The sequence below is a fragment of the Ixodes scapularis genome, unplaced genomic scaffold (genome assembly GCF_016920785.2).
Source record: "Ixodes scapularis isolate PalLabHiFi unplaced genomic scaffold, ASM1692078v2 PGA_scaffold11__112_contigs__length_91849675, whole genome shotgun sequence".
NCBI lineage: Eukaryota > Metazoa > Arthropoda > Arachnida > Ixodida > Ixodidae > Ixodes > Ixodes scapularis.
In genome coordinates this window covers 36,619,202-36,763,380 of record NW_024609837.1, presented here as the reverse complement: position 1 = coordinate 36,763,380, position 144,179 = coordinate 36,619,202, and the positions used below count along the sequence as shown (strand labels likewise).

Sequence of the window (144,179 nt, the reverse complement as noted above, 5' to 3'; positions counted from 1 at the left end):
ATATTTTGAACGTAAAACAAGCATCTTCGCGCAGAGCAGAAAAGATAAAGCGGTACTTACTTATTTAAAATCGGAATATATTACGTGGCCTTCAATTAATTTTGATCGTACATGCACTGGTATAGTTACTCATCCAGTGTTACTGCGTAGTTGTTGTTTTTTTCGTCTATCTTGGCTTTCCGGATGTCCTTTGTTCGTATGGCACGTACATCCCTCATGCTGAAAAGCGCCGACGTCGTGTTCGCGCTAACAGTGTCCAACAGTGCACATAAATACACGTACGAGGCCGTTAAAGCAATTATTATTGCGACGAATTTGAAAAAAAAAAACAAAAAAAAACGCAGTAACTGACCGATTATTTCGTCGGCCTGACTGGGAAAGGTTCCAAGCTGCCTAGTACGTAGGAATTAATCGGGATATTTGCTCTTATGATCGACCGCAGGGAGAAAATGCACTCACTTTTTCCCATAGGAATGCACTACCGGAAGTCAATTTTCAACTGGTTGCTGTCTGCTTCAATTTGCGTCAGCACACTGGCGCCACTTGAACCTCTAGCGTACATTATAATAACTCTATGGGTTAAACAAACCGGTCGGAGACGCGCGTTTCAGGCACCATACACTCGAGTCACAATAGTCACCAACAGCCGAAGGAAGGCAGGGTGCGGAAAATTATGTTCACGCTCCTAGTTCTGTGATTGGTTGTTTCACGTTCATATCGGCTAATGCAACAATCTCATTGGCTGCGGAGCAATAATGGGGTGCTGGGGACTCGCCACTGTTTCGCGATGTTCAGTCTCGTTCTGCGGAGCGCCTCGTGAGTATAGCGTTAACTTTCACCCCCCCCCCTCCCCCCCCCCTCCCCTGAGGCACCTGAAACGCGTCCGGCTGGCATGTATACGTTGAAATTAAGTTACCTCAGGGAAACCACAACTCCGTTTTCAATTCAGTGTCTTGGAGTGTGATGTCCTAAATTATTCAATTCACTTCAATGAGAGGGTGCGGCCGAATATACTGTAAAAAAATAATCGTCGATAAAATGAAGTTGTCACGCGGACTCGTGAAATAAAGGTATTTTATAGCCTGAAATGTTTTCTTTTATTTTTCTAATCGAACACTTCTAATGTGTCGTCTTCTTGGGGGGGGGGGGGGGGGGGGGGGGGGGACGCTATTACGCTGGGATCAACGAAGAAGATGCTGGCGAGCTGGAAAACTTTCACTATCTTGAACACACAAAATTGGAAACAAAACGTGGGCAACACACAAAACACTATTCTCAATGTCTCTGTGTTTTCCAATTTTTGTTCCTAGTCTCAAGAGTTCAAGACGTTGAATGCTATTACGCTGAGCCTTTCGATTGTCCCTATCCCCGCTTTCACTTCAACGCAAGTTAAGACGGAGTACAGAGGCATACCCGAGCTGACCCTCTTCACCCGAAGCGATTCGTTTCCTTCCCACGGCGCATTCCGAGCCCTCCCGGGGACAGCCGAACGGAGCCCGAGTTCGGGGATAACGGGAGGGTGCGAAGGCATCGCTTAGAGTTAACCGAGGAAACGACAGTGAAGCGATATACGGGAGATGCGGGGCATCGCTAGCTCTTCCTTCTGAAAGCAAACGCCTTACCACGAACAAGTAGAGACATACGAGAGCAAAAACTAAATAACAGCGCAATATTGTGATCACTTAGCTTCGCCGCTTTGCCCCTTCCCATTCCCCCCGGTTCGTCTTTCGCTTCCCTTCATTCTCCCCATCTTTTTTAGACAGACGCTGCGGGGCGTTTGAAAAGTGATCGATGCACCAAACTAGCCGAATCGACCGGAACCCGCTGGAACGAAGGCATCAGGTTTTTTTACAATGCTTATTTCTAATTTTTTTAACGAAAATATTTGTAAAAGCGTTATTTAATTCGGCATAACGCAGGAAAAAAAAAAGGAAAAAAAAGAATGGAAAACTTTAAAGCCTGCTCATACACCATACAAAACACGCTCTACAAGCACGAGTAACCGCAATATCCGCAGTTCGAATGCCCCGTGCCAAGAGTTCTCCTTGAACTCATTTCCATGTGGCATTCAAAGCACGGAAACTGGACTGGGCAGGAAGAAGAAATGTAGAGGGTGAGAGAGTAGCCGGAAGTCACGTGGTTACACCCGATCCCGTTTTCTTTATTATTATTTTTTTTGCCGTGTTTAGCAGACGATAAACGCGCTCCTCGCACAAAAAAAAAAAACGCAAAAGTCAGACACCTGGTGCTAGACGTTTGCACGTTCTTCAAGCGCTTACCAATTCGTGTTCGTAAGTCGAGCGATGTTTTCAGCCAGGAGAAGGGGCGATGACTCGGCGACGTCTTCGTGCGAATCAGCTTGGTGGTCGGGCGTGTCGTACGGAATAAATCATAATTGTTTCGATTGGTAAACGATTTCTCTTTCGAAGCTGGACAGATTCGCGGGTACCGCGAACAGCAATTCCGTCGGCATCGCTTAGTCCGCTTCATTCAGCCCTCCACCCGCGGATCCCGCGATAAGACGCCATGTTGAGAATTACGCAGAGAATGCACAGAATGCTTCCGCTTCTCTGTGCAACTTTTTTTGTTTGTTCAATAAACACATTTGCAATTTTTTAGAAATCATACTAGATGTGTATCATATATTGTTTTTAATATTGAGTGTGTACCTTCGATGACCCACGAATTTGAATGTTTCAGTTCGAACTGTTATCTCATTGAGAAGTTCAAGGAGGGGTTTATATGCATTTCCAATAATAAAATTATATCCGATGAAACCCACGAATAGATGGGGCTGAATGGCACAAACATACGGAAAACGGTCCCATATTTACATTAAACGTTAAAGAAAATCACTTATGATCACTTTTGAATAAGATAAGCGTTTGCTCCACAATGTAAGCATCTGCTCCGGTGCGCTAGCGCCGAATTTTACGATGTTAACTTTTTTCTTTATAGATACGGTTATATAAAAACAAAAATAAAATGAGCAGCAAGTTAAAAGTTTCTGCTCTCGATTCTAATATACGCCCGTGTACGATTGTGTGGCCCTCCTGGCGGGGCGAGCACCGCTCCGTAGCAAAAACCTCACGTGCCTGTACCAATGAGCGAGACCAACATCAGGGAAAGAAAAACTAAACCCGTTCTCGATTGCAAGCCTTTGCCCGGACGGAATCGTATTTTACGGGAGACTATACTTCGTTTCAGCTTCGGTCCAGACGCAGCCGATGCTACAAGCGCGAGCATGTGACCCAGAACAGTGCAAGCACTGCACGAGCGCGCGTGCTTGGCAGGGATGCTGAAAGCCCGGAGCTCGCGCTTGTAGCTTTGGCTGCGTCTGGACCGAAGCTGAAACGAAGTATAATCCCTCAGACGCGATTGTTTTAGAAATAATAGTGAAAAGGGAACCGGCGCGAGAATCAGGGATATTCATCTTTACCATGTCGGGAACGGAAAATCCCTTTAGTAAGAAACCAATTCACCATTCGGAACTTCATGAGAAGAAAAAAGGGGGCTTCAGTTCATTCAAGCAGGAATTAATATCCCGTACCGCAGGGGACTGATTTCAATCGAGTCTGAAATTGGGAATTCAAAATTCCTCTTTCTTTCTTTTTTTTTTTCTTTCACCTCTCCTTCTTATTGTCAATGTATAGTTTTCTGCCCTCTCAGATGTGTTTTAGAAGGAAATGAGACGATATATTTTGTTTGTGAGACATATTTGTATTTTTGCATTACCTGAAATGATCGTGTATATGAAGGTCGATTAAAACTCATCGGAGAAAACAAGCCAGAGTTTACTCGATTCACACTTTAGAGAGCCCGTTTAATTTTAAGTTAAGCTTATAGGTATACGCAGAGCTTCATCATCCGGAAAACCAAAATGTGTAATCGAAATGTATAAAAAAAAATGTTTTTAGTTTATCATTTTTAGGGAGAGGAGGTAATGGGAACGTGGGTTTCATACTTAGTGTCTATTTATGAGTCTTTGTACTTAGCAGATATTTCGTTTCCGGGGAATTTCGCAAATGCACCAAGGAATAAAACGAACGTGTTTTTTTTTTCGTTTTTTTTTTGATAATTATTATTATTGATTTTTTTTTTAAACTGAGCGAGCCTCCGAATTTAAAACTCCTTTATTCATTTAATAAGGACCTTTTCTTTCGTAAGTAGGCGCATTTATGAATCATGAATCGACCTTACCTTATATTGGCTTCTCTAATGTAAGGTTTCCTTACTAGTGCCATTACAAATCGAACAAAGCGAGGTAGCTACCTTAGATGCTTCCTTTTCGCTTTCAAGATGGCGACGTTCTGTGTCATTGGCGATTTCTCCCACGTCGTTGATTACTGCAATACTGTGGAGGAATAGGGGCAGTAGGGTAAGCGGAGCGCGCGTTTGATGACTGTCAACGCCTGCGGCAAAAAAAAGCGACCGCCTTGCTTGCGTCTAGCGTTCGTCGCGTCCGCTGAGGGTACCGTTGGGCAGAGCAGTTTGGTATCGTGTCAAGTTAGATTTTAATGCGAAAGCATTAACTGCCCCGTGGAGCAAGCCGACGTCATCAGCCGCGCCAAACGGCAGATAAATTCGTGAAGCCGCGATCTGAGGCATCCCAGCTTTGAAGATGCGCAAAAAGTCACACAAAACGGCAAGTAAATGAGGCCGAAGGAGGCCGCCGCGCGTCAGTTTCAATTAACGCCCCCCTACGGCGATGCGTGCCCGCGCCGCCAGCGCGCCAAAAAAAGAAATCGGCTGACGCGCTCGTCCGGAGGCACGTCCGCCCGAGGGTACCAGCCGATTCCTCCAGCCTGTTCCTTGCCGCCGACAGAGCGGCGGCACGGCCGATGTCATCGAGGCCGGGAAACTTCACGAGGACGCGCGCAAGAACGACATTCATGCTTTCGCATTCACAACTCATAAGAAGTGCTTAGGTGTACCTCAAGCTTTTTTTTGCGTAAACCAGTGAAAGTTTGTGCATGAACCTATTTCGCATCAGCGAATTTTAATAAACGTCTGATTTGATGCGAAATTAGAAGAAGTCTGATCCTGAAGTTAGACGGTGCACACCGAATCAACCGCGAGTAATTTCAGAAATGGCAATGTTTTACTTAGACGGTGTCCGGCAAATTTATCGGACGTCCCTGCTATTTAGGCGCCTGTCGTTTTGGAGAAATAAAAAAAAATAAGGGGACTGTTTTTCCAGTAAAAAAAGGTATCATTGTTTACTTCAGATAAACCTGATGTAGACTATGAAAGAGCAGTCGCAAGCGTCGCCACGTTGAGGGAGATCACACGGCGGAACGAGCATTGGACGCTTCCAGACGTCGATAGAGTGAATTTTACGCCGTGTTCCCCAACCGCTCTCACAGCGCGTATAAAGTGAATTGAGAAACGACAGTGTTTTTTTTTCTTCTTTTGTTTTTTTACTGAGTGCAGGCGTTTTGTACTTTGAAGATTCTCGTGCCAGGTAAGCTGGTGACAAACGGGGCGGGGCCAATCGAACCAGATGCAGAATACGCATAGCGCGGCAGCACTCAACGGGGTCTCCTGATGAACAAAAACTCACAATGAGCTTGCAAGGCAAAAAATATTGTAAGTCTCGAGCTGCTTTAAACATTAACTGCGAAGGAATGATAAGAAGTAAGGGAACACTTTGCACAGTTTGCATACATCTAAGAGAGCCTTCTTGATATGGCAATCACCCCCCCCCCCCCCCCAACGACGTAAAAAAGGGCGTAATAAATTTTTAACAAGTATCAAACCATTGTTCTAAAGTTTATCTCTTCAGTGATTTTCTTACTGGTTGGATATCTTGGCTCATCGTGGATTTCTAAACTCGTTTAACCTCCTGCTTGGATTTTTCGGCCAACATTTGAACTCTTGACTCATGTTAAACAAGTAAAGAGGTATAACGGGTCAGGCGATCCAATATTACCTTTTAACTCATCTTCGCCTTTAAAACGCAGCTTATACTGGTTTCACAAATATAATCCAGGACTGGTGTTGACAGAATGCAGTGTTACTATATTGTAGTACAAAGACCCCAATCGAGGACTCGAAACACCGTCTTACAGCAAACCGTTTTTTTAAGGTCTAAAAACAAAAACGAAAAATTTGAGCACATATTAATCTCTGACTACCCTAGTGAAAAAAGTCATTAGTATGAGACATTTTTGAGTCCAACAAACACATATAAATCATACAAGATATATAAGAACATATAAGAACCATAGAAGAACTATACAAGAACTATATAAGATATATAAGAACCATATAAGAAACATCTCAGAAGTTTCTTATAGGGTACTTGCATGTTCTTATATATCTTATATAGTTTTTATATAGTTCTTATACGGTTCTTATAAGTTCGTATATATCTTGTATGATTCACATGTGTTTATTGGACACAGAAATTTCTCATACAAAAGGAGAATTTTCATGTTTCAGGTAAACCAAATTCGCTGTAAAGTTCACTTTTAACTAGCCATATATATCTTCAATAGTTCATCTTTGGAGACGTTATATTCCTTGACTCGTCGAAACTCTCGACTTGTTGGACCTCTTGACTTATATTGAATCCCTTGACGCGTTTGATCTCTTGACTCGTTGAATGTCTTGACTCGTTGGATCTCTTGACCTAATCCGATCCACTGGATACTAGTGATGGACCGAATCTGCCCAATTTCAGATTCTGCGAAGTTCGGCACAAGCCGAACTTTTCAAAGAAAGTTCGGGAAAGATTTGGCAAAACATTTGGCAAACGTCTGCGCACGCGCGAGAACGCGACCGGGCCATAGATTGCAAATGGACACCGTGCGGTATGCGGTTACCATAGTACAGTGTAGTACTACCAGCGGTTACGGCAAGGTGCGGAGTAGGCGGCATGGGATATGTGTATGTGTCAACCTTTGTGAGTGTGGTTCTCTTCATTATTTTCTGCCTCAAGAAGAGAAGATCGACCAGAAATCGATGCAGACCACTTCGCAAGTGACAAATAATGCGGTGCATTCTGGATAACATGATCTTCATTTGATCTTTCCAGTGGTGCAACGAGGTAGTTTCAAAATGGACTGATAATTACTTTAAAGCACTTGTAGCGGTCGCGTGAATCGCCTTTCTCGTGCACCGCCTGTCCTAACAGTTTTGACGGAGAGAAAACGAACAATTGAGATTGTCACCGCCGCAGCAGCACGCGATTACTGCGGCCTCTGCAGAGGAAAAAGAAAAGAGAACCGTTTTTAACAACCCATGAGTCGGACGTACCTTGTCCACGACCTACTCTATACTTACGACTCTTCCATCTAGAAACACTCTAGCACGCACTTCCCGGGGGGCCGAGTTTGAGCGGCACCCCTTGGTGGAGCCTGGAACTTGGTATTTCGTTTCGTCTTTTTCCGCGCTGCACCAGGTTGGGTTGGCGTCTACGGCGTTGGCGGCGCGCGTTCGTAGCCATTACCATCTGGTGTTGGCTACGTAAACTAAAGAAAAGGAAACTAATTAACGAATTGGACTCTTTTAGTATCTTTTACATAGAGAAAACACTTTTACAGCATGAGCTTGATACCAGAAAGTGCTATCAGCTGGCACGCGCCCACGGATAACAGAAGAACCCGACGAGGTAGGAGTTCGGTAGGAGGACCAAGTTTTTGTGCCACCCTCTCACTAGGCGGCGCTAAAACTCGACCCTCAGCCGGGAGCAGGCTCTTCCATAGGGAGCGCTCAGATGGAATGGTCGTAAGTATAAAGTTGGTCGTGGACTTGTCCTTTCAATGTAAAGTATCTTGGGTAGAGTACAAATACTTAGAAATGTAATGCAATTACTTTTGAAGATACTTCCGCATTACGAAATTTGTATCGACGTCAGTGACAGCGACCATTATACAGTTGCACAAGTCTGGTTTACATCATGGTTTATTAGCACGTAACAACACAATACGGAAAAAAAAGCATCGTATGGCTATTTTATGCAGTCCAACTATAAGGAGCAGGATATTGTCACAAATGACAAATGATGAGGCTGCGAATAATTGAAGAAACTAAACGTTTAATGGGGTCCACCTGTGACCAAAACAAGATATAGAAAGGCTAGCGTCGCAGGCGTCGATGTCGGAGAAACAGCAGGATCGAGCGCTGGGACGAGACCACGGGACGAGACTGACTCCGGACCGCCACGCGGAGCACCTTTTGTACCCGCGTGGGTTTCTGGAACATTCGGCGTAGAACGTTCGGTGCGTAGAACATTCGTAACTCGATCACACGACAAGGTTCCCGAAATTACGAGAATGTCAAGTTGAAAGAATAAACAAAAGAGGAGTCTGCTCCCTGGAATCCAACCCGGAGACTCCGCGCGAGAGCCAAGCGCGGTAACATACGGCCACGTCCTCGCTTGGCAACGCGCGCGGCAATATCACTAATACATGTTACAAAACATTTTTTGGGACATAAATAAAGAGGTCGATTGTCCTGCGGCGCACCTTACACGCATCGTTTAACTGCAATCCATATTTCTTATATGGGGAGTTCACTATAAACGAACCTCGGGTACGCATATGAGTGAATAGATAATAAAGAAAGCCCACATAATAGCCACGGCAGAGGTCGCACCTCCTTCAAGTAGGTTGCGTTCAGAAAGGCACTCAACGTTGGGGGGCGCTTTGTTGGGACTTTGAGATGTCATCCAGCTTTTAGTTCGTTTCCTGTCATGTTCTCTGCTTATCAATGTCCGCTTACAGACAGTGTTCGCGAGAGCAATAAGTGACGGACTGACGACAAAAGGAAAATAAACAAAAGAAAACCTCGACGTTTTGCCGTAGCGGGGATAAATCTAAAACAGGCAAAACAAAAATGTCTTCTTTTTTGTGTACTTTTTATTTTCTTTTATTTGTTATTTTCTTGGCACTCAAGTCTGCATTGTTGTCTTAGGTCGTTTCCCGGTCTGCGTTGCGCCCCAGTGTGGCAATCTTTACTTCCGTAAAACCACCCCTTTTGCTTGAGGATCTTTTGGGGGAAACTTTAGGAAACAAAAGGTGCCTTTGGGAAGGCGAGGGGAAAACATTCATTGTACGAACTTTAAACTGAAATATGAGTCACAATCGGAAAAAAGCGATGTTTTTTTCACTAGCTCAATCAAAGTCACCTTAGCTAATCGGAGATAGCAACAAGATTTGCTTGCTAGAAAGAATGTTCACGCTTGCTCGTGCCACGCCCACGCCACTTCATACCAAAAAACTCGGAAAATGGCGGAATGTAAAAAAATGTTTTCGAAATAATGAGTACAAGACGCCCAGAAATGTAATTAAAATAGAGTATCAAATATTCCCCATCAAAGGTATGTCCAAGATACTAGATACTTCGAAAAGTATTTGAAATACAGTGCCTTGAGCAGAGTATTTGAGATAGGCACAAGTCTGCTTTGTATGCAGCTAACTGGACGGGGCCACCGAGGACTCGCCAAGTTGTAGTGAGAGCACCTTGTTGGGGACCGTGGTGAGCGGTGAGAATTGACGGCAAGTGGACTAATTCTCTCTAGGGTTGGTTTTATTTCTGCTGTGGTATTTATCCTTCTAGATTTCCTAATATAATTTTATATGTCTTGCACAAATTTTGTAATTTCGGGGCAATTCCCGATGGTAAACAACCCCCCCTTCCCCCCCTCCCTCGAGCATCGCGGGTGTGAAAAGAAAGGAAGGCTTAGAATGGACTGATTACGGTAGCAATGAGAAATAAAGATGGAATGAAAATTGCCAGTGGGGTCTCAGCAAGGCACTCTAAGACCCGCTGTGATATGACCCTTCCCCATCGCGACTACGTCCGACGCATCTCCCGGTTCCGCGCACGTCCGTCATGTATCTTAAGGCTCCGGGGTCCGAATACGTCTGACGTACCTTTAAAGTGCTCGTTCCGGATACGTCCGACGTACCTTTAGACTTCTTGTTCCGGATACGTCCGACGTATCTTTAGACTCCTCGTTCCGGGTACGTCCGACGTACCTTTAGACACAGCGTTTAAGAAGGACCACGGGGCAAAAGTTGTGTCTCTAAGAAGTCTTGTATTCTGAGGTTCCGTCTCTTGAGACGTCAAAGAGGAACGCCAACGAAACCAAATATAACAAATTCTTCAGTAACGTAAAGGACTCGCACAATCGAAGGTAAGACGAAGACCAGTCAAAATATTGTGATTTTTTAGACCTTCTAATAAATTTAGATCTTCGACGGTCACAACTTTAATGCATCGAATAATTATCGTTTCATCTTTGTTCGACCGTTTCCACACGATTCTGTGCACGAAGCCGTACGATAAATACGCATTTTTAATACTGACAAGTTTTGCACGCAACTAATACTGGCAGAAAGAAACCGGCCACCGAATTCCAACAGGAACAGAACAAGCCGAAGTGACTAAACCTGCAGTCGACCCCGACGGAAACTCCCGCAGGCCAAAACGAAGAAATCGGTCGCGGAGCTATACAGGAAAACGTGCGTGGCAGCATATGGATAACTTTCTTTTTCACGCGCTGAAAGCCCGCAAGCGCGCATAAATTATGTGAAAAAAAAAAAAAGAAAGGTGCCGTGTCCGGAGGCGAAGCACAGCAGAAAGCTTGTGGCCTGGAAAGCAGGAAGCCGACAGCGAGGACGACCGTCGGGGCTACTGGGACCCAACCAGTACGACCTAAAAGGCAAGGCCCGCTCATTGCATCTTCGGTGGATCTCCAACCCACCCCTTGCAGATACAAGCTACGCAGAGCAAGGTGGACCCACTAGTGATGACGTAAGAGGGGAAAAGACGCCAGCCTTACATTCTATGTGGTATATATGGGCCCGACACTTCGCCGTTTTTCCGCTTTCCACGGGTTTGTTTTACTTTGTTCGTCTTCTCAATATGACTGTGCTTGTCGGTGGTTTCGCTGTTGTTCTTTGTTGGCGGCCGTTGCCGACGCTCGCGTCCTTGCGCCGCGGTGCGGACGCCATCATCGCTTTGTTCGCTGCAAAAGCGCATGACGCGAACTTTTTCTTTTTTTTTCGTGGCGATTTGTTATGTTGAATTTTGACGTATACCGTAGTTGGAGGAAAACGGCAACTCATCTTGTTTGGCGATTGGAAGGCGCTAGAATTCAAGGGGCCGCACCAATACTTCTTGTTTTATTTATTTAGCGCAGTAATGCTAAGACTATTTACTTCAGTTTTTGTTGCCTAACCCAACTACGTGCCAACCGCCACAAAAAAAAAAAAAAAACGGTCTATCCGCGATTTTAGGGACGTCTTTTTTCGCTGGCGAAAAAGTGATTGGACGTCGCAGTTGCAAAATACGTTTGGTCGTTTATTACATGCATTAGCATTTTTTTTTTAAATCAATGGTGTTCAATTTTGTTACCAATTAAAGACCGATCGTGTCCCTAGACCGACACCGTCAAAGTACACTCTCAGAAAAATAGGGTGTATCGTTACACCCTTTGTCCCATATAAGACACCCCAAAACTTCAGTTACACGTACAGCGCACTGACATCGATCTGGAGGTACTAACTTTCACGAGGTGCTTGATAGCCGTGTGGTATAACTTATTACAATAGCTAATGTATGTGTTACTGACTACAAAGAAAAAAAGAATCCGGGTTTTCTTGGCTTTTCTGCAAAACCTCAGTGCATTCTTTATGTTGTCTTTGATACGTACTTAATTAAGCTATTTAATAAGTTATATCGCACCGGTATCAAAGCCCTCGTAATATTTGAGGCCGTCTGTTCGACTATAGTGCGCTGTACGTTGAACTGAAGTTTTGGGGTGCATCATATGGGACAAAAGGGAGTAAGGCGTTATCCTTTTTTTTTTTTAGAGTGTACAACAGTCCTACATTCCTCTTGTCTCCACGATTAAACGTAGAAGTCATCATACTCTAGACATCGTAATTAATCTTTGACCAATCGTAAAAGGTATAACCAAAACGACGCTTTTTTTTTTTTTTTTTGTCGGACACGTCGCCAATAAGCGGATGCCCGCTCCGCATAGGGATCGGAGAAAGCTCTTACATGGACAACTCTGCCGGAGTCGTTCGCGGTTCGCACACCACTAGGTCGCGGCTCAAAACCCCGAGGGTTTCGGCTTTCGTTGGTGCCGTCCAATGCACCCCGATCGCCTCCGAGGAGGGAATCACAGCAGTGGACCGGAGGAGCCATTTGAGAATCGGCAGACCTATAAGCGAAACCGCGGAGGCGGCAAAAATCAAATCTGCTATTTCCTGCATTGTGGAGAACACGGCGGATGGGCCTCCGCTGATTGCCTCAAGAAATGATTCCTTCGGCAATCTCTCTCTTTGCTTTCACCCTTCTAGAAAAACTAGAGAGGGAGATAGAGAGAAGTCAGGCGAAATACTGATGGCGGGAAAAGTATGCAAGGTGCTTTAAGATAACTTTAACAAATTCATTTTCGGAGAAGCCGTGAAAGGTACACAATGGCGTCTGAGCAAGCAGGGTTAGTTCTACCGCACGGGGGAAATAATATATGGGACTAATAACCACGATACGTGAAATAACTAAAATTAGTTCGAATTTCCCATCCCATGCATGGGCGGGACGGGACGGCAAATACACCAGTCGAAGATGTGTTCCGGAGAGTGCACCCAGGGCTCTCGAATGGCCGCGGTTTTAGTGGCCAAGAGATGGCCAAAATCGAGGTTCTCGGTCCAAGGGAGCCGATAAGGGAGCCAGCCGAGCGCGTCGTAAGCGGCGGTGTGCCGACGACGGCAACGGGGGCGATCGATGGCGCCGTCGTACAGCCCGCCAGGTGTACACCTGCCTCCGCATCCCTCTCGGGCACCCGGGAAAGTTCCTTCTTTCGCCGGGTGTCGTGTCGACCTGGGAACGACGTCCCGGCCATTTCCGACCGGCTGAGCTACGGGATCCGTTCACGGAAAGGCCCGCGAGATGTCCCTTTCTTGGCATTGTTTATCGACGCAGATATCCGGGGAGAAGGGAACGGAATGATCCAACGCCTGGCTAAAAGCCGTAGATGCTTCGCCTGCAGCACAATCGTTCTGCCTTCAATAACACTTCGTTGAACGGACAGTCAGAGCCCGCTAAAAAACAACCAGTGCGGGCTGGAGGCGGGTTCTTAACTTGTCACCAACTACAGATAACAAAGCCCCAGTGCTGTCGGCGTCACCTAAAGGCCAACGCGTGGCAGTCTGAACAAGAGCGCTAAAACGATATTTCACGAAGTGAACTTAGCAGACATGAAAAGGGAGGCCCGTCGCTTTCCTACGGTGCACAAGATGGGAAGTGCACTTATGCGTTTCTCGCTTTTAAACAACGAAAAAAATCGAACGGTGCAGCGAACCTACAGGTTTTTCGCCTTCCCACAGTGTCCAAGCTATAAGCTGAAGCGCATATGTGGGTTTTTACTGTCGCGCATAGTGCACATAAATAATAATAACTTTTATAATAAAATACAGCGCGACTAAAACAAGGAAGGAGAGACGAGGAAACACAAGGCAAGCGCTGTTTTATTGTTATCTGTATGTTTATATGTTGTGTGTAGGTTTAATGTGTATTATATGATGTATACTGTACAATATATATATAATATATGTAATGCATAAAATGTACATAATACATAATGTATAATAATAATGTATAATGTTGTATGTATGCGTAAACAGCCGGAAGTTAGTCAGCCCCAGTGGGAGCTAGACTGGTGTCTCAAGTAGATGAGTAATTTGGCCAGTGCAGGGTACAACCGCCAGCCTGTGGTCTTTAACCTGTACCACTGTAGTAGTGATACACGACCGCAGGCCGGTACGAGGGTCATTCAGATCGAAACGGGCAGGAGCGGGGATTGAATCCAGGATCGCTGGGTTCTGCAGCGCGAACTTTCGCTCCACGTGCTCCGAGCTGGTGTGCGCTAGTCCACTCGGTCACCGATGCCCCGCGCAGTGCATAATATCATAAAATCAAACGAACTTGTCCGTTTCTCGTTTTTCTGCAAAATATATCGCTGCAGGGAGAAGTCCCCTGGCGAGTCCGTCAGTTTCCCCCTTCTCCAAGGGGTCAAGCCCGTTTACGAGTTCTTAGCTTTTCCCCAAGACACATTGTCTTAGGTACAAAGAAATACAAAGTGCGCACAGCAAAGTAGATCACCAAGTGCGAGGAGACTGGAGCATACCGAGGGAGGAAAGTAGGAGAATGTGTAGACGTGAATCTTGCGTAAATCTGACACACGAACTCTCGTGCGAAGACCAAATGAACCCACGCAATTGTGCAAGTATTTTTGGCGTTGAGTGCTGTAAAAAGAAACGCTAGACTTGACCACGTCGAACATCAGCCTGTATGCTCGACTCACTACATGCTTTTACAACAACATCTAAAATAAAATGGGTTCTCTTGACGTGCTTCGGCTATTCGTCCGTACAAGCTAGTAATACTCCTGAGATGATAATCAGCGATTGTGCTAGCGAGTCAAGTTTAAACTTCTTAAAATTGTCCTTCCAAGAAAATTTTGAAGAATCGACTTCTTTCCCCAACTGCTACGGTCATTTCCCTTCCAGATTCTCTTTGTTGGCACACGTTGCGCTCGAACTCCTTCCGCCCCCTTCACTGCCCGGAATCACAAAATTCTGTTTTTTTTTTTTTTGTTGTTTTTTTTTTTTTTTCTTTTTGTTGTTATTGCTTTTTTTATTCTTTTTAGCAATTTTTTTCCTCGAGAGCTGTAATACGTCACATACATATTTTCTAGATAAACACAACTATGTTTAGGAACAAGTCAGTGTTTTCGCGCACCGGGAGTGGGCATTATGCGTGCGCAGAAACCAGATTCGTGTGGAGTACGAGTCGTCTGCTCATGCGGCGTGCCTACAGCAGCGCCACCGCAACGACGAGACGCCAGAGCTGCCAACAGCCGGTAAGTTGTGTGGGACGGACCCACGCCGTCATAAGCCACTCTATAGACACTGGCGTTAAAGAGCATCTTCATCATCGGCTTTCGGAAGACCCTTCAGAAGTTTCTTCCCGTGGACAACCTGCACAATGGTCTCAAAGCGGTCCCCAAGCCACACCTCCGAGAAGACTCCCTTTTGTTGACCGTCGGAGCAGGAGGCCCCACAATGGCTTCCTTCTATTGCAAGGCTCTCGGAGGACGACACGGTCTGGTGATTTGGAACCTGGAAGGATCGTCCTGGTGGGCGATGCCAACTTCGTTTTGCTTCCAGGCAGGCCGACTAATTACAATGACAAAAACCCGCCGGGGACAAGCCACACCCGGCCGACAAAGGGTTGCTCCGCTAGCGAGCGAAGAAAAAGGTGGCGTAAGACCGCGGTATCCTATACCACGTAGGCACATATCAAACTTCCAGAACACGCGCTATTGTAGCGGTTTTCGGCGGCAGAACTGTAAGAAAGACGAAGTTCGGTCGACCCTGGCGTGGGAGTGGGAATTAAAGAGGCGGTCACGAAAGCACGCCGTAAAACTGTATAAAAAGCTACATGTAAAGAACAAAATGCTATGGGCGAGCCGTTACACGGTGCAGCGACGTGATTCGTCCGGGTAATTTTGGAGCACTTTTGGAGCAGTCAAAAGTCCATTTTTGCGCAGCAAAAAGAACTTTTGGACCATGAGAACACACTTCTTTTTCATTCGTACCACTGTGAATACACTCATAAAAAAAAAATGTATTTTTACACCCTTTGTCCCGCATACTACACCACAAAACATCAGTTGGACGTACAGCACACTGACGTACTAACGTTTACGAGAGGCTTGATAGCCGTTTGGTATAACTTATTAAAATGGCTAATGTACGTGTTACTGACTACAAAGAAAAAATAATCGGTGTTTTCTTGGCCCTACTGCAAGACCTCAGTGCTTTCTTTCTGTGATCTTTGCTACGTACTTTAGCTATTCAATAAATTATATCGCACCGTTATTAAGCCTCTCGTAAAATTTGGGGCCGTCCCTTCGACTTTAGTGCGCTGTACGTCGAATTGAAGTTTTGGGGTGCATTATAGGGGACAAAAGGGTGTAAGGTGATGCCCCTTTTTTTTTTTTTTTTTTTTTGAGTGTATATAAGTTAAGATTCATGTGTGGTTTGTCAAACTGCAATACAATGTCTGTTTGCCTTACCGCTTGTGTGCAACCTTTTGTTAGCATCAATTGCCAGGCAGGCTTGATTCCCCCGAATACGAAACTAGCTGTTTAGTTCCGCTTAGAAGCATCAGACTTGGCAAAAATGGGCTGATTGATGAAGGACAGTATGAACTGCTAAGAATGGATATTTTAGGTACGGAATCAAAAGGTAAACTAAATACTTAGTGCATTCCACTGAAATAATCTTAAAATGGAATAATTTTGAACTCCCAAATTGATGTTTCATTCAAGTCCTAAAAGTTATGATCAAAGTGCCATTCTTGATTCAAATAAAGACCAAGAGTTTGTCATTTGATTATAATCAATAACATATATGTAGGCATTCGCGATGACTGATCAACGACGCATATGTTAAAAAACGATCTAGGCAAATCGCTAAGGGTTGTCACATGCTTCCAACCACTGATCCAGCAATATTAGTCTTAACATTTTGCCGATTCGTTCGTTGGTTTGTACCTCAATTGTTTTCTACACAAGTGCTAGAGCGATCGACTATTTTCAAAGTAGCCTCTAATCAACAATTTCCCCCGCTTCTTTTGCATGCAGTGAAACAATTATTTTCCAATAAGCGAATCTACCGACACCGAAATTTCCCAAGGCATATCATAAAAGAAACGATATTTGTATTTCGAGGGGAAGGGGGTTGAGGGTTGATATTTAGATATCACCATAATCCCCCCCCCCCCCCCCCCCCCCCCCTCCGTTAGGGGCCTCATAAACAATCCAACTCAGGACCCGAAAGTTCCTTTGCCCGGCTATTTGGAGGTATTATCCCATGTAGGAAGAAACCGACCTTCTCACGTCCGCCACTTTAGATCACCGGCGTATCCTCCGACGTCGACATAGTGTAGGAGGTATTCACTGGACGCCATATTTGAGGGCGATGTTTAGAGCGCATGCTCAGAACGAGCTCACATTAAAAGCCTGATAAGACCGGCAACTTTGACGGTGCTAAATGCACACGCCAAAAGGACTGCGGAAGCTCGTCGTCAGCACGCGCTGTGCAGCAGCGCACACGGATATGGCCGCCAGCAGCTGTGCATGGGCGCCGCCATAAGCGACCTTCAGTTTTTGTTTCCCCTTATTCCGTTCGCTTCACGTCGTCATTACCACAGCAGAACAGGTTATTGCGACTTTAGGTGCTCTGCGTCCTTTTCCCCGTCATAGACCTCTTTAGAGGCTCATAAACGCCCGCTTCGGTGGCTAGGCATCTCGGTAAAACAGGAGAAGGTCAGCTATGGCGGCTCAATCTGGCGCGTGTGCAAAGTGTGTATTGGTTTGAACGACAAGCATTCCAACACTTCCCCGATTCGGGATAACAAACCGAGGGCTACGCATGGCGCAAATGTCGTTTGATCTGATTTTGTAATTTATTATTTTCCCCTAAACGGGGACGGGCCACTCTCGGAAGTAGTGCAATACCGGACCAACCCTGGCGTCCTCGAAGCAAGCTCCTTAGAAACACCACTTGCAAAAATAAGTTTAATATCTTGGATCAATTAGATCCGTATCAGATATTAAGCTGATAAGAACAGATACTGTAGATGATCTTAGCCAAAAGGCCGAGAAGCGATACTATTTCATGCAGAAAAGTTAGCCCCACCTACAACAAGCTTCCCGCGGTAGCGAAGTACCTCATAGCTTCATATCATATTTGCCCATTTCTACAAAAGAACCAATAACAATATTCTAGACAGAAAGTTTACTACAAACAAGTTAGTTCTATCCCTAAGTTGCATTCAGTCCCAAAACGAAGCCTTGAGCTATATTCTCGATATCTGTGCGCACCGAAACGTGCAACTTCTTGTTTAAGGAAAAACCTCCCCCCTTCCCCCCAAAAAAAAAAAAATTATTTTGAGGGAGGAAAGTTTCAGGAGTACAAGCGGGAACAGAGTTTGCCGGAGATTAGCTCCCCCGCTGCCTCTGCGCAGGGCCGGGCCCCGCCCCGGCTGACAACGCGGTGGCAACTAGTCGCACTCGGCGGACCAATCAACGCATCCCTTTCATCAGCTGCCCCCCCCCCCCCCCCCCAATCATCCTGCGCGTGGGTACAACACCACCTAGACAGAAGGCCTCTTCACGCGTCATCCCAATCAGATCGATCGAGGCGTGAGATTGGGCACGAGTGCTCTGTCAGTGTTCGGCTGGGGCTCGTGTCCAAACAGCGCGGTTGAAGGTCGGACTCGGGCCGAACAGCCAAGTTAGCGCCATCCGACTCTGATGACGTTTCAGAGAGGGAGAGGAGACCATGCGGAGGCCTTCTGTCTAGGGGATGTTGGTGGGTACACTGATCTCTACTACAGGGGGCTGGATAGCGCTTACCTGCTCTCCGAGCCTGGCGCAAGTGAAGCCACCGGAAGTTCGATGCTTGTCCCGGAAGTCGGGTGTGCGCTGGGCTTCCTAGTGCATTCAGTCGATATTTTGGACCATGCTTTTTTGTGTCTTTGATTGGGTTTTAATACTCCCGTTCTGGATTAAATCCCGAGAATGAGGCGTTTGAACTTGGGACATATTCACAACTTGATCAACTAGAATTTCAAAATGTTTACATTGAATGGCTTCCCATGATACTTCTCGCGTCCGCATGCGCTCTTACTGCACAACAAGCAGGCTCTCTTGAGGGAAGAAGCAAAAATCCAGCGCCCTCGGTGCTTTTCGAACCATCACTCGGAAGGGTTACAAAGCCTGCCAAGCACTCACTTCCGGGACAAGCCGTTCACTTCCGGTTTGCTCAATGCGCCATCCAGCTCCCTCTAGTGGAGATCAGTGGGTGGGTACGGACGGGAGCGTGGTCACGTGGCGATATATAGACACATGATTGGTCCAACGAGCGCGTGGCTTCCACCGCACTGTCAACTTAGGGGGGGGGGGGGGGGGGGGGGGGGGGGGGCAGCGGTTGCGGTAAGGCGCCCGCGCGACTTTTCCGCCTCTTATCTAGCCCCAGCCTTGTACCTGCTCCACGAGTGGTAACTTTAGTGCACTACTACTCATCCCAGGCGTTCAAAGTCTATCTGAAAATGACTGATTTAGTTAAGTACGTAATTAGATTGATTAAGTACTTACTTAATAATTAAGTGCTTACCTACTTAATAATTAATTAAGTAATTTTATTAATTAAGTAATTAGGTGGAAGAGCCTGAGTAGAGTCTTCCTTCTCCTTTCGTCGCCAAATCTTCATTGGTGGAGAAGGAGCCACATGCCCCACATTGGACTACACCACTAGCGGGAAATCGTCCTTGCGGAGCGTCGGGTTTCGGGTGGGGCATATGTTTCGTATCGTTCACGAAATATAGATCCTGCACCGTAATTTGACGAGCGGGAAGCTTCTGCAACCTTCGGACATTATGTGTGCCACTTGAACGTGCGTGATCGCGTTCGTTTTTTTATGACGCAAGGACCGTTTCAAAGCGGCCGACCACAATCAGACGACCACATGACAGACGACGACGCAGCGTGCACAGGCGCTTCCGACAGACCCGGGAGGCGCACGACCGCGCGTGCGCGGGTAAACCGCCGCCTCCTGTCGTCGCGCCTTTTGCGTCTCCTACAAGAGCCAACGTTGGGAACATTCTTCCGACACGTCTACAACATGTCCATGTCACTTGGAAATTGGGATGCTCTTGACGGTGGTATTGAGAGCTGCAGTCACTGACACTTGGTGAAAACGGCAAGGACGAGCAGCAGCATGCTGCGCCGCCAGCGCGAGCTTTCTAGCTTCGACAACGTCTCGGCGGTGTCTCGAGCAGCACCTTGAGCACGAGCGCTCTGCCAAAGAATGACGGAAGGCAGGGGGAGTGTGCGCTAGAGGCCGGGCGTTTGAAAAACACGCCCTGCCGTTCTTATTTTGTCGGTGACTGTAGTCTGTGACGGCTTGAGAAACGCAGCGAGTACATTAATATGTTCACACTACTTGCATCGCCATTTGTCTCTATTCCCTCTTTCGCAACTACGATGCCCTATAGATGGCAGGGCTGTAGTTCAAAGATGGTGAAAGAGACGGGGATAGATTTTCCAGGATTGTGCGTGTGTGCGCCTGCTCGCTGATGCTGCTCAGTCTGTGTAAATTAATATATTTGACAACAAATGCGAAGCGATCGGGGCAGGAGCCTATCACAGGTGACGGAGACGTTGACGTCGTTAGGAAAACGAGTATGTTAATTTTTAAAAGATTCGGAAACCTCAGTTTCACGTTTCATTCTGAAAGTTACGGAGCATTTTATGGGCACCGTCCACGTTATTGTCTGTGAAAAAATTATTCTTAAAGGTGATGAACATATCGTTGTGTTTTCACTGCACCCGGTTACCAGTGCTATAATAAGTGAACCGCACAGGTTGTTCGTAAAGCTCCGGAAAAGAAGCGTTCACATTGATGTGGGAGGCTCGCAGGTCAGTGACTATTGTCGCGGTTTTAGTGCATTGCAACACACTATCGACCCACGCCATGGTTACCAACAGGCCATATATAACATAGCAAGGGTGCAGGCGAGCTGGTGAATGTTTTTGTTCCTTCGACCGATATGTTCATTTCTGCCCCCGTCTCAAGATTATTCAACATGGTCATAACTAACAGGCCGTTTCGCGATAGTGTGAACGTAGGCTACCGTACGGCGCGACATTGCAACCGGCATCCCGAGCTACACCTTTTCAGCGCATGACAGGAGCGTTGTCGTTGTCCACGGTATCCCATGGTAACTGAAGAACTGCCTATTAGTGCCATCAGCAGAATTGTTTTTTTGTTGTTTTTTTTTATTAAAAAATATTGCAATATACTGTATACCGTGTGCCGTTTTATTCGCAGTGTCGCGACCTGCCTCTCCCAAACTGCCCGTTGTAAGTACTCGGCAGTAAGTGCCGCGAGTATTTTTTAAGTGTAGTCTCTCTTTTGGAAGCACGTGGAGCAAACAGTCGTGTTCCTTTCCACGGCCTTTCAGCAAGTAAAACGCCAACCGATTCCCATCGTCAATCGCTCGACAGTCCGATAAACGATGAGCTTTATTCTACTTTAGAAATCGTACGGAAAGCCTTTTTCTACTTTCGTACATCTTACGGGAGAGCTTTTCACCTCTAGAGGGAGCTTTTGTCGCCACGTTGAGCACAGATTGAGCCGGCGACCCCAGGACCCGAAATCCACAGCGTATGCGATCTACAAGAAGACTCCAATTAAATTAGACATCTTCCTTCCCCCTTTGTGCAACCCTCTTACGAAGCGGAACACAACAATTCTAAAAGTGTCGCTCCAAAAATGGTTCGTAAACATCATCGGCTTCGTGTATCAAGCTGTAATTTTACCCAAAGACGTATTTAACAAGTGTTATTAACACACTAAAATTCCAATTATCTACTCCGAATGAAACTAAAATGATAATTCGAAAACTGATTTTTACCAATGCTGGAGCGGCAGCTTGTTAGAGGAGATCGAACGATGGGCCATATTTGCCCAGCTTATTCAGAGATGGCGACACCAAAGCCGGCAACCCGCGTACTGGGCACCGGGTGCCGGATTTCGCAGCTAACTTTAATTCTCTCTTTCAAACGTGTGTTTCAGTTCGTGTTTTCGATATCCGCGAAAACGCAAGCTCGTAATTAAATTCTGAGCTCGCGATTTCAGCACGACGAGCGTCACGAAAGAGATGGTGATAAAGACGATAAATGCTGCTTTAGAAATCAATTATCCTGACTAACAACGGTTTCTTATACTTTCTACATCTGCGTTCACAGTTTGGTTTGCCTCGAGAGAGGCACACCAAACTGTGAACCGCCAGCCCCGGCGCGCGGCAAGAGCCCCCAATGCCAGCGCTCACCTGCGCTTGCAGCACGCCTTTTTTGGAGGTCGATACGGCGCAGTGACGTCCGTGACGTCACTGCCCGAAACGTAAAACCAAGCAAAAATATATATATATTTTTTTAACGTTTCGTGGAGGGCTTGTCAGCCTGTTGCAGGTTGTTGTGTCCATTGTTGGGGCGGGGAGGAGGCGGCGGTCGCGGCGTGGTATTGTTGCAGTGCCATGCGCGAAAGAACAGAGGCCAGAGGCCGGATTCTCAAAGCGAACTTACGACGAAAAAAATGCGTACGACAAATTTGAGAGAAAATCCGTATTCTCGAAACGAAATTGTCATAACTTTTGCGCAGGTTACGACAAAATCCTACGACAGCTCCGAAGCTGTCTTACGCACTTTCTACGATCAAATTAACATGGCCGACAACGTCGCTCAGTTGCTCGGTCGCGACGACCCAACGGACATTTATTTTTCTACCTGCTCTTCTTGCGCGTCCCGACTTCAAGCAGCAAGAAAAAAATGAAGAAGTACTTGAAACCGACCACGACGAACATGAACGCTGGATCCACAGACACCCGGAAAAGGCAACAAAGGCGACGATCCCACCGACCAAGCGAGCTCGGCAGAATATATAGGCCTAGCAGGCACTCCGACCCGTTCCGGCGCAGCATTGCTTAGACGGTCCTTGGCCAAGACCGTCTGCCCACGACCGGCTGGCTTGCTGAATGGAATATGCCCGCGCGACCCTTGTGGACCCTCCCCGTATGAATAGTTTGATAGCTGAACTAAATTTCAGAGGTCAACCGATTCCCCTTATCATCTCGATCACCTTGTTTTCCGAGGCAGCGGTGACGAACGCTGTCGTCGAAAAGGGACTCCTCGATTGTATTACCTTGGTTTGTGTTATATAGAGCTCAAATAAACGCCGTATGGATTACCTTCGCAACACGGTATGTACACTCTGTTATTAGTATGCCATTTTTAACTGTCGAGCTGTATCAGTTTATGGGAGCTACGTGATGCCGGTCCAACCTTTCTTTGCCGAGTGTCACGTCAGTATCGAGTTGCAATCGTAGAAGATCGGTCCCGAAGCGCTTACCGAAACGCAGTCTGAATCCAGCACTTCGATCAAACGCACGCGTCCGCTCCGAGTGTGAACAGGTATTTGCGTGACTCTTGCTGACACTCTCGTAGTTCAAACGTATCTTTTTTTAACGTCGGCTCACTCCTGCATTTCCGAGGCCGCGAGAAACGCCGCGGCGGTTTGTTTCCTTCTACGTCGCTTTGCAAACGACTGGCACGGGGCTTTTACCAACGATGACAGTTGTGTTGACTTCGTAGCGATCGAGTTTGTAGCAGTCAACGAAGCGTTTAAATCGTCTTACCACTGCACGGACACAAACCCCAGACAAGCGGTGGTGGAAAGGTCGCCCGTGTTTATGAGAATCAGCTTGAACACTACACATTTACACACAGACAGGACAGGACATACACAGGGCTGTCTATCAACGAGTGGTTAGCCTGTGTTTGTTATTAAAAATCCACGTGCTCCGAACTATGCCTAGCTCTCTAATTGGTTGTTCGTTTTGCCGAAGACGCCGTTGCCATAACAACAGCACCGGAAGTCATCGTTTCTCCGTAAGAGGTCGTAACTTTCCTCCTCTCACTTAAGAACGCGTTTGTGAATACCGTTCTCGCCTCATCTTACGATGATCGTAACTTTACGAACTTCGTAGCTAAGTTGTCGTAGGTAAGAGGTTTTTTATGAATCTGGCCTCAGATTCACGAAACGATCTTACGCCAAAAATGTACGTCGACAACAGCTCCGGAGCCGTTTTTCTACGATCAAATCAACATGACTGACAACGTCGCTCAGTTACTTGGTCGGGACGACCAACGGACGCTTATTTTTCTACGTGTTCTTCTCGCGGGTCCCGATTTCAAGTAGCAAGAAAGAAGAAGGAAGTACTCGAAACCGGCCACGACGAACACGAACGCTGGATCTACAAACACCCGGGAAAAGCTACAACGGCAGCGATGACACCGACCGAGTGAGCTCGGCAGAATTTAGGCCTAGCAGGCACTCGGACTCGGCGCAGCGTTGCTCCGATCAGCGCCTGCGCTGCTCCGACGGTCCTTGGCCAAGACCATCTGCCCGTGACCGGCTGACTTGCTGAATGAAATACGCGCCCGCGCGACCCTTATGGACCCTTCCCGTATGAATAGTATAATCGCTGACCTCAATGGACCTTTTCCGAGAAGCGTTCTGCGCACGCGCGAGCGCCCGATGCCAAGCGGCGGAAGTCGGAACGAAACATAGAGGAAATTCGGAAGGAGGCTGTATATTGCCGCGCGCCAGGTAGGCAGCGCGGCCGTAGCCTAACGGTTATCGCGCTTGCCTCCCACGCGAAGGGCCAGGGTTCGATTCCTGGCCGCGGCTATGCATTTTTGTTAACACTGTAATGTGATGTTCTGGTGAAATCGAGAACCGTCTAGCTGATTCGAGGTCAGAATTTTCTACGCGTCGAACCTTCTACGTCGAATGCTCCAGAAGCCAACGTGTGTACAAAAGCGGCTCCGCAGGCAAGCCGGAGTCAGTTTCGCTCCAGCGTTCGACTGTGCTGCTAACGCCGACTTCGACGCCCGCGACGCTCTGTTTTATCTTTGTTCTCCCTTATTTTTTTGGCACAAGTTCGCCACATTAAACGTTTATTTCTTCCAGTTTATTTCCTTTTATTTTGGTCACCACCCGTGACATTTTGGTGGAGGTGCTGGGTAGCGCATGCCCGTGCAGCGTTCCCCTCCCAGGGCCCGCAGTGCAAGCCCGATTCCGAGCCCGGTGAGAACACCACTCGACGCGGAACCTGAAACTCGGACCAGTCGCCGCACCCAAGGTCTGCACCCGGAATACGGACTTCTGCCACCCAGGACCAAGCAGCCGACGAAGCCGACGATGGACGGCCAGCAGTCACAGACCCCGGCCGCTCCTGCCTTCATCTACCTGCCAGTCGCACCCCGGACTCCGACGCCATTCCACGGGGACGCCCACGAAGACGTCGAGGACTGGCTTCAACAGTACGAGCGGGTGGCCCAGCACAACCGATGGACGGACGACCAGCGCCTGCAGAACCTTTACTTCGCGCTCGAAGGAACGGCCAGGCACTGGTTCGAGAATCGGGAGACATCATTGATCTCGTGGACCGCCTGCAAGAATGAGTTGAGGCGAACTTTCACAAACCAGTATCGACGGGAGAGGGCCGAGGACCTTCTTCGAATGAGAACCCAGGGCGCAAACGAGACCATCACCAGTTTCGTCGAGGATGTCCTGCGCCTGGTCACTCGCGCCGACCCTCAAGCCACCGACGAAAAGAAGTTGCGGATCCTGATGCGAGGCGTACGAGATGACATTTTCGGAGGCCTCGTCCGCAACCCGCCGACCACCGTCGAAACGTTTGTAGCAGAGGCGACCAACATTGAACGGGCCCTGCAAGCACGAGCCGCTCACTTCCACCGAGCTCCTGCCGTCGCTGCACCCACGCCGTCAAGCTGCGCCCTCAGCACCAATATTCCGGGGATCCGAGAAATAGTCCGGGACATCGTCCGTGAAGAACTGAAGAAGCTGATACCTGCCGCCGAACACCCAGCTTCACTCTCGATCGCCGAGATTGTTCGAGAAGAGGTCCAGCAAGCGCTCCAGCCAGACGTTCTCGCCGACGCCGCACCGAAACCACCAGCTGTGACCTATGCCGCCGTTGTTCGTCGTCCACAGCCTCCTATTGCTCGGCAGTACCCAGCTGCACCCCAACGAGAAGTCTCTTCGCCGCAGTACGCGCCGCGCCAAGAGCAGCGTGGACTTCGAAAGACCGACGTGTGGCGCACGGATGACGGACGCCCGGTGTGCTTCCACTGCGGGGAGGCTGACCACGTTTACCGGAGGTGCCCCTACCGCCAGCTCGGCCTGCGAGGATTCGCTCCAAACGACCGTCGACCTCGTTTTGGAGAACGACCAAGGGACATCGAAGAATACCTCCGTCGCCCTCCGTCACCAGCGCCCACCGCACCACGAGGTTCCCGTTCTCCATCCCCCCGACGTTCCGCGTCGCCTTTCCGTCGGTCGCGCCGTGACAGCCTGTCCCCCCTATCCCCTCGGGAAAACTAAGTGCGGCAACGCCTGGAGGTGCCGTTGCCGAAGACGACCCGAGTAAAGAGCCTCCAAGAACGCCGGAGCGCTCCCACTCTCCCGACGTCACACATCGCTACGACGCCCCTGCAACGGTGTCCAGCAACCTACACTCTCAAGGAAAAAGGGTGTCAAAAGGTGTATCGTTACACCCTTTGTCCCATATAATACACCCCAAAACTTCAATTCGACGTACAGCGCCCTACAGTCGAACAGACGGCCCCACATTTTACGAGGGGCTTGGTAGACGTGTGGTACAACATTTTAAATAGCAAAAGTACGTATCAAAGACCACATAAAGAAAACACTGAGTTTTTACTGTAGGGCCAAGAAAACCCCGACTATTTTTCTTGCTGTCAGTAAAACATACATTAGCTATTTTAATAAGTTGTACCACACGGCTAACAAGCCCCTCGCAAAATTTCGGGCCGTCTGTTTGACTGTAGGGCGCTGTACGTCGAATTGAAGTTTTGGGGTGTATTATATGGGACAAAGGGTGTAAGAATACACCTTTTGACACCCTTTTTTCTTGAGAGTGTAAACGTCGTCATCGACGGCCACGACGTATCGGCACTCGTGGACACCGGAGCAGACTACTCAGTCCTGAGTGGGAGGCTCTCCCGCCGCCTTCGAAAAGTCATGACGCCGTGGGAAGGACCCCAAATACGAACCGCCGGAGGACATCTCATCACACCAGTCGGGAGATGCACTGCTCGCGTCGAGATCCACGGTGAAACGTGCCCTGTCAAGTTCGTCGTTCTGCAAGACTGTTCGAGGGACGTTATCCTCGGAATGGACTTTCTCTGCGAGTATGGCGCCGTCATCGACCTCGGAACAAACCGGCTGACGCTACGAAAACCTGCTCCACCAGCGGAGGAACCCCAAGCGACGTCACCCACGGTCCGAGTCCTCGCAAACCACGTAAACCTACCACCGCGGTCGAGTGTTTTCGTACTTGTCGGGATCGATGAAGCTTCCTCTGGCGAAGTTCTTCTCGAGGGAAGCCTCCAATTGCTCCTGGGAAGAGGCATAGGCGTCGCAAGGGGAGTAGCTGAACTTCCGGATGGGCGGACTGTGGCCCTCGTGACGAACTTCCGAAACGAAACGCAACACCTCACGAAAGATGCAGCCGTGGGCCACGTCGAGAAACTCCGGAACCCCGCCGAAATCACCGCGATTACTGACGAATCCTCGCCGCCCCAGCAAGACAGTACGTCGCCAGCGCAGCTCGACATTGACCCTAAGCTTCCGGACCCTAAACGGCGTCAGCTGGTTAACCTCCTCGCCGAATACCGCGACTGCTTTGCGACGTCGTCGAAGGTGCGCCAGACCGCGGTTGCCAAGCACCGCATCGTTACCGAGGACGACGCGCGCCCAGTGCATCGATCGCCGTACAGAGTCTCCGCTAAGGAAAGGGAGGTGATCCATCAGCAAGTTCAAGAGATGCTGAATGACGACATCATCCAAGCTTCAAGCAGTCCATGGGCCTCTCCAGTCGTGCTGGTTAAGAAGAAGGACGGAACGCTTAGGTTCTGCGTGGACTACCGGCAGCTGAACGCGGTGACGAAGAAAGACGTCTACCCACTTCCCCGCATCGACGACACGTTAGACCGGCTGCGCCACTCTCGATACTTCTCATCGATGGACCTGAAGAGCGGCTACTGGCAGATCGAAGTGGACGAACGGGACCGAGAGAAGACAGCTTTCGTCACGCCGGATGGGCTATACGAGTTCAAGGTGATGCCCTTCGGACTATGCACGGCGCCAGCAACTTTCCAGCGTGTCATGGACACCGTACTGGCAGGACTGAAGTGGCAGAGTTGTCTCGTCTACCTTGACGACGTCGTAGTATTTTCAGCTGACTTCGACGAGCACTTGAGACGACTCCGAGCTGTTCTTCAAGCCATTCAGACCGCCGGACTCACACTCAAGCCGTCAAAGTGCCGGTTCGCCTATGACGAACTGAAGTTCCTTGGCCACGTGGTTAGTAACGAAGGCGTCCGCCCAGACCCCGAGAAGACTCGCGCCGTTGCGGCATTTCCAGCGCCGACAGATAAGAAGGCCGTGCGAAGATTCCTTGGACTTTGTGCCTATTATCGACACTTCGTTCGGGATTTCGCTAAGATTTCCGCACCACTTACGCATCTCACGAAGGACGCCGAGAAGTTCGAATGGGCCGAGGAGCAACAGCAGGCATTCGACGAACTGAAACGACGACTCCAGACTCCTCCTGTGCTTGGACATTTCGACCAGGATGCGGAAACGGAAATTCACACGGACGCAAGTAACGCGGGACTGGGCGCAGTACTAGTCCAAGTGCAAGAAGGCATCGAGCGAGTCATCGCCTACGCAAGTCGGACATTGTCCAAGGCGGAAAAAAATTACTCCACGACTGAGAAAGAATGCCTTGCGGTCGTCTGGGCAATAACGAAGTTTCGTCCGTACTTGTACGGGAGCCCGTTCCGTGTAGTCACGGACCACCACTCGCTCTGCTGGCTTGCGAACCTGAAGGACCCGTCAGGACGCCTCGCTCGATGGAGTCTTCGACTACAAGAGTTCAACATGACAGTGGTCTATAAGTCAGGCCGCAAGCACAGCGACGCCGACTGCCTGTCCAGAGCCCCCGTCGAAACCCCTTCCGGCAGCAGCGACGACAATGACGACGAATGCTTCCTAGGAGCAGTGAACACCGACGATATGGCACGACGTCAACGGGACGATCCTGAGCTGCGCGCATTAATCGAGCACCTGGAAGGGGGCAGGAGTACCGTGCCACGTGTCTTCTCACGAGTACTGCCGACCTTCGCCATCCGACAAGGTGTACTCTACAAAGAGAACTTCGGCGACAACAACACACCGTGGTTGCTGGTAATCCCGAGTGACCTTCGAGAGGAGATCTTCCAAGCCTGCCACGACGACCCGACATCCGGACACCTTGGTTACAGCCGGACACTGGCCCGTATTCGTGAAAAGTATTACTGGCCGAAGCTCCCCAAGACCGTCCACCTATACACACGATCATGCCACGAGTGCCAGCGACGCAAGAAACCGCCGACGAGGCCGGCCGGACTTCTGCAGCCCATTTCTCCTCCAACTACACCCTTCCAGCAGATCGGAATGGATCTACTTGGTCCTTTTCCGCCTTCGACGTCGGGGAACCGCTGGATCATCGTCGCCACAGATTATCTCACGCGGTACGCCGAAACGAAAGCTCTTCCTTCAGGGACTGCTGTGGAAGTCGCCAAGTTTTTCATCGAGTCCATCGTCCTCCGGCACGGCGCACCCGAAGTTCTGATTACAGATCGCGGATCTTCGTTCATGGCCCAGCTGACGCAAGAGATCCTTCGTCTCAGTGGCACCGGCCATCGTCGAACCACTGCATACCACCCGCAGACCAACGGGCTGACCGAGCGACTCAACAAGACAATCGCCGATATGATCTCTATGTACGTCGACGTAGAGCACAAGACGTGGGACGAGGTGTTGCCCTACGTCACGTTTGCCTACAATACGGCGGTTCAGGAGACCACTGGATTCACCCCTTTCCAGCTGGTACATGGTCGGAAAGTAACGACCATGCTGGACGCAATGCTGCCCCATGAGCCATCTGACAATGAGAGCGACGACGCCCAGGCGGTTGCTCAACGTGCCGAAGAAGTCCGCCAGCTCGCCCGACTCATGATTCAAGACCAGCATCGCGTCGACGCGGGCCGCTACAACCTTCGTCGCAGGGACGTTCACTTCCAGCCCGGAGACAGGGTGTGGGTTTGGACGCCCATCCGTCGCCGCGGCCTCAGTGAGAAACTGCTGAAACGGTACTTTGGACCATACAAGGTACTTCGTCGCCTCGGCGAGCTGAACTACGAGGTGATGCCCGACGGAACAAGAACATCATCACGCCGCCCACCACGACCTGAAGTCGTCCACGTCGTGCGCCTGAAGCCGTACTACGCTCGATAGGACTGTGAATCTTATGTGTTTCAAGTGACTCTTTAGTTTACCGTTCTTTTTATGTGCTTTGTTTTGTTTTGAAATGCATCGGGGCGATGCACTTTTTAAGGGGGGAGTAATGCCGCGCTGCCTACCTGGCGCGCGGCAATATCAGCGAGTAGAACACGTAACTGCAGCATATATATAATGGTGTTACACAAAAAAAAGAACGTCGACGGAAAGGAAAACACGACGCTTGGGTGGACGCCACGGATGCCCCTCTTTCAAGTCGCGTGGGGCAGGCGCCGCTGCTCAGAGTGCGAAGAAACTGGTAGCGTAGCTCCCATTATCGATTGGTAGCGCAGGTAGGTCACTTCCTCCATTTTTAGTTCGTGCAGCCACCGCCTGGTGCCGTCGGTATGTGGAAAAGGTCCATTTTAGATTAAGAGGTCAATCTCTTCCTTTTGTCATCTTGTTTTCCGAGGCAGCGGTGACGAACGCTGTCATCGAAAAGGGGCTCTCATCGATTCTATATCCTTGTTTTGTGTGATATGGAGCTTAAATAAACACCGCATGGATTACCTTCGCAACACGGTATGTACAATCAGCACGAAATGAAACCCGAACGCCGGAACGCGTGGCCATCGATACAGGCTGCTCCACTTGGAGGGCCCCTGAGAACTAATGAAAATGCACCTGGGTGCGAGGGTGCGGGTCCTACTAAGATATCCTCAACCCTCGCGCTGGGCGTCTACGACTTTCGCGTTTCGCCGGTGGCGCGCTGTAGCCGCCGTCACTCGGGGTGCTCTTCAGTCGCCGCACTGTCGCCCGGTCGACAGCTATAGCCAGGTTAGGCGGCCGCCTAAGCTGGCTATAGCTGTTTGCGATAGGCCCTGCTCAGACAGGGTAATGAATTTATTCCACTCCGGAATTGATACGCCTGGCATATCGGTGGTTACCGAAGAGAACCTCAGCAAGCAATTTCTCGATTTCTTTAAGAATCGACTGATAACTTCGCACGAAAAAATGCGCATTGCTCATAAAACCGAGGCATCCGCATCGGTCTGTTACAGCATTTTTTTTTTCATAAAGAATATGGGTGTGCGAATAAACGAAATTTATTTCGCGTTTATGATGTTTCACTATTTCTCAGAAACCGCGCGTGGCACGTTGTTTCCGGTGACACGTCATCGAGCACTACGGGTCTTCTGTGCACGAAATGTTTTAACTTTAATTTCGCCCTTGCGATTCACAAAGTGATAATGAATGACAGCGCTGAAGAGATATCGCTGGGAATCCGATACACAAAGCGAGTGACAGTGGCGCTTACAGCGCGCCACCGGCGAAGCGCGGAACTCCCAGACGCGCCGCGCGATGGTCGAGCTCATCTTAGTAGGGCCCGCACTCTCGAACCCCGGTGCATTTCCATTAGTTCTCAGGGGCCCTCCAGGTGGAGCAGCCTGTATTAGCGGCCACTAGGGAGGCTCTAGTGAGGGTGGGCGCAACTCAAAACCTGGAGAGCGTTTGCAATATAATGGCGGCGACTGAGGGAGAGGATTCGAGAAAGGATATGCGCCAGTGTTGCCTGCACGAGAGCAGGCGCCCGCTCTGTTGCAACTCTGTTGCTCCATGCGCCTTTCCTCCTCTCGCCTCCCATTGCAAGCAACGAGCGCCTTGGCGCAGCCTCTCTCGCTTCCTTCTCGCTCCGAGAATTGCAAACGTCGAGCGGAGAAAGCAAAGTTGCCAGACAAGCAGCAACGTCCAAGATGGCGGAATTTACCATTTTTCGCGTTAAAAAAATACTTAACCTATCGCAACAAAACTGGTGGCTATGGAAAAGTAATCATTTATACCTTGTGTAAATTATTCAAGCACCTTAATGGGCTTTTATGACCCGAGTTAGGAAAGAAAACGACCCTTTGCCCCATAGACTCCCAGCAAAATTTAGCAATTAAATGGCGTCCATGTCCCGTGATCGCCGATCTAGCAGTTGCACCCACCCTCACTTGAGCCTCCCTAGCGGCCACGCGTTCCGGCGTTCGGGTTTCATTTCGTGCTGATTGTACACTTTGTTACTAGCATGCCATTTTTATTCTGACGACTATACGTCGCTGTCGAGCTATAACAGTTCGTGGGAGCTACCCAATGCCGGTTTCACCTTTCTTTGCCGAGTGTCACGTCAGTATCGAGTGGTAATCGTAAAAGTCTAAAAGACCGGTCCCGAAGCACTTCGATCAAACGCGCGCATCCGCTCTGAGTGTGCACAGGATTTACGTGGCTCTTGCTGACACCCGTTGCTCTCGTAGTTGAAACGTATCTTTTGTAGCGTAAGCTACACTGGCCGAGGTTGAGCAGTTTCGCGTGGCTCCCGAAGAACCGTGATGCGCAGGTGCGAGGAGCAGTGACGTCACACGGCGCACAGCTGGCGCGCCGGAGCCGCCGACGCCGCGCGCTCCGCCGCCGCCGCGCGCGCCTGGCCGGTCTGCGCATTCCAGAGGAGTGACGGCATAGCCGCGGCAGATGCACTGGCGCCGCCGCGTGCCCAGCTGAGCGCCTCCGTTGCGCAGTAGCCAAGTCTGACGCTGCGCCGGAGCCGCTTGATAGCGCCTCTCATTTTGTGCGCATAAGCTCACGCTACGTATATCCTGGCATAGCCGAGCTAAGCCACCGCAATTTTTTTTAACGTCGGCTCGCTCCTGCATCTCCGAGGCCGCAAAAAACGCCGCGGCGATTTGTTTCCATCTACGTCGCTTTGCAAACGGCATGCACGGGCCGTTTTTTACCAACTATGGCTGCATTTACATGGATGCGACCGTAGCGCATCGAGTCGAGATTTCACGATTTTGATTGGTAGCAGTTGGGTAGAAGAGGAAGAAGTAGGAAGACAGGCTGCGTGTCATTGGTCCCTCCTCGATTCGATGCGCTACAATCGCATTCGTGTAAACGTAGCCAAGGACAGTTTGTTGACTTCGGAGGAACGAGCTGGGAGGCATACTCCGGAGGAGTACGCGAAGTAAAGAGGTGAAGATGTCGAGGTAACAAAATCGGTACAAATTGCTCTATTCTGACGAAAACCGGACATGACGTCACAGACGTCAAACTACTACTCTGCCTCCTCGCCTTGGCCCGTATCAAGGAGGTTAGAAGTACTAGGAGGGGGCACGTTGCAATATTGGTGAAGCCTAGTCATAAAACGTTTAAACGATTTTGTGCCCAGCGTGACCGCAGATCTGCCTGGTGATTGGTGCGCGTGACATGTCACGTGTGAGATGGATGGTTGATTGTAGAAGGAGCCCTTCCAGACTTGCGCGCGCTCCGTCCGGTAGGTTTTATCAGATCGAAGGCTAGAATGTGGTGTATTCTAGTACCCCATAGCAAGACCAATGCTAGCTACGGTCACGTGATGTGGTCACGTTGGCATGGTAAGTGAGGAGAGTAAAGAGGAAAATGAGAAAGAGGCGAGGCGTCGAGGGAGCATGGCTTGTGGAGGCTACGCGGCCGACGTCATGCCCTCTCCTACCCTTCTATTCTCCATGGCCCGTATCGACCTCCGAAAAAGGCGTCCCTGAGCTTGCCGACATGAGTGGCGCCATCTCTGAATAAGCTGGGCAAACGTGGCCGTCGTTCGACGTCCTTCCGACAGCTGCCGCTTCACTGTTGGGAAAACAAATTATTTTTAATTATTATTTTAGTTCTACGTACCATTTTGTGTAATTTCTTTTTTTTAGGGGACACGCTGTAAATGATTTGTATTCTTATGCCTGCTTTAGGCTATGTATGGTTTAAGTTGCTTTATCCTGCGTGTAACAGTTTTACTTTACACTTGAGCGTAATGATTGTCTCAAAATATCCAGCCCATAATCACTCTGTGTTAAAAGGTAATTTATGCACCACAATACAGCATGCGTGTCTTAGCAGCTTCATTCGATTTATATCCTCCTAACTTATAACTGTCCTAAGTTGCAGGTTAAAGGCGGACCAGCAGAAATATTCTTCCGCCTGGCGGAAATTCCTCCTCGCCCTCTTTCTTTCGTGTATTGTAGCACGGCGAGGCGAGGGGAAAGGTCCCCCTTTGCGCCGGCTTCTTCTGAGAGGATAAGCCGAGGAAATCTCCATGCTGAGTGACGGGCGATGGGTGCGGCAGCAGCGACCTCGTGACTTACAGGTAGCTTCAGCTCCTATCGCGTAAACTGCCCCATTTTTCGGCGCTCACCAAGCCTAGCCCCTCGGGTGTAGGTTTTTGCGGAGCTGCGAGGCTGCGCCCGCGCACTAACCGAATTTCAGCTGTCGAAGGTCTTTGGTTTTGCCCGTGGCAAAAGAAACACATATTTGAGAGCTGCGATGCATCCCCGCACCCATTGAAGGAACGTTTCATAGATATTCTCGGTTGATCAAGGAGCTCAAAAGACATGCGCGAGAAGTGGTGACTTGAATATGTAAGGATGACTTACATCTTTACAAAACATTCCATCTTAAAAAAAACGGCTTATCGCGCTCAAAACTGCCTCAAATTAAGATTGATGGAAAAGAAAGCGATGTACCAGGCGCGGGCATCTTTTAGAAGGTCTTTGTTTTCTAGCAACGAGCACAAATATTATGTGCGTAACTTACACAATACGATGGCCAACGAATGTACGTGACATTTATATTTACGCATCCCAGCAACCACATGAGGTGAGAAGACAGCAATGGTGTGTGTCGATACTAAAAAGTTTTAGTGGATCGTCTTTAGCTCTTGGATAACCGCACCCTACGACAATATATAAGCTATAACCTTTCTGTGAGCATTCTTGATCGAGTGCAGCTATCGAAGCGTCTGGTGTTATAGTTCAACGTTGCTTAAATCGGTGCTATAGCACGTGCTGCCACTTTAAAGTATTATTGAGGCATTAAAAATAAAAAATAAATAAATCAAATGTAGCCGATCTTTTTTAACATGATACGCGTTTGTAATTTGTCTTTGCAAACACATTTTAGGTATACTGCCACACAGCACGGACAAACTATTGCCGGTCTTTCTAATTTTGTTTTTTAGAAATAAATTATGTTTAGAAAACTGTCAATGCAACTATCCAACCTAAGTGGCAGAGCTCAGTGCTAGACAATACATGTTGCTGGGCAGAAATAGTAAATAGCGCCGATGTCGCGTTCGGGCTAAAAGTGCCACGTAATGCACGCGTACCGCTATAAGTGCGTCCGTACATTTCATCGAACGCCATTTCATCGAACGCCGTTTCATCAAAGCCGTTTCATCGGAGCCGTTTCGTCGAACACCGTTTCATCGAACGCCGTTTCCTCGAACGCCGTTTCAAAGAAGCCGTTTCCTCGAACGCCTTTTCATCGAACAACGTTACAGTGTGTAATATTTAGGAATTTACTTTAATTTTTATACACAACTTCATCTAATTCTCTCCTTTTTTTTTTCTTTTGTTTCTGTTTTTATATTACTGGGTGCAGTGACGAGATAAGTTCCATCGTGAACATTTCCTGCTTCGAGAAGAAGCCTCCATGAAACAATGACCCCTCTCCATGTCACATAAAACAATTAAAAATTAGGCAAAAACAGAAAGCACGGACACTTAAAAGTGTTCTAAGTGTCTGTCCTATATTTGCAGCGTCGTGGTTTCAGTCATATATGTATATGAGTAAAGATTTTCAGTAAGTCGCATACCCAATTGTTTTTATTTCTTTTTATGCCAATTGCTTTTATCTTTAGTAATTTGACACCACCTTCAAAACAATTTCACAAGTGACTACCTTAGTCTTAACAAATGCAAGGTGAAACATCTATAAAGCACTGTTATGCCCCAAAACTCGGTACAGAGCCATAACAGAGAAATTCGATGAAACGGCCCTTAGCGATTCGATGAAACGGCGTTCGATGAAATGTCCGTTCATTCGATAAAACGACTTTCTATAAAATGGCGAAAAAGTGAGGTTCAGGCTTGGTCGGAGATAGCTACGGTTACACTCGTACGCTTTTTCAGTTCTATCTCGCATATATAAGCTTCTTGCTCAAATAAACATTGGCATCTGACTTTTCGTTCATCTTGGCCTTTAGCGCGACTGTTAACAAGTTCTAAAACAGTCAAAGAAAAAGTGATTTAATTAGCTCAGGATTATAGGTTGAGCGAAATATTTACAAAGTTCGAGGTTCCCTGAGTCGTCTTTTGTATTCAATCCGCCCCTCCCCCCCCCCCCCCCCCCCCCTCACCACCACTTCCTTCCTCTAAATAAACAACGTAGATTATTTTATGAACCACCAGTAATGGAGCGTACTCGCAAAACGTCTATTTGGCGTAAGAAAACGTAAGAAAGGCCTTGTTTAAATGTTCGAGCAATGAACTGGTCTTCTTACTGTGCGTGACACAGCTAGCACGAACACAATTTTGACATTTTTACGCAAGGGCCATGCAGAATTTAGTGTAGAACAAATTGATGCCTCGCAAGTTGGTGCCCAACGGAAGCACTCTTTTTACCGAATTGCTTGTTTAAAAATGACAAATTTTCAACCATAAAAATAAAACAAAATAACACCACTTCTTTGGGGGCCACTAAATTTACTGATTCACTCCGTTAGCATTGATTGTGCAGCGGTATGCGTACATTACGCGACACTGTTAGCGCAAACACGACATCGGCGCTTTTTGATATTTTCCCCAGCAATGTATCGACTCGCACTAAACTCTACCGCTTAGCTGGGATACTCGCATTAACAGTTTCCTAAACATCATTCAGTTCTAACAAGAAAAAAAAAGTGGGAAACACCGGCGATTGTTTATTTGTGCTAACTGCGTGGCGTAGGGCACCTAAAAGTTTTTTACAATGCTAAATACAATTCAGTGTCACGTTAAAAAAAATTGTCTGCTTTTGCTTTAGTTTCTTTGAGACACACAAATACTTCGAAGTGGCGGCCCGTGCTATGGTACCGATACAAGCAACGTTGAACCATAACACGACACGTTGGACTCGCCAAAAAGGGTTTTAATATTGTCTTTTCCGCTCCATAGCCGCACTCGATAAAGAATGTAAAGAGCGAATCTAGCTTACATTTCGTTCTGGGGTACGGACCGTACGGTTATCTAAGTGGCTAAAAGTGACCCACTAAAACTTTCTAAAATTGACATCCACCCTTGATGCCCTCTCACCTCAGGTGGTTGTTGGGAATGTGTAAATATGAATTTCATACATTTTGCTGGCCATCATGTTCCGCGAGTTAGGCACACAGCAGGGCATTTTAGTAAATCGTTTTCAAAGGCCCGCTGCCACTTCAGGCGCGTGCTTCAGAGAATGCATCGAAGTGGCAGCGCGAGCTTCCGCTAAATATATGTGGCCTGAAAACATAGTCTGCTAAAGTTCTCCAATAATTTGTGCTCGCTGCTAGAAAACAGAGAACTTCTAGAAGATTCCCGCGCCTGGTGCATCGTTTTCTTTTCCATCGATCCCAATTTGAGGCAGGTTTGAGCGTGATAAACCGTTTTTTTAAAGATGGAATGTTTTGTGAAGATGTAAGTCATCCTTACATATTCAAGTCACCATGCACTTCTCGCGCATGTCTTTTGAGCTCTTTGATGAACCAAAAATATCCATGAAACGTTCCTTCAATGGGTGCGGTTATGAATCGCAGCTCTCAAGTATGCGTCTACTTTGCCACGGGCTAAACCAAAGACCTTCGACAGCTGAAATTCGGTGATTGCGCGGGCGCAGCCGTGCAGCTTTGTAAAACCTACACCCGAGGGGCTAGGCTTGGTGAGCGCCAAAAAATGGGGCAGATTACGCGATAGGAGCTGAAGCTACCTGTAAGTCACGAGGTCGCTGCTGCCGCACCCATCGCCCGTCGCTCAGAATGGGGATTTTCTCGGCTTATCCTCTCAGAAGAAGCCGGCGCAAAAGGGGACCTTTCCCCTCGCCTCGCCGTGCTACAATACAAGAAAGAAAGAGGGCGAGGAGGACTTTCCGCCAAGCGGAAGAATATTTCAGCTGGTCCGCCTTTAAGAAAAGTTTTCGAAGGAAACGAAGGCTGGAGGAGGAGGAAGCAGACGGAACACTTGAGAGAGGAGGAGGTTTTGTTTTCTCCTCTCCAGCATTCCGTTTGCTTCCTCCTCTCCAGCCCTCCTTTCCCTCGAATACTTTTCTTAATCTGCAACTGACTATAGAGCCCTGCATTTACGCGGATTACCCGCGGATACCCGCAGTAAACTGGCGGATGCGGCTAAAAATGAATCTGTTTTCTAATACATATTTGACAAATACTGTATTATCATGTTTACCTACAAAGTACTATTGGCCGAAGTGTAGTCGTAAACTAAACTGGTCGTCCATGGCGTCAACTGGACCTCTGTGCGGCTGATGGTACGCAAGCATATTCGGTCGGATCCTATTTCTGACCAGTGCGAATATGCCAGAAAGAATTGCTGTGTCAAGTTTCCGAGAATCTGTAAGAGAAGTACCCGTTTTAAAGACCGTCGTAAATGCATTATCATCTTGCTCAGCAGGTTTCTATTTAATGGCTTAATGCAGAAATTCCAATAAAATTTTAGAGTATCTCTCTCTCCGTCTTGTACTTTCCCATTTAGTCGGTCTGATGTGGAAAAACACGGAAATTTTAAAACAGCGATAATAAATTTACTGAGGCATTTAAAACACTATTGGCTGTTTATTTCCTTGTTTGTTAGCACTGCGTATTATTGTAGGATTTTCAAAAAGTGTTCCACGATATTTACAGTAACGCCGCGAACCCACTTTAGGACGCTGTGCAAAATTCGGTTTCTCAACGTATCACGCTGCGATTTGCTACAGAGGCGCGGCTAGGAGGTGGAAGCATGGAGGAAAAATACCAAAAATATACTGGCCCCCCCCCCCCCCCCCCCCCCCCACCCAAAAAAAAAAAAGTTTCGGGCTATTTGCGGCGGCATTCGCAGGCGATGTCATGACCTTGCTTGCCTAATTGTATGTGCGGCCGAAAGATGGCGCAACGGAATTATATCCGTACGAAAAATGGAAAGCAATAAGGGATTTAAAAATCCATCTTCCTATTTTCTTTTTTTTTTTTTTTAGAATTGCACATTAGAGAGACGCGCGTCGGCATAATAAAGACTTTCGGAAGATAGTCTCCTAACTCGGCGCCGGCGCCCAGTGCGCTCTCGACATTTGTCGGCGGCACATACAACTAGGCGAGCACGGTCATGACAGCGTCTGCGAATGCCAGCGCAGATTGACCGAAACAGGTTTTTCTTTTTAAAGCGCTAGCCTTACTTGAGACATTTTGCGGAGATTTCGACCGCGTCCGCTGTCATCGCCGCGCGCGCCGAAGACGGGAAAACCTTTTTTTCTACTCTTGGCGCGAGGCCAGAGAAGTTAAGTACTCCCGTCGGTCGCGTTGCGTCCCGCCAGTAACGACACGACGAAGGGAGTACTCCTGTCGTCTGCTTCAAAGACTTGTTTTCAAACGTTACTCGCGCGAGATCCCACTTTGGCAGTATCCATTTACTACGCGTAATGTTGGACGGTTTGAGAAACTTCCACCGCGCTTACCCATTCACTTCACAGATCACCGAGTATTCGCGGCGGTCGTGAGTGGCATCAACGACGCCAACCACTACAGCTATGAGAATTAACCACGTCACACTTCCATCTTCAGGTACGTGGCGCGTCACCATTCCGCCCGCATTGCGCGACCGTGGAACAGTTATCGCTTTCGTTTCTTCGCACATTGTGAGCGAAAAATACTTCTTTTTTTTCTGTTTTACACGAGGTGGGTTTATCAGTTGATTTCTTTACTCCAAGCTCTCACCATCTGGCAGCACATCCTTCGCAAATCGCAGCGCGATATGTCGAAGACCCAATTTCGGCGAACCATCTGAAATGGGTTCAAAGCGTTTTAAAAGTTTAAAGTTCCTGAACTTTCACTTCGAAGGCTCTTTCGAATATCTGAATTAGAATTAGAACGACCTATGAAGTTTTGTGCTGCAGAAAAATTAGAGTTTGCTTTGTAATGTACAATAGTTTCCATAGGCCCCCCTGGCGTCTTCCTGTATCTAGAACAAATTTCGGCACTCAGAGATACCGCTACCAATTACCGCTATTGTTAAACCTTCTTTTTTCTCATGGAATTGATATATACTCTGTAAACAGTCGTACAATACAAGACATTTTGTAATATAAAAGCCCTATTTACGTTTCAGATAGCTCTAAATATGTGTACTTAGATGTTTTTTTTTTTGCCGTTGTTGTCTTTTTTGTGATTGTTATATATTCTTTTTTTGTATTCATGTCAGTTCCGCTGCTGCTTTGTATTGGGGCGCTGGGACTCGTCAAGCTGCTACGTGCAGCTTTTTTTCCAGCGCCCTTGTCACGAATGTATTTTTTGTGGCAGAAAATAAACTGATTTGATTTGATTTGAAACTATGGTTTGTGTGACAACTTTACATTTGTTCTCACTGTTCCCTAAAGGGGCCCTGCAAGGACTTTTTTTACTGGTTTTTAATTTGCACCCAACCTGAGCGCACTGAACGTAGTAACTTAGTGAAACTTTTCTTTTCTCGAAATTCGTCTTATTTTAAAAGTTATAGTCAAATTAGAATTACAAAAACAAGCGAAAAATAACCTCCCTCAAGGCGTCCTTGGTTGCTTGAGTTGCCGTGAACTAGAGGAGAGGAGGGGTAGTGAGCTCATCAAGCGCTCACGGCTGCCGTGTTCCATGTAGACGGCGCGAGAGGGCGCCACTAAAGCATGTTCTGGATAGGATGTATGCAGCGGGCAGCCAGAGCGGCTCTCATTGCATTTGCTGCGTGATATAACACTAATTCGACATGACACTTCATTGGCCACAAACGACAGCAAACACGGGGTAAAGATCAGTTCACAACTGGAGGCACTTCGCGCTGCCATACCGCGAAACGGCCAAACCACAAGACAAAGTTTCTCGCCGAAGGCCTTCGCAGCGCTCGGAGCCGGTCGGATCCTCCTGTCCATACGACCGCAGCGCCGCCGCGTACATCCGGGACCTTTCCGTGTCGGCGGCTGATCTTACTACTCCTTCCTAGTATGTGTCGCCTTTTCCACCGCTTGGTGGCGGGTATGTTGACGGGTCATTTCTAGTTTCCGTACTTTAAAAACTGCATTCGTTTCTTTTCTGACCTAAAATACTGAACCAAAACTACTTTTATGAATAATTGAAACGGTTCGCGCCACTTATGTTTTGTATTTCGACCAAAAAGAAGCTTTTACAGCTCTGACCAGTAGTAAGCCCAATACCAAATACGTCACATTTTGCGCGCTTTCTGTACTGTGGGTCGCCCTCGTCGGTGGAGGAGGTTTCAGCGTCGTCCGGTTAAAATATGACGCATTGATATTTAGTTACTCTCTCCGTGCCCGCTGGCTAGCCCGGGCCCCAAGAGACGTGGAAACCGCAAAAAAGGTAGTCGCTTAAATATGATTGCAAGGCCCCTTTAACAAGACGTATTGCCCCGACTTGTTAAATTTCTTTTTTTTTTTTTTTTTTGTAAATAAGTAATTTGCTCTTTCTAAGCAACAAATAACATAGGATAATTCTCTAAACTCGTAAGCACTTATTAGTCATAATTTGACTGAACTTGATGTGCAAAATAATCACATTATTTAATACCATATATGCGACAAAAAAAATATTTTATTATCAATCGTTCTCACCTTCCAGGCGTTTGAATATCTCCCTAAACTTTGGGAAAATAGTTCTTTCCGACATTTTCCCGTTTAAAAAAATACCAGAAAAAATACGACTACGAAGATATACACAACGACGGAAACCTCCATTTCTGATTTTTCTTAGAGGCAGAGAATCCAAGATCAAAACGAGCATTGTGTTAAAAAAAAATAACTTATCTTTTTTTTTTACAGTTGTATTTTGAATTTGATCGAGTGGTGGCTTAAATTCAATATTCACTCTTTTTTAGTTATTTTTTTTTTTTCTAGGCTGAGCGAGTCCAGATTGTTACAGATTCAAGAATTCCACAGTCCTTATTTGAGAGCTGTGCCCTTCAGTTGCTGCTTTTGTGCGTTCTGAAATTATCACTGCCTCGATGATAGCATGTGCGGAAAGAATATAAATGAACTTTTGTAACTGCTACAATTTGATCCCCAGCTTTTTGCTCAAAAATATTATTACTTATTAGCGGTGCGTCTGCTTTTCATAACATGGAAGGCTTAATAACAGGACCTCCTACTTCCAGAAAAGCGTCCGCCCCTTTGACCGCCTGCGCATTACCTCGCTAAATTTAGCGGGGACTTCGCACGAAAGTTAGCTATACTTCTCGGAAAGTAACATCACGCAACATTACGGAATCACGTGAGACCGTGACGCCACGTGACATCAATTACCTCGTTATATTTCACATGAAAATTGAATTCACATTCCTACGGTAATATATTTTATTCCCGTATTGTTCAGGGAGCGTGTGATAAGGGAATATCAACGCCCCCTTCCCAAAATTTTTTCAGTCTGTCCGTCCGTGCCTTTTCCGCTAAATTTAGCGGGGAAAGTGGCGTCACGTGATGTAACATGACGTCACGTGACTTATCGACTTAGTGGAAATCGACGGCACGTGGTTAACCTACAAGTCAACTCAGTTTGCCCGCTAAATATAGCGGGAAAGTTGACACCTTGTAGCCAAAACATAACTTTTGTTTCCCCGCTAAATTTAGCGGAAAATCGTCGTCACGTGACCTATACACCAATTCAGCTACCCGCTAAACTTAGCGGGAAAATTCACGTGTTGTGACCTAGACCCCAATCTAGTTTCTTCGCTAAATGTAGCGGGGGAAGTCGATGTCACGTGGCCTATACAGCCATTGTTTCCCCACTAAATTTAGCGGAAAATCGTCGTCACGTGACCTATACACGAATTCAGCTACCCGCTAAACTTAACGGGAAAATTCACGTCTTCTGACCTAGACCCCAATCTAGTTTCTTCGCTAAATTTAGCGGGGGAAGTCGATGTCACGTGGCCTATACAGCCATTGTTTCCCCGCTAAATTTAGCGGAAAATCGTCGTCACGTGACCTATACACCAATTCAGTTACCCGCTAAACTTAGCGGGAAAATTCACGTCTTGTGACCTAGACCCCAATCTAGTTTCTTCGCTAAATTTAGCGGGGGAAATCGACGTCACGTGGCCTATACAGCCATTGTTTCCCCGCTAAATTTAGCGGAAAATCGTCGTCACGTGATTTATACACGAATTCAGTTATCCGCTAAATTTAGCGGGAAAATTCATGTCTTCTGACCTAGACCCCAATCTAGTTTTTTCGCTAAATTTAGCGGGGGAAATCGACGTCACGTGGCCTGTACAGCCATACAGTTTCCCCGCTAAATTTAGCGAGATAATATACGTCACGTGACATGCCAATTCCCTGACCCCATCCCTCTTCCCCAACATTCTTTCTCCCCCTTTTCTGTCTGCATTCTTCCCCCTCCTAGCAACACCTCCTAGGTAATTTTGCTCCCAGGGTGTCCTCCCTATCCATCTCCCCCCCCCCCCTTCCCCTACAACCAATCCTATAATCCTATATAATGCCCTAAAATTCTAAAAACAAAAAAAAAAACATTAAAGTCCTATAATGCATTTTATGCATTATAGGAATTATAAAACTTTGAAAGTAAAGGTAACTGCCAATTTTATACTTTATATATATATATATAAAGTTACTTTATGATGACCACCGAGACAAAGAACGCATAATTATTTCACAGTTCTCTACCAAATCATACAGCTAAGAAGCTAGCCGCTGTAACGACCTAGTAGAGTGGCTGTTGCACAGATAACGTATTCCCTCGCAGAATGATGGTGTATTTACAATTCCGACTTGTTCCCGGATGGGTTCCTACAAAATTGGTGACGTCACCTTTTCTGCAGTTCAAAATTCGCCATGTTCCAGGTGAAAAGCATGCAAATCTAAAGAGCTAGGTCCGCGGACCACAGGAACGTCTCCGGGGACAAGTCTGCAGACCTGTGGAAGGTTGTGTATCTCGTTTGCAAACCCCGTGAAATAGGTCCGCACACCTGTCGTATCACGGTTATCGAGATTTTAAAGCCGTTCCATTATCGCTTTCTCCAAGTCCGGCGAGGACCGTCATGTCTGCGGACTCGGAAGGAACAAATCGCACCAAACTTCTCTTGCAAAAACTAACTGTGTTTAAAGGGGCCCTGCAAAGACTTTATTAGTTTTTTTTTTTTTTTTTTTTTTTTTCATTTGCATTGAACCTGAGCGCACTGAACATTGTAACTTAAAAAAAAAACTTTTCTTGAATTTCGCTTTATTTTAAAAGTTATAGGCAAATTAAAATTACTAAAACAAGCAAAAAATAACCTCCTTCATGACGTCCTTGGTCCTGGCTTGGGTGGCCGTGCACTAGAAGAGGGGTAGTGAGCTCACCGAGCGCTCACGGCTGCCGCACTCCGTGTCGACGGCTCGAGAGGGCGCCACTAAAGCTGAATAGGCTGTATGAAGCGGGCGGCCAGGGCGGCTCGCCTTGCATTTGCAGCGCGACTTGGCATGACACTTCAATGGCCACAAACGACAGCAAACACAGGGTAAAGATCAGTTCAGAATGGGAGCCACTGCACGCTGCCATACCGCCAAACCGCAAGCCAAAGCTGCTCGCCGAAGGCCTTCGGAACGCTCGGAACCAATTGGATCCTCGACTGCAGCGCCACCGTGTACATTCGGGACCTTTCTACACTCGCTGCTCGTCGGTGCCTGATCCCACTATCCCTTCCTAGTATGAGCCGCCTTTTTCACCGCTTGGTGGATGGTATGTTGACGGGTCATTTCTTGTTTCCGCACTTTATTCGTTGCATTTGTTTTCTGATCTAAAATACTCAACAAAAACTACTTTCATAAATATTTGAAACGGTTCGCGCCACTTATAGTTTGTATTTCGACTAAAAAGAGGCTTTTAGCGGCTCTGACCAGTGGTAAGCCCAGGACCAAAGACTTCACATATCGCGCGCTTTCGGCACCGCGGGTCGCCCCCGTAGGTAGAGGAGGTTTCCGCGTTCGTCCGGTTAAAATATAATGCACCGATATTTAGTTACTCTCTCCGTGCCCGCTGGCTTGCCCGACCCCCAAGAGACGTGGAAACCGCAAAAAACGTATTCGCTAAAATGACTGCAGGGCCCCTTTAAGTGGCTATTGTTGGCTATTAGCATCTATATTTCTGGTCAGATTGGCTTCAAATGGCTATTATTTATGGATGAAAATGGCTACAGGTGGGTATGATTGGCTAAGCATTTATTTCTATTATATTGACTTGATATGGCTATTAATGACTAGTGTTGATAGTTATGAGCTATTTTTGTTTACTAATTGGAAGGGCTTTAGATGGCTATTGTTGGCTATAAACATTCGTTACTGACCAGATTGGCTTCAAATGGCTATTACTGAGTATAATTGACAATTCTGTGCTATTCTATTTTATTGGTGAAAATAGCTAGCATTTATTTTTATCAGATTGGCTTGAAATGGCTACAAATGCTTATTAGTGCCGAGCATTGATAGTTATGGGATATTTTTGTGTTTACAAACTGGAATGGCTTTAAGTGGCTAGCAATAGCTATTACAGTTATGTGCTATTTCAGTGCTCATGTATGAGAATGTCTAAGTTGCTATTATTGGCTATAAGCATGTATTTTTATGGGATTGGCAGCTGAAATAACTAGAAATGGGCGTCAGTAACAAGTATTGATCATGAGCACTGATCTCTATGGGGGCTGGATGGCGCGTAGCCGTTCTCCGAGCAGGGCGCAAGTAGAGCCACCGGAAGTTTGATGCTTGTTACGGAAGTCTGGCGTCTGCTGGGCTTCCTAGTGCATTCAGTCGATGTTTTGGTCCGTACTTTCCGGTGTCTTTGAGTGGGTTTTAATGCGAAAGCATTAACTGTCTCATGGAGCAAGCTGACGTCATCAGTTTGAAACGCGAAAACGGCTCCTAGTTTCCGTGATCGCCTTCGGTTCCATTGGCTGGCGCGCGACGACGGGGCGCCCATTGGCCGCTGCGCCATGGCCTGAGAGATCCCGAAGCGCGCGCGCGCTAGTACGCAGCAGATAAGGGGAGCGGACGAGCAGACGATAAGGGAAGCGGACGAGCGGCTTGCATGCTTTTGCATTCACAACTCATAAGAAATGCTTAGGCGTAGCTCGAGCTTCATGAAAATCATGAGAATGAGGCATTTGAACTTGGGACAGGCTCTCTTGAGGAGACAAGCGAAATCCAGCGCCCTCGACGCTTTTCGAACGAGCACTGGGAAGGGTTACAAAGCCTGCCAAGCGTTCACTTCCGGGACAAGCCGCTTACTTCCGGTAACTTCAGTCCCGCGCGCTCGACGCGTCTATGCTGATGCTGGTGCGACGCGCGCGCCCTCTATCAGCTAGAAATTTTCTGCCATTTTCTTGGACTATGAAAATCCGGTCAGCGCGATTCCTTACCTGTTTTTGCGGTTTTGCATTCAACGTTTTCTGGCCCTTCTTCAAACTTTCCACTTAATTTTTCTGATGCATGCTGCGTACCCTTTTGTGTTATCTTCCACTGTGAGAAATATGGCTTGTAAGTGCCTGCCATTCAAGCGTTTCTGCTCGACATTCACGGGAAAGAAAGGAAGGACGTTGAACGGCCCTCGACGCGATTTTGCGAAGAATGACAACTGCTCTCCCCACTCCCATTGATAATCCGCGTGGAGTCCTTCTCAGTCATAGCCAGAAATAGTTCCGGTTGGAGACAGTCGTGCCCGTTCCTTTGCCTCGGTGCTAGTGTGAAAAAAAGGAAGCTCTCCCCAAAATGTGCCCCAAAACGAAATCATCTTGGATTTTGTCCAATCGTAAAGATGTGACTGCCGTCGACTGTGACCAGTGGCATACCAACTTGCTTTTGAGTGGGGGGCAAACCAAAGGCCAAGGGCACTGCCCCTTACCCCTACGGCTGGGGGGCAGTGCCCTTGGTACCCCTTGGGCGCCACCAGCCAGTGTTTGCCCTGCCCAGTGGCGGCTGTTGCGGGGGGGGGGGGGGGGTACATGCCTTGCCCCCCCCCCCCCCTTTCTCCACTCTGAGAACTGTTTAAAAATGTTTAAACAGTTCGCTGTATAAACATTCGTGAAGGACAGAAAAGTGTTTCATAAGCCACAATATGGGCAAGTGTTTTTACTCTGAAGCGTAGCTTTAGTGACACTAGTAGAGATCAGTGATCATGAGCTATTTGTTTACGAAATGGAATGGCTTCAATTGGCCATTAGCATATTTTTACTTAGATTGGCTTCATGCGTACCGCCAGTACCGGCGGTACGTATAAATAAATAAATCTGCTATTTAGTGATGGGACGAATCTTTATGCGAATCGAGATTCGGAGCCGAATCTGAATATTCGGAAGAGTAGCCGAATCTCAAGCGAATCGAAAAAGTTCGGAAAGATTCGGAGTGTTGCCATGGTTGCCAGATCACATTAGTGAGTGTTTCAACTTTTCGTAATATTAAATTTACTAAATTCGACAGTGCACAAAAAATGTTGTAATGTCATAGTAATAAATAAAATTGTCCGCGTTGTTCATACTATTTTGGATGTTTGTCGAGAACAGTATCGCGGAAAAATTGGTTTCGGTTCCGGATTACGACCAAAATAGACATGCTCGGTGCACGTGGAAATACAAAAGGATGTTTTCATCGCCGCGAGATTGATGCCGTGCATGCTGTTCAGTACGGACACATTTCGTGCCCATAATTACGGTCATAGTGGCACACACCACACAAGTGAGTATGTTCGATTCGATTATCTTCAACGCGTGTCCACCGAGGTATTATCGGAACATGGGAAACAATCTGAAACTCCTTGCGCCATACTATTACAGTCTCCTGTACTGCATTTGTACCTTTCTGGTTAAAGGGCAACTCCGCTCAATTCCGAAAAATTTAGGCTTCCATGCGATTCACATTCACAAAGCACTACTAAACAACTCTACGTCTTCGGATTCGCGAAATGTGCAATATTATTTGTGTAATCCTAATTTAAACATCAGCAGATACCGAAACCGAAACTTCGGTTGCGTCAGGCAACATTGGTCTCGGGTCGTCAGAGTCATGGTCACGTTACGTCGAACCACGTGGTCTTGTGACGTTCGGGAGGGAGCGAGAAACAGGACACGCGACGCGGGCAGGTCTTTTTTTTTTTTTTATTGGACGCGGGTAGGTCGCTTCGCATGGCGTGGACAGTGATGGCCCGGGGGAGAGGAGGAAGGGGAGAAGACGAAAGAGGAGAAGGGGAGCGGAAAAAACAGACCGATAAGCGCGCAGAGCAGCGCAAACTATAGACCTTTTCATTTCAGTAGTTGCCTGACCGGCGGGTAGAGGGCGCTGGCGCACTCGGCGCCATTAGGTTGCTTCAATTTGGTCGGTTTCGGTTTCAACGTACACGCGATTGTGATGCTGTTTCATGCCACTTTCGATTAATTTTGCGATATGAATTTCTTTCTAGTAGCACACAGCGAATGAAACAATAGTATTGAGCCACTTGGCAAACCACGAAGTGGTTTCGAGCCTAAATTGCGATCTTTTTTTACGAACACTATATGCGTCTGATTCCGTCCATCATTAATTTCGGTCCGGTTCGGCGGTGAAACAACTGCGCTGACGCACAGGGAAAAGTACCATTGTATACGGCCGTACCTGCGGACACTAATTTCAAGAATAACAAAAAAAAAAAAATAAAGAGCCGGACAAGCTCCTCCTGCAGCCTGCGCTCGTTGCCTGCCGCCGTGCTTTGACTGTGCGTGCACCGAGCTGTACGGAAGTAGATAGCTCGCACTCAAGTCAGATATTGAACTGATCATCTTATATTGCAACAGACTATATTGCATGAGTGCTTAGTGAAAAATCAGGTCGACAACATGATCAACAATCTGCTGAATCACCAAGAACAGATGAACTGACAAGTTTACTGTTCGATGTTTGGTTCCCGTACATTAACCTGTTCTAACTTCGAGACTGAAAACATCTTTTATAATGACTAGAAAAGTTTAATATAATCACGTAGATAATATAAAACAGTGATATTGTCTCAGCCTGTCTTATTTAAAGAAATTAAGCACTCGAGAAATATTTTGATAGACCAGCCTAGGCTGGACTAGAAAATTTCTTTAACTAAAGTACTCATTTACAGCATTTAAAAATATTGGCCTTATGAAATAAACTTTTTGTTATATGGACATTTGCTTACGACGTTCTCAAGGTATGAGAATGGTAAGATAAGTGAATGCCAGGCGTCAAATAAAGTCTGATAGTCATCTTCCGTAAAATTTGCCGAATGAAATTGAAGAGCGCAAAAGGAATCATCTCCGATAAGTTTGGCTGAAGTCGAACGCCAGGCGCCACCCAATGGACCTTTAGAGAAAGCTGTTCACTGATTTGAAACGATGCGCTTTGCACATTTTGACGTCGCCATCTACTGAAAGTAACTTTCTATTCGAAGCCGACAACCGGCTGCACTCGGGTGATTTTCATGCAGAAGAATTCTTTTCGGCGTTACATTTTATGAATCATAGGCACTATCAAGTTGTCTGTGGAAGTTTCTTACTCGCGGAGTTCAAATATTTGTGTTGAAATAAATTACTTGAAACTGCATGGTTATATTAAAAAATGACTTAAGCAACTGAAAGACTATATAGACATGTAACCAAGCAGGATATACAACTCCGTGGAATTCATAAACAAACCGATAAAGCGAATGCTTATATCGCACACGTGATTAAGAACGTAAAACAGATATAGGTGTGATATTGCGAACAAACAAGTTGCCTAATGTTAAGGTGCCATTATTTCTAGCATTAAAAATAATTCAAACTAAATGTTTGTTCCCGCGCCTTGTCCACTAGTTCCCTAGTGTAACCAAAAAAAAAACTGTTTTCGATCTGTTGTAACTACAAAACACCATGTTTTCAAGAAAAACACGTGGCTAATTACGCTGAGTGTTTTTGTTTTCTTCCTTGACACCAATGCGCACTCATATATATATATATATATATATATATATAATAACATTGGGCTTCCTATTGCAAATGGTCCCCCTCGAGGCTCTCTTCAAGTCATATATGTATTCAATGTGCGCAAGTGCTAACGCTGATTCCTGTTCCTATAAAACCTTTTTCACACGTATCAAGCACGCCGACGGTAAAAATATTATAAACGTGTTACAAAATCAACTACAGAAGTTACGCGCATAATGATGCAATGCAATTGCATGGTAAGTATAAGTATCGGACGACACTTTACGGAGTAAGGCAAGAGACGCGGTGAAACGAGACGAAAAACACGAATTCAACGCATCCGCCAAGGCGCGGACGGGAGAGCGGAGCAACAAGTTGAAGCAACCTAATGGCGGCCGCATCACGTGATTCCAAGATGGCAGCGCCCATGCGGCGGAGGGTGAAAAGGTCTATAGTCGGTTACAAGTCAAGAAGGTAGGAGAAGCTCCTCCCACAAGTGTGATGCGCCCGTTTCAAATCTCTCCGCAGTCGAAAGAAGAGTTCACTGGAAACGCTCCTTGTTCCGCTTCAATGGATTCCCACTACTCTCCGATCCCACTTTTTAAGAAAGCGACCTTTGTATTCATCGGAGTTGGAACCGAGCCCCTGAAAGCAGCCTTTGTATCCATCGGGGGGGAAGCTAATCCCCGAAAGTCGTATTTGTTTCCGTCGGTGGGGGGAACTCTAATCTCCTTCTCGTAGCTTCCACAATGCTAAGTCAAAGTCGAAAGATAAAGCAAATATGTACACAAAGGCAAGACCCTCCTCGCGCGTTGGCCGCGACGTCACGGAAACGGTGGGACGCTATTGGATGCGGAGGTGGCGGAGGGATATCCGATTCCCTTTGAGGGGCATTTGCCGCTACCTTCTTAACCTGTAACTGACTATACACGTTTGCAAGTCCGGTCTCAGGGCGCCGCCATCTTCTTCAGTGGGGTGCGCTCTTGGCGCGGCCATAATCCGATTACGACGCCTTAGCAAGGCTTCGTAATTGGATTATGACTCGTCCGAGCGCACCCCAGCCAAGCAAGATGGCAGCGCCCTGAAGCCGGACTTGCAAACGTGTATAGCGCATCCGTGTAATGGTACGTTTACACTTGCAGATCCGCTAGCGAATCCGCCCAGCTTTTGCCGCTGGGGCGAAACGCTGGGCGGAAAACGCGGCGGCAAGCCGTTTTGGTCCAGGATCTATTTCTGCCGCCGAACGAGGCGTTTCGCTGACCGGATATGACATTCCTGCGCGGCGCGACGCTGCCTACGTCACGAGTACGCGTTCTTCCGGGAGCAGCAAAGCCCGGGAGAGAGAGAGCCGAGGCGGGAACTCTTGCGCCTTCTCGTCATATTTGACGAGACGTTGCGGGAACCGCTGCCGCCACTGCTCGAAGGAAACAGATGTAAACGCAACCCTCTCGTCGCCGTCGCCGCCGGGAGCGGATCCGCTCCCGCGGCAGCGGATTTCTTCTCAGGTGTAAACGTACCAAAGCGCAGACCGCATGGCGCGTTTTTCTACAGGCGAAAACGCGCCGCGCTATGAACGCTCGCGCGGAAGCTGACGCGGGGGCACCCGCACGCAGACAAAGCCAAGCACCGCCGGCCGCGCGTTATCAGCGTTGCCAGATAACAGAATTCTCAACACGCGGTGTAAACGTTGACGCAAATACTACAAAATGAGAATTAAATGAACAAATAAGCAAATAAAACGGGTTTGTGTGTCAAAAGAGTTTTTATATGGAAAATAATAATGCTTTTGAACACTTTGAAATGTGCTGAATACGAAAGAGCGTACTGTGCAGGATCACGTGATAGTTCGACCGACCCTCATTGGGCGAGAGCCGCTTCGACGCCTCGGCGCGCGCGTCTTGTTCTGGGTCGGCTAGAAACCAACGCTTTCGCGAAAACGCGCGCCCGCGCGCAGGAAATGACGTCAGTTTGACGCCGACGCGCCTGAATCGCGAGCAAAAACGCGCCATGCGGTCTGCGCCTTACGGTGATCACGTGAACGCCCGGTCAGCCAACACCGGGAGGAGAAACTCATGACGTCATCGTTCGATTTCGCTCTGAGAAGTAAAAACAAGCAAAACGTGAGAATGACGTTCACATGCCTCTGACGTAGTGGTTCAACGTTGGCCGCTCCAACTCCGTGGCATTGACTGCGCTCATGATTGCGCCTCGCGCCGCACGCTAGAGTTGGCAGATTTCGGCGACTTGGCTCGCTTGAAGGTTTGGTCAGTTTATTAAATATATAACCGGAATTAGATCGTAATATTTGACATGAGGTCTTCCTATATGATACTGAAGAGGGCTACATAGTTTTCTAAATATCAAAAATGAAGCGGAGTTGCCCTTTAATGATATCCGATTTAGGTACAGTGTTTGTTTCCGAAGAATAAAGTTGCATTAAACACCCCCTTTTTTTCTTCTTTTTTTTTTTTTTTTGAAATGCAACACATAACGTTTCACGGCTTACTTGCTGCCGAAACAGAGAAACGCCGGTGCCGGTACGCGGTCGAGTCGGGACGAGGCACAGACATACGCAGCTCTAGAGGAGACAAAGCATTTCCTTGCCTGAATATATTTATTGTGGGTTGCACCAAATTATGTATAATACATAGCATTTCGCTACATTTTACCGATCAACGCGAGACCGCACGGAAACCAAAACCGTGCATTGGTTAGGGTTAGGCCTACGTCAACCACACCGATCAGCTCAGCTGGACGTGGTCGCATGTCAGGGTTTAGAATGATAGTACAGTACATACCATACGTGGAAATAAACAAGATGAAATCTCGTTATATTGCCGCGCGCCAAGTAGGCAGCGCGGTCGTAGCCTAACGGTTATCGCGCTTGCCTCCCAAGCGAAGGGCCAGGGTTCGATTCCTGGCCGCGGCTATGCATTTTTGTTGAAACTGTAATATGATGTTCTGGTGAAATCGAGAACCGTCTAGCTGATTCGAGGTCAGAATGTTCTACGCGTCGAACCTTCTACGTCGAATGCTCCAGAAGCCAACGTGTGAACAAAAGCGGCTCCGCGGGCAAGCCGGAGTCAGTCTCGTACGCCTCGCATCAGGATCCGCAACTTCTTTTCGTCGGTGGCTTGAGGGTCGGCGCGAGTGACCAGGCGCAGGGCATCCTCGACGGAACTGGTGATGGTCTCGTTTGCGCCCTGGGTTCTCATTCGAAGAAGGTCCTCGGCCCTCTCCCGTCGATACTGGTTAGTGAAAGTTCGCCTCAACTCATTCTTGCAGGCGGTCCACGAGATCAACGAAGTCTCCCGATTCTCGAACCAGTGCCTGGCCGTTCCTTCGAGCGCGAAGTAAAGGTTCTGCAGGCGCTGGTCGTCCATCCATCGGTTGTGTTGGGCCACCCGCTCGTACTGTTGAAGCCAGTCCTCGACGTCTTCGTGGGCGTCCCCGTGGAATGGCGTCGGAGTACGGGGTGCGACGGGCAGGTAGATGAAGGCAGGAGCGGCCGGGGTCTGCGACTGGTTTCATCTACCTGCCCGTCGCACTCTCCCGACGCCACGCCTCGCTACGACGCCCCTGCAACGGTGTCCAACAACCTAAACGGCGTCAGTTGGTTAACCTCCTCGCCGAATACCGCGACTGCTTTGCGACGTCGTCGAAGGTGCGCCAGACCGCGGTTGCCAAGCACCGCATCGTTACCGAGGACGACGCGCGCCCTGTGCATCGATCGCCGTACAGAGTCTCCGCTAAGGAAAGGGAGGTGATCCATCAGCAAGTTCAAGAGATGCTGAATGACGACATAATCCAACCTTCAAGCAGTCCATGGGCCTCTCCAGTCGTGCTGGTTAAGAAGAAGGACGGAACTCTTCGGTTCTGCGTGGACTACCGGCAGCTCAACACGGTTACGAAGAAAGACGTCTACCCACTCCCCCGCATCGACGACACTCTAGACCGGCTGCGCCACTCTCGATACTTTTCATCGATGGACCTGAAGAGCGGCTACTGGCAAATCGAGGTCGACGAACGGGACCGAGAGAATACAGCCTTCGTCACGTCGGATGGACTGTACGAGTTCAAGGTGATGCCCTTCGGACTATGCACGGCGCCAGCAACTTTCCAGCGTGTCATGGACACCGTACTGGCACGGCTGAAGTGGCAGAGTTGTCTCGTCTACCTTGACGACGTCGTAGTATTTTCAGCTGACTTCGACGAGCACTTGAGACGACGCCGAGCTGTTCTTCAAGCAATTCAGACCGCCGGACTCACACACAAGCCGTCAAAGTGCCGGTTCGCCTATGACGAACTGAAGTTCCTTGGCCACGGGGTTAGTAACGAAGGCGTCCGCCCAGACCCCGAGAAGACTCGCGCCGCCGCGGCATTTCCAGCGCCGACACATAAGAAGGCCGTGCGAAGATTCCTTGGACTTTGTGCCTATTATCGACACTTCGTTCGGGATTTCGCTAAGATTTCCGCACCACTTACGAATCTCACGAAGGACGCCGAGAAGTTTGAATGGGCCGAGGAGCAACAGCAGGCATTCGACGAACTGAAACGACGACTCCAGACTCCTCCTGTGCTTGGACATTTCGACCAGGATGCGGAAACAGAAATTCACACGGACGCAAGTAACGCGGGACTGGGCGCAGTACCAGTCCAAGTACAAGAAGGCATCGAGCGAGTCATTGCCTACGCAAGTCGCGTTGTCCAAGGCGGAGAAATATTACTCCACAAATGAGAATGAATGCCTTGCGGTCGTCTGGGCAATAACGAAGTTTCGTCCGTACTTGTACGGGAGCCCGTTCCGTGTAGTCACGGACCACCACTCGCTCTGCTGGCTTGCGAAGCTGAAGGACCCGTCAGGACGCCTCGCTCGATGGAGTCTTCGACTACAAGAGTTCAACATGACAGTGGTCAATAAGTCAAGCCGCAAGCACAGCGACGCCGACTGCCTGTCCAGAGCCCCCGTCGAAACCCCTTCCGGCTGCAGCGACGAGAATGACGACGAGTGCTTCCTAGGAGCAGTGAACACCGACGATATGGCACGACGTCAACGGGACGATCCTGAGCTGCACGCATTAATCGAGCACCTGGAAGGGGGCAGGAGTACCGTGCCACGTGTCTTCTCACGAGTACTGCCAACCTTCGCCATCCGACAAGGTGTACTCTACAAAGAGAACTTCGGCAACAGCACACCATGGTTGCTGGTAATCCCGAGTGACCTTCGAGAAATCTTCCAAGCCTGCCACGACGACCCGACATCCGGACACCTTGGTTGCAGACGGACACTGGCCCGTATTTGTGAAAAGTATTACTGGCCTAAGCTCCCCAAGACCGTCCACCTATACACACGATCATGCCACGAGTGCCAGCGACGCAAGAAACCGCCGACGAGGCCGGCCGGACTTCTGCAGCCCATTTCTCCTCCAACTACACCCTTCCAGCAGATCGGAATGGATCTACTTGGCCCTTTTCCGCCTTCGACGTCGGGGAACCGCTGGATCATCGTCGCCACAGATTATCTCACGCGGTACGCCGAAACGAAAGCTCTTCCTTCAGGGACTGCTGTGGAAGTCGCCAAGTTTTTCATCGAGTCCATCGTCCTCCGGCACGGCGCTCCCGAAGTTCTGATTACAGATCGCGGATCTTCGTTCATGGCCCAGCTGACGCAAGAGATCCTTCGTCTCAGTGGCACCGGCCATCGTCGAACCACTGCATACCACCCGCAGACCAACGGGCTGACCAAGCGACTCAACAAGACAATCGCCGATATGATCTCTATGTACGTCGACGTAGAGCACAAGACGTGGGACGAGGTGTTGCCCTACGTCACGTTCGCCTACATTACGGCGGTTCAGGAGAATACTGGATTCACCCCTTTCCAGCTGGTACATGGTCGGAAGGTAACGACCATGCTGGACGCAATGCTGCCCCATGAGCCATCTGACAATGAGAGCGACGACGCCCAGGCGGTTGCTCAACGCGCCGAAGTCCGCCAGCTCGCCCGACTCATGATTCAAGACCATCAACGCGTCGACGCGGGCCGCTACAACCTTCGTCGCAGGGACGTTCACTTCCAGCCCGGAGACAGGGTGTGGGTGTGGACGCCCATCCGTCGCCGCGGCCTCAGTGAGAAACTGCTGAAACGGTACTTTGGACCATACAAGGTACTTCGTCGCCTCGGCGAGCTGAACTACGAGGTGATGCCCGACGGAACAAGAACATCATCACGCCGCCCACCACGACCTGAAGTCGTCCACGTCGTGCGCCTGAAGACGTACTACGCTCGATAGGACTGTGGATCTTATGTGTTTCACGTGACTCTTTAGTTTGCCGTTCTTTTTAGGTGCTTCGTTTTGTTTTGGGATGCATCGGGGCGATGCACTTTTTAAGGGGGGAGTAATGCCGCGCGCCAAGTAGGCAGCGCGGCCGTAGCCTAACGGTTATCGCGCTTGCCTCCCACGCGAAGGGCCAGGGTTCGATTCTTGGCCGCGGCTATGCATTTTTGTTGAAACTGTAATGTGATGTTCTGGTGGAATCGAGAACCGTCTAGCTAATTCGAGGTCAGAATGTTCTACGCGTCGAACCTTCTACGTCGAATGCTCCAGAAGCCAACGTGTGTACAAAAGCGGCTCCGCGGACAAGTCGGAGTCAGTCTCGTCCCAGCGTTAGACTCTGCTGTCACGCCGACTTCGACGCCCGCGACGCTGTTATTATTTTCTATTCCCTTTTTTTGTTTTGGCACAAGTTCGCCACATTAAACGTTTATTTCTTCCTGTTTATTTCTTATTTATTGGTCACCACCCGTGACAATATGCAATAACAATACAAAAAAAAAATCTGACTGTTTGGCGAGGTTTACGACAAAATTCACGCTGCCGTCCGCAACCCACAACAAATCTGCCGAATCTCCGAATATTCGTCGCGAGAAGTTTGGAAATTTCCAAATTTGTTCGAATCCGAATCACCGGCAATTCGTCCCATCAGTTGTGCTGGCTTCAAATGGCTATGAGCGTCTATTTTTTTTAATTATATAGGTTTGAAATGACTGTATATGGCTATTAGTTATCACTATTGATAAATATATGCTACTTCTGCTCAGAAATGGAAAGGACTTGAAGTGGCTATTGTTTGCTATTAGCACCTAATTTTTTAAGACATCGGTTTCAAATCACTAGCAATGGCTATTGGTAGGCATTGGTAGCCTATATTGTCAACGATTGCCACTGTCATTTTAGACCGAATTCAGACTCGCAGTCTTCGATCCAGGGTAACTATTGGATTTAGTGCCAGGTCCGCGGACTTGTCCCTAATGACGTCAAGGTCACGTAATATGCACATTTCTCTGGTCCGCAACCCCGGTCTCCTAAATTTGTCCGCCGCGTAAACAAAAGCAGTGAAGCTTGACGCACGCACGCTGGTGCGAAGCAGGGAAGCTTGAAGCCACGGTGTTGGTTTGAACGAGTATTATTGGTAAACAAATCTATTCCCAAATCAATTGAAGTTTTGGGAGCTCGTTCTGTCATCAATGGGCCCACAGCAGTACACTTCCGAAATTCAAAGCTCCCCATCGCAGCAAAATGCCACACAGGCATTTTGCGGCTCTGAGAACAAGTTCGCCACCCAGTTTCTGTTTCGATTGAAAAGCTTCAATTCAGAATATCACGCCGTGACCAAATGCGCTGCTTGCGTTTTCGATTGTCCAACTTCCCACCATTCGCCAACGATAAAGACCGGGGCATTTTTCTTGGTTTCCGGCATGCCGGATATTGTGCTTATGCAAACGTAGTAAGACGTACAACTCATTGCAATAATCCTGTCTAGTACCAGTGAACAATTGAAAGCTGGTCACTATGAACCCTAAATGTATTTTGTTTACAAACCGTTTGCTTCTTGTTACTCCATTAGGCGAAAACATGCTGCATCCTCACAGGATACTCACAGTTGAGCACAGCATTGGCACATGAGCTTTTAGCACTCAAAGCACTCAATTAGCACTCAAAAGTTACTATGAAGTCCTCTGTCATCATATCTCCCACTAAAATTTTATGCCGATTGAAACTTAAGTTTCTGCAAACGCCGAGATTGGCTAGCTATAACGGAGACCCTAACAATCGCCCCCTACACTTCGCTTAGCCTTTTTGGGAGATCCTTTACCGACGCCCAAGATCTGTTTCTGGACGGTGATTCTGAAATTATCTCGGCATACTCAGTCAGGAAAAAAGAAAACAGATAACAAATCGTATGGATATTAGCAACCACCGAATGCGCTCCTTTAGTTAATTTGGCGCACCGCATAGGCGTTCACGGCGTGCACGTGCAGTCCGGCGAGCAGAAAGACATCCTTCTCACACAAGTGCTTGACTGTTGCTTTCTTAGAAACTGTCTGTACGAGTGGATGTGCCCCTTTTATTGCAGGATAGCTTCATGCGATATTGAACTCGTCGAATGAAAGTGGGTAGGGATTTCACTTCGTGCACTGCTGCGGGTCAGTATAGCTATAAAGGGTTAAGAGGTGTTCGATTTTAGCTTTTCAACGGTATCTCCGAGTTTTACATCGAATAATCGGGCGTATTCGTAGTAAGAAAAACAGTAATTGAAAAAGGTAATTTCATCAATGGACGCACAAAACAAGTAACACACTTGCTGACCAGCAACTAAAGGCACGAGCTCGGTGTACGCAAACTTGTGGGTTGTTACAGCGTGTTGACTTGTCGAGATTCCCAGCACTGGCTCGTCCACATACCTCGAAACACAAAAACAGAAAGGCTCGAGTAGAAAAATGAGCCATTTGGGTTAGTTTATTAGAGACCAAAAACAATGCGTTCGGGACGAGGAAACGCGAGATAACGGCTGCTTATAATCCACGCTGTGCATACCTTCTCGACCTGTCGACTGAAACCAAAACCATGCCATTCTCCTCCCTGGCACACTATTTCCCAGGGTGGAGCACAGTGTTGCATGCGGGGATTTATGGAAGTAGTCTTTTGCAGTGACAAACACCAATGTAAAGTGGCCACAATAAATAAACTTGAATCACACTATGCATTTCTAAAAATTGCAATGAATTGGCCAATTTGTCATAATACAGGCTTATGTTACAAATAAATGAAAGATCAGAACTGTGTATTTTAACTTCAGCTGGGTGATTCCACGTCAGTTCATGCAATGATGGTCCGGGTCATAATTTAGATATGTTTTGTTAAAAATATATATGAAAGCCATGTTTTTGGGAGGAACATTCAGCTAGATATGAACGCCGTAACAATTTTTTTTCGCTGAGATATAAAATAGAGAAGCTTGAGGCGTGGAAATTGAGAAGATTTCACAATGCTACTTTGCACAGTCGTCATTTCCTTATCGAACCTTTCACGGCACCATAACTTTTTTAATAAGTTTTACAAAGGTTATACAACACATAAACAAAAAGTTAAAAATATCAACAAAATATTTCTATGCAAACAAAAATATCAAACATGGCATAAAAACGCGTTTTAGAGACATATTCACAATTTTTTTGCAAAAAAAAAAACATCTTTCATAATACTTCACAAAACATATCAAAATATGGGTATTTAAATATTTTTTACGGATATGTAAAAATTATATGCCCACCCTTAATTGTCTTCTTGTTATTAACGCGGAAATGCGGCCGATTTCTCAAAATGTGGCAAGATTGGGCGTCGATATTTAAAAAACTCCATCTTTTATTTTTTTTAACTCCCCGTGGCACTTTACAGTGACTTGAACTAACCTGTGATGGCAAAAGATTGAGTAACATATGACCTCCAAGCGGGAAAAGATACGACAAACCTTCACTCGGAGCGAGCCGACGTCTTCGTCAAGGCGGCTTTGCCGCACAGCACCAAACGTTTTGAGCGTTAGTTATGGCATGTATTTTATATTATTAAAATTCTTTTTTTCATAAGGGCTGAGTATTAGTGACGCGAAAATGGACTTTGGGCTGGAATACCATTAATTAGCTTAGAATTCACAGGAACAAAACGGCCCCACTGTGCGAATTCGCTAACTATGCATAGATAAGCTTAAAACTCTCAGTTATGCGAGTGGCCATGTATACATCCGGCCTCTCGGCATGTGATGACTTCCACAGATAAGAAGCCTGGATTCCTCTCACAGGTTTTATGGTGGTCCACTCTGCTTGCTTTACCGCACGAAACTCTCGAACCCGTTCCACAGACAGGTGGAACATGCAGACATCTGTTACTTTTTTACGTAGCACTTCCACAAAGTCTTTAGCGGTGGCAATCGTTGAGATGAGCGAAGATCTCAACTTGGTGAGCGTTGGTTCTTCCACCTACTTCATCACAAGCGCTTTCTCCGTGTCCAGTGGCTGAAAAGATCCATCTTGCCGAAGAGTGCGGCTTCCGAGACAATTCGTGGAATTGGAAGCGATTCTTGAAATGCGCCGCCGCTCCGTCCGATACAAAAATTATTTCAGAAAAGATTGGGAAATGAACATTAACATACTCGTCTATGGCCTATGTGGCTAGAAGAGCGTGAGCTGTGTCATGTGTCGTGTACCATCGGTGACAACGGCAAAGCTTTGCGTGCCTTGCGTGGACGTAACCACACTTGTGTAGAGAGACACTTGAGATTTTTTTCAATGAAAACTCTGCACTTCGGTTGGAAAGAGTACTGTCCATTTTTCCGCAAAATCGAAGTGGAACATCACTGCCTTGGGTGGTAAGGCGGTTCTTGTGTCATGTATCAGGCTTCGTTCAAGGTCAAGGATGTAATGCCTCATATACTTTTCGCTCTCCTATTGCCGCAGGAAGGCAGAAGCGTCCATAACCTTATTGACGAGTTCGCCAGCGTCCCATAACGCCAAACAGATCTCTACGTCTTCGTCGAGATGAAGCGACTGCAGCGAGATGCTCTGCGTTTTTGGGCACTTTTCGCAACGGCGCAGAAAGCAATCGTTCTGAGGAGCGCAGCAGAGGTAGATGCGCTTGAGATCGTCTTCAGTAAATGTCTTCTTTGGGGCATTTTTTATTGCCGTTAAAAGCAACTGAAAATTGACGCAATATATGCATGCGCACACCACGTGCTCGGGACTTTTTTTTTTTACCCATTTTGGTCGTAGAGAATAAAATTTGGAGATGCCTAGTTCGGGATGGGGATGGTCCTTTCTAAACAGCTGGTAAGCCTCCTTAATAGAGCGGGTCATAAAACCTTTTTACGACTTTGGACATGTCGTTGATCATGGCTTTGACGACGTCCTTTTTGTTGGGGCTTTGAACAGAGCATGCGAGGTCGTCGCGTGTGTAGTACTCAATTGCAACCCTCACGTCTTCGGCATTCGCCTTTTTCCCCATGTAGGGATCAGGGGTTGCTCAAACACCACCTTTGCGCTTCAGTTTTCATGTTTGATCAATCATGTAGGCAGTCGCTTCCGACACCAGACGCAATATTTTTTTCTTCGGGATGATTGGTGGCAGAAGCACGTACAATCGCTTGCGTTCCTGGTGGGAACTACATGCCTTCCGCGTTTCGCAAAACGCGTCAAACCACTCTGCGCAGTGCTCACAACTGTCTTCGAGTTCGAGTTTCGTGCGGTGAAGCAAGCAAAGCGGACCACCGTAAAACCTGTCAAAGGAATCCAGGCAACTCATCTGTAAAAGTCATCATATGCCGAGAAGCCAGATGTATACATGGCCATTCGCGCAACTGAGTTTTAAGCTTATGTATGATGCATAGGTAGCGAATTTGCAGAGTGGGGCCGTTTTATTCCTGTGAATTCTAAGCTAATTAATGGTATTCCAGCTCAAAGTTCCTTTTCACGTCACTAATACTCACCGCTTATAAAAAAAGAATTTTAATAATATAAAATACATGTCATAACTAACGCTCAAAACGTTTGGTGCTGTGCGGCAAAGCCGCTATGACGAAGACGTCGGCTCGCTCCGAGTGAAGGTTTGTCGTAGCTTTTCCCGCTCAAAGGTCATATGTTACTCAATCTTTTGCCATCACAGGTTAGTTCAAGTCACTGCAAAGTGCCAAGGTGAATTTAAAGAAAATAAAAGAATGGAGTTTTTTAAATATCGACGCCCAATCTTGCCACATTTTGAGAAATCAGACGCATTTCCGCGTTGATAACAAAAAGATATTTAAGGGTGGGCATATTGTCTTTATATATTCGTAAAGAATATTTAAATACGCGCATTTTGATGTTTTGTAAAGTATTATGAAAGATGGTTTATTTTCAAAAAAATTGTGAATGTCTCTAAAACGCGTTTTTGTGCCATGTTTGATATTTTTGTTGGCATAGAAATATTTTATGGGTATTTTTAATTGTTTGTGTATGTGTTGTATAACTTTTGTAGAACCTATTAAAAAAGTTATGGTGCCGTGAAAGGTTCGACAAGGAAAAGACGACTGTGCAAAGTAGCATTGTGAAATCTCAATTTCCACGCCTCAAGCTTCTCTATTTTATATCTCAGCGAAAAAAAATTGTTACAGCGTTCAAATCTAGCCGAGTGTTCCTCCCAAGAACATGGCTTTCATATATATTTTTAACAAAAATATCTAAATTATGACCCGGACCATCATTGCATGAACCGACGTGGAATCACCCAGCTGAAAGTGCGCCTTGTCCTGTTTCCCTTCGTCTGTCCCCCTGCATTTTTTAGCACTCTTTGCTTGCTTATGTAATTATTTAAAACAATTTAAATTGATAGAGACGACATTCTTCTATCATTACACTTGCTTACATCTGCTGCAGGCATCAAGCGTCCAGAAGACCCCAAGTTGCAGAAACATTTCGGAAACTGACAATCCTCCGCAAGCTTCTGCTGGGATAATAAAATCCCGCTTCTGAATTCAATGGTTATTCTTACAGAGCAATTTCAGTTCAATGTATATAACACCCCAGCAAGGTTGTTAGGAGCACCAACAGACTTGCGGTGTTTCTAATAGCCATTTTACGGCAACTTTTACCAGTCACAAATGAAAATACCCTCTGCAGTTACTGTTGCCCCTTTCAAAAAGCCAATGTTATAGAACATTTAATAATAAAAAAATCCTTCAGTTTTAAACTGAAGCCTTTAAACATGGAGCAAATTTGTGCCGACAAGAATGAAAACAATGAACAATGCAAGCCTGTAGCAGCTAGTATCTTCTACAAGTTGATTTTTTATTCACAAAGAACTTTGTACATAATGTAGATGGTGAAAGTGTTCAGGCAAACTCCCCCATTGTAAGTGCTCATGGAAGGACCTAACCCAGGCACACATGCCCTACACCAAATAAGGTGGTGTTTGACGGGACAACATTTATGGTCACTGCCCCAATGTGACAGCACACGACCCTCCACAGTTCATATTAGGGTGACCACCCGTCCTGCGACTCGCGGGACTGTCCCGCATTGAAAGCTCACATCCCGCAAAAAATTTTCGAAACCTCAAATTGTTTCGCATTTCATACTGTCATAAAATTCATTCCAACTCGTGGTGCTGCCAAACAACATGGCAAGGCAAAGTGCGGAGGTCGCTAGTAATTGTGTGAATCTCAATGGTACGGCATTTTCCATCCAATTGTGGGAAGCGACCATCGTTCCTGCAGGAGAACCGACGCGCATGCTCTTTTGTGCCTCTCCCCTTGGCGGAAAAATATTGTAAGAAAAATTGCTCGCCAAAAGTTTAAATATAAAAATTTAATCCCTTTCAAATCCTTTTTTTTTTCCAAGACAGCAACACAATGCAAAAAGCCGGCAACTCGGAACGGTTGAAAAAGAACATCACGTTAAAAATTTGTGTAGGATCATGTTGATAAAATTAGGCGTTGATAGGAAACAATAACCCAAAAAAGATTTAGTTTCTTCATTTCATTTAATGCATTGAGTTCTGCTGCTGTTGATTTTTATGCTTTCGGCTTCGACACATTAAAACATAATTGGCATAAAAATATAACATCACTGGGAGTGAAAATTATTTTAGCTTAATTGCTGCAATACAACTTTCAGGTGTATAAGCAGCACAGGATATTAAATGTGCAAACAAAGCCTCGGTTCATGGCGAGTTCATAAATCCCCCCCCCCCCCCCCCTCGTCTCCCGCATTTCGCTAGCAGGAGGGTGGTCACCCTAGTTCACATACGTACATTACTATATAAATATGTAGACAAGATCTCAAAAAAGCTTGGTAGACATTTTAAGCAGATCCCCCAAACCCCAGGGCGTCCTTTTCACCACACCACCAACCACACAATCCATCGGCGTCCCTTGTCTTGATGACGATCCTTCAGCGTCCAGTTCTGTTAAGCATAACATAACCAGGAAGAGATCCAGAGATAAGGCACCCAAAGCTATGAAACTCTCATTTCTATTTCACACGAAGGCAAGCTAGACGAAGCGGCATTTGGAGGCGAGCCTTTTCACACGACTCAAGCTGGCACAATGATCAAACCAAACTGGACGGGAACGTTTCCACATACCCGTCCAAAAAATGTGTACGAGAAACTGCGAAGAGTCAACAATTTACGGTTAAGAACTCCCCAAAGTAAACACCACGAAGGTTCCTCAATAAAATGTCTTCATTCACAATGAAATTTTCAACTGCCATTACCTCTAACAAACACACGAGTGCCACAAGGCAAAGGCATGAACCTACACAAGTATTTATAGTCTCTTAATAACATGTCGGCTGTTGCTGTATAACATGGGCCCAATGACAAACACTACAACACTACCTTAGCACTGGAAGCAGCACTGGCCTGGCACATATTAAAGCGATACAACACTGCATCAGTGGTGAGTTACATTCAAGTCAGCGCAGTACCCAATGGCGATTTAGAGCTAATATGTAGGTGCAAACTGGCCTAAAAAAACAAGTTCTGGTATTTACAAGTCTCATAAACTAACAGCGTCCTCTTTAATTCAAAATTATTACTGCATCAAAGCAAAGAAGTTGCTCTGAAAACAGTCGAGTTCCCTGTACAGCATCACTACACCCAAACCAAATGTTGCCAGTGACCCAGAGTGCTAAAGCTTCCATATCGATCATCTCTCGAAGAACGGCTGATCAGTGCCTACCTCAGAGGGCTCCTCTTGGTCTCTTCCAGTCAACGCTGGTGCTTGACGTGCTAGAAGATTCCAGGGGCCTCTTCAATGCAGGATAGCTTGCTGCTACGCTCCCCCACACAAACCAAGACACCAAACACACCGAGACAACAAACAAATCAAGGCCACCAAAGTAAAAAAAATGTTGAATCAGAACGAGGCATACGAAGGCACAGGTCATTGTGTGATTGAGAATGTTCAAAGACATTGCAAATGTTTTTTTGCACCAGAGATATTTTTGGGGATGTGTGCATGTTTGTGAACGGAGGTTCAGTTTGGATCGGCAGACCACGCAGTGCATGTCCGAAGAGGAAACAAATTATGTTAGTGGAGAAGCCCGGTTCATGAATATGCCGAGGTTCCGTTCGTCCATATTTTTTTTTAGCCGCATCAACGGTCCGTTGGAAAAGTCCCAGTCCGCCGGATGACATGAAGTGCCGTTGATTGAAGGACCGCACACATGAAAGAGAAAGAAATTGAAAAGAAAAAAAGAGAGAAAAAAAAGAGTTAACCACTGAGCTGCATCACAAACTGCATTGAGAGCACTGAATGCAGGAAGACCATTTAGACAACTCAAACTCAACTCATTGTATGTATTTCATTTCATTAACTGTCAAGACCACACACTCCAAATATGGTTCAACTGCACCCAACACACCCCTCAAAACTAGAGATGTCAGACTCATCAAACATACATTACACCGACAGATCTCAATAGAGATAGTGATAGGGTGAAAATGCTACGACTGTGTAGCCTCAGACCGACTGCCCGTCTGCCATGTTCTGTGGCAAAACCTGAGGAAGAAAGTCTGAGCACAATCCACCCCCTCCTCAGCAGACAAGAGAACGTCAGGCACAGACGAAAGGCGGGGCACAAAGCACTTGAAATGAAGGTGTTCGCAACACCTTCAAAAGCTACGACGAAACGGTAACTGCAAAAAGTCAATGCTTTCTTGGCCAGAGCATCTACCCCCAAAACTTCTGAAAGAAAAACAGACACCGCAGCCGTAATTCCTCCTGTACTCTTGTTGCGGGTCGATGAGCTAAACCGTCCGCTCGGAGATGGAGAAAGGGGGTACCTGTAAGCGTATGGCATTAACAACACATCTGCAGCATTTGGCCGGACTAGAATTCACCACCCAGTATAATTATTATTTAAGAAAAAAAAAAAGAAAAACTCGTCCAAATACTTAGATGGGGAAAATTCCAAAACCTCAAGACCTGTTGTGAATGAAACTTGAATTTTAACCATACCCACTCCTGTTTTATCAACCAAATCGCTATAAAATGACTTGAAACAGTTTCATGCCTATGTGGTGCACAAGCTTACCTTTGCTAAGAATGATCAGCACAGCTTCAGCTAATCTTTCAATGCAGTGTACACCAACCATACTTGGCTCAACATCCCCTAACAAAGACAATAGTGTATCTGTCAATTTTTAGCAGTTTGAAAATTACTTCCGGGTTCACAAGAATCTTGCTCCTACACCGCTAAATGGCATTTATACATTTAGTAAAAATTAATATTATTTGGTCTGAGAGGCGTAAGTAAAGGTTCCATCCTAAACTGATCGTATGGTAAAACAACATGTATGGATGTTTCAATCACGGTCATCCAAAATAATGGTGGAAGAGTGCGTCCAGCGGAAAGATCAACATAATTCATACGCCAGGCACTGAGGGTCGAGAATCTGCCGTCCGAGCGGTCACACTCTGTCCGCGCAAAACAGAGTTTGAGTGGCACATCAGTTTCTTACATCTTTTTGCATGATCACAATCAAAACATCACGTGCACAAAATTTTCAACCATAATGAGTAGAGCCCTGCATATCCGCGGATTATCCATGGATATCCGCAGTAAACGAGCGGATGCGGATAAAAATTGGACAAATTTTGGCGGATTGTGGATCGGATGTCAGGGATGCTCATATTCGCGGATCCGGATCTAAATTTTTACCCAGTGGCATTCAGTTCGTCGACTGACGTTTCATCTACAGATTGTTTCGTCGACATGCGACGTTTGATCGAAAGGCTTCTAGTGTTTGTTTCATCGAAAAACCTGAGACGTTTCGTTGCACACAACCCTGCTATTTTCGTAACAAGCGTTTTGTGTCTCGCCTAGATTACAGGGGGGAGGGGGGCGGTTTGGTTAAGCTCACCTTAGTGAATCATGCTTTAACTTTTAGTGGCTTAGTGAAATGCGTTGTCAACAAAACGTCGCAGGGGCATGAGCCCACAAAACGTACAGCGTCGACAAACCGTGTGTCCATGAAATGTATATCCATGAAAAGTTGTCCACGAAACGTATTTCCACAAAACGCGTTTCGAAGAAACAATAGGGATCCTAAGAAAGATCTGATCCTTACTGAAGATCGCTTCACTTAGAGCGTTGCCTCTCGTCAAAAATGCTATCTATAGAAAAAGTAAAGATTGCAGGGCATCAATCGTCCCGGAAAAAGCTAGTACATTGGCAGGGGAAGAGCTGGAACTTTCTCCAAGCAAAGAAAACCTCGAACATACAAGTCACAAGAAAGTAGAAGAAACTTCCCCCTCTCCACAAAGAGTAGTGTTGCAACGGTTCCAAAAACAAAAAAAAGTGCCTCAACATCCTTTTTGTGCACTTCTTCTGGGCAGTGTCGCGGACTCCTAAGACAATCACATAACTCAAATAATTTTTCCTTCGACGCGCAGTGTCTCGGGAGAACTGATCGCTTTTAATATAAATACGATGAAACTGATGATAAAATGACATCCCCTTTGAATGGTGACCCAGATTTCTTTGTACAAAGATAAGCAAACAACTTAAAAAGTGCTATTTGTATTTTTTTTTCTTCATTCTTGCTTGATGTTATAATATACAATGAATGCCGGGATTGTGAGTCGGATCTGGTTCCACATTTTGCGGATGCGGTCCGGATACAATAATGTAAAAAGTTTGCGGATGCGGTTCGGATGCGGATAGAAAGTCTGCGGATGCAGATCGGGTGCGGATAATCAAACTGTTATCCGCGCAGGGCTCTAATAATGAGTTACTACATAACCCTTACGCTCTTATTAGAACTGTTTCTCGCTACCACCGCTAGGGGATTCTTTTCGGCTTATGGCTGACCAAGAGAGCATGCCAAGCCTTCTAACTGCGTCTGGTGCACGCCCAGGCTCTGCCCGCTCCTTCCATTGACCAAACTCTCTCTATACACAGCTCTGCACTAAAAGTGTGAGGGCATAGGTGGCTTTCGCTTAACCACTGAAGAAGGGGGAAAAGAGGAACTCGTGTTTGGACCTTCTTTGGTCTGTCCCGGACATTGCTTTATCACCCCAGAGGCTGTCACTCCGAATTTGTACAAAAGCAGCATTCTACTCTCTCCTGCCTGAGCCTTTGACAGCACTGCACGCACCTAGTGGGTCACGTGTCTCTCCAACATGCTGATTGGCTCGCTCGGACCACAGCCTTTGCAGAGTTACGGTGAAATGGAGTATAGCGGAAATTAGCTTAGCGGATCCAGAGCTTCTCTCCAGTTCCCCAAACAGTGACAACGTCCACAGTGCTAGCTGCTTTAGGGTTTGTTCTGCTCTGTTCCCATTTGAAGGTCATACATGATCTCAAGCAACAAACTGCCAGTGGTAATGACCGATTTTACGTAAAAGACAAAACAAAAACATATTCTTGTGCGTAGCTCTCATCGGAACACCTGCAACAAACATCCGGGTGAAAACTGAGTTCTTAGGTTCAGTGATATCTCAGGGGAGTTTTTGGGACCCTTCTTTTTTAAGCTGGGAGGGTACTTATGTTTATAATAACGAGACAAAAATGTCTGTATTTGCCAGGCACCATGTATAGCCTTCCCAGGGGTCTTAAAACTTTGGCCGTTTAAATCTCCCCAGTAGCAGCTCATCAAACCTTTTATCTGATGACACTAATTTTTGCTCTTTCACAAATAAAAAAAAACTACTAGTTGATCAAAATGAAAATAGGCATCAAAATTTGCCCACTATGGATCTGAAAAAGAACCAAATCAGGGGTGGAACTCGTGAAATGTACTTGGGAGCAGCCACGGGAGCAGCTGAAACAGCTGTTTTGGAGCAGGTTGGGAGCAGCTGAAACTACGTTCTGGAGCAGGCTAGGAGCAGCTCAGATTAGTTTTCATTGCACTTCAGCTTGTGTCTTAGACGAGCATGGGAGCAATTTCAGTCGTACTCAGCAGTACAGATGAACACGAGTGGTTAGGGACCTAGGTAGATGGGAAACGGAGTCATGCGGTTTAGAAAAGCTCGTTTTAGCGAACGCCGTTTTACTGAATCCGGTTTATCGGATGTCTTTATAGAGAAACCAGTTTAGAGAAAATGGCAATGAGCCTCCTTTTAGCGAATTTGGCCACCGCGAAGCGGCATGAACGGGTAAATCAGGCGAGTTAACATTTTTGTAATGAGCCGCCGCAGACTGCCATCACAAAGCGGTGGGAGCGCAGCGGGGGGTTTGGGTTAACACGCGCACCAGTGATACACGCACGAAGTAGAAAACCCTTTTTTAAATAGCATCCCCTTTTCGATAAACAGCATTTCTTTAAACTGAGGCTCTGCTTTTCCTAAACTGTGCTTCGATAAAACGTGCCTATTCTCTAAAACGTGCTTCGACGAAATGGCATTCTATCAACTGTAGTAAACCCGTGCTTCAATGAAACGTGCTCATTCTCTAAAACGTGCTTCGATGAAATGGCATTCGATCAACCGTAGTAACCCCAATTATGCGTGCGGACAACGTGACGTGAGTAAGCAACGGACGTGCAGTAGCACAGGGAACAAATTTTGAGTTTATCCTATTGTGCAACTCTATGTCAAAGCAGCAGATTACGATTAACAATGTTATCGTATTTGAAGCGATAAGCAGGAGCAAGGTTAATGTATGCCGAGTAGATCTACCCCTCATGTAAGAGCTGCTGGCCGGCAAGGTTTTGGATCGGACCGTGTTTCACTTTGATCAAATCACGATTTATCTTTCGAGAATGTGGTTCCAACTTCTAACGATGAAGTACTAAAAAGAATATTTTGCTCATTTGTTTTCAGCTGGCTGACGTCCAGATCCCGGGCCGCAAAGGCTCAGGCAATTTGACGCTTAACGAATCAACCTCACCTCAGCTGACTCGCTTAACCGCTTATGGTTGAAGAATAACAATCCAGTCGCAGGTGGTGTAGCGCTTAGAATTTTCAGTTTTTTTGCGCGCTTCCGACTCGGGATACACAGAGAGAATAAACAGAACAAAGAATTGCAAGGCCGACCAGGCTAAACGCGCTCATTGTTGCCAATCGTTCAATAAAACCAAAACCAAGACAAAATAAAAAGTTTTTTGGCGCACGTTTTGCGATCTGGCGCATAATGACGCGAGGTATTGGCTGTGGCGCAGTTTCAGACACATGGCGCAGGATGGTGAAGACACGCGTCTGACGCAAAATGGCGCAGCCGTTCCACCCTGCAAATAGATGAACCACCAATAAAATTGTCTATAGGGGTACCATAAGAAAGAGAGGAAAATCTGGAAGATGACACAACAGATGCATTCACAAATACCTTCCCCAAAACGTCGAGGTCACTTCACAAATCCACACAGTTAGTGAAGCAAGTTCTCCAGATGCATATCCCCAGAGATTTATGAGTTTGGAATGTCCCCATTACAAAAGCCACACATTGAGAGCTACGACGCAACGACGCGGGAAGCTCCACGCAGCTAGAGAACAACCCTGCTGCAGACTGCCAACTGCAGAACTCGCAACATGACACGAGACTTCTGACGCAGCAGTCTTGCCAGCCATCATCATCAATCAGAACCATCCTCGCCAATAAAACAATACTTGGCACCGTCTACCGAGAATAAACCAATCGTACTCCACCACCCCCTTGCCGCAACTAAATTGACGACTATCCGTCGATGCCATCGATTGAGAAGTTATATATTGGTTCCCAGGACAAAACACAAAGGGGCAGGCTCCCGTCGCGACCCTAGCCAAAATTTCGCATCAGGGAAACGAAACACCCTTGAGTTTGAAACCCCATACTTGAGTGAACAGACAAGTAAAAAAATCGAATCGCACTGAAGACGGTTAAGGCAAAGAGCATCCCACAAATGCACTCGCTTAGAGTGTGGTGCCCGGAAGGAGTCTTCGACCGGTTCGTTTACTGTCCCGTCCGGGCCGGGCGCCGGAAGTGGTCTCGAAGTGGCAACAAACCGCATCACGGGGGCCACCAGTGTGTTGTGCCATTGGACGACGCAATCCTGGCAGTCGGACGCCGGCAAAAGGGCCAAGCAGACGCAAGGGTCGGTGTCGTCGCGGCGTCTTGTCCGGCGTCTGCTCCGGCTTCCGTCGACCGTCCGTCCGGCTGGGGAGGGACCTATGGATGAACGGGCATCCGCGCCAGGACCGGCGGAAATCGAGACCGCTTTTAAGGATGTAGTAAACGCACCAGCCAGAGACACATTCCGGGCACCACACTTCGGAACCCGCCGCGTCCACACGAAGGTAGGCCCACGACCAACGAGAAAAGCGGCGTCCTACCAGCGCTCGTCCCTCCGGCCGACGACGACCGCCGGGCCAGCGGCGGCGGCATCAGGTCCCAGTCCGCCTTCTTGGCGCTGGAGGCGGGCGCTGCAGCGGTGGCAGCACCACTTGTCCCCGCCTCCCTCCGTGAGCCGTAGTCCATCTCCGGAGGCGCCAGCGAGGAAGTCTGGTAGCTGCTCAGGTAGGAGGACTTGGCAAGCGGCCTCAGGCTACGGTAGTAAAGTGGCGCGGTGCCGGCAGAGCCCTGGGCGGCGCCGGACGCTGCCGTGCTCTGCCCGGGCGGCGAAGACGCAGAGGGGGCGGTCGCCGACGGCGGCGGTGTCGACGGCACCTTCGTCAACGGCGGGGGTGGCATGGTGGTTGAGACCGGTGGCGGTGGAACCCGGAACCTGCAGCAAACCGTACTTCGCTTTGGCATCGACGCCGCGCACACTCCCCGACGCGGCCGCGGCCATTGGTAGCTTTGACGGCGTCTACACTATGTAAGGCGGTATCTTCAAGCAACGAGTGCACCCAAAGTTCGAGCATATCGAATTACGGGTCACTGTTACACGCAGGAAGTCGTACGATACATTTCTCAACAGCTCAACAGTAAAACATTGACTAGAAACAAACAAATTTGAATGACAACCCGGATGCAACCCCAGAGTAGCACAATGATCCATATCTTGATCACTTTTCGGGAATGCTCCCTCAAAGAATTGTAAAGAACAATGCGGTGTGTGTGCCTTTTGGCTTTGCTAATTTGGAGGGTCTCCTTTGGGCTTCAAAAAAGGAAGCGGCGCACATTCAAATGTCGGTCGACGCACGCAAGCTTGTGACGAGCCGGCGGATTTGTTTAGACCTCCAACAAGGGCGAGCAAGAGCCTCGTAGATGCATGCACTTCAAGAACATCAAGCAGTTCAGACCAGGAGTGCAAGAACAGGTAACCCACCTCCAATCATCGTTGGTGCCATAGCGCGGAGGCGGTGGCACGGAGGTGTCCGGCGTCACCCTAGGTGGCGGCACTGAGGTATCTGGCGTCGCCGCAGATGTTGCCGCGGCAATGGGAGGTGGCACCGATGTGTCCGGGGGTGCCGTCGCAGCGGCGGCCACCGGTGGTGGCACCGAGGTGTCGGTGGACAGCGGTGCTGGCGTCGCGGTGGCTATGGGAGGTGGCACCGAGGTGTCGGGTGGCACTGGCAGGGGTGGAGGTGGCGTCTCATACTTGCGCTTGTTGTACTGGGCGTACTGGTGGTGCAGGTGAGGGTATGCGGTAGGCGCAGAGAAGGTGGACGGCAGCGGCGGGGGTGGCACCACCTGCAACAAGGTGCCGCTCTGTTCTAAGGCGGGCCCGGAGGAAGCCGCAAGCGTCGTGAAAATCTGACGGAAGTACGAAGATGAGAGCACATCTAGCTTTGAAATGCACGTAGTCTGTGCTGTTGACCTTTAAAACCAGTTTGTTTTTAACATTAATATGTGCACCATGTCCCCAATTGGTTTACTTGAAATGCTCAAATGTGCCCTTGAACAGCATTATCCACTTGCATCCCTGGCTGCATCTTGGTCAGTAGAATCAAAGAAATACAAAAGCTACTACAGAGGAATCTCATTAATTCAAACTCGCGGATAATTCAAACTAACATGCAGGTCCCGTCCTATGAGTTTCTAGGAAGAAAACACCCGGTTAATCAAACTTTGCATTATTCAAACAAGTTCTGGTCCCCCTCAGATTCTATTTAATGAGATTCTACTGTATCAACAAGAACAATGATGACAACCTGCGACGGTACCAAGTCGAGGAAGCAGGCGACAAACAGTCTGATGCCATTTACTTGACCTCATTCAACGTTACTCACCACCGAAGAGTACAGCAAGTAATTATTCGAGTGAACAACTCGCTTCAGGAACGCGAGTTACGCTGTCATCCAGCCAGCGCGAGCAAGTTTCGAAATGCCGTGGTATGAAATTCCTATTCTGGAACGCAGGCCCTTGCACTACACTTCGGAAGCGTCTGTAAATTGCACATTACTATTAGGCATTTTCTTTATAACACACTGCGTTTTAGGGTTCGTTTCTAAGTCTAGAGCATCACAAAAAGTAGCCACAAAGACAAAACGACATGGCCAGGTCAGCGAAGCGGCTTGAATGAACGTCCTTACTGTAGACCCTTTTCGAAATTCAGTGCCATCCAGTGACTCAGCGCAGTTTCACTTTGGCCAAGTTAATGGCGATCACATAACTATTTCAGCAGGCACTCTTCCATGTCAATGGCAGGCAAGAAGTGGTTCTTCAATCACCTGATACGTAATTCTTTCTTCATTTGCTGGAGTTTCAACGGTGCGACCGTAAGAACTGACCAGTACAAAGCAGTGTCCCCCAAGCCCCTCAATTAAATTTTTGCCATCAAAAGGCTTCGGAGCCAAACGTGCGCCGAGAGATTCGTTGGACCACTCTGAAATACAGCCGCCGACCGCCGACAGATTTTTCGGACACCAATAATTCAGACCTGTTGGACATTTCGAACCTAAAGGAGGAACCGTGATCTACCTGATAGAAATAGTGCATATTCACGACCAATGTTTTGGACAGCTCGAGGTTTGAAAGTTAGACTTTTCTAACAAAGTCATCGCGAGCGATCAGCGGGAAACACCGCCGAGAAGCGGCCATTTTGGATTCTATGTTAACTGCACATAGATTGGCTTGGTCTGGCAGTGCTGCTTGAGTACTGCTAAGTCCTACCGCTAGGTGACGCTGTACGGCCTTTTTTTCTCTCTAGCTGCACGTCATTATCATCATCATTGTTGTTACCATTTTGCTTTGTGCCTCGTTCATTCGCCATTGCAGTCGTGGACCTGCGCCTCTCGTCTCAATCTTGTTTCGGTGAATCGTGTTTTCGGACTACACTGGCTTGGACGTCATTGCCCCCTTTGTTCTTCCACCACAGCAATGTGTCGGTAAGAAGAGCAAAAAGTACTCTACCATGACGCTACAAAAGAATGCAGCAATTCTCAAGCTAACAAAAAGTTGCCAAACGCAAATGGAGGCGTAACCTGAAACAAGGCGCGCATTCATAACAACTTGTGCTTTTTTTACCCACTTAGACGTAATGAAGACAAGTTTATTCATCAGCCGATTTTTCGAACTGCTCTTTTATTCGGGTGTTTTTTGCGCCCCGCGAAATCCGAAAAATCAGTCGGCAACTGCAAACACCTGGATCGACAGATGATCTAAGCCGGAGACGTCAGACGACAAAGGGGATGAGGGACAAACGCGCACATTTGTCTCTTGTCACCTTTGTCACCCGTCGTTTCCGGTTAGAACCACTACCGGAGTCATGCCTCTTCTTTTTTTTTTTGTGTGTATGCGCCGGAGAATCTTTCAGAACCCAAATCAGCGCCAGCGTCAAAGAAAGGGCAATATTGTATCTTGTCATAAATAGCGTGGTTGTGCGACGGACGACTGCGATGGGGGCAGTCAAAAGCAGAGCAGCACTATCCCCCTCTCTTCACAATCATGTGGGTTTTTGTGAACGCACACCGCCAGATTTCGCCGGAAAGTGGCATTAACTACCACCACTGTAAAAAAACAACTTATACTAGGTTTCATTCTCGACTGAGGGCATCGCGAGCACCAAAAACGCCTTCACAGACCCCAAAGGGGTCTGCGACCCCCTCATATAAGAACCGGGGCTCTATGACAGTACCACGAACGAAAGCATGATACAATTACCATCAATCATCAGCTCTTGTTTTATAAAAAAAAAAAGAAAGCATAGGTGCACTCTTTTACATCAACTCCTAAGTTTAGCCAGCATATAAAGATAAAGCGCTCAAAAAGAAACACAGTGGCACCACTCACAAGACATCAGTAGCCTGCCAGTCTTCAGAACAAAGTCAGACACGCGAAACACAAAATCTCCATCAAAATACACTGGTGCCACAGAAACTGGCATGACTTGCATCTCCACATCTTGCCCTTTCAATCTAGATAATGCAAATGGAGAGAGAATCATCACTGTGTCGCCGTTCCAATCCAGTCTTGCAAATCTGCAAGCGAGGCCATCCCTTCCGCAGAGCAGCCAAACACGTGTTCGAAATGTGGCCAGTTGTCTCGAAGGAAGGACACCTCTTCAAACGATCGGTAGTGGCATCGGCAATTGGTGCAATGATATCGGAAACTGAGGTTACCCTTGCTGTCTTCGACAAACAGTGTGCCAATCGACGAAGCATATGCTGAGTGCAATGTTGCAGAAATCCATATCAAGAGAACAACAGAAACAACCCAAAGACAAGCAAGAACAATAGCACTACCTTCTCCCATGCTCTTGCGTGAAACTAGATTGTTGAAACTATACATTTCATGCCATGCCCGCCGACGGAATCGAGTAAATGCTGACCAACTGTTTTTCTTGTGTACCAATGTCACCAAGACATCCAAGACAAATCTGAAAGTTCCACTTACTTGTACCCTCTAAAAAAAAAAAAAAAAAAGATACTGAACAACATTTAGATGTTTTTGCTAAATGCAGCTTCTGAAGCTCCAAGCTCGACAATGGAGCGAAGGAGAAGACAGCGCAGCAGCATTCGGACGGCACCATTCCCCCTGTGATTGCAATAACATCATTCCACAACTTTCACACAATCAATGTAAAAGGTTCCAGCGAAGGCAGCTTCAAGAACTCTCTTTGCTTCTACCATTTTACAAAAAATCTCAGCGACGGCACAACATGCTATCTAGAAACGAAGCAGCCCAGTCCAGCGTCGCACGGAAGTCGTCCTCCAGGAGCAGAAAACTCGCGTAAGCAGTGAGTACAGCAAAGCCTAGTCTATTCGCTCTTAACTAAAATGTTTTCCCAATCAATACCTTCAAGAATGTCAGCCCCGTTAGACACCCATAAGGATATAAGTATGAATTTCTTGTTTGTTGTCGTTACGCCCTAAAGCTGCTGTTCGACATGGCCGACATGTTGGGCAACTTTTTCTTTTTTTGCTTTTTCACCTTCCCCTTTGTGCCCCTATGTTGCACTTCACCCCTGTTCTTGCCTGGGCAGGTGGTATTTTCAACTAGGCTTGGAATGAATAGAGGCTTTTTGAAATGGCTCACTCATCATTGCATCTCTTTCTGGCACGCGCATGCCCTTCTGCCATGTTCAGTGGCCTAGTTCACCTGGTTTAGCCGCATTATTTTGTATGGAGTTTAGAGTTCATAACCATGCACAGTGCCACGGTGAACATGTCAAGCTACACCACTTTGTGCCAGCAGCGAGGCAGCCTCTGAAATGGCTCGACTTGTTCAAAAAGATTGGCCCAGCCTTATTGTATAGTATAAATTTATAGGGTTGTGTGAATATTCAAAACTTTCAAATATTGAGACCAATAATGCCATAATCGGTTCAAGGTTCAAATCAAACAAGGCTATTTGGCAACATTGAATATTTTCGAAGTTTGAAGTGGTGCAAAACATACCTTAATTCAGACTAAAATACAAACAAAAACAGTATATAGTCAAAATTAATTCACCAACCAAGGCAACAAAAAGTAGCAATAAAAATAGGAGCAACAAGTCTAGTCTCTTGAATCTATTGCGGATTGAGTTTTTGTGCAACGAGTCTCGGCATTTTGTTTTCCTAAACAAGCTGTCTCTTTTGCGGCCACGCTTCTTGTTCGTTATTTGTGATCTTGGACCTTCATTGACTATTATGGATGATTCCCATTGTAAACAAATAATCAGGGCAACGTAAGTGTCTGTACTAATGAGACATGACTGTATTGAAATAAGAGTAATTGTACAGGCAAGTTGGTGAATGATCATGGTAGAAACCTCTTTAGACCTTGTTTTTTTGGGGGGTTTTCCTTCTTATTAGAAGGGGTTATTTTTATGATTGTATTGATGACCACAAACTATTCGCTTTGCTTTGAAATTGTTAGGTTCCATTCAAAATTATTTTAACAAAGGAACAATTCGCTTCGAAGCAAAAAATCATTATTCGCACATCCCTATAAATTTATCCCATTAATTTTTAGGCCCTACAACATAGTTTCCAAAATGTCACTCTTTCATATGGCAGTCACAAACTCCATATGAGAACACCTTGTTAGAAAAGGACTACTTCATAATGCTACACTCCGATGTTCGCAAAATAATGCACAAAACAAAGACAGCATATGATCTTATGATCCTTCGAGCAGCAATCAAGTCAACACAGCACCACCTTAGTCTTCAAAGACTAATCCTCGCTCGAGAAAACATTGCCATACCTGATACGGCTGCACCCCCGCTGCAAGTTGCTGAGGTTGTTGCTGTTGCTGCTGAAGCTGCTGGCTTTGCGACTGCAACTGCTGAACTTGTTGCTGGACCTGCTGCTGAACCTGCTGCTGCACCTGCTGCTGAATGTGCTGCTGAAGCTGCTGCTGCTGCTGAAGCTGTTGTTGCTGTTGCTGCTGCTGAAGCTGTTGCTGTTGTTGCACATGTTGTTGGACCTGCTGCTGGACTTGCTGCTGAACTTGTTGCTGAATGTGCTGCTGAACCTGCTGCTGCAACTGCTGTTGCTGCAGTTGTTGTTGCTGCAATTGTTGCTGCTGGAGATGGTGCTGCTGTAGTTGCTGCTGCTGCAACTGGTGCTGCTGAAGCTGAATTTGCGGCTGAAGCTGCGCCATTGTGGAAGGGGCAGCGGCCATGACGGTTTGGGTTGGGTAAACGACGGCAGCCTGTGCCTGAGGTAAAGCGGTAACGTAGCTCACGCCTGCAAAAAATGACGGCAACACATCGGCTTAATGTCAGACGCCGACATCTAGTCGGAATGGTTGGCCTTACATGGCTGATCGTCACGGCTGCACGCCCACCAAGCATCTGACGCTGCAAAATACCTCTGTGTTACATACATTCTGAAGTGCCGAGCGCCAGACACTTAACCAGTGAGGGCAAATGCCTTACCAGCCAGTAACAACCTAAGCTTAGACCACTACCATTGCCAGCAGCTGTATTATTTTTCAAAATCAAGAGCCCAATTTTTACCCACACTGAGGGGTAAATTAGTATAGCTCCGAAAGAAAATTAGTTGCAGTAAAACCTCAGCTTATAGTAAAAGAAACACCGGTCCCGACTAAGTTCCCATTTCCTCTATAATTCAAAATTCTGATTTAGCAAACCGTCAGAACTCTAACACCGGTTATAGTAAAACACGGCGGTACCGATGAAGTGTTATATCCTCGCAACAGCATACCTTCTCGGAGAGATTGGTTCCTAGAAACTCTGAAAGTCTGCATTAACTACCGAAGAGCTACAGGCTACTCTGCCACGTTGTACAATGACGGTTTTCTTAGGAAGCGTCAGGTGGTGCTGCGGTCACTCGCAATTGTTTCCATTCTTGGGGGCCCACAATCGTCTGCCACGTCAAAACACTGGGCCTAACGAAACCGAGAAGGTATGGTAAGGTACTTTTTTGGGGTGTTAGGGCCTGAACTGCGCATATACGACTGATCCACATTGCAAGTAACTACGCTCATTCAAAAAGCAAGTAACAACCGGACGAAAAAGCAAATTGCAGATGAATTCAGCGTTCCTGAAGCAACAGTCTTGGCCCAAGTGTAAAATGCGAAGTGTACTGAAGACGTAAAGAATGATGGAAGCAGTGGAAGCTACAAAAAGCTCCAAAATGAGAATGTTGACGCAGCACTGCTTTGACAAGCACGCTCTGCAAACGGCACGTTTGCAGAGCGTGCCTGTAAATGGTAACAAGTCAATGGACTTGTTACGAGAGAAAAAGACTCCGAGGCATGAAACTGGTGGTAAGAACGTTTGAGGGAGGGGAACTGCGTTGGTCTTCATCGGAAGTCAGGCAACAAAGACGCCGTTTCTGACGTGACCATCGGACCGAACAAGTGCTGCCCAGAGGAAGAAACTGAACCCACCCCTACAAGACGTGAACTCTTGTTAGCTTTGGACAATCAGGGAAGCTCTAAATGCAGCAGATGCTAATGGGCAACATCATGTCCACACTACAAGCCTGGGGGCTTCCTCGTAAAATACAAAGCATCTACAAGGCAAACTGACATAACCGAGTTCTTTACTCCAACTAAGTAGTATTCTTATAGTTGTGGTGTTTGTTTCTGAACTAATAAACATTTTCTTAATTTCCACTACCTAAAGCTTCAATAACAGATTTTTTAAGGTGCTCCCGATATAGCAAAACTCCTGATACAGTAAAATTACTGCCTGGTCCCAAAAGGTTGACTACAAAGAGGTTCTACTGTAATGGTGTATTCGCACAAGAAATCTTTATCTCCGGAGAAAACTGAGTATCAAGTTGCGAGAAGGAAAAGACACGAGAAGAAGTAGGCAGTGCAGTAAATTTAAGCGAGCATTCACACGACGGAGCCGCATCTAGTTCAGTCGCCGGAGTCTTTCTTTTACAGCGAATCTGTTATAGGCTAGGGTCTGGGAAAAAATGCATCCTCACATGTCGACAGAAAGCTCCCCATTAATCGTGGCAAGTATGAATAAATTAAAACAAAAAGAGGGGGCAACCAGCATGAGTCAGCCTTTCTTGGCACTATTAAATAGTGAGGTCCTCATTTCTTGTTATCTCTAGGCATCATCCTCGAGGTCGTTCCAGCAGTCGTCCGAGAGGCCGTCCTAGGCATTGTCTTCGAAGACGTCCTTGAGGTCGTCCTAAACACTATCCTTGAGGTCGTCCTAGAAGTCGTCCTCTAGGCGGCGTCCTAGAAGTCTTCCCTGAGGTCGTCCTTGGCGTCGTCCTGGAGGTCGTCCTTGGCGTCGTCCTGGAGGTCGTCCTGGAGGTCGTCCTTGGCGTCGTCCTGGAGGTCGTCCTTGGCGTCGTCCTCGAGGTCGTCCTTGGTGTCGTCCTAGAAGTCGTCCTCGAGGTCGTCCTAGAAGTCGTCTTTGAGGTTGTCCTAGATGCTATCCTCGAGGTCGTCCTTGGTGTCATTCTAGATGCTGTCCTCTAGGTATTGTTCTAAATGTAGTAAAGGTAACAGCTTCGCTGCTCCTCCATCTTCACGTGAAGTGGAAGGGCTCTACAATTTTTGGGGGAACCTGTCAACTACCTTTGGGGACTCGTCAAAAAAAAAAAGGCAGGGAATAAAAAGTTTGGCAGGGACACTTAAAATTGCTTACGTGTAGGAATGCAAAAACATTTTTACATGCAGTGCATTCCTACAAGCAGCCCACCTTGCCTTCCTTTTGCACACGGCGCTCCCCCACTGTGCACGCACAGTGAACCCTGCCGGCTTCACGACTGCTTCAGGGACAAAGCATTGCGTTGCCGTGCTTTTCTTTATGTTTTACTTCTGACGCACGTTTGCTTTGACCTTGAGCGCACACACCGGCTTCCGTGACAAAGCATCTGCATTGCTGTGCTTGTCTTTGTGTTTTATTGGGAATGGGAATTTAGGTGTCTTTTTCTGTTACAGACGGTTACAGACAATGCCGGCTTTGCTCCATGGGACAGTTAATGATTTCACATAAAAAAAAAAGGCACCCCACACTTTAAGGCTGTTGATCACAATCCTTCCCCAAAGCAGGGGGACGAAGAAGGGGGCCTGGTCACTCTGACGGGACGACGAAAATTCTGCAGGCAAGTCACAGATCCCCCCTTGGCTCCCCGTAAGCGCGGGAAATTAGCAAACGTCCGTGATGCGGAGCACGTGACCTCAAAACTCAATGACGTTTAATCCTCTCCTCAGAGAGCAACTCCGTCGTGTGAATACGTCGTAATGGTCCGCGAGAAGCCGGACATTTTTTTACTACCGTTCTTTAGATGAAAACAAGTACAGGGACCTGAGCTTTGTTTTTATTCTGCAGTGGCAGAAATTACAGACAGGTCAGGTCTCTATAGTTGTTTTTGTAGAGGCCGTGTTGGCACAGTCAGATATGGGGCGCCCTCTAGGTTGTAGATAAAAAGGGTTTACATGAATAAACAGGGGCTTTTTCTGCCGAGTAGTCGGAGCGTCAGTGTTTCCTCCGCGGCCCTCAGCTCCGGCGTGCCTCCTCGACCGCCTAGGATCGAACCCGCCCACTATAGTTTTCACCTCAAGAATTGTAGCAAAAAGAGACTGACTCCTCACGAATATTGCTAATTTCCCTTTTTATGTGGGAAACTAAGATATATGTAGGTCTATTCTAAATTAGGTACATGTCACCTCATCGAGACATGTACATATCAAATGCCAAAAGCATTGCTCCTTCCTACAATGACCAAATCTTGGAAGAACTACTTTGCATGATGGCGTACGAACAATGCACAAAACTTCCTCTTTCTTGTCCTGAGGGGAAAACAAGTACACAAGTGTATATTCAAGATTTCTGTTGGCAAAATTTTACACTGCCTGCCAGGTTTCAGACGGTTAGAAAAATGTAAAAAGCAGTGTGGATAACTTTACAATTAGATTAAGATTGGATAGAAGTTTTCACAGCAGTGAGAACTGGATTGTTATGAAATAAAAATATTTCGGTGATAAGAGCAATTAAAAAAGCATGGTACCAAAAAAGTGAAAATAGCTTTGTTTTGTTTTTTGCTTTTTTTTACATACAAATACAAATCTGATTATTGTGTTTGAAATACAGCTGTACAACTCTGACAAAGGCAATTGGATAATTTAATGAAACTCCTGTCACAATCGAAGGAGATATTCACCCCAGCTACTAAGTGGTTTGCTACTGCAGATCCAAGTTGTACTATTTGACCGGGTATGTACAAGAAAGAAATAAAGATTACTAATTGCCACAGACTTCTGAACCTGCCCCTAAAAATTAATCTTCAAAATGCATCAACTTTTATTGTCATAAAAATTTAAAGTCGTTTAGTACCACTCGCAACCTTGGCTACAATATTTGCTACATTCCATAATATTTTTGCGCATTTTTGGCCCAACTATCCCGAGCAGAAACACAAATGTACCGCAACAAGCCATGGCCACAAAGCTCATACTTTATCTCCATTGCTCCCAAACCTACCAATGTGATCGTGCAAAGATAAATGCAAATACCGACGGATTATTTTTGAGAAGCTCGAGATGTCAATCAAACTGACCTACACTCCGTCTCATTCTTAGAGTACAGAACTGCCAAAGCTGCTGGTACGACTCGATCTTGCGCTTCGTTTCCACACGCTCTCACACAGACGAAATGCTAGTTGAAGCTAAGTACTTATGTTTACAGCTTTAACAGTGTTATACAGTCAGTATGAGTACTAAGTATGAACACGGCCTTACACCAACATTAGGCGAACTCCAAACTGACCCCGGGCCAGCCATTAACCATTGTTGAACCCCCCTCTCTGCCAACTGTTAGTCAGTGAACCAATAATTTACACATGGAAGACAGGGACCAATCGTCCGACGCAAAGCCCGGCTTTCTGCCAACATGGGGCTGGCGTAAGTACAGCACCAACTGGAGGGCTCCGGAACATACATGAAACGACCAACTATCGAAGTGCAAGAAAGCAGCGCCGCGTGGAAAAGGCAGGTTCTTGCTTACTGGTTGGCACGGTCGATGCAAGTGACATTGGCAGCATGATGGACGCAGACTGCCCGCCCACCACCCCGGGGCTGACCAGGATCCCTGCAGAGGAAGATGGGCGTCAGCGTCGCAGACAATCGCACGGCAGAAGCGGAAGTCGAGACGACACGCACCTTGAGCTTGCATCTCGGTGGCCGCGGCAACCGGCTGGAACACCTGGCCAAGGCCCGCAATCACCGACGGCGCCAACTCTGCCCACCAGGACGGCGGAAGTAAAAGTAATTAGGTTGGCGTTACGGGTCTACACTCCGCCGGTACAAGACGATGCCGAAAACGTGGCGATTCGGTTTGCGACAACACAGGAAGCTTAATAATTCTACACTCGCTACATTTTAAAATTTATGCAAAAAAAAAAATTTTTTTTTAACAGCCTAGATGGAAAAAAGAAGTCATAAAAAGAATTTACAAAGAAAACAACAAAATTTTTAGAGCTATATTTACGGCGTGAAACAAATTTGTAGTTGGTGCTGGCGGAAGACCATGCAAAAGCGGCAGCTAGCAGTCACGTGACTGGCCACTAGTCACTTGGTACTTGCGCTCTTTCGAGAGCTTCCTATGGGCTCAATCCTTTTTTCTTTTTTTTTGCACTTCTTTTAATAAAGTATTTTGATGTTTGAGAAAAAACAGGTATAAGAAAATCACCACTTTCGTTTTGACCTGTACAATGCCTCGCCATTTTCTGTTCGAAGGGGTACGGTATCATATGTATTCCTTTCTAACATGTCGGTTCCGCCAAAGCGACGCAGCTGCTCGTCGATCACGAAAACTGCAGCCCTTTCTCGGGTAACGGTATCGCTTTGGGGAAACCAAAATATCAGAAACTAAACCATGTGACACCGTACCCCTTCAAACAGAAAATAACTAAATGTTTGTTTCTTATCGTGCGATTCAAAATGGAAGTGACGATTTTCTTATACCTGTTGGTTCTCAAACATCAAAATATTTTGTTAAAAAAATAAGCACAACAAAAAAACAAAGATTAATAAGTAACTTTTAGAGCCCATAGAAAGCTCCCGAAAGAGCGCAACCACCACGTGATTAGCAGCCTGTCACGTGACTGCTAGTTACAAATTTGATATGAATTACAAATTCATATCGCAACGTAAATATAGCCCCGAAAAAAAAAAAAAAAAAAATTGTTTTAAATTTAGTATATGACATTCTTGTTCCAACCAGGCTGTTAAAAAAAAAAAAATTTTGTTTCTTTTGCATATGTTTTTAAGGTCAGTGCAAAAGTGAGCCTCAGAGCTACTGACAGGCCCGACTCAGTGCTGCATTGGCACTATGTCACAGGTCTAAGCAAAAAAAAAAAGGAGTACCTGAATCAAAGCACTGATATAGCTTACGGTCAATGCCCTGTCAATAGTGCTCAGTTAGCACTGCGGAGCATGCGTGAACAGGCATTTACAAGCGCGAATTGTGCAACAACATACCGACGCGGTAGAGCATCGGTAAACGAGAACGCGTTTCGGCACGGCGCGGTCCACGTAATGACGCACAACACGCGAGCACGTCAACGAAACTAAACGTGGACGTTACATCGGCGAGGTAGAAAGCTTCCTACGCCGCCTAGCCACGAATGTCCATCCACGCTTGCAGCCCTCAGATCTCATAATCTTCGCGCACAGCGGCACTTCCTTCCGAGCAAGGCAGCCAGGGGTCCCGGCACCTCCCCCGTCATCCCTCTTACGCCCCGCCCCCCGCACCCCCCGGCTCGGAGGGGGTGCCGGCACGACCCTGCGCCAAGCTTCGAGGACCCCGCTAGCGAAGGCAGTTTGTAATCATCGGGCACAGCGGGAGAACCTGTTCCAAGTACCGTCGGCGAAGCGCGAGGCGAGACTTTGAAACAAAGTGTTCCTAGAGACTGTTGCAGGTTAGGAAAAGCTGAACAAACACCTCTTGCAAAGCTCCCTGCCCACCGCAATCGGTGGTTGCAGCGACTGTAAATGACAACCGTCGCAGTAGTCGGCAGAGAGACGACAAATCGAGCTCGAGCGTGTTGGCTTTCTATGAGCTGGCAACCTAGAAACAGGTTGTGCCTCTTCAGCCTGCTGTATTACAATAAACAGTTTTATAACAAAAGCCTCGCTGGATCGCAACAGTAGTTTTTCCTGCACTCCCTTCTCTCCTATGACCACACTGCTAAAGTGGAGAGAGTGGAAGAATTTGTAGGAGGGCTTGTCCCACTAGTCTTAAAGGTCGCCCCGCAAAATATTTTTCAAACAGGGTGAAACTCCTTGTCGCCAAACTTCCCATTTCCCCCTCGTTTTATTGCTGCATCTTGGGGCTGGATGAGTTGGGATAAGCTCCCGACTTATCCGGCCCCAAGATGCAGTAACAAATGAAGTTATCCCCCCTCACTGCCATCAAAAGAGCAGTGGGAAGAGGAAATGGGGAGGGTGGCATAGAGGATTTTCATCCTGGTTGAAAAGTATTTTGCAGGTCAGTCTTTAACCTGCAACAGACCATAGGTAAGGTGAAGACGCAAAAAGGGAGTCGTGCAGACGCAAAGACCGGCAGGGTACGGAAAACTAGCTCACGCTGGGCGGTGGTCGGTAGTGCCATGGCAGAGTGAAGGGTCAAGCTTGCCAACTGCTGTTGCTGCCACTCTGCCAGGTCGGCATGAGCCTAAAGCGACAAAATAAGACAAAATCGTCACAAAATAGAAAGCCCTAACCACAACCGTGCATCCACTGCGCGGGTCGGAGCAGACAAAATTTTACGGCGCACAAGGAGAGGAAGCGAGAGAAAAGTTTGAGCAGGGCTACTAAAGAATGCTCACTAATTCGACCACTAGCTTATAAAGAAAATGCTAGTTAAGACGCATTCCCACTCGAGACTCAGAACAGTTATGCGACCGGCTAGTCACATACATGCAACTAGTGACCTTCAATGTTCACACCCAAGCGGCCGATTCGCGAGCCACAGCTGTGGAGTCTCTTGTCGAGAACCCTAGTCTATTTCACCTCCCTTGACACCACTGAGATTCACATTTTGCCGCTCTTCACTTTCTGACGACACGCACCTAAGCATTCATCACTTGCAGGAGTGGGCTGCATCCTTTAAAACCGTAAAACGGTAGCACACTCGCTACATTGACGTGCAACGGCTCGAGCTCAAGTCGGACCGCACCTGTTGGTCCGAAAGTAGCACCACGCTTACAGGCACTTTTTCGAAATCTGGGTGCCACTTATTACAAAGAAAAGGACACCATTTAATCGTTTTGGTCAGAGCCCTTACGGAGACTCCCGTGCTACCTAACGTGGAAACATTGGCTCCATCTCCCACAGAACAAAATGCCAAAATACCAGAGGTTAACGACACCACTCTCGAGGCGAAGCCAAACGGATCGACCGCTCGGCAATGGGGGTGAAAAATCTGACAGCGAGCAACTGCAGTAAACTTTAGACGTCTAGAGCCGTCGTGAGCCCCAACTCACCCAGGGGAACACCAATAGCGCAAACAAGGGGGCATCCCAAAAGATTTGCAAACAGCGGGTGGCAGTAGCCGCACTTACCGTCTGAATGAGACTAATCGCCAGGGACTTGGCCGCCTGCAGTCCCTCCAAGTTTGGGTGCCTGGAGGTCACGAGAGAGGTTACGAGCGCATTCCCAAATGACAGTGCTTCGAAAGCGCGGCTGCGTGGCTCCAACGAAAATAAGGCGAGACAATGCCGGTCGACTAAAAAATAAAATAAAATCCCGGTTCGAGGCGAGCGACGAGAGGCGGTCGGGCAACTTCCCACTAAAGCGCTCGAGAACTCCGAGGAAGCTGCATTCACGGGGACCTGACACAGAGCAAACGGTTGCAGTCACTTTATAATGGTAAGTGCCAAAAGCCAGCACTGCGCAGCAGATTTGCAACACGCAAGATGCAAGCACAGTCCCTACAAACACGCTGCCCACTTCATTAACGAAAGCCTTCCGCAAGGGACAACAGACACCTCCATTTTTCTCCAACAGCCGTCACAAACCCACCAAAATTATTTCTTGGCATTTGTCTTTTTCTTATCTAAGAACACAGCGAGGTTGAAGTTCTTCCCTTCCAGGAACCTCGAGGAAGAGGTCGGCACAACCAACCACCGGCACACCCGATAGCAACTTCAACTCGCACTAAAGGCCCATTCACACACTTGCGTTTGCCTTTGATCGAGTTCTTGTAATCTCGTACGATGTGAGAACACTCAGCATGCTGGCGCCGGCTATGAGGTGACCCAAGAACCGCATTTCACTAGAGCGAAGGCGCTGCAGTATTTGCGAAATCAAATGAACATACTATCCAAGTCAAATGGTTGTTTGTAACTATAGTCGGTTACAAGTCAAGAAGGTAGGAGAAGCTCCACCCACAAGCGTGATGCGCCCGTTTCAAATCTCTCCGCAGTCGAAAGAAGAGTTCACTGGAAACACTCCTTGTTCCGCTTCAATGGATTCCAACTTGCCTCCAATCTTACTTTTTAAGGAAGCAACCTTTGTATTTGTCAGAGAGGGAACCGAGCCCCTGAAAGAAGCCTTTGTATCCATCGGGGGGGAAGCTAATCCCCGAAAGTCGTGTTGGTTTCCGTCGGTGGGGGAGAACTCTAATCTCCCTCTCGTGCCTTCCACAATGCTAAGTAAAAGTCGAAAGATAAAGCAAATATGTACAGAAAGGCAAGTTCTTCCTCGCGCGTTGGCCGCGACGTCACGGAAACGGTGGGACGCTATTGGATGCGGAGGTGGCGGAGGGATATCTGATTCCCTTTGAGGGGCATTTGCCGCTACCTTCTTAACCTGTAACTGACTATAGGGTCCCGTGTTTCCGGCAAATACCGATAAATTCCGACAAATAACCCCCAAAGTGGTTTTCTCGGAATCAAGGAAAATCTAAAAACCCCGCTTCGGTGCTGCCCCTAAATAGAGATACAGTCAAACCTCCACGTAACAAAGTCAATAAAATTCTTAATTTACTTTGTTGCATTGAAATTTCACTAAATCAGAACTCGGCTTTTGCATGCAAAAAATATTTCCAAGGCGTTTTACGCGTAGGAAAACTTTCCGAAAGTGAAATTTCTTTGCGGGCAAAGTAGTCTGCGACTTTTGCTCGCGCCTCGGTAGACAGAAGCAGCGGTGTCATACGGCGTTAGAGCGTTCAGAGTGCTTGTGCACAGTATCGTGCAGCCCGTGCAATCCCGTGTACCACCTCAATACGTCAATTGTGTCGAGCACTTCCCGAGTGCTCAGGAACTATATTGAACAACGACAACGACAATATACAATAAAATATTGAAACAATATTTTAAATTACTTTCTATGTATAAATAAGACAAATGTGTTCAGCCAGCCGCACACCACGCTCGGCGTGCAGTGGCAGCACGAGGGTGGTGGAGCTGAATGGCTCCGGCGTGACTTACAGCAGCAGCAGCAGCGCACAGCACAGGCCTACTACGTGACCAGTTCCAGTCACGTGATTGCTGGTAGCCACTTTTCCGCAGGCTGCCACGGACACCTACTACAAATTTGTTTTGCGCCGTAAAATGGCTCTAAAAAGATTAAAAAAAATTTTTGTTGTAAATTTATTTTAATAAAATTTCTTTCCATCCACACTATAAAAAAAATATTGTGCATAAAAAAAAAACTTATTTCTTCTGTAAGTGGTTGCAGGTGTGTGAACTAACCATAATATGATGGGGAGTACAGTGCTACAGTAGTAAGTTGGCCAAGTTAGCGACTGCTAAACGTCATGAAAAGCAGCACACAAACAACTGGACGAAGGGAAGGAACACGCACAAAGGAACACACAGCAAAAAACGGCACCCACTTGTCGCGTACGTCCCCTCAGTTTGTTCGGCCCTTTTTGCGCCGTTTTTCGTCGTGAAACTGTACGGAGGCAAGATGGCTCACGTGATGTGGATGTGAAGCGGTTCGAAGGCCTCCCTGCCCGAGGTGGGCTCCAGGCAGCCGGACCCCTTGCCCCTCAGAGTCACGTTAGCCCCCGTGGTGCCCTTGATATGGTCCAGGTACGAGCCCTGCAGCAAGTATACCTGCTCAAGTACACCTACTCTCAAGTCGGTCCATGCCCCTAGAAAACTTGGCTAGAGACACAAGTTGTTTCCCTTGTTAAGGTGTATCCACACGATGGACCAAATTGCTGTTCTGGTACGCGGGCCGCGCATCACGTGATCTTACGTCACCGGTTTTCGAGGTCCGCCGGTGGCCCGCGGCCCGTGCTTCTGAGAAATGCCAAGCTACTTTTCTCGCCCGGACCTTGGCAGCGGACCGCAACGTTTTTAGTATAATCGAAGCGCTAAGTCTGGCAACAAGCTGACTTTTGTTGTTTGGATTGGAATCCAAATCCAAAGTCGTTTTCTTTTGGCACCAACTGTTGAAGACGAAGAAGACAAACCTTTTGTTGTGCAACGATGCAACTTTTTACTTCATCGCGCTCGTGGAGCAATTCCCCGCTCTGTGGGACAATAGTCGCGACAACTACTCAAATAAACATCTAAAGATGTCGCCATGCCTTTTTCGATTCACTTAAGTCCTCCTCGTCTTCAGTAGTCAACGCCTGGGCCACCGCGGCCAAACGTCTCTTTCGTTCAACCTCCATCTTGGCTCCTTACAAATAGCCTCAAAGCAGCTCGCTGCATGCGTTTGGCGGAGCTGTGAGGTCGAGGGTTAGACCGGCCCGTTCACTCTGTCGTCTGCTCTTTTGGTCCGCCGTGTGGATGCTCATTGCAGCCGGGCGGCTCGCGGGCCGCGCATCACGTGATCAATCGGTCCGCGGCCCGGTCCGTCGTGTGGATACACCTTTAGTAAAAAACACAAAAGGAAAGTGGACAACGAGCATCACAACGAGCAGGACGCAGCCATCTGCTTGTCATCTCAAACTAGCTGGCCCTACGGAACACAATCATCGGCACAACCTGGTTATCTAGCACCTAAAAAAAACTAGGGAAGCCGTTTCCCCAAAACAAACAAGCAAGAAGAGTAGTAACTTGGGCGAGTTTAACCATGTTCAAACAAGCAAGACTGGAGGAACAGGTTCAGTAGAAAGCAGTAAGAAGCCATTTCCCCCACTCGTTGGTGCGATGCAAGAGTAGTCGTGTCATTATTGAATGCACAATACTAACCAGCCAATTTGAAATTTCCAACCTGTTTACGCAGTGAGAATGCACTGGTGGAACTGTGACAAATGGTGAATTGGAGCAGCTCTTGTAGCAGGGAACAACAGGTTTCGGACCAAAGATACCCACTTTTGGGCAGACAATTTCAAGCTTTCAGTCAAATAGCTTTATACAATCTCTTTAAAAGTTAGCCTAAGGAAAAAACTTCAGTTGTTAAAGTGTTGGGAGACTAATTAAGGTATCATACCTACAGGGGACGTCGCCACAACAGATATTTATTTATTAATGCGAGAGCATTAACTGTCCCATGGAGCGAGCCGAATTCATCAGCTTTGAAGCCGCGCCAAATGGCACCTAAACTTCTTTCCCCAAGTGAAGCCGCGATCTGGTGGCTCCCAGCTTTGAAGCCACGCGAAAAGCCTACCCAAAACAGCACCTAGTTTCCCCGATCCCAAAAGAGCGGAGTGAAGCCGAAACATGAAGGATTTTGACTTCGGTCCCATTGGCTGATGCGCGTCATATGTAGTTTCAAGGAATGAGGCTCCCATTGGCCGCTGCACAACACAGTTTCAATGATTGCCACCCCATGGCGCTGCGTGTCCAGCACATCAGTAACATGAAGCGTCTCGCCACCAAGCCAGGCAGCGACTCCGCGCCCAAGGTCAGAGTGGCAACGAGATCGCGCGCTCGCCCATCAACGCAAGTATGCAGCACGCAAAATAAGAAAGCAGAGAAATACCATGCATGCTTTCGCATTCACAACTGATAAGAAGTGCTTAGGTGAACTTCGAGCCTTCCTTATTGGACAATCATACGCTGCTTTTTTTCTCCAGATGTCTCAATTAAATTATTAGGAATACCGATGGCGTCTTCGGTTTATGTTTAACGTAAAAACTTATGTTTTTAGCCTAGTAGGGTTTCTATCACGGTGAGGTAAATGTTGCGAGTTCAACATCAAACGGACACTTTTGTACTGAATGTGTCTCGCACTGCCTTTTGCTCGTATTCAACCAGTTAAAGTCCTTTGAACAGCTAAGCGGAGCACATAGCTACTCTAACTGATCACGAGTAGCGCTACCTATTCATGCAATCAATGTGAGCATCGATCGCACAAAAACCGTTAACTCCTTGCTAGGCATGCGCAAATAATAGATTTTGGGTTTGAAGCGAATTCAAGGTGAATAGTGGTTTCGGCCAAATATTTTTTATTCAAATATTGAATAGTTGCTGCGCCTTTCTTTATGCCTTTCACCACTGTTACACCATGCTTAAACAAAAATTCAGCTGGACTCGCAAAGGTTGTTCCCATGCTTCTAATTGTCCACATGAGCTCAGTAAAAATTTAATCTAGCTATATTTATAGACTATGGCCTCAGACAGTCCAATGCCTACATTAGGAAAGGAAGTAAATGACAGATGTGACATAAAATTAAACCTATAAGGGAGCCCTGCCATACCTAATTGATGTGATTTAAAAATCTTGCTTTATAAAATTTTTTTTTTCAATTCTGAATTAAAACAAGCACAGGTAATAAACAAACGCTGTTAAAACATCGCTGCCTAACATACACTCTTGCATAAAAGCGAGTTAAATTTTAAAGATATTACTGCAATATAAATATCACCAATCACATATCTTTTTTTTTCTTTTTTTTATTACACCAAACGCGCACGTGCGTTATAACACTATAAAGGTGTGTTTTTCACCTGAGTGCGCGGCTGCACTGCGACGAAGCGAGTCGCGAGATCGCTGTGTCAGCATGTACCAGGGTTTTCGTTCTGGTGCAGTTTGGCGCAAAGGGCACAGCCGATCCACCACTGAGAATAGCGAGGGTCAGGGGGAGCAATCTGCCAAGACAAATCTGGAGAACGGGCCGCACTTACCCCGGGACCGAGAATCTTGTCGCGCACGGGGAAGCCGACGGGCGCATGCTCCAGGCCGACGAATATCTTGTCCTGAATGTAGTGGTGCTGCAAAGGTACACAGTAAGGGTTGACCACACACAGAATACAGTTTGGAGTAATGAACAGCTCAGTCGGGAATAATTTATAGCAATATACTAATTAAAAAAATGCAAAAACAAATCCCAGAAAAAAGATGTATGGCAAATTGCTAGGCAATTGGGTTGCACATCCAAAGCATTCTAGCCTCACAAACATTTATGTCATTATTTAACAGCATGTCTAGACTGTTCAGCCAGATGCCTACGTTCACAGCAATTTTCATTGGATAAGTTAACGCGTGGCACGTGTACGCTTGAAATGATAAACCTGGTGATCTTCCAGAACCTACTAACCCACTCCTCTCCCATCTTGCCTACCTCTCCTCACCCCACCCCCGGTAACATGACCTTGACCAATCGGTGTTGAGCCATGCGGCCACTCTTTTATCCATGCTTCACTTATGGGCTGCACAAAATGCCGAATGCTTGGCCAGAGAATGTTTTACTTTAAAAACTTAAACCATGGACACCGTGAACAACAAATGCACAACCTCCACGAATGTCACGACCTCAGATCACAAGATCGGAGGTCGTCCGTGACGGAGTAAAAATGAAGCCTCATTACGTTCACAACCAATGTCCAGGCAGCCCCGCAGACTTGTGTGCATTCATTCACCGCAAGTCTCTCTCTCTCCCTCCCTCCCTCCCTCCCTCCCTCCCTCCCTCCCTCCCTCCCCCTCCCCTCCCCTCCCCCCCCTGCTAACCAAAGTTCCGAGATCGATCAGTTGACAAGCTTTACAAAACAGCATCGTAAGCAAACTACAGTTGAACCTCAATTTTACGAAACCTGATTTTACGAATTTCCCGATTTAACGAACAAATTCGGATTCCCCGCATAGCCTATGCGCGAAATCTCCCTTCCTCGATTTGACGAAGTTCCCGATTTAACGAAATAATTAGTGGGTCTCGGTGACTTCGTTAAACCGAGGTTCAACTGCATATAACTAGGGTGTGTATTTTCCGGTTTTAACCGAAAAACACCGATAAACATCTGTCGGTGACAAAAATACAAAACCGGTTAAAACCGAAAAACACCGGTGGTTGGATATTTTCGCCCTGGTTAAAACCGAAAAACACCGGTCGTTGCACGTTTCCGACCTAGCGAAACCCTTTCCCCGTAGAGGTTCGTCAAACGTGTTATCTCGTGGATCCTGCATTCTTCCAGTGTCTATACATGGCTTGCACGTGGCGTCAGTCCGCCCTCCTTTCTGGGGGTGAAAAGCGTCTAGTTAACGCAGTGAAAGCTAAGCTCTCACACGCCTTTCCCCCATCGTGTCGGCCATGGCCCCCTTTTGTGGAAAAATTAACGCAGCGGAGGGTACGCTCTCACGTGCCTTTTACCCATTGTGTCTGGCCAAGTAATGTCGGTGCAAGCCATGTATTCAGAGGTTGCTGTGGTTCCTGGAAGACACTACCAACATCCGTGTCGTACAGGGCTACTGAGCTTTCAGAACTGAGATGCGTTCCTTGTTATCTGTTTAGTTTCCATGGGCTTTTGGGGAAGCGGAAAAAAAAAGGGTTTTGTTGGCGAGGGAGTTTTTCGCTGTATATAAAAGGACCGTTCTGTAAAAAATATTGTAGACGTGTTTGAGAAGGCGCGTCCGTCCCGCGTCTGCGGGTTTTCTCAACCTGAGACTTGCTTCCCTTCGTCGTCACGCGGAGTAGAAGGCCACCAGGATGGGATGTAAGCGGAAAGCTCGGGATGACTACGCTACAGATTTCATGGATGAATCGTCGTTCTGGTTCCGCGTGCCAATTGTTAATCCGTGCATAAACGTGGAGCTGCCTGAGGGATTTGTGCCTTATGAAAGTATCTATCGGCTGGTCCTCCGAGACGAGAGCTAGCTGAGTGACCTAGAATCAGAGTTTCTTTGTTACCGCCAGTATGCTGTGACTAGCACCGTTGATCCAGTGTTATTTTGGAAACTTCATTTACCTGACTGGCCACTACTATCCCAAGCCTGGCTGGACATTTTGGGATTTCCTGTGTCCAGCGAAAATGTGGAGCGTGTGTTTTCAAAATTGCGGGTTGTGAACCGCAAGGAACGTGCTGCCATGACGGATGCAAGCCTCTCGAAGTATGCTTGCATCCACTATAATAACCAAGTGTGAGAAATATATGCTTCTTCGAGAAGTGTATGAAATGTGCGAATAAAATTAGAACTCTCTGTCTGTGATCAATCGCATTTTTTTCCACCGATAATCACCGATTTTAGCCTCGTCGTGAGACGTTCCACCGAAATACACCGGTGTTTCGAAAATAAATAAACACTGAAAAACATCCGTCGATTTTTCTCACAAATAAACACCGGAAAGTACACAGCCTACATATAACTATCAGCTGACAAGCAGTACGGATAGACGGCGATCTTGGTGCCAACGGCGGCGCCGATTATTTGCAAAACTTTATGTTTGCCGTAAAAACCTCGACGGAATCACTCTCCATCGGAGGCAATGCGCATCTAACACTTTGTCAGTTCCATTGCTTGTCCATATGGGCTGGGCCGATAGCGTAGCAAGTGCCCCCCCGAGCAAATGCGCCACGAAAAGCTCGACAACAGACTTCGATCTAGCAACACTGGCACTACGGTGCCTGGGACGTTTCTCCGACTGCAGTGATGTGATTGGCCTAAACCATTTTGGAGCGCCTTTGGGAGCAGCCAAAACGGTGCTTTGGAGCAGCAAATGTGGCATTTGGAGCAACCAAGACAGTTTATTGGAGCAGCAAAAGTGGACTTTGATGCAGCCGAGACAGTGTTTCGGAGCAGCAAAAGTGACATTTAAAGCAGATATTCTTAGAAAAAATAAACATATTCATTTTAGGTGCTGTACAAACGAAGGGCACTTTGGGTTGTGTTGTGTTCTGATGTGACGTGTTGTGACGGAACTCGCTGGTTGTGTTTTTACTGCTGAGACATCCCACAAGCGTACAGTGCTGAAGGCATTGCCGAGCGATTCCGAAAAACCGCTTGCCGCCATTTTACTGGTTCCCAACAGGTCATATTTTCGTCAAAAGTATGTAAACATGAAACAATGGATCGCAAGCATCCCGGCTGGTGCATCTGTCGTGCGATCACGTTCGCATGCACGTGATGGCAACTTCGGCAGGCTTGCGGTCACGCATGCTTTGTCACGCGAGCGGAGACAACGGCTGTTCGATCGAAGCCGAAACCATGCCACTCTGCCCCGTTGCCGACAGATTCCCAAAATTGTATGCAAAATGTAACTGTCGAGCATATGATAAAAAACATTCCAGCGGCGCATGCTTGACAAAACGGCAAACAAAATATAAACATTAGAAAAAGAAAATAGATTTTGAGCTTATTGATGCAAGACATTGCGAGCCAGGGTCAAAAAGTTCTTAGGGTGCTTTGTGCAACGACTGAACTCAAGACAAACAAGCGCGCTGTACGGGCTCAGTGTGCAGACATAGCCTTCATTACTTTAGCTCACTTCTCTTCACCAACATTCTTTCAGAGGAGATTTTTCACCTACCAGGGTCCCTCTCGAAAGCAAGCCCACCGAGAGAAACCTAGGTAATCAATACGACACAGCAGTCCGAGTAAAAGAGGGATTTTTGTAGTAACGTATGATTTAAAAGGACAATGAAGGCAATTTCGGACAGCTTTTTGGCGACCGAACTGGGTTCCAGGCACGTCTCAGGCCACGTTGCCCAAAATTCAGCCGAAACCGGCGCTTGTGTGCCGCACAAATCAATAAAACAGTCGCAGTAATAATCGCACCGGGATTGACTGGGGCGACGCCCCGAGAGTTGAGGGAGAAGCCAGGAGAAGCGGAGCTCACGTGACCGATGTGAGGCCAAGAAGCGCGACATCACAAGAGACGCCTCAGCGATTGGTCGAAACGAGGCGCGACCTCGGTCACGTTTCGGTTCGCGATTTTTAGTAATACTGTTCTAATTTCCGCTTAAATAACCATGAAAAGTATCAATCGGACCGGAGAGGTTTACTTACCCGTAAATAAAGCAGCATAATTGTTTTTTTCTTTGCTACGCTGGACGCGAAACGGCCAAAGAGCAACTATGGGCACTTCAGCATGCGGGCAGCTCGTTACCGTCGTTACCGGCTGGGCGGTCTCCCTAGGGTGACGGCGGAGGCCGCCACACACGTACTCCCGTTCCGTGTGTGTTGGGTTACTGAACGGAAGCTCAAACTCGCTCGCGAGAGCGGCATTGCCGTCCATATTGACAGATTCGACGAAACGACCGCGCCGCTATAACCCACCGCGGTAACCAGAATCTCGATCTTCTAAATACTACCGATACCGACTATTCACACTTGACGTCACTCCTACGTCACCTCCGTTTTTGGAGGCCCAGAAATGAAAATGGAAATTGTTCAGTTTCGGTTTCTTTACTTCTTTCGTAGGCACAGAAATACGCATCACAAATGGCTACAAAAAATTGGGCAGCATGCTATGTTCCCAAGAAGCATAAAAACACCATTTAAAAAAATTAAACTAAATCGTCTTCATTGTCCCTTTAAACAAGAACAGGAATGTTGATGAACATGCGGCAGTTATTTAAAAAGCACCATATCTGCAGTGAAGTGGGGAGGGCAACACCCCACATCGCGCAGCCACAGTGACTGGAAGGCAGGGACCAAATATAGTTTTCCCACGGCCGTTGCTTTCAGTAGCGAGTGCTTCAGCTCGAAGGAACACTCACCGCGCAAAAACGTGGCTTCGTTTCACAGCATGACGGCATGGCTGGTACCCAGCAAGCTAGCGTCGGACCGTCCGCACACGGATGTATTATTGATGCAGGGTACTTTGTGTCGGGCGGCTGCTTGTGCCACATAATACACGCATGCTCAATTACAGTACTCAGTTTAGTTTCGGTTTTGAAAGGCGAACGAAATCGTTCTTTTGGTGCAGGCTTGGCACAGATTACCCTTATTTTGGTAAAATGTAGCAGGATGTAGCAGGGTTAGCCCCTTGGCGCAACTGGCACAGCAATCCCATCACTGCGACTGGTGTGCTTGCAGCGTCCTAAAAATGAGCAGTCACGCGTCAATTCGTAGTAGTCACGTCGCCGCAACACGTCACGACGAAGTCGTTGGGCGTAGTGACGCACCCACGCCGGACACACCAGTCCGAGATGCATTCCGAGAGGCGACACAAACGAAGGACGGCGTTCGGAAAAAAGCGTGCGATGGCTCACCCCAGTGGCCGCCGCCTGGGCAGTGAGCAGGGAGAGGGCTGCAGCGGCCATGGCGTTGGTCTCGGCCAGCTGCACCTGAACCAGCTCAGTGGTCGTGGGCTCTGACGCCGCAAAGTTAGGGTCGTCTTTCGTGTGCTCCCGGATCACCATGTTGATCCGGGCCATGGCTCCTGCGCAGCACCCGACCCAAAAATGGAGAGGCCGTGTTTCATGTCTCGGCGGAGTAGAACCGAGGTGCTCCGAGTTACTTCCGGAGGACGGCAGATTGAGCGACGCTGGATGCAGCAAGATCGAGCAAATTTTTTGAACGTGGCCGGAGAGGTAGGTGCTCGTCACGCGGGCACGGTCTCCGCTAACCTCGCAATACGCGGGCTCCCTGCAATCGCCCTCGACCTCGGAGGGAACTGCTTCGCCGGGTTGAAGGGATACTGACTGTGAACCGATGTTGGGGCACAATGCAACAACCTGGCCTACACATGCAATGAGACTAGGATTTCTTCCAGCAAACCTTTTGTTTTTCCCCACTAAATAAACTACAACACTAGGAAAGTCGGTGCGCGCGTTTAGCGGCAAGAGGGTGCTTTCTTTCCAGTTCGTTCACCCAGGTTTTTCCAATGCACGAGAAAGATGTCATGGGTTTCTGCTTTTATAAAGAAATCTTCACCGAGAAGTTGACAAACGCCTTGCAACATTCCAACTGCTGCAAAAGCCAAGCTACCAAACTGACAAGTAGCATTCTCTACATAGTGAAAAAGAGCTATGTAGTTGATACAAACGATTTTTAACAAATGCTGAAGCGCAGACACTTTGCACTGAGCTTGGTTGGTTCACAATTTTTCAAATAGAGTTAGAGGTGAATTCTTGTGACTTTTTATACCGTAAATATGTATATCAACTTCGTTTTCGCCGAATATGTAACTAAGTGCCAAAAGACACAAAAACCTCCAACCAGTCCTAGCGTCATGCTAGGACCTTTCGGCCACCAAGCGCATGTTGCTCGTGTGTGCAGCGCATGCAATTGCAAGCTTGCCAGCTATATTCCCCTTACTGACACCAGCCACGACGTCGTTTTCTGACCTTTTTGAAAGCAGCAAGAGTGCGAGTGCATTGCTTTGATAGACGCTGAAGATGCGCACAAGCGGATATTCTGAAACCTCTTAATACGACGTCACACTCCTGCGATACTTTGATAATAATTTCCTACAGCCTCCGTGCACCGAATTAAGAAATAATCTCGATATTCACGATCCTGTCAGCCAAATGAAGACGATCTAAGTGTTTTCTTCTCAAATACAGAACCGCCCCAGTTTACTTTTAAGTGCAAAATTCAGAAAAACAGAAAACCTACATATTTATTGGATAGGAACAAGGCACAAGGATGGACACTTCTAAATAGTGTTGTGTAATTTAGATTATGCACTACTATGCAGTCCTACAGGTACAGACTGCTGAAACTGGCAATATTGCAGCTTCAAACGCATCCTATTTAAACAAATACTCACGTTCAATAGCATCCACAGTAGATGCCTGGATGTGCAGGTACAAAGCCCGGTCCCTAAATATAAAAAAAATATATTTACAAAATGTGGCTAAAATATCAGTGAAGGCTAGCCGACCACACCCTACTCCCACAATAATGAGACCCATCTTATGCCTACTTCACAATGCAGTGATGTGATTGGCCTAAGTCATTTTGGAGCACCTTTCGGAGCAGCCAAAACAGTGTTTTGGATGTGGCCTTTGGAGCAACCAAAACAGTGTTTTGGAGCAGCCAAGACAGTGTTTTGGAGCAGCAAAGGTGGCTTTTGGAGCATATATTCTTAAAAAATTAAAAATATTTGTTATAAGTGCTGTACAAATGAAGGGCACTTTGTGCTGTCTTGCGTTCTGATGTGACGTGTTGCGACGGAACCTGCTGCTAGTGTTTTTACTGCTGAGACATCTCACAAGTGTACAGTGCTGTAGGCATTGCCGAGCAATTCCGAAAAACCGCTTGCCACCGTTTTACTGGTTCCCAACATGCCACATTTTCGTCAAAGGTAAGCGAACGGAAAACAATGAATTGCAAGCGTCCCGACTGGTTTCTCTGTCTTTCAATCATGTTTGCATGCACGTGAGAGAAACTTCGGCAGGCTTGCAATTGCACATGCTTCGTCGCACGAGCTGAGACAACGCCTGTTGGATCAAAACCGAAACCATGCCACTACGCGCCGTCGCCAACCGATTCCCCAAACTGCATGCAAAATGTAACTGTCGATCATACGACAAAAAGCAGTCCCGTGGCGCGGGCTTGCCAGGCCGGCGAACAAGGCACAAACACACGCACACACACACACACAAAAAAAAAAGAAAAAGAGAACCTCAGTGCATCGTCGCAAGACATTGCAAGCCAGGGTCAAAAAGATGTTGGGCGCTTCGTGCAACGACTGAACGCGAGACAAACGAGCGCGCTGTGCGGGCTCAGTGTGCAGAAATTTGCCTTCTTTGGTTTAGCTCACTTCTCTTTACCAACTTTCTTTCGCAGTAGATTTTTCATGTACCGGCGTCCCTCTCGAAAGTAAGCCCACCGAGAAAAACCTAGGTAATCAATACTTTGAAACAGCAGTCTGAGTTAAAAGGGCAGTACAACGGTTTTAATGTTGAAATTGCCAGTTTGCATTTGTTATATTGTTCATACAAGCCCAAGTGACAAAAAACGCGTCAACTTTCCCCGAAAAACGGCTATTCTGTTGAGTAATTGCTAGGCAAAAACGAATTACTTGCCGATCTGCAGCCGCCAGTGGCGGCTACGGGAACTAAAATGATGGCGCCTCTGGCGGATATGCGAAAGTCAACAAACCCTGCCCCCCCCCCCCCCCCCCCCCCCGCTGCTATACTCGCCGTCAGCACCGTGGCAAACCGCCCTTTGTGCCCATCGCTCGCCGCGACCTTCGACGAAGATAATCCTTTGAAAGTCGACAATCGCGGAGGAAGTGGCTGGGGTCTCTGAAGAGAGAGCCCAAGGGGAAATCACGTGAACCCCCAGAGACGTCACTCGAAAGTCGGCGTGGAGAGTTGAGAGGCACTTCGACCTTCGACTTGTTTTCATTTTTATTAAGAACTAGCGCTCGCAAGAAAATGCGGCTTTCGCTTTTTCGTTCCATAGGTGACGCAGATTAATTTCCGCAGTTAATTGGCAAAAGTCTGAAAATCGTTGCACTGCCCCTTTAAGGAGGGAATTCTGTAGTAAAATATGATTTAAACAAGAACAGGAATGTTGATGAACATGCGGCGGTACTTAGTTGCATTTTAGAAAGCGCCATATCTACAGCGACGTTGGGACGGCAACACCTGACGTCGCGCGACCATGGTGACTGGAAGGCAGGAACCAAATATAGTTTTTCCACGCCGTTGCTTTCAGGAGTGAGTGCTTCAGCTCACAAAGTAACTCCCGCCGCGCAAGAACGTGGTCTCCTTTCACAGCACGACCGCGTGGCTGGTACCCCCGCACGCTAGTGTCGGAGCTACCGCACAAACCCGGGTCCATCGTTGAAAATATTTTTAAAAAAGACAAGAGATCTGCAAGACGACGAAAGCGCGAAACGCGGGACGCCGAGAAAACCATGCAAGACGGGATGGACAAGTGATGTAGGTAACTTTGTGTCGGGCGGGCGCTTGCGCCACATAACACATGCATGCTTAATTACGGAACTCAGTTTAGTTTCAGTTTTGAAAGGCGACCGAAATTGGTTTTTTGGTGCAGGCTTGGCGCAGATTACCCATATTTAGCAAAATGTAGCAGTATGTAGCAGGGTTAGCCCCTTGGCGCAGTATAGCGCAATTGGCGCAGCAATCACATCACTGACAATGCAAGCTTCCAAGTTAGGCAAGCTAAATTTCTGGGCCTTTGACGCTTGTAGTTTTGACCAAATTCACAAGACACCACATAAAGGCCGGTTCGGACATTCGTGTCCAAGCGTTACCAAACGCATCCCGACATCTTGCAACGGTTCACCACGGGCGGTTGCTACGGCAACCATATTGTAGCGAACTGGCTACGCCGGCTAACGCCACTGGTTACGCCGGCCGTTAGCCGGCGTAGCCAGTGGCGAAAAAGGGCCACATTACAAAGGTTATGCCACTGAATGATTGAGCACACGCAATGCGTCACAGTTCGGCATGGCACACCGACGTCCCGAGCTCGAGACTGGGTCCAACGATTGCGGCTCAGGCTGTTCCAGGCTTGCGAAAATACCACACAAGGAGATGCTTGTTGTCAAACTAAACTTCGCTGCCCAGACAGTAAAACGAAGTGTGACGAGTCGTGACGCTGTCGGTTATGCTCAAATCCAAAAGTCTGAATCCCCCGTAAAAGCAGACGTACACCCCCCCCCCCCCCCCGTGCCGGAACCGTTGCTCTCCTCACTCGAGAGCTCCACATCAATGCTAGGTAAAACAAAGTAGCACATTACACGAGACAATCTTGGGCTCGTATTGCCGACACCCCGGACTAAAGGCAAGCAGCAAGTGGGCAGGCGGACGAAACAGCCCCTTACCCCGATCCAGCGCCAGCTTTGTCTACCGCATTCATGTAGCGGCCTCTCGTCGACATGACGGCGTTCGTTGTCCGGCAGATCTGCAAGACAACGCACAGGCGGCGAGTCTGAGCCAACGCCTAAAACCCACGGACTTCCGGGTGTGCTACCTCGTCCTGGAAGACACCCTTGGTGAGGATGTTCCGTGCAGCCAGCGGAGCGTCGTTTATCTCCACCTCCGTGGTGAACAGGTCCCCTGAACTGCGGCCCGTGCAGCCGTTGATCTGCAAGCGGGCACGTCTCGGCTATAGCCGGTTAAAAAATCCAGGTGCAGCTCCTTCCACAAAACCCTCCACTTTTTTCCACTTTAACTGAGGGAATGCTGGAGAGGAGGCAACGAGGGACTCTCCTCCTCTCCAGTGGGAAGGGTGGAGGGCTTTGTGGGAGGAGCGTCCTATTCTTGACGTGCAAACTGACTACAAATAAAACTGAGGGAGAGGAGACGAAAGTGTGCAGGGATTCTCAGGGAGACGCAAAGCCAAATACCTCTCTCTATTCGCTGTTTCAACGTGCTCATAGCCTCCATCCGTTTCTCAAAAAGAGGCCCTAAACAAGCTACCTCATAATCAGGACAAGCGGGTTGGTCAGACGGTACACGAATTTAGAGAGAGAGCAGTGACAGACAGACATGACTCCCGTAACTCTCGCACCTATCCGTCCATTTCTGTTCTCTCCCTAAATGTATATATAACAAGGTAGGTGTCTCTTCTTCGTGTACTAATTATTAGCGTCCGTAAAGATGCAAGGTCTCCAGGACCCCGCTTCAACTCTACCTCAACAATTTGTTGGCAATGTCGCTCTCTCCAAAGCGACTGCATCGGCTGGAAGACTACGCAAGTCCCGTTAAGAAGTTAAAGTGTACATGAGCACACTGCGTCATCATAAACGTAAATATAACTTGCACTCTGTCGGTTTCGAGCGTGGACTACAGCAAAGTCTACAAGCGCAAGCTCCTTCGTCCGAACGTCGGCACCACGAACGCTAGCGCTGCGGGACCGGCGAACTACGCGTCCCCGCTTGTAGCCTTCGCTGCAGTCTGTGACAAGGTGCGGCAAAGTCAACACTGCCGTCCGGTCGGGTAACCGTTAAGTTAGTATTTACTGGGTGCAGACGCCGCCGGCATATCGAAACGTGCCGTCTCACCTTCAGCTTGCCTTTGGCAACGAGCATGGCGTTGACTCGTTCCGCGGCCTCCGCCGCTACTGCCAGACAGCTCTTGCTCATTGTGGTCCCCGATGCAACTGAAAGCACGCTCTACTGCTCGCACCGCACTCGTGCACGAGTAAATAGACGAGTGACACTTGGCTAAACTAAGACATAACTAGGCTAAACATCTCCGAACATGTCGGTAGGCCTAGGCCTAACTCGTTGGAACTCGGGACATCAAATTCGTAGTGCACACAAAGACGACCTAGTGGCGCAATGATAGCGTAATACACCGGTTGATCCGGTTGATCGAATGCGTTCTGAGAAGCTTTCAGAGCTCGTTTTTGCACTGCTTTAGATTACGCCGTTTAACGGCACGCAAACGCTCGCACTACACCAACGCAACGCGCCACGAAGGAAGAAAACATTTGCAACCAGTGTGGCCAACTCAAAAATTGAAAACCCGCAGTCGAAATCCCGAAAACCGTTAGATCCAAAACACAACGCAAACTAAACTTTTTACCATATTTTTTTTTGTTTTTTTGTTTTAATTATAATATCGATGTCATCTGAAAGGAAGATTTTCTTATGTTCTGAATAGAAATCTGTCAGGCCACGCCAGAGTTCACCGAAGCCAAAATTACGAAGTGAGCGTGTACGAACATGGCAAGGGACCTTTCAGCATTATATTTTATGAACAGTTGCAATTAAAAGAAACCGAATCTAATCAGTAAAAAAGTTAATAACATAATTTGTTTTGTACTGTATTAACTGAAATAACCACTGATCTCTATGACAATTGCTGGATCGCGCTTCCCCGCTTGTTCGCTGCAGCGCAAGTGAAGCCACCGGACTTCACTCGCTTGGGATACGATTTGCCGTTTTTGCTAGCCTTTGCTGCGGTTTTCCAGCGTGCTGTGGACACGTTTTCTACTCGTTCGTCGTCATTCGACGAAGAAGTTTTTTGAAGACTCTGTGTATTGTTGAGACTTGCCGTTGTGAACACGTGGAAAATTTTACGGAAGTGCAGTGTCGCAGGAAAAAGGCACAACGCGTCGAAAGGAAGGGCTGGCGGCGTGTTCAAAGCTTCCTTGGCACGCCGAAGTGCCGTGTCTCTGTGCCTTCGCACGCTTAGATACCGACCAAAAACCGACGCCGTGTGTATGTGTCTAGCGAGTGCAATGCGCGTGAAGCTGTTCGTGCCTCTGGATCAGCGTCTTTTCCCCTCGCGGTTTAGGAACGAGCTTAATCCAGTGTCCACTAGCGACGGAAGATGGGGGAAGGTACGTCTTTTTTTCGTCCTTAGACGATTTACACAATACCGTGCACAACAGCTCCTCATCACTGATCAGTGCTGGCTTATTATCAACCTACTTAATTGCACTTGACGTTTGAGCGCGGCTCGCCTAATTGTAATTGGTCAGCAGATTGCACACGACCATATCGGCCGCGCTTCAAAGATTTTCATTCTCGCCGTCTTGTACTTTTGCTTTCGAAAACCCCCCTGGCTCCACAACGTTGCCCTATTCGTGCTCCCACGGAATCTATTAGAGTAGATTTGGGACATAGCCATGGTTAATATAGTACATAAGAACACGTACAGATCTCTCCCTTTTATTGATAGCAACTCACCGGAACAGCTGGACAATCCAGAACTCCGTGGCCGATATATATAAATGATCTAAAGGCTTCTACGCGCGACACACGTTCAGAACTTTGGCGCGGCGTCAATTCTTGACCGGTATCCAAGCGTGCGAAGGCACAAAGATGCATCACTCGGCGTGCCAAGGAAGCTTTGATCACGCCGCGACACCGGCGACACTTGTTTTCGACGAGTTGTACCTTTTGATACGGCTTCACGCACATTGCACTCGCAAAACACATCCACACGGCGTCGATTCTTGGTCGGTATCCAAGCGTGCGAAGGCACAGAGACACGGCACTTCGGCGTGCCAAGGAAGCTTTGAACACGCCGCCAGCCCTTCCTTTCGACGCGTTGTGCCTTTTTCCTGCGACAATGCACTTTCGTAAAATTTTCCACGTGTTCACGACGGCAAGTCTCAACAATTCACAGAGTCTTCAAAAAACTTCTTCGGCGAATGACGACGAACGAGTAGAAAACGTGTCCACAGCACGCTGGAAAACCGCAGCAAAGGCTAGCAAAAACGGCAAATCGTATCCCAAGCGAGTGAAGTCCGGTGGCTTCACTTGCGGGAGCGGCAAGCGCGATCCAGCAATTGTCATTGAGATCAGTGGAAATAACCAATCAGTGGTGCCCTTAATTCATCCCTTAGCCATCACCATCCAATCCGAAGCCAACTGGCCAGCCTGTCGCGCATGCGCACACGAGTCGAACCTCAACACAAGGTTCGTCGAAATTTCCACTAAAAGGTAGAAAAAGTCGAACCTGGTCGAACTCGAACCTCGGCCGGTTCGCGACACCCATGCTTTTAACTAGGGATGCCGCGAACTTTTTTCGAATCGAAGTTTCGATGATCGAATCAAGCGGTTCGAAAGGTTCGAAAGATTTCGATTTTTCGAATTGTCTATATCGTAAAATTCGACGGAGGTCGAATTTTCGACCTTGTTAAGCTAAGAAGTTCGACGCTTTTCGAACCGTCGACCTTATTACGCTAAAAAATTCGATCTTTTTCGAACTCTCGAATTTATTGCGCTGCAAGGTTCGATGCTTGTCGAACTTTCGAACTTGACTGACCAAAAAATTCGATAAATTGCGAACTTTCGAACTTATTTATCAAGAGAATTCGAAAAGTTTCGAACTTTCGAACTCTGAAAAGTCAGAAGGTCGACGAACTTCGAACTTTTAGGGTAAAAGTTCGACGTTCGTCGAACTTCGAAAGACCGGCGGACGGTTTCATTTGATTTCAAGTAGTGGGGTACATTCGTAATTTTTTTTTCTCCTTTTACACGCGGTGCTGCGTTCCTTACGAAAGACAATGTCGTTTATTTCAATGTTCTGGCATGCTTAGGTTTAAAGAAATAAATCCCCGAAGGGGCGAGGAAGGACGACGGGTTTTTGACGATTATCGTTTGTGCCAGATTTGAAGCACGCTGCAGCCGGAGCTATTCATGGTAGATAAGATATACTTTTTTAAGAATGATCTATGTATAGCCTAGGTAAGTGCCGTTTTAAGATGTGATTATTGTTATTCAACGTGAGTTTCGAAGAAATGTCCAAACATGTATCTGCATGCAATTATGACCTAAACTTGATATTTATTTCGTCTAAGTTGTTTGAGGTATCGCATTTAAATTAACACCACAGACAGTACATATCATTGCCATCTGCAGAATACAAAATAATATATTTATTGTTTTTTCACGTTAAGGAATAAATTAACTCATGGGAGAAGATTTCTAGTAGTGTTCAAGTTCAGCACGTCATTAAAAGAAAACTTTTTTCTTTTTTTTTCGTTTCACGTTCCTGGGACGTGTTTCTTTTAGCCTGTACACACTTTGGTAAAAGAAACTTGTTTCGAAGTTCTGAACCTCTGAATATGCAAGAATAGAACACTTCCGACGAATTCTTGATAGTTTTTTTTTTTTTTCTCCTGCTTTTTATTCCCGCATTTATTATTATTTTTTTTTTCTTTTGTTACTATCGGCACAGGTGTTTAGGTCGAAAAGACAGCTTTGAACTTCCGAACCACTAAGCATGTGACGAGCAGTGCCTTCTGACAACGAGTTTCTAACAATGACCATCTATACGCAACCTTTTATGCAGTGAAGAGCGACATTAGCTATACATATGCATGAATAATTTCAGATTAAAATAAGCTCGACCACGCCCTCTTTCCCCGTATTGTTTTCTTTAACAGTCCGAAATACCTGCAAGGGGAAGAAGGAGGCTGAAGCCCCTCCCTCCCCCTCCCCCCCCCCCCCCCCCCCCCCCCCGCTACCCTCTTTCCCCCCGTTTTTCCTCTTCCGACGCCACTTGTATGGTAGAACGCTCCTCGACCTCGAGTTGTGTCGGTTTTTGTGCTTTTTGCGAGGCGATTCCTCCGTCCCAGAAAATAAACCTCGAGGACAATTATAAACTTCACCGGATCGGATTACTACCAGCGTGCAAGGGGTGGCGAGCTAGTTTGCCAGGTCGCTTCACGGTTTTTCTGAGCCTCAACCTCCTGCTCGCCCCTGGCCGTTTCGAACTGGAAGAGTCTCGTAAAACAGTGTGTTCGTGCAATCACTACTGCTTGATGCAGGTTAAAGACCCTCCCCCCCCCCCCCCCCCCCCCCACGGGGCTGGCGGTCACAATTCTGCACTGGCAAATATTCTAGCACATCCGGGACACTCGTCGTCTCATTTAATTGCCTGACCAACTTCGCAGAATCTAGATATCACACCCTAACTTTTCTAAACTTGATTTTGTGAAAACCAGTGAGTCGTGAAAACGTTATTTGAAACTGAAACTGTGGAAAAACTTGAAAATCGGACTTCGAACTTTGAAAACTTGGATTAGAAAATAATTCAAAAATTTCGAAATTTTTTTTTGAATTTAGCTTTAAAAGAGAATCGAAACTTTCGAACTTTTCGAACTTTATGGAAAAAGAAATTCGAAATCTTCGAATTGTTCGAACTTCATGTCTATAAAAATTCGAAGCGTTCGAAGTTTTCGAATCTTTTTTACAAAGAATTTCGAAATCTTCGAATTTATCGAACCTGAAGTAAAAAAAAATATTCGAAATATTCGAATTCGAAATTTTAGAAACCGTGAAAGCTTCGAACTTTTCGAATTCGAAACTCCGCTGTGGACAAAAGTTGCGAATGTTTCGAAATCGAACCTCGGTCGGTACGAAAATATCGAAAGTTTTCGAAATCGAACCTCAGTTCGCTTCGCAAATATCGAAACCTTTCGAAATCGAACCTAGGGTGGTTCGCGACATCCCTACTTTCAACTGTTAGAATCGTCTGCCTGCCAGAGGAGAAAAGGTGCAGCAACGGAAACACGCTTCTTCGTTGCAGCGTGCGCGAACAAATCTACGTGCCGGCGCTGACAGTTCCGTTCTGCAATAGCGGCACCTCCCACGTAGCACGAGAACGTTCTGAGAACATTCCGGGAATGTTCAAGAGAACATAGACAACATTCTTGGAATTTTAGAAATTTACGTAAGAACATTTTATCAACGTTGTCAGAATGTGGCGCAGGCACTTATCGCTACATTCGGGGAATGTTTTCAAAGGGATAGTCTTAAAACGTTCTGAGAACGACATAGAACATTACCAGGATATTCAATCAACATTCAAATATCCTAACAAGATTCTAAGAACGTTCTCAGAACATCCAAAGAACTTCTGCAACTTTCTTGAAATGTTGCAAATTTATGTAGGGACATCCTTTCAATCTCCCCGGAACGTGCGTGGGTACATCCCTACATTCAGGAAGCATTTTCTGAGGCTTATGTACAGAGATTTTACAATTACGGTTTGATTAGGAAACAGCACTAATCAGCCGCACTACATCATTTGAAATCGAACACGCTTGTCGGGGTGGGTCTTTTGATTTTTTTTTTTTGAAACAATATATGTGATTGCCCCATTTCTGGAAAGAACAAAACCGCTTTCCAAAATTTTTTCTAAAAATAATTCGCTTCACAAAAAATTATTGAGTGGAGCAGGGTGGAAATCTGTTCTTTACTCCTTGATTTTTCTACCCAGTTCTGTACGCTGGTATGAATACGGGAATCATAAAAAAAACTCACAGTAATTTTTTGTGCTCTTGTATGTTATTTGAACTATTTTTTAGTTTAAAGGAAAATACTTTTGTAGTTTTGTTTATTGAGGTAAAAAATGCCAAACATCGTCTCTTTGACAATCTGGTGACATATTCAGAGCCTTGTAACTCATGAGTTATTATCTTTGTCACTTATTAAATACTATACGGGTCTAGCCCTATACATGGGCTATCGACGGGCATAAGTTTTGTTTATTTTATTTTCACTGAATTTTTTTATATAAAATTCAGTGAAAATAAAATAAACAAAACTTATGCCCGTCGATAGCCCATGTATAGGGCTACACCCGTATAGTATTTAATAAGTGACAAAGATAATAACTCATGAGTTACAAGGCTCTGAATATGTCACCAGATTGTCAAAGAGACGATGTTTGGCATTTTTTACCTCAATAAACAAAACTACAAAAGTATTTTCCTATGAACTAAATAATATTCCAAACAACATACAAGAGCTCAAAAAATTACTGTGAGTTTTGTATGCTTCCCATATTCATACCAGCGTACAGAACTGGGTAGAAAAATCACGGAGTAAAAAACAGATTTTCACCCTGCTCCACTCAATAATGTTCTGTGAGGCGAAATATTTTTTTAAAAAATTGTGAAACGCGGTTTTGTTCTTTCCAGAAATAGGGCAATTACATATATTTTTTTAAGAAAAATCGAAAGACCCACCCCTACAAGCGTGTTCGATTTCAAATGAAACCACCCATGCGGATTATGGTAAAGCTGCTCATAGGGCGATGGATATCTTTTAATCAAAAGATATTTTTAGAAAGCTGAGGCACAAGATTACCCGCTTTCCCAGCTCACCAGCCGGAGCATGTACTAACGACAGTTTACTCCTACCTGCCACCTGTCAACTTATTTCATTCAAAAATGTGCTGCGTACATGACCGATTACTCACTCCGAGCTTAGAACAGATACACATGGCATCCGACACTGAACTTTTCAAAGTATTCTACCCCACATGCGAAAAATCGGGTCTATTCAAAACTGCACCTCTACATACGCAGTGAGTGTCAAGTTTATTATGAAGTTTTGAAAACCATTGTTTTTCTCCTACACCTTATATTACATTCCTCGGTAGATTCATATAAGATAAAACTGATCGCTTATGCTAAGTTTCCAGAAACTCTACTTCATTTGCATATTTTTGGCAGAAAGTGGCATTTAGTGGATGGTGTTTAGAACCACAGGTTGCGTGAGAGCTCCGTAAAGTTGGCTTCACCTGCGAAAATTTTAGGAATGTTCGCAAGCGAACGTTCAAAGAATGTTGCACATATGAATATTCGAAGGCGAATGTTCCGAGAATATTAGGCATACAAATGTTCGCCAACGAACGTTCCTAGAATGTTGAGCAGCTTACCTTGTGGGGAATGTTCGCATACGAACGTTCCTAGAACGTTCTGAATGGTGTTTTAACGTTCCTTCAACATTCAGAGCACCCAGGGAATGTTCGCACGACATTGGGTGCTACGTGGGCTGGCTCGTCGGCTATCACCAGGAACCTCCAGCAGCCAGTCTTTTAAGTTTGGGGTCTTGTAGACAGTCTTTTCAAAACTTTTGAGCGTTCTTTACCGGGCCCATTCCACGAAGCAGTGACAAAAACGTCAAAGGAACACTGGAACATTCATGCTGTTAAAACTTGCGCGCACAAAACGGGGAAGCATGTTCCGATATTCGACGCCTTAAAGGGATACTACAACGAAATATCGGCGCTCATTTTTTGGTCTTAATGGGTTCAAAAAAGCATCATCACATCGAACATACCAATATCTTGTTTAAAAAGTCAGGAAAAGGAATTTTAAAACGAATTAAACGATTACCAAAGAGCGCCTTTTAGATGTCGCTAACGCCTCGCTTGTAATGCCCGTCTAGGAACCTTGACAGCTAGTGACGGAGGTTGTCTCGCCTCCGTCCACGACGAGAGAAGAGGGGAACGAGGAACTCCCCTCTTCCCGAGAATGCCTTTTGTGTGTCGCAGAAGTCGCCATTGTCCCCCTACAATATTACAGGAGATTAACCCGTCACCCAAAATTCGTACAAAAGCAGCCGCTTCGGTGGCTGGAACGACTAGGCCATCCTATCGACGTCAGCCCCGCCGTAGCTTTGCTCGTCCTGAGACGACCTCCGTCACGATTGCGTTGGATGTCACGTGGTCTCCGCTGGGCCTTCTCCGAGAGCTTGCCAGAGTGGGCCGTTTATAACGAAAAATACAGCCACCAGGCTCAAAATACAAACGTGCGATGGTCATTTACGGATATTGTGGATCATATTACACCTATTTTTGAACATGACGGGAAGATTTCAAATTTCGTTGAAGTATCCCTTTAATGTTTTCATAACGTCACAGGCGTTACTCTCACAAACCAGAACATTCCGTAGAGTAGGCAAAGACGCCTGTGGCTGACAGTAAATCGGTATAAAACTTCTATATCTCTAAAGAAACCGCCGAAATTATAACCGGCTAAAAATGCCGCCGCCCGCAAAACAATAATTTATCCCGCTAAACAGAACCAAAAACCGCTAAGTCTAGCGGGAAAACCGCTAAATTGGCAACACTGCTCGCAACCTCGCACCACTGGTGGAAGAAAAACCAAGAAGAAAATAACAGATAAATTTGGCTAGATCCAGTACGCTCGGATCCCCCGTTACAAAGGGGTTAGCCGTATATCCAAATCCAAATCACACCAGCGCCCAAAGGAACGTTGCCAGCGCCGCAGAACTGGCTGAACGCCGCAAGTGAGGCCTTGAAGCCACCGGACTGCCATCTTGCTCGTAGACAAATTGCTGCTTTGCTAGCGTTACAGAGGCTGGCGGCACCGTGCCGAAGACACGCTTTCTATTCGTTCGTCGTCATGCGCGGAAGAAGTCTTATAAGCTACTGTGTAAGCGTTGAAACTTACCACTGAAAACACGTGTAAAATGTTATGAAAGCACAGTGCCGCAGAGAAAAGGCACACCTAGTCGAAAGCAAGTTTTGACGGTCCACGACGTGGTCAAAGCTTTTTTGGCACGCCAAAGTGCTGCGTCTCTGTGCCTTCACACGCTTGAAAACCGATCAAGAATCGACTCTGCGGCAAGGTTTTGAAGGTGTGTCACGCATAGATGTCTTTGCATCATATATATCGGCCACGGAGTTCTAAATCGTCCAGTTGTTCCGGCGAGTTGCTATCAATAAGAGGGGGATCAATCTGTATGGTTGCTCGTACCAAGGTCGTAAAAGTTACTTAAAAAATGTACCTAAGTCACAGTTACTCTAACGAAAAGGTACCTAGGTACTCGCTTTAAAATGTACCTATATAGTACAGCTAGTAATAACTACGTAACTGTACTATATGTACATTTTTAAGCGAATACCTAGCTACCCAGGCGAAAATTTGTAACTGGGACCAGTTGGAATCTCAACTGGTCCAAACTGGGACTAACCGGCCTCAACTGGTTCTAATTGGGATTGAACTAGGACCAACTGGGACCAGCTGGCAGGACAATTGGTACCAGCTAAGGAACCAACTGGTTGCAACCACTCCTAGTTGGGAGTCAACTGGTTTGGCTATTCCCAGTTGGGGAACAAAACTGAGCTAACTGGGACCAGCTGAGGTGACAACTGTTCGAAACCATTCCCAGTTGGGAATCAATGGGTACAACCATTCCTAGTTAGGGACCAAGTAGGGTTCAAGTGGGACCAGTTAAGTGCCTACTTCGAACTGTTTTATCCATAACAGTTTGTATGAAGCAGTTCACCAGCCTGTGGAACCGATTTTTGTTGTTTATATATTATTTATATTAAAATATTATTTGTTTAAATAAAAGTAGCAAATCGAAAAATTTATTCTTTTAATCAAGGAAGTGTTTATTAAGTTATGACCCATTTATAATATTAAAAATATTTTTATTTGATTATGGGTTTATTTTTAATAATGGTTTCTTTATTTTTAAATGTTGATTTATTTATTTAAAATGCATGACGTATAAATTAAACCGCTGCACAATGCAAATGAGGGCTGCGCTTCCTCACGGACCAGTTTCTATGAATTGGCTAAGTTAAATTCCTACATTAAAAGCTGCAATGTCATACCAGCTTATTAATTATTAGCTGGTATGACATTGCCTGGCTGAGGTCACCTAATCTTTTATGTGCTTTGAAATGATTTAGTCTGGGTGATTCTCTGGGTTTCGGCCGGCACTCCACGAGTGGTTGCACTCTCCGGGTTCGTTTCATCGCTGACACCCCACGCGTGCATCCACTCGCTGCACCGAGAAAATCTAGAGTGCGCCAAAATGCAATCCCGTCATGCCTCGCTCCGGCGAGGCCGGCGAGGAGCGGGAGTAGGGAGCAGACGACGAAAGTTCGTCGGCTACGATGTGTCGCGGAACTGAAAGGAAAAAAGTGGAAGATTTTCTGATAGAAATCGCGTCCCGCTGGCAACGGAATCAAACGCGAGCTTGAATTGTGAGCGTTTGCTATTTCATGAAGGAAGCAATTGACAAACCAATTTTTTTCATGCCAGGCGTTAAAATGGGTTATCAGGACATCACCAAAAAATTTTTTCACTTTAGAGTGCGTAGTTTTTTAATAAGAAATAGAAATACGAAGTCCAATTTAAAGTGCCCGCTAGTGCCCTGTGACGTAACATTGTACCGCAAGATGTCAGGGCGGTCAGAAGGGAGGCATAGGGAGGCTCAAGTGAGGGTGGGTGCAACTGCTAGATCGGGGATCACGGGACATGGACGCCATTCAATTGCTAAATTTTGCTGGGAGTCTATGGGGCAAAGGGTCGTTTTATTTCCTAAACAGGGTGTAAGATAGACAGGTGGGGAAACGAGAGCCAAATAAGCGACCGGATTGTGTCCCCCTCATTTTTCTCTTTTTCTGTGGCGCCATCTATGTGGAGCACCGCGAACTCTCACTCCGGGTGGGCGATCGGTGGCGACCGGCTAAACTGACGAAGATAGTTTCTCGTGGATTTTCAATGGAGGACTGTCGTGCTCTCGGTTTATTTTGCGCACTTTCCCAAAAAATTCCATGCAAATCCGATTTCGATTTTTTTCTTCTCGCCGCAGCGCCATCTGTCGCAAGTCGGCGGTACCCGCAAGCAGACGAGTACACAATCCGGTCACGGCGCTGCGGTAGGCTTCTATAGGCCGTTTCCCCACCTGTCTATCTTACACCCTGTTCCTAACTCAGGTCATAAGAGCCCATTAAGGTGATTTAATAATTTACACAAGGTATAAATGATTACTTTCCCATAGTCACCAGTTTTGTTGCGATAGGTTAAATATTTTTTTTAACGCGAAAAATGGTAAATTCTGCCGTCTTGGACCTTGCTGCTCGTCTGGCAACCCTGCTTTCTCCTCTCGACGTTTGCAATTCTCGGAGCGAGAAGGAAGCGAGAGAGGCTGCGCCAAGGCGTTCGTTGCTTGCAGTGGGAGGCGAGAGGAGGAAAGGCGCATGGAGAAACAGAGTTGCAACAGAGCGGGCGTCTGCTCTCGTGCAGGCAACATTGGCGCATATCCTTTCCCGAATCCTCTCCCTCAGGCGCCGCCATTAAGTTGCAAACGCTCTCCAGGTTTTGAGTTGCACCCACCCTCACTAGAGAGGCATCGTCGGAGGTCACGTGAGTTGTATCACTCCTCGTGCTTACCGTGACCGCGTGTAATTTTTTTTCGTTTTTCTCTGCACCTCCGCGAGTAATCTAAGCAAACGAGGTTTCTTTTATTTGCTTTTCATCGCCTAATGTTGCTGTAAATGTAGAATAAGAGGAGTCAGTGAACCTAGTAAACAAGTTCTACTCATGTTCCAGACAAAACACATACTTTATGCTCGACGTCTACTTGTACTTGGTACACTCACCAGTTCGTAATCTCTAGACGGCAGGCATCTTCAGCTTGGGGATTATCCAATGATTCGACGACCTTTGTGTCTGAACCTTCAGCAATGCGATCGGGCGTGTCATATGCTAGCACTCCCAATTTCTGCGAGCGTTCTAAATTTTTCTTTTTCAAAACTGGATAGCTTGTTTTGTGCCCAGTAGGGCTCTGTACCATCGGACTGATGAAATGCACTCGTACACTGGCTTGCACTCGCAACACTTTCATCATTGACCTCCATCACGTCGATCTACTGACTCTTCGTCCTCAATTTTTACAGGACGCAAACTAACCACCAGTGCAGCGATAAAAAGCTGGTGGAACTGAAACTTCGTTTTCTACGATCGCTCGTGAAAAAGACCAGAATAAAAAAATAAAAAAAAAGTCTTAGGCACGGTCGTCGAGAGCACGAGGAGTGAGACTCACGTAACTTCCGGCGAACCAACCTTTGGTGACGTAGGTCGATGACTCCCTTCTGACCGCCCCGACACCTTGCGGTACATTGTTACGTCACAGGGCACTGTCGGGCACTGGATTTTTTTCGCGTGTCAGAGGCCCTTTAAGGCCTGTTCACACTTGCAACCAAGTAGGATCGAGAGGCACAAGCGGTTTTAAGCCTCTTGTGATTGAGTAGGTCCCGATGTACTGCTGCGGAGCAGGTCTTTAGCCGTCGCCCTAGTCGGTGGCAAGTATGTGAAGGGGCCTTTAAAATGGCGCTCTGTTTTCCACGTGCTACCGAGCCGCCTTTCACTGAGATCCGATCACGTGAGGAGTAAAATCCAAGTGCCGCACAGGGGAGCCACCGATACGGCTGCTTCGCCGACGTCAGAGCCGTGTATACACAGAGTTTGGTCAATGGGAGGCGTGGACAGAGCCAAGGCGTACACCAGACCCGGAAAGAAGGCGTGGCATGCCAACCTAAAGCCGAAAAGAATTCCCGAGCGATGGTAGCGAGAAACAGTTTTGGTCGTTCTAATAAGCGTGTAAGAGTTAAATGTAGTAACCCTTTATGGTTGAAAATAAGGTGCACGTGATGTTTCGATCATAATCACGCAGAAAGATCTAAGAAACGAATGTGCCGCTCAACTCTGTTTTGCGCGGACAGAGTGTGACCGCTCGGACGGCAGATTCCCGGCCCTCGGCGTTTGGTGTACGGATTATGTCGATCGTTCCGCTGGTCCCACTCTTCCACCATAATTTTGGATGAGCGTGATTGAAACATCACGTGTACCATATTTTCAGCCATCGAGAGTTACTCCAATGCAGTTATCAGGTTTGTTTTTCGCGACCACCACCAGGGTATTATTTCCGGCTTCTGGTTGGTCACATTCGAATTTCTGAAGACGCCCTGGAACACGCCCAGCCCGCTTTCGGCCAATGGCGCCTCCTCATTTGTCTCCTATACTTCCCAACGAATGGCCAAACTCTCTTCATATACGGCTCTGGCCGACGTATGCTCGCCTGCCTCTTGCCTCCTTCTCGTTTCCCGTTTTTTAGAAGAGGAAAAGAAGGAGCGCGGGCGCCGCTATTTGCCGAATTCAGTCACATGACGAGCAGAATCCAGGGTAGTGCAGGAAAGCCGGCGCTACGGAGATGAACGAGCAACTCAGGCTCCCGTAGGGAGCCTATACAGGAAATCTAGCGTAGATAATACAGGGTGAAGCCACGCGTCCATTTGTACGTGCTTAGGCGAGCGGTACAAGACATATCTCAACGCCGTTCAAAGTCAGCTGTGGACTCGTTTTGAAACGAATCGCCGAAGTCCCCGCCAGGTTACGAATTTCTAAAGAACTACAGTTGGTGACAGGTTAAAAGTTCACGGGAAACTCCTCCCACCTCTTTCCACAAGGCGACCGCCTCCTCCGCTAAAGTGGAAAGGGGTGGGAGGAGCCACCACGCCTTCCGTTAAACTTGTATGATTCAAGATTTCCAAGAACAACGCGACGGCGTACGCAACGAACATCATCGAGCTCGCAAATCCATATGGGTGTTTTCATCTCAAATCGGGCAGGCTAAAAGGGTCTAATCTTTAATTTTCACGAAAAAAATATATGTTTTGGGGGCGTTTCTCAAATGAAGGAGGGCGCAAACCGTATGTTCCTCAGATTTGTTGTTCTCGAGTTACGAGCCGTACAAGCCGCAGTGGCAGAAACTAATGTTCTTGCCTGCCGTCGCAGGTCGCGTGTTTGACACCCTCTGCTGGCGCTAGTGTTTTTTCTACACCCGTTTAACTTTTCCCTCTCATTTAATAGGTAGTATAAAGATACTTTGACGTATTCAATTATGTTTAGGAATTTGATTGCTTTCTAAAAAAACATGTCAAACTCGTCACTGCGGTCGCTTTTTGGTCAACTTTGACAGGTCATTACTTTGTCTGTACTTAAGGTAAAGTTTCTTTCTGTGGCTCTACAGAAAGCGCAAAACAAGCCCATTATAGATATAATAATATTATTATGATATGTAGACTAGCCACTTCGCTACCTTCACGCAAACGTTGTAAGAAATAACAAATGTTGAAAGTTTGAGATAGATTTTCTCAAAAACCCCATTTTTGTAAATTTAAAAAAAAATTCTTTTAGACATATTAGTCGACTACAAGAAAAAACAGTCTAGAAATGTAATATTTTGGTTGTATGTCCTCTATTTGAGCCGCAATCACGTGAAATGTGTGAACATTTGTTATTTTTCACAACGCTTACATGAAGCTAGCGGAGCGGCTACTCAGCAGATCATAATGATATTACTATATCTATACTAGGCATGCTTAGGGCTTTCTATAGAGCCAAAGAAATAAAATTTACCTTAAGTACAGACAAAGTAATGACCTGTCACAGTTGACCGAAAATCGACCTGAGTGACGAGTTTGACATTTTGTTTAGAAAACAACTAAACTACTAGAGATATTTGAATACGTGAAGGTATTTTTATAGTACCTATTAAACGAGGAAGAAAAGTTACAAGGGTGTAGAAAAAACACTAGCGCCACCAGAGGGTGTCAAACACGTGACCTGCGACGGCAGGCAAAAAGACTAGTTTCTGCCACTGCGGCATCTACGGCTCGTAACTCGAGAACGAAAAATCTGGAGAACATGCGGTTTGCGCCCTCCTTCATTTGAGAAATACCCCCAAAACATATTTTTTTCGTGAAAATTAAAAAAACTGGACTTTTTCAGCCTGCCCGATATGGGAGGTTTCATGAGCTCAAATCGAACAGACTAAAAGAGTCTAATTTTTAATTTTCACGAAAAAGATTTGTGTTTTAGGGAATTTCTCAAATGAAGGAGGGCTCAAACCACATGTTCCCCAGATTTTTTGTTCTTCAGTTACGAAGCGTAGAAGCCGCAGTGGCAGAAACTAGTGTTTTGGCCTGCCGTCGCAGGTCGCGTGTTTGACACCCTTTTCTGGCGCTAGTGTTTTTCCTACACCTTTTTAACTTTTGCCCCTTATTTAATAAATACTATAAAGATACCTTGACGTATTCAAATATTTCTAATAATTTGATTGTTTTCTAAAAAAAATGTCAAACTCGTCACTCAGGTCGATTTTTGGTCAACTGTGACACATCATTACTTCGTCTGTACTTAAGGTACATTTTATTTCTTTAGCTCTATAGAAATCCCTAAGCATGCCTAGTATAGATATAGTAATATCATTATGATCTGCTGAGTAGCCACTCCACTGCCTTCACGTAAACGTTGTGAAAAATAACAAATGTTCACACATTTCACGCGATTGCGGCTCAAACAGAGGACATACAACTATAATATTACATTTCTAGACTGTTTTTTTCTTATATTCGACTAATATGTCTAAAAGAATTTAAAAAATAAAACTTTACAAAAATGGGGTTTTTGAGAAAATCGACCTCAAACTTTCAACATTTGTAATTTCTTACAACGTTTACGTGAAGGTAGTGGAGCGGCTAGTCGGCAGATCATAATGATATTATTATATCTATAATAGGCTTGCTTTGGGCTTTCTGTAGACCAGATAAAGAAAATCCCTAGTAGCACGAGATGTTGCAGGAACGTTACTGCAACGTGGCTAATGTTGTGCAACGTTATGCAACGTGTAACAATGTAACGACAATATTACTAAAACCATATTGCAAAAACATTATTTCGAAACATCAACACAATGTTACACAAGTGAGATGCAACGTTACACTACTTTTACGTATGTTACTGAAATGTTGCTGCAGAAATGTTAGGGCAATATAATCCAGAAACAAAGAGCCTATGTTTCAAAGGTAACATTAAGGAGATGCATCTGTGATAACTTATAAAATGTTACAAAAACATCCCGCAACTTGAGAGAACAACACGCCTTTCTGTCTGCAGAAACATATCTCGCCTGTATTTATTTCATAAGATCCACCACCACAATGACATCCCCCTTTGTCACACCTCCACCTATTGTCAGTCATTCCCGCCTATGTCATCACTAGGCAAGAATCATCCCCCCTACTTATCGCTGGCCTAGCTGATTGCACCGAATTTAAAGATGCAATGTGATAATGAATTCGGGGTCTTGTTAACAATATTTTGATTTAGTTTTTAATGTGTTTGTTTGCAATTAGATATTTCTGTCCACTCCACTCTGTAATGTCTCAATGCCCTAAGGAAATAAACCGCTACAATATTTCTTCGTCCGCACCCGGCGTGAAGCCCACAAGGGCTAATTTTGGCTCGAAAAAAGTGTTTTTCTTATACAGTCCCCACTCGGTGTATAGTCCACAGGGGCAAATTCAAACTGAATATCTGTTTCCTTAGACGGTCCACATTATGGGGAGAGGTCCTTTTGAGCCCGCTTGTCGTGGTGAATCACAGAGCTCATGAGGATTAAGCTTGACAAACAAAGATTGCCTGGAGGGACTTAAGCTAACAGCCTGTCAACCCCAAGACATCAAAGGCCTGGACGACACACTGACAGTATGACCTGTTTCTCACTTCAGCAAAGCAAAACATATTGTAAATATTGTATTGTAAAATATCTAGAACGAAAGACACAAAATGTATTGTATCCTCTGCACCTGCAGATAGTCTGCAGAGTGAAATATTAACTTTTAGGCATGTATAGTCTGCAGACTATGGTCTGGGAACTATTGTACTTTTGTGTGTAAAGGGCTCCATTGAATGGATGTAGCAGTTTGGTTTTACTGAAGTAATTTCTGAATTAACTAATGAATATTTAATTAAAATGGACGGAGCATGGCCTCCCAGTAATCAGAAATAGTAAACGGAATGCACAGTCTCCCCAATTGCCACTTCAGTTTTGGTAGAGCTACACCTGCATGCAGCACGAGCAAGCTCAAAAGCTTTCGAATGGCCCCAGTGAGCAAGCGCCCACGAAGCAGGATGCATGCACCACGTGCCCTTTCGCTCACTCATGTCCAAAGGGCCGTCTCACGCTGCAAAGCTGCGGTCTAGTGGCTGTAGCCTTCGCTGCACCTTATTTAAGGGTCAATGCAGTGTATAGTTGTGCAGGAATATTTGTCACCATTGTTTTTGTTTCTGTAATTGTAACTGCGATTGTAATTTATTTGCACACGGATTTGACGTGTATGCGACGACGTGCAAGGCTAGACAAGAAGGTGATAACCCTTATGCATATGCGCCTACTAGCAGGCCGCCCCCTGCAGTGCAGGAGACAGGAGAAAGGGGACTCAGTAGGGTAAAACAAAACAAGCACACACAGCAACAATAAAAATAATGGTGCAAGTCACTGGTCGTCACGAGCTCAAAGCCAGTTGGCGAGAGAAGAGCTAGCAGTGGCGGGTGGTCCTCCCACGGAGAGGCTCAGGCTGCCCAGTTCTTTTGCTTGTCCGCACTGCGGAGTACAACGAGATCCCGGAAAGCGGTCCATCGAGCATCCGGCACAGTGCGCGCATCCGTGAGGCCCGTCGCCTCTCGTGGGGGGTCGCCGACCAAGGGCACCCACACCAGGCGTGCATCGTACGAGCCGTCCGCTGTGCCACAGATGATCCGTGTCGCACGGCGCTGCACACTTTCGAGCCGTTCCCAGAGGTGCTGCTGGGGCGGGGACCAGGTCGCCGAGCAATACTCCAGTCCAAAATGGGAAGTACGAGGGCCGTGTAGAGCGCTCGCAGAGCTTCCGTTCTACAGTTTCGTCACCCGCGATATGAACTCGCACATCTGAAGCGCCTATCAAAGAGTATGCACAGATGTAGCACTCGTAAACCTGAGTTCTTAAACTTCTGATGATGAAAAGCTTGTACGCGGATCACTTCGTCTGCTCTCAATCGGTGTCATCGGAAAAACGCTTGGAAAAACGCTTAGGAAGAACGGGAAAACCGGGAAAACACGGCTGCCATTTTGGGTACGCTGCCTGGATGGATAGATAAGTACCCTTTGTAACGAGTAGTAACGAGCGGTAGCTTGCGTCACCTAGCGACGTCCACCAATGTTCACCAACACAACCAAACTTTATTATCGACTAAAGTGCTAAAGTGATTAAAAACAATTTTATAATTAAAAAAATTATTAGTGTTATTTGGTACTATATACAATAAAATTATTTATTTTGTTCATTAATAAATGATTGAAAGCGGGGCCATTCTGGACTCTATCGGGCTCGAGGCCTTTCGTCTCTAGCCATAGCCAGAAGTAGCACTTTTCTTTTGTTTGCGCAGCCGTTAGTGTTCCCGCGCAAGGCCGAGGCTTTTGAAAGCGCTATCCGCACCCTCGTCACCATCGCAACCATCGCCCTATCGTTCAATCGCCGTTCTCCCTGCAAATAACACAAAACAAGGTACGTGGTATTTTGTTACTTGTTATTGTGGAGAATGGAGCGCGTTAAGCGTTCGCTGTCGGAGTTGTCCGATCGCCAGAAAAGAAGAATCGCGCAAAACGCTCAGAGGGAACTAGAAAGGTACCGCAAAGAAGATCCCGTGGACTCCAGCACCGATGAAGACGTTTGCGCGCCTCCGGTGACGACAGAAGGTGAGGCAACCGAAAGCTTAATTGAGGTCAGAAGTCAACAAGGCTCCGAAGTTACTTCAAACGAAGACGATCACGTTTCCCTGATAGATCCTGTGGACTCTAGCACAGATGAAGATGTTTGCGCTCTTCCGGTGGCGGCAGAAGCCGAGGCAACAGAAAGTTTGATTGAAGTCCAAAGTCAACGAGGCTCCGAATTTACTTCCGAAGGAGACGATGATATTTCCTTGAATGACCCAGACTACCAGTTGTACTGCACTGGCTAAATATCTCATCTATAGCGTAGACGTATGCGCATCATTTGAATGGCTGATCAACATCACGCTGTCTAAATATCCACAACCCATTTTTTTTTTTATTGCAAGCTTTTAAGATTTGAGCATACAGAATGTTTTTTCTTATTTTTTTACAAAATCTTTTAAAAATAAGAGCTGATAGCTACGTGAATGCCGCTTCACTGTATGTTGCTGGGGCTCGGCGTACATTAGGTGAGGAGATAAATGTCAAAGTATGTTCACTAATTAACAAAAACTGATAATTAACTTTTTATTTGATGGCCTAATTGGCCATGTTGCAATTGCAGTTTTAAAGGAAGCAATCAATAAAGCCCATCCCAATGGAGGTAATTTGCGAAAAGACAATGAGCTTTGTGATACTCGTCGTTAAAATTTTGCCGTTCTTCGCTTGATTCAAAACGCGCACCTGATTATGCTTGGTAGAAGAGTGACATAGCCACTTCTGTCCATCTGTCACAATCTCAGAAGAGTGACGCCGGCGCGCATATGAAAGGCACGCTGTAGAGATAGTGACGGTGAACCAGAAACAAATCCTTCACTATTCTATGAATCCTAACCAGGCGCGGTTTTCAGCACGCGGTTTTTAATCAAGCGAAGAAAGGCAAAATTTCAACAATAAATATCTTAATGTTTTTGTTTTTTTTGCAAACTGTATAAATTGGGTTAGCCTTTACTAATGGCTCCCTTTAAAACTGCAATTGGAACGTGGCCCATTAAACCGTTTATGAAAAAGTTAATTAGCAGAATTTTGTTAGCCAACATATTGTGACATTTATCCCCTCATAGAATGCCCTCCAAGCCCCACAAACATACACTGAAGGCGAATCCACGTAGCTATCAGCTTTTTTTTTTTTTTTCAATTCCGTAAAGAATTAAAGAAACGCCCTGTATAGCTTTACTCTTTAATATGCTTTTTGCAGGAGGGCACTGCTTTTGCCTAGAGGTGACTTTGTAGAAAGAGGCAAGCACTTTTTTTACTCTTATTATGTTTATAGTCAGCTTCTTTCACTCTGACTTTCCCTTTTATAACTACTTTCCAGGCATTGAGTGACCTTTGATGTGGAAATTATGTTCCTTAATATGTCAGTTTGTTTTGCTGACTTTGACTGCACTTTAGAAACAGTACTGAGAAAAGTGAGTGTTTATCTCGTTAATGTCATTACCAAGCAACATGAAGCCTGCCATGTGCACAGCTTTTTTTAGGTTAGGGGGTGGGGACCCATGTAATTTATTGATCACAATAATTATGACGTTTATGTTATTGACAGAGGACAAGCAGGACATTTGCCTGTCTCATTCAGGTTTCCGAAAATAAGTTTTTGACTTCTGGGAGTAATCTACAGCTAATAATGACACTTGGTGTAGAGAAAGGGTGACACTGCGCTCAAGATGGCGATAAGGGACTGTGTGCCCTCTAGTTTTATGTAACTGTTCCTCTTCCTTCTCTGTTCATTAATATGACATATGTTTGTTTTATGATAACTTTGAGCAGCAACAGATATGGTAACATCAGTGGCAGGTTACTCTAGTGGTTTTTTTGATTGAACTTATTTACCACTATTTTCACAATCTAATATCTGTGTATATAGAACTAAGCGAGTAGCTGTCACACCTATTCCTGGTAAACGTCGATACTGCCTATGAATAGGATGTAAACATTTTTGTTATAATTTTCGTCTGTGTAATTACTTTTTTTTTTCCTCTTGCAGTTGCCCTACGGATGCAAGAATGATCCGTTTGTAACACACCTTTGCTTATATATCTAGTCAATTTTATTTAACTCAAAGTTACTTTCAAACTACATGTTTCTTCTGCTAACTTAAGCTTGGTTGTTACCACTCATTATACTTTTTGAGAAGTTGAGTATGTTTCTTAGTGAATCTGCAAATGTTTCCGCAGTATATGTCTGGTCCTGTTGCTGCAACCTTTTTCGTGATGTTTTCTCACTGTTTATTTTAATCAAGTTGGCTGAGCTTACAGCTTCTACTGAGTGCAATGTAAAACTTGGAAGATTTATGAAAATAAACCCTATCTCAACAAATCTTTTGGATTCCTCTAAGCGTCCTACTTTATGGTCAGTGACAGGTGCCTCTTAGAGGGCCACTAAAAAAGTTAGAACAAGTTAGAATGACATGGATAGGACACCCATGTCATAAAATGCATTTTCCTTGAAAAAAAAAATAAAGTATAACTATTCAGGGTGCAAGACTCATTTTGGCAAGACTGATTTTACATGGTTGCCTGAAAAGTGGTTGCTATTTCAAGGAGATAGCTTTCTTTTTGTAACTTCCTATTGGCTGGAAGAAAGTGATGGAGACGGATGTGCATACTTTTCCCAGCAACCCCTGCTTCCTTCTCTGCTTGCCACGAGCAGATGCGAGAGAGAAAAGTAGAGTGGAGGACTGCTTTAAATTGTGTCACAAAGTGAAAATATTGCTGAAATTATACTGTCTGGGGGGGGGGGGGGGGGGATGCATCTTGTGATATGCATGTTCTATTAGTCAGTCTTCTGCTGTAGAGAGTAGATAATCCACTCCAAAATAATTCAAAATCTTGCAATTGGAGAAAAAATTGTAGAAGTTATCATGCAAATCAATTGCCCAATGGTTGGGGATACTGGTAATCCATGAAACCTTTTACTTTTGTGGGTTGTGAAAGTTTAATATAAAAGAAATGAAAATCCACACTAATTAATTTCGAAATATTGAGTCTGAATAGTTACAGTGCTGTCTCCACTATGCTCCGTTTCACTTTAAGTTAAAGCATAGTGAACGGTATGGGCCATCCCAGCTGATCCAGCGCCGGAAGAGTATCACATGACTTTCCAGGTGTGTGGAACGGGAGGCAGAGCTCAAAGTCGCATCAGACTTGACGCTAAATTGACTGGGATGGCTCGTAGTGTATGCTGCGCTTCAACTGAAGGTGAAACGGAGTATAGCTGCTAAATTTGGCTTTGGAGTTCCGTGAGGCATATATATTACAGGCTACATTTCTGGTAACCGACATGTTGTCAACAAGTGCTGTGCTCAACAGTTACTAAGGTGTCAACTTGGGTATTAAGGCAACTTGGGACAAACATTTTATCTTCAATATACCCATTCATTAGCTAAATGTGTCTAGCCTTTGTTGGTTATAAGTGCTAATTATTTTGGGAATTAAAATCAACGTTTGTCCTTTAAGATCATCAGAAGTTCTTTATTTCTCTGTCACGTAAGAAAGATTTTTTTTCCCTCACAAAGTTTACTTCACAATTAGGCTAAATGTCTTTTTTAGTGACTTCTCTGCTCAGAAAATTCTTGTGCAAGAACATTGGAATGACAAACATCTGAAAGTTAAACATTTTGATTGGCTGAAAAAAGTTTTAAAAAAAAGTGGAGCTTTTTATAAAAGCTATTACCTCAAAATAAAACTGGGATAGATCGACATGATTGAAAGCAGATTACAGAAAAGAGTATTCACGTTTTCTCAAGTGAAGTGAATAACTTCTTAGAGCGGTTCAGCAGCAGTGCTATTTGATCAACGACTTTCACACAGGCGAAGGTGGGGTGAAATCGCTGAGAGAGCTAGTCTGCGACTAATTTTCCCGAGACGAGGAAAGATAGAAACGAAGCTAGCACACTGCGGCTATGTATATGTGCTTGTCCGTTTTTAGCTGTCCTTGTTGTGGGTAAATTGATTTTTTTATAATGTAGCTCATGTAGAAAAGTAGTGGTCAATTGGCAATATATTGGGTGTCTCAAATAGTGGCCAGTCTCTTTAAATCGACCACAAAATTCGGTTTCTTAACCTGTCGCGCTAGGATTTTGTGCACCGTTGCCCACAGGTGGTGTATTTTTTTCTATAAAAATTGCAAAGAGCGAACTAACTGAGGAAAAAATAAAGAAAGAAAAAGGCTTAACTGCTATGGAAATGCAGCGAAGCCAACGGTCTTCAAAAATAGGGCGCCCTATTGTTTGAAGACTGGTGCCTTCGCTGAATTTCCAAAGGAGTTAACCCTTTTTCTTTCTTTACTTTTTCCTCAGGTAAGTTCGCTCTTTGCAATTTTTATAATAAAAAAATGCACCGCCTGTGGGCAACGCTGCAAAATCTCCTAGCGCAATAGGTTAAGAAACCGAATTTCGCGGTTGATTTCAAGAGCCTGGCTGCTACTTGAGACACCAAGTTAATGTTACACGAATGTTGAGGACAAAACATACCACAAATGTTTGCTGTGTGGTCATTGGAAATATATAAACAATGTTAATAAATTATGTTCCACTAATGTTGAGGGCATAACATACCACAAATGTTGAGGGCATAACATAGCACAAATGTTGAGGGCATAACATAGCACAAATGTTTACTGTGATGTTACGGGAATGTTTTCAGATAACGTTCCAGCAACATGACATTTCGCGGACATTAGCCACGTATACACAACGTTGGCGGACCACATTCCAGTAACATTGTGGCAACATTCGGTGCTACTAGGGATGTACCTTAAGTACACACAAAGTAATGACCTGTCAAAGTTGACCAAAAAGCGACCGGAGTGACGAGTTTGACATATTTTTTTAGAAAACAATGAAATTTCTAAAAATATTTTAATGCGTCAAGGTATCTTTATAGTATTTATTAAATGAGGGGAAAAATTTAAAAGGGTGTAGAAAAAACACTAACACCAGCAGATTGTGTCAAACACGCGACCTGCGACGGCAGGCAAGAACACGAGTTTCTGCCACTGCGGCTTCTACGGCTCGTAACTCCAGAACTAAAAATCTGGAGAACATGCGGTTTGCGACCTCCTTCATTTGAGAAATGCCATCAAAACATATATTTTTTTCGTGAAAATTAAAAATTAGACCCTTTTAGCAGGCCCGATTTGAGATGAAAACACCCATATGCTATTATTCTCACTTCAAGCAATAAAATGTGGTTCCCGAAGTTCATATCTGGCGGTGTTAGACGTTTGTTTTCAGAGCTCATAAAGAGTAGCACCTCTTTTTAATCTTAGTTGTATGATACAGGCCTGCAATTCCCAATTTCGAGTCGCGTTTCAAGTGCCCGCTTTCTTACGTTCCCTCAGGTTACTCAACAACACCATAAAAAAAACAACGGATGAAACGAATGCTTTATTGGCGTTTTGATAGGACGCCTAGGCCAGGAGCTGTACATTTTTTATTGGCTTTATTTATTTTTATTCTAAGCACATGAGCAGATGCTGACAGACGCTAGAATACAAACGTGGCTCGTGCATGATCTAGCGTTCCAACGCCTTCTTTATGGTCGCGTATAGACCATTTGCTATATTACCCAAGCATCAAGGAGAATGCGGAGATTGGTGCTCTGCGCGCCACAGGCGCACGCCTTCCCCGCATAAAAGATTCGAAATAAATAACCAAAAATAAAGCGTTGACGAACGCGCGTGCAAGATGCTTTTTGTTTTAGGTATTTGCTTTAGATACTACTACTGAGGCCAGCACGTGCGGCGCGTGGAACACCAATCCCTGCATTCTCCTTGATGGTTGGGTAATATAGGGAGCATTCACAGGACTATGGTGCCTGGAGCGCGTCTCCGACTGGTGTGTTTAGCGTCCTATTCCGCCCATACATCAAAAGTGGTCCCCAAGTGGCAAAAAATGACGTCACAGAAGCCGGGGTGTCATGCTGTTGCCTGTCGCGATCCTGGCGGTTGGCCATAGAAGTGCTGGCGAAAAGCACGCGCGAACGCGAGTGTCGCTGTAGTCACGGCGTCCCAGGCGTCCCGACTTCCGGCTGCGGCAGCTTCCGTGGGCTGTCGAAGTGAAGAGCGACCTGCAGCAAAACAGGCGTCTGCCATATATACCACAACTGTTGGGACGCCGCCAGGATCGCGACCGGCGACAGCATGACACTGCTATGACGTCATCGGGCGGAAATCGAGGGACCACTTTTTTGGGCTCGGTAAACACACCAGTGGGAGACGCGTTCCAGGCACCATAACAGGACGCCATAATTGTGGGTGCTCTTTAGAGCGCATGCCCAGAGCGAGCTTTTATCAGTCTTGGGTAGTAACGCGTTACTAGTAACGCGTTACTGTAACTTCGTTACTTTTTTGGTAACTTGTAACTGTAACGAGTTACTTTTTTAAAACGTAACTTGTAACTGTAGTTCTATTACTTTTTTCTGAGGTAACGATGAAAGTAACGACGTTACATTTGTCGTTACTTTCCAGTGTTTTATGAATAATATATCACTGAACGAGTACAATTCAGCCATTCCTTGCACTTTCCAAATCGTCTATTCCGACATTTCGAGTGTCAAAATGGCCTTGCACAAAGTTGTGAATACGTTCTTTCTCGCGAGTTACGACCCGAATATAGCCACGTGTAGATTTTATAGAAAAATATCTAGTTATCATTACGCACACGCTTGTACTTTGTTACTGAACACTTACATCTTAGTGTCTTGAAGTACCACCTATGTTGTGGTTTTTTCTTTCTGTGTAAACGCTTTTTAATCGGGTGAATCAACCGTGAAACAACAATACACGTGCAGGGCACTGCGCATGTCTCGTGTTTTGATTAGCGCCACTACTCAGCACTGCGCATGTTTCGTATCTTGATTTGCGCCACTACTCTGGCGTGGAAACTTTCAAACACTAACTTCAAGGAGCAACTGCTGCTAAGTTACAATATGAAGTAAAAAGCGTACTTTTTAGTTTTATGCTATAAAACATTGTGAGGGGCGTTTTCTAGTTTTTTTTTTAATTTCTTTTTTTGTGTTATAGAAAAGTAACTGAAAAGTAACGTCGTTACTTTTTAAAAGTAACTGTAACTGTAACGAGTTACTCTTTTGTTGCGGTAACTGTAACGGTAACTTCGCTACTTTTTTCTGAAAGTAACTGTAACTGTAACGAATTACTTTTTAAAAGTAGCTTACCCATGACTGGCTTTTATTAATATAGGCTGCTAAGACCGGCAATCTTGATGGTGCGGAATGCACGTTGGGCAAGAACTATGGAAGCTCGGCGTCAGCCCGCGCTCAGCAGTTGCGCACACGGATATGGCCGCCAGTGAATACTCCCTATAGCAATAGGTCTATTGCAGATGCCGAAGCCAACATTACTATAGTCGTATATTGTGGACGCGCTCGCGCCCCTGGCCGAGTACAGCTGAAGCCCCTTCATGTTTTAAAAGTAGCGCAAGGTCCGTCGATGCAAGAGGCATGTGGAACGTTGTTATGAATGGCCCCCGGACCAGACCCTCTCGATCTAAACCACCCGGCACTGGGGAACCCCCTTGAGAATCGTCGCCATATGGTTCCGGTCAGTTGAGATTGAGCCCGGAAACGAAGCGAGCGGCGACAAAGGGATGGCTTTCGACGGAGGACCACCGTGTTGATGCCGCCACACCTAGGCGCGAAGCTGGGCCGGACCCTTACTTCTGGCGGGGATTACACTGGCCCGAAACTGGGTCACCCGACGCAGGAACCGGGGATTATTGTGCGAAGATTCCGGATGACGGTGCGCCAGCTGCGGGACCTCCGTGAGGGTGTGTTCAGCACGGATCATCTTCGGACGCCACTTGCGGTTGTTCCGGCCCAACCCTTTTCGTGTCACAAAGCCGCCTAATGGAGAGATCGGCACCACCTCGGCCAGCGTCGTCTCCCAGGCTGAGAGTGGACCCTTTGTTGTCGCCTCCTCGGCGCGGCATTCGAGGGCGGGAGTGACTCGGCGCCGGGATGTGATGTCCGGCCGCTACTACACTGTGTGCTTGTGCGTGCTAGTGGGCGGGGCCTGACCAGTTGGGGAGCGGCGTCCTGGCCCAGAGACGTAGGGAAGGGGGGACCTTATAAAAAGAGCGGTTTTACGCGCTCTCGGTGTGTTTTCACGTTGCTCTCATGCTGAACGGCAAACTGTACATAGAATGTAAATAAACAGTTTGAGAAGAGACACCCTGGCTCGCTACCAACTCTGCCCGATGTCCTGGGCGACGCATGGCTCCAGCGGAGATCGACTACATGGACAAGCCCCGAGTCACAACAACGTGCAGCCCTTGGGAAGATCATGGCGGCACACGGAGCTAGATTTTAGACGCCATGTTCTTCCAAGAAGTGGCGCGCGGCACGTATCTCGAGGATTTCCGCAACAATGGATGGCGTCACTTTTCCCAGGACAGAGGGGCTTTTAAGTGCAACAGGCTTATACCGCCGGTGGGGGTTTGTTGTATAACTCAAGCAAAGAAAACAACAACAAAAGACTAAGTGATGACCTTCAACGGGACATTTGACTAGTTATTTCCGTTTATTGATATACTCCACTTGCAACCTCTGGTCCGCGATGCTGGGGTCAATGTTCTCACGGTTCGAGGAGGCCCAATGCATGGGAGGATAGCGAACTTTTTCCAGGACGGAATGCGCAGAGATGTCGGCGCATCATTCGTAGATGAACCGTTCGCATCGAAACGATACCTAGGTTCTTCTTTGGGCCGCCTCGAGAAGTAGGTTGTGCCGCTCGTAATACTTTAAAGGGATACTTCAACGAAATTTGAAATATTCCCGTCGTGTTCAAAAATAGGTTGAATATGATCCACAATATCCGTAAATGACAATCGCACGTTTGTATTTTGAGCCTGGTGGCTGTATTTTTCGTTATAGACGGCCCACTCTGGCAAGCGCTCGGAGAAGGCCCAGTGGAAACCACGTGACATCCAACGCAATCGTGACGTAGGTCGTCTCGGGACGAGCAAAGCTACGGCGAGGCTGACGTCGAGAGAATGGCCTACTCGTTCCAGCCACCGAATTTGTACGAATTTGGAGTGACGGGTTAATCTTGTATAATCTTGTAGGGGGACAATAGCGACTTCTGCGACACACAAAAGGCGTTCTCGGAAAGAAGGGAGTTCCTCGTTCCCCTCTTCTCTCGTCGTCACCGGAGGCGAGACACTCACCGTCACTAGCTGTCAAGGTTCTTAGACGGGCATTACAAGCGAGGCGTTAGCGCATCCACCAGGTACTCTTTGCTAATCGTTTAATTCGTTTTAAAATTCCTTTTCAAGACCTTTTAAACAAGATATTGGTACGTTCGATGTGATACTGCTCCTTTGAACACATACAGACCAAAACATGAGCGCCGAAATTTCGTTGTAGTATCCCTTTAAAGGACGACGACCAGTTCGCGCTTTCCACTTTTCCGATCGCTTCCTCCTTTCCCCCCTTGTACCCCGTCCACCGTTGCCTGTTTCCTCCTCCCCTATGGTGAGGAGGATGTTGTGCCTTGCAGAATCTCGAGTCTGGTAGTCGGCCTTTAACCACCCTCGTTGCAAGGCTCTCTTTCCTCGTTTCCTCAAGAACTGTAGTAGAAGAAGTCCGGCTTCTAATGGAGCATTACTGATTTACTCCTATAGACCTTTTCATTTCAGTAGTTGCCTGACCGGCGGGTAGAGGGCGCTGGCGCACTCGCCACCATTAGGTTGCTTCAATTTGGTCGGTTTCGGTTTCAACGTGCACGCGATTGTGATGCTGTTTCATGTTACTTTCGATTAATTTTGCGATATAAATGTCTTTCTTGTAGCACAAAGCGAATGAAACAATACTGTTGAGCCACTTGGCAAGCCACGAAGGGGTTTCGAGCCTAAATTGCGATCTTTTTTTACGAACACTATGTGCGTCTGATTCCGTCCATCGTTAACTTCGGCCAGGTTCGGCGGTGAAACAACTGCACTGATGCACAGGGAGGAACACCATTGTCCACGGCCGTACCCACGGACACTAGTCTTCAGAAGAAAAAAAAAATAAAGAGCAGGACAAGCTCCGCCTGCAGCGTGCGCTCGTTGCCTGCAGCCGTGCCTTGGCTGTGCGTGCACCGAGCGGTACGGAAGGTAGATAGCTCGCGCTCAAGTCAGATATTGAACTGATCATCTTATATTGCAACAGACTATATTGCATCAGTGCTTAGTGAAAAAGCAGGTCGACAACATGATTAACAATCTGCTGAATCACCAAAAACAGATGAACTGACGAGTTTACAGTTCGATGTTTGGTTTCCGTACACCAACCTTTTCTAACTTCGAGACTGGAAACTTCTTTTATAATGACTAGAAAAGTTTTATATAATCAGGTAGATAATATAAAAAAGTGATATTGTCCCTGCCTGTATTATTTAAAGAAATTAAGCGCTCGAGAAATATTTTGATCGACCAGCGTAGGCTGACTAGAAATTTCTTTAACTAAAGTACTCATTAACAGCATTTCAAAATATTGGCGTTATGAAATAAACTATATGGACATTTATATGGACATTTGCTTACGACGTTCTCAAGGTATGAGAATGGTGGGATAAGTGAATGCCAGACTTCAAATAAAGTCTGATATTCATCTTCCATAAAATTTGCCGAATGAATTGAAGAGCGAAAAAGAAATTATCTCCGATAAGTTTGGCTGAAATCGAACGCCAGGCGCCGCCCAATGGGCCTGTGTCGAAAGCTGTTCACTGATTTGAAACAATGCGCTTTGCACATTTTGACGTCGCCAGCTACTGAAAGTAACTCCCTATTTGCCGTCGACAACCGGCTGCACTCAGGTGATTTTCATATAGAAGGATTCTTTACAGCGTCACATTTTGTGAATCATAGGCGCTATCGAGTTGTCTGTGACAGTTTCTTACGCGGGGAGTCCAAATCTTTGTGTTGAAATAAGTTAATTCAAACTGCATGGTTATATTGAAAGATGACTCAAGCAACTGAAAGACTATGGACATGGGACTAAGCACGATACGCTATTCCGTGGAATTCATAGATATGCCGATAAAGCGAATGCTTATATCACACACGCGATTAAGAACCTAAAACCGATATAGGTGTGATATTGCGAACAAAAAGTTGCCTAATGTTAAGGTACCATTATTTATAGGTGTAGCATAAAAAAACAAACAAATTTCAACTAAACGTTTGTTCTCGCGTCTTGTTCACAAGTTCCCTAGTGTAATCAAAAGAAACTGTTTTCGATCTGTTGTAACTACAAAACACCATGCTTCCAGGAAAAACACGTGGCTAATTACGCTGAGTGTTTTTGTGTCCTCCCTTGACACCAATGCGCACTCATATATATAATAATTACATCAGGCTTCCTATTGCAAATGTTCCGCCCTTATTAGTAACCAAACCTCAGTGCTCGTAAGTTATTGGTATTTGAACCCTCGAGGCTCTCTTCAAGTCATATATGTAGTCAATCTGCGTAAGTGCTAACGCTGATTCCTGTTCCTATAAAGCCTTTTCACACGTATCCCGCACGCCGACGGTAAAAAAATATTCAAAACGTGTTACAAAATTAACTACAGAAGTTGCGAGCACAATGATGTAATGCAATTGCATGGTAAGTTTAAGTATCGAACGACACTTTACGGAGTAAGGCAAGAGACGCGGTGAAGCGCGACGAAAAACACGAATTCAACGCATCCGTCAAGGCGCGGACGGGAGAGCGGAGCAACAAGTTGAAGCAACCTAATGGCGGCCGCATCACGTGATTCCAAGATGGCAGCGCCCATGCGGCGGAGGGTGAAAAGGTCTATATATGGCGAATTAAGATATATGTAGGTAAATTTCACAATAGCCTACGGTTTCTCCCTCCGTCAGCCAAATCTTGTCAGAACGGTGCAGCGCATAAATACTGCGCAAAACTTACCTTTTTTTTTTTTTTCTCCTTTCTTGATGTGACAACGACATTATAGTTGACATGCCTCAAATCGGGACGATTCGGTCAAACCGTTCTCGCAAGTTCCTGTGCAATTTGCGCGCAAACGCGCTGTTGTGCTGGCGAGTCGGTTGAGGGCGAACCGTTCGCATCGAAACCACTCACTAAAACTCCCCAACGACTGTTTAAGAAACGCAGGACGCTTTTCGTGTCGTGATTTGTTCTTCGGCGTTCTTATCAGCTGCTGCCGCAACCTGCGTAAGCAGCGGAACGACAGGTGGCAAGACATTAATTAGTCTTTCATGTCGATCGTAAATTGTTATATCTTAGATAAAGATAATAGAATGGACATGTCTCATAGGCTTCCAGACTTCTTTGGGCTTTTGGTTTTTCTCTGCTTTTTCTTGTCTGTCGTTGGAAGGTATTGCGGTGGAGTGTCTACACACTCGCCACCTAGACATATCTGTAGAAGAATGGGCAAAAATGTATATTAATCCAAGAAGGAAACCATGGGATACATAATATAACAACGCGAAAAAAAAAAGAAAACACTAAATGTACAGCACTTTTTTTTTTTTCTTTTTGTGCGGTTTGCGTAGATTACGGCAAAGACAAAAAAAGGAGTTTTCGTAGATCGTTTTCACTGTCCCGCAAAGCTCTTCGCAGCCCACATCCGGAACTCTACAGTCAAGGCCATGGGCGCGCAGGAGCTGTAGAGGCTTGGTTGGGGATGGCTCAGCGGAGGTAGAAACACGGTCTACGAAAACTCCCTAATAAGTTGATACACGGGTTGGTCCCGAACTCCGAATTACATTTATTCGGGCAGCATCTTCTTTAATTTGTGATGATTTGCGATGATTCGTGATGATTGAAAAATAATATACTTGGAACCAACATACACTGCTTCCACGAGCAGTACCCACCTCTCCAGGCATGACAAGCCTCCCGCATAGCCTCCCGTCGTTCGACGCGCCACCGTTTCGTAGCCGGCCGCTATGGTAACTGCATGTATTGTATGGAATCATGGCCCCCGAGAAACGACGCGCGGTTTCGGAAGCCATGATTGAATACCCATGTTTTGAAGTACAGTCCGCACTGCGTCTAGGAAACACACCGTTTCGAGGCGAAAAATTAGATGGCACTACAAACGACAAGAGGCTAAAGGTCCCTCGATGTGTTTGTCTTGCAAGACGCGTCAAATGCGCCAGTGCACGAGGCCCGTGTCCCGAGCGGCCCTTGGAAGCAAATGGCGGCGCAGCACCTAACTGAGCGGCCCTTGGAAGTGAATGGTGGCGAAGCACCTGCTCTTGGCATGTGCCTTGCGTGTTTCCAAAATAAGGATTGGCGGCAGTTGTAAACAAACACCTTTGTCAAGGGGCTTTATGGGAGGGGACCGAAAGGGTTGGGGAAGGGGGCGGGGGGGGGGGGGGGGGGGGAGGTGTTATTCTCCATCTAATGACATTCATAAATTCTTTAAAAAAACTGTTGGGGGTGAGTTTTAGCGTATTTTTGTCTTGTAAATTTAAATATCACAAGCATTTGACCCGCACGTATCAATGTAGATTGTTATGGTTCGGCAATTGTCGTCACTGCAGCGATTGGACACGGGCCACTGCCCGAATGCTTGTCGAGCTATTGATTATCACGTGCAAATTTACTACTCACGCAATGCTCGGGCTCCATCTATGAGCCGCATTCAAATATCGTCATTCGGAGGTACTGCGATTCCCCAGCTACGTCATCAAGTTTTACGAAGAAGAGATTGAAAGAAAATGCTTGCTTTTGTCCTTGAAATACATTGCAACGAAGAAGTTTTTCGGTGAGTGGAGTTGCGTGCGAGTGTACGAGGTTCGCACTAATGCCAGTAAGCTCGTGTAAAAAGGAAAGCATTCTGAGGACACCTAAGCACTTATGGGTTGTGAATGCGAAAGCATTAATGTCGTTCTTCCGCTCCCTTAGGTCGTCGGCGGTTTATTGGCGAGGACGGCCACGTTTTACTGCTGCCGAGGGGTGCCGCCATGTCCCTCGGGGCCGAAAGGAGCAGAAGCGGCCGCAGCGCCGGCAGGGAGTGCAGCGGTGCGCCGCGCAGACCGCCCTGGCTCGCTGGTGACTGTTGCGCCGCTGGGTAAGGCACAGGCGGGAGTGAGAAGGTTGGCGCGGCGCGTGCGAAAATCCCGTGTCCTCTCCTCATTATCATCATCGCCCTAACTGCGGGTACCGGTTGACGACGTTAGACCTCAAAGCGTAGCGTGAGGCCTAACGTTAGGCCTAACTTCAGGCCTAACGTCAGGCCAGCGGCTGGCTCCTTAGCAGCGATGATGCCGTTGATGAATGAATGAAAATACTTTATTTAGAAAGGGCTGGCTCTTAGGCCTAAAGGGGGGAGTGGGGAGGGAGGGGGAGGGGGAGATCACATACGACGGTCGATGCCCGTGGCACACGCAAAGCTCCACAATGGAGCGACGTGACGCATCGCAGCCAAAGGGAATTTAGGTGCTGTTTCACTGAGAGGAATTTAGGTGCCGTTTTTCGCTGCTACAGACAACGCCGGCTTCGCTCCATGAGACAGTTAATGCTTTCCCCTTAAAACCTTTCAAGCGAATATCCTCGCACATCCCCTTTAATTTTTTGAGCGACCCAAACTAACCAAATTTTCAGAATCACCGGCCTCTACACTTTCCGATATGCTATTTAGTATCGCGAAATTCAAAGTAGTCATTTTGAAATAAAAAATGATGCCAAAACCAACATTCAAATATACCCTCGCTTTTCAGTGCCGTGACGTCTGGGAAAGGCACGCTTGAAGCTCGAGCGAGCCATCTAAACATGGACATGCATGTCGAGCATTTGTTTCGTGCTGCTGCGCAGGTGCTGGAGCGAGTTCCAAAGCATTCATTTGACACCATAAAGCTGCTTGTAATCAGTTGGGAACAAAGTCTACAGTCATAAGAATGAATCCTTTCCTTCCGCTGACGTCACTTCTATTAAGGCTGTTCGCAGTGCGAGTAAGAAAAAGAAAAGAAAGAAAAGTGGTCGATGACACGATCACAGGCGGGGGAAAAAGAAGGGAGGACGAAGAGGATAGGGACGCACGAGCACGGACGATACGGAACGATTTGTAACGCTTTCTGATTAAATGATTTTTTTTTCTTAACTCTAACATGGCGCAGTCAACACCAACAAGAATCACAGGTACGTGTTAGCTCAGGCAGATGACCCAAGCATGCATTTTATTTACCATCGCTTCGAGAAAACCGGCCCTGGTAGTTGTCACAAAAGAGAATTTACACGATCTTTTTTACCACAAAAATAAACTAGGCATCGCCGAACGCTCATTCTCCGCCCCAAGGTGAGGTCACAACCAGATGCCAAAGTTTCAGCCCGATCCGATGAGTTAATCAAAAGTTATAAATGATTTTCTGAAAATGTCAACGGGAAAATGTCGGCGGACGGCGTTTTCAAACACATGGGGCTCTATGGCACCAGAAACCGAAAACGGGCAAAAATGGGCTCCATTTTCCCATTGAAAGTTTCAGAAAATCACTTATAACTTTTGATAAAGTTATCGGATCGGGCTGAAACGTTGGCATCTGGTTGTGACCTCTAGCTCTACCTTTGGGCAGAGAATGAGCGTTCGGCGATGCCTAGTTTACTTTTGCGGTAAAAAAGACCATGTAAATTTTCTTTTGTGACACCCTGTAGAAGCCGTATACCTATAGGTAACTGTGCGGAGCACAAGTTTGTCTGCTTTCTTGGACAGGAGTAGCGATGACGTCAGAGTGTCCAGCTCTTATTGGCTGATGGAAAAAAAGATAGTGGGTAGATCTCGAGGCATCTAGAATTGAGGTGTACCCACTATCCGTCCAATCAAAGCTAATAAGAGTTCGGCATCATTCTGACGTCATCGCCACCTCTTCTCAAGAAGAGACGAACTTGCTCTCCGCATAGTCAGTGACAGCGTGCAGGACATGGCGACTCCGGGGCATCTCATTATCGCTGCGCAGCCACTGAGAGTGCGGCATTAGCCGATGAGAACCCCGAAGGACCAATCACGGAAGCGTGATCACAATACGCCACGCCCTGCTTTTGAATATGCTATCAGGGACCGTATAGTGTGTTGCACGAAATATGAGCCAAATCATTATAATGCAATTAAATGCAAAGGTGCAAGCGAGCTGGACAAGAATGACGAAAATAATCCCTGGAGAAGGGGAACAAGAGGGACAAAGGACAAACATAAATCTCCAAACACAGCTAGGTGACTGGTGAGCGACCGAAAAAATCCGCCTGGTCCGGGTATCGAACCCGGAACCTCTCCATTACAAGTGGAGCACTCTACCAACTGAGCTAACCAGGGGTTAGACGTCAGTAGAGCAAACGGGTTTTATCAGCTGCCACCAGTCTAACACCAACAAGGTGTTAGAGCCAAATCGTTCCTGCGAAAAAGGCACATCACACTGAAAAATAGGTTTATGTCGCATTGACCCATGCCAAACGGCCCATTTGCGAAGGTAATAGCCTTGGGTGTAATTAGTTGATGAATTACTTTTTGAGTAATTAACTTTTTTGCGAGCGAATTGATGCGCAGAGCAAGTCGTTTGCTCCTCGCGCAGTACTGCGGGGACGTCAAATTGACGCCGAGTTCTGAATGACTTTGACTGAAAGGATAGTGGGTAGACCTCAATGCTTGAGGTCTACCCACTTCAGGTCTACACTCTTCAAAAAGGTCGTGCGTCTACTTTCCCGCACAACACTCGAAGAGCTAATCACCGCAGCTTGCGGAGGCAGCTCAGCGAATGACGATGCCGATTCAAGGAGCGACCAGGCTCTTTACATCGACCGCAAAATTCGGTTTCTCAACCTATCGCGTTCTGATTTTGTACAGCGTTGGCCGCAAATGCTGCATTTTTTTCTATAAAATTCGCAAAGAGCGAACTTACCTGAGGAGAAGGTAAAAAAAAGAAAAAGGATTAACTCCTATGGAAACGCAGCGAAGGTACCGGTCTTCAAACCATTGGGCGCCCTATGGTTTGAAAAACGGTGGCTTCGCTGCGTTTCCATAAGAGCTAAGCCTTTTTTTTTTATTTTACTTTTTTCCTCAAGTAAGCTCGCCCTTTCCGAATATTATAGAAAAAATGCACCACCTAGCTGTGGCCAACGCTGTACAGAATCGGAACACGATAGGTTGAGAAACCGAATTTTGCGGTCGATTTAAAGAGCCTGCTCGCTCCTCGAATCACCCGATAGATTAGATATATGTTATCTTATCAAAACGTACGCGTTTGAAACGCCAAAAGCATCGCTTCTTTTTCCGACAATCAAATCTTGTAAGATCTACTTGGCGCGGCGTATGAACATTGCGCGAAACTTTTTTTTGTTTTTCTTGAGGTAATAACGAGTAGGTTTCGGTTCCTATCGAGCAAGGTTGAGCAGGTTGAGTCGCCTAGATAGCGTAATTCGCCTTCCTCGTAGCAGGAAAGAACCGCGTGGCGTACATGCGTTGCACGCCTCGGCCACAGGGTCAAAACAATGCCACCTAGAATATTCAAGGCCTCGGCATCGCCTCCTCTCCCTTCATGAAACGTCATCAGAGTCGGAGGGCGCTAATTCGGCTTTTAGGCCCGAGTCCGACCTTCGACGCGCTGATTGAACACGAGCCCCGATCTCAGGCCTCGATCGATTTGACTGTGATGACGGTAAGGAGGCCTCCTGCTTGTCAAGGTGGTGTTGGTCGAAACCGCTGGCTCATAGATGGGTTCCTATACTTCGTTTCAGCTTCGGTCCGAGCGCGGCCGATGTTATGAGCCGAAGGGCCAATCAAACAACGCAAAAAAAGCAGCGTCATGGTGTGCTCTCTGCGCTTGATAGGACTAGCCGGCGGAGGAGCGCGCACAGAGAGAAGGCGGATACCGGCTGGTCCTATCAACTACAGAGAGCACGGCATGACCTTGTGCCTCTTTCGCTGTCTGATTGGCCCTTCGGCCGATAACATCGGCCGCGCTCGGACCGAAGCTTAAACGCAGTATAGAGGAAGGCGGAACTTAAAAACGCGCCCGAATTAAACGTTCTTTTTGTTTGTTTTTATTTGGGGAAGGGGGGGGGGGGGGGTAGCAGTAAAATGCCGTACCAGCCTTCTACATTTTTCAAATAAATTGATAAAGTGGTTTTCGATTATGCTCAGCAAGTTTCTAATTGAAACTATACCTATAAATTCACGCAATAAAAAGTTATTCTTACTCGAACTTAAATAATAAGATAATTATACCAAACGCTATTAATATGATCTAATGGACCATATGGCAGAGACCAACACGTCATTACCCCTTTTTTTTTTAGGTCGGTGCGTATTTTTCGCAGTAACGATTTGCCTCACGTTGCGTGACAGCCTTCCCTACATGGCAGCGCATAAAAGTAATTGTCATGTACTTTTCCGCTCATTAAGGTCATGATGTTTTAGTTTTACGAAACGAACAATTCTTCAAGGGCTTACCTTTCCTTCTCCACATTCCATTCCATCCCAGAGATTTTCGTAAGACCACTCATTGTCATTATTCCTGCAATACGCTTTACAGTCTGGATATTCTTCCGCGTCCTGGGGAAAACGAGACAATAATGATGTCTACTACAGTATGTCGAGGCGTCATACTGCAGTCCTATCGGCTTACTACAGAAAACCTTTGAGCCGACTTTAGCGCCCTATTCTACGCAGGTGGAATCGAATGGAGAGCCTTATAGGCCTATTAATTATAATATTTAATTTTTATTACATGTGAACGGTAAAGAAAGCGAGACTTTCAGGACCCCCACGAACGAGATGTGGCAAAGGCTTAAAGCACTGCTTAAAGCCACACGTTTCTACACCAGTTGAAATTAACATAGACGGTAGTAAAATATCGGGAACGAATATGGCGAATTCTTTTTAATAACTATCTTGTAAATCACCCAACATCCTCTGTTTCTACTACTAGTGTGAATAATGCACTTCAGTGCATGCCCTCAACCTTGCCTAATTCTGTATTTCTTTTTCCCACTGATGTCTCCGAGGTCTATAATACATTCATGAGCCTAAACAATAGTAGAATTATTGATGCATACAATATGCAGATAAAGCTAGCAAAGTATGTTTTAGATATCTCACCATCATACCTCACTTATATATTCAATCTTACACTTTTGTCCGGTCAGTTTCCTATCAAAATGCATATTGCCAAAGTTAGTGTGTTACATAAAGGTGGAGATTTAAATAGCATTAACAACTTTTGACCTATTTCTATACTTCCAGTATTCTCTAAGCCACTCGAAAACTAGTTTCAAATCGAATTATCTCTCATTTTGAGAAATAGCTTTTAATTACTAATTCCCAATTTGGCTTCCGTAAAAGTTATTCCACCAAGTTAGCATTATGAAAACAAAAAGAAATAATATTAAGAGCACTAGATAATCACCTATTACCAATCGGTATATTTTTAGATTTCTCTAAAGCTTTCGACACAATAAATCACAATGTCTCGATAGAAAAATGAGAATACTATGGTGTTCATGGGAAAACATTAAATTATTTACAGTTTTACTTACAGAATCAAACTCAGTTTGTGTCTATATTAATCTTTAGGCCAGATATTAAAAAAAAATATGGTGTGCCCCAAGGCAGTATTTCAGGCCCCCTACTTTTTATTCTTTATATCAACGATATTTTAAATGTAAATCATGATCTTCATATTGAGTTTATTATATATGCTGATGACACTAGCATCTTTTCTCTGATAAAGACATCAGTACTCTAGTAACTAAATGTAATGGTGTTCTTGATCATGTTTAAAAATTAACAAAAGATAATCACCTTAAGTTCACAATACACTAAAGTCAACATGCTTCCGTTATGATCACAAACCCATGATTTTTAACAACGAAGAAATTGAGTTTGTCGACACTATTAAGCCTTCGGACATTTGGTTTACAAAGAGTATGTCTTGGAATGAGCATGTAGATTACCTTTCGTCTGAACTGTGGTAAACAGTGGGGTTGCTGACCAAATTTAAATAATTGTTACCGCGTTGTGTTAAGCTTGAACTTCATAATGCTTTGATATCATTGTCTAGACTAAAAAGAAGCGCAAAAAAGCACGGTCGAAGAAGAGACACAAACAACACGGACTGGCGCTGTATGTGACTCTTGTTCGTCTGTGTATTTTTTTTTTGCACTTTTAGGCTACTAGATCACAATAAACCAACTCGTCCAATTCAAAGTTTTAATTATTGGCATCCAGTTTGGGGAAATATAACAAAAACTAATACAGGGAAACTACATAGTTTACAAAAGAAAGCTGTTCATACTGTTACCATACTGAACATTTGTTCTCCCTGTTTAATATAAAACCAATTTCAAATATTTACAGGTTCCGACTTGTGGCGTACAAGAAGTCTACGCAGTTTAAAAATAAAGTTTCCGAGGAATTATGTAACTTTGCCCTTTCTCCTTCCTCATATCAACTCCGCCCTGAAAAAAAAATGGTGTGCTTCACCACGACATATATTATACTAAAACCACACAGTAAATTACCAATGAACCACTTTATTCAATGAAATATTTTTAAAAGGAGTTGACATTCATGCAATCACGTGGCAGAGGTACGAGCATTATTTTAGGGTTGTTTTCCTAAGTGCGGTTAAAGCATGCGTAACACTGTACCAGTGTATACTACTATGAATTTACTAATTTCCCTTTGTTCTTCCTTTTGTACGATCTGTGTTCCGTAGATTTAAAATAGTGTCCTTTCTCTCAATGAACCTATTTTGTTCGTTTTCTGAAATTGTGTTCGAATCTCCTGCAGTAAAGGAGGCCAGGACCACCGTCAAGCTGCTGTAGTAGCTTTTTGTCTTGGTCTCCGGTTCCCATACCCAGGATTTTGGGACAGGAGCGCGCCGACACTACTTGCGCCATCTATCGGCAGCGGTGGCGGGACGGCCCGTAACTCAATGGGACGAACTAGATATATTTTATTTCACGAAATTCTAACCGGTGCATTATATTGCTCTCAGCGCACTTTTTTAATAGATACCTTTTCTGTTCATTGTGCTAAATTTAAGGACTGTATGTCTAAGATAAATAGAGCCAACTGGCAATCGGAAAAAAATGCATTATACGTATGGGAGTACGGTGATTTACAGAGAAATATTTGAGTTAAAACTCTATTTACAAACTAACTACTCCGTATTCCGAGTTGCTCTCAACGGTTATATAAGCTCCAGTTCTCCAGCTACATCATGGTACTATTTTCTTCGCAATCCGTTAATTCTACAAAGCGCCCAGGTCATTAAAAGAACAAAAGGCAGGGCTTTGTAAATGAATTCAGGGCTGTTTAGAGCAGTAAAAAGCTGTTTCTCGCGCATAATAAGAAAGTAACTGAATTAATATAACCATAAATGGTGCATGATAGATGTGCATCACTCATTCCTAGCGCATAATTGCCAAACCCCCGGGGTTCGAACCTGGGGTTCGAACCTGGGGCTCCTGGATAAAAAATATAAATGAAATACGAATTGGTTTTGCGGTGGAGCATGAACGTTTCTCCAGGACGTGAAAGCATTTTTTTGTAAGGAAGATACGATATTACATCTAATTTCTCAAATCAAGGTAAAAAAAAAATATATCAAGCAGCACACGCCACGCACACGAAAGGAAAAATTATTACGCGGACTTCTACCGCGCAGTTATAATAATGATGTGTTTTTTAAGTGAACGTGTGAACACATTTTTGAGTTGCCGTTCTTCAACGAGTTAATAAAATATGACCATAATGTAATTAATTAAAATTCATCTTAATCCTTTGGGCATACTCAAGACACAAAATGAGCAGCGTGTTATGAGCTGCGCTGGGTGTTTGTTTATGGGATTTTCTAAACCCTTTCATACGTACAATATGTCCGATGGTCACGTGGTTGGGGCACGTGATGTCACGGTGTCGCGTCATAACGTCACGTCACGTGACACAATGTAGAGTTATGTCATAGTATCTTGACATCGTGATTTTTAGTGTCACGCCATGGTGTCAAGTCACGTGCCTTGTGTAGTATAGCGTGACATTGTTAAATGGTTGGTATCACGTGACGGCGGTATGCTGATGAAGAAACGTGGTCACAGCTCACTGATAATGTCACGTGACAACCGTGAGCTAAATTTGGTGGGCGATACCTCGCCCGTCAAATTTTGCATTTCTGCAATGCATTCGTAACTTTTAACTTAGCGGGACCTAGTTCGCTATATATGGTGTGGGCGTTTGACGGTTTCTTGAGGCGGTCCTCGTGACAGCTTGTCACGCTTTCTAGGTACGGTGGAGATTATAATGTAAAATTGACCACTTAAATGCGCGCGAGCCGCGGGAGGTGTTGCCTTTCGTTATTTTTTCGGCAAATACGCTCCGCGCGCGTGACACGCGCAAGATGGTCACTTTGCAAGTCAGCTTCTCTTGCAGTACTGGC

General features: G+C 46.4%; 2 protein-coding genes and 1 non-coding gene across 5 annotated transcripts in view; all 3 read right to left on the bottom strand.

The window, feature by feature from the left end:
* Nucleotides 1–17,514: 17,514 nt before the first annotated feature.
* On the bottom strand, nucleotides 17,515–17,700 carry LOC115324894. Its single transcript, XR_003919392.2, has one exon. It is a non-coding gene; the product is annotated as a U2 spliceosomal RNA (small nuclear RNA).
* Nucleotides 17,701–63,161: 45,461 nt separating this feature from the next.
* On the bottom strand, nucleotides 63,162–103,617 carry LOC8042016 (histone-lysine N-methyltransferase 2D). Of its 3 annotated transcripts, XM_040503173.2 has the most exons (17): nucleotides 103,167–103,587; nucleotides 102,134–102,247; nucleotides 101,985–102,064; nucleotides 98,952–99,004; nucleotides 97,450–97,619; nucleotides 92,149–92,235; nucleotides 89,042–89,166; nucleotides 86,683–86,743; nucleotides 85,706–85,793; nucleotides 83,279–83,356; nucleotides 83,124–83,207; nucleotides 78,441–78,482; nucleotides 77,885–78,369; nucleotides 72,580–72,944; nucleotides 71,642–72,033; nucleotides 65,069–65,161; nucleotides 63,162–64,290 (listed from the first exon to the last, which is right to left on the bottom strand). In XM_040503173.2, the coding sequence occupies exons 1-16, from the start codon at nucleotides 103,245–103,247 to the stop codon at nucleotides 65,070–65,072; spliced, it is 2,397 nt and encodes a 798-aa protein (XP_040359107.1). In that variant the 5' UTR covers nucleotides 103,248–103,587; the 3' UTR covers nucleotides 63,162–64,290; nucleotide 65,069. The 3 variants fall into 3 exon arrangements, with proteins under 3 accessions (XP_040359107.1, XP_040072441.1, XP_040359106.1); XM_040216507.2 differs by lacking the exon at nucleotides 78,441–78,482 and having other exon boundaries at nucleotides 103,167–103,617; XM_040503172.1 differs by lacking the exons at nucleotides 63,162–64,290; nucleotides 65,069–65,161; nucleotides 78,441–78,482 and adding an exon at nucleotides 70,283–70,560 and having other exon boundaries at nucleotides 103,167–103,617.
* Nucleotides 103,618–134,056: 30,439 nt separating this feature from the next.
* LOC115324873 (A disintegrin and metalloproteinase with thrombospondin motifs 13-like) overlaps nucleotides 134,057–144,179 on the bottom strand; it is a 101,557-nt gene continuing 91,434 nt past the window's right edge. Inside the window, exons 12-13 of the mRNA XM_042288969.1 lie at nucleotides 140,192–140,293; nucleotides 134,057–134,164 (exon numbers count right to left, since the gene is read on the bottom strand). Coding sequence (XP_042144903.1) covers nucleotides 134,057–134,164; nucleotides 140,192–140,293 — 210 coding nt within the window. The remainder of the gene's footprint in view (nucleotides 134,165–140,191; nucleotides 140,294–144,179) is intronic.

Bases quoted from the DNA above. Each gene is read 5' to 3' on its own strand.
- LOC8042016 (XM_040503172.1), bottom strand. From the start codon at position 103,247: ATGAGCAAGAGCTGTCTGGCAGTAGCGGCGGAGGCCGCGGAACGAGTC. The intron at 97,620-98,951 runs GTGAGTATTTGT...GGTGCTGCGCAG, and splicing joins TACTGTGGATGCTATTGAAC to GAGCCATGGCCCGGATCAAC. The intron at 72,034-72,579 runs GTGGGTTACCTG...GGTTTGCTGCAG, and splicing joins GGCACCAACGATGATTGGAG to GTTCCGGGTTCCACCGCCAC.